The sequence below is a fragment of the Aristolochia californica genome, unplaced genomic scaffold (assembly GCF_029961685.1).
Source record: "Aristolochia californica isolate CCGP_79_NKW_82.1479 unplaced genomic scaffold, dmAriCali1.0.hap1 SCAF_8, whole genome shotgun sequence".
NCBI classification, from domain to species: Eukaryota; Viridiplantae; Streptophyta; class Magnoliopsida; order Piperales; family Aristolochiaceae; genus Aristolochia; species Aristolochia californica.
The window spans coordinates 16,941,690-17,085,868 of record NW_027182279.1 but is presented as its reverse complement, the minus strand read 5'-3'; the positions used below and the strand labels follow the sequence as shown (position 1 = coordinate 17,085,868).

Below are 144,179 nucleotides of genomic sequence, written 5' to 3'. Positions count from 1 at the left end.
TACTTATATTTCAAATGGAAGGAGGCACACATTGTAGCAATTCATAATTCCAATTAAGGATGAAGCTTTAGACTAATAGATGGATGAAAAATGACAAGATTTGACTCAAAAGGGAAATAGAAAAAGTAATTCCTCTATGAGCATTTATGATTGAGGAGCTACACCAATGGTAAAATCATGTTGGCCTCCATTATTTTATGATAATAAAATGGGTAGTTTGAAAGTATTCTACTAACAAAGTTATCATTGTATTTTAGACACATGCCTTCCTACACAAGTACTATGTGGTCTATGACAAACGCTAAAAACAAAAGAAATATCAATCAAGTCTCCAAGCCAAAACCAAAACTCGTTGAAGATTGTAGCTTGGAAGAAGAACTTACACAAAATAAGCTTGAAAACTTGAAGACCTAGAGTAAAAGTAAAATAAAAAATCTCAAAAACTCTAGTTACGTAAGTAGATAACCAACCAAATTTAGTTTCTCAAGCACAAATATGTAATAGAGGTTTAGGGCATGAAATATTTTAAACCAACTCCCAACAAACACCTCCACCCCCCCCCCCCCCCCCCCCCCCCCCCCCTCCCCCCCCTTGTTGGGGAGGATTAGCTGAGTATTTCTTGGCTATTCAAAGCATTCCAAGGCTTTTTTAATTGAAACTATCAATAAACCTTCTTGAGAGAAAAAAAGTAGTTTTATCTCAAAATAACTTCATTCTCTTTCAGATCACTCAACATGCCTAGCTATCTCAAACTCCTCTACATAATCTCTCATGTTTGAAGATTTGGAAGTTTAGATTGCATAGGAGAGGGTATCTCTCCAACAAAATGTTGTAAGTTCTATATTACTCTTTTATATTTTAGTTTATTTAATAGAGGTTCTCTAGTACCTTTAAGAGAGAAGAATTGGCATTCTAGAGTATGGAATCAAGAAAGGGAATGCTTGATCCGAGGAGCATCTTGAGTTGCAGCCCAAGCAGTTAGAGAGAAACACCTGTAAGTGTGCGATTTCTCTTGTAAATTATTTCTTCATAGTGGATTACTATAGTGGCAGAAGACAGGATGTAGTCTTAGCTTGAGGAAAACTTGTATAAATCTTGTTGTGTTTTTTCCATGGTTTCTTTTCCCTTCTTTCACAATGTGGTGTCAAAGAAAACTACAATAGGGATGATGAAGATTTTGTTCGACATGTATGAGAAGCCGTCTGCAAATAATAAGGTACATCTCATAAAAAAACTCTTCAATTTAATGATGACATAAAATACACTAGTGGCATCACATTTGAATGAGTTTAGCATGATTTTCAATCATTTGACCTCGGTTCAGATTAAATTTAACTATGAGGTTTGTGCTTTAATTCTTTTGGCATCTCTGTCAAATTGTTGGGAGCCTATGAGGGCTGCAGTCAACATCTCTGTAGGCAACGGGAAGTTGACTTTTAATGATATTCGGGATACCATTCTTGTGGAGGAAGTTTGTAGAAAGGACTCTAGAGAATCGTCGACATCTAATTCTGCCCTAAGTGTTGATACTAGGGGCAGGAACTTCGAGAGGAATTCCAACTAGGGAAATGGTAGAGAGAAGTCAAAGAATGGAAGAAGGAAGTCCAAATTTGGAAGGAATGTCGAGTTCCAGAATTGTGGGAAGTCTGGTCACATAAAGAAGATCTGCAGAGCATCGAAGAAGGATGAAAAGAAAGGTGATGTTGTAAATACGATGACTGAAGAAGTTAAGATGCTTTACTCTTGTCGGTTGATAGCCCTATTGATTATTTGGTGTTAGATTGAAGAATTAACAATCCATGAAGAGAATTGTCAACCACTATAAATCCTATGTTAGATTCACCACTATAAAATGCTCCGTCGTTCAGCCTGAAGTGATGCAACATAGACTCAACCTTATGTTTTAGAAAGTCAAACATGGGATTAAAGGGTCATGTAGATGCTGACATGGTTGGACACATTGATGGCAGGAAGTGTACCACTGGATATGTATACACATTGGGTGGTATAGCGGTTAGTTGGGTCTGTAAGTTTTACAAGATAGTTGCTCTTTTCCCATTGAGGTAGAATATGTCACCGTGACCGAAGCTAGCAAAGAGATGGTATGGCTCCAATCTTTTTGGGAAGAATTTCATCTCAAACATGGGAAGAATGTGTTGTATTGTGACAGTCAAAGTTCTATTCATTCAACAAAGAATCTTGTTTATCATGCCAGAACAAAGCACATACAGGTACATTACACTTCATCACATCAGCTCTAGAGGATGAAGTCTTAGTGTCACAATGTGGGACCCACCATTGTTGCATGAGCTGGTGGGATCCACCATTAGAACATGAGATGCCAAGAGGAGTCATCACACAAGCTGGCATGAGTTGGAAGATAACAAGCACGAGCTGGAATGAGTTGAAATATTTGAGCATCAAGTGGGACCCACAAAGATACCACGAGTTGGTATCCTTATCACATGAGTTGGAAGAACAAGTGGAACCCACAAAGATAACCACGAGTTGGCATATTTATCCTATGGTCACATCCTCATAGAAGAATTTTAGTTTGAGTTATATTAGTCTTCTAATTATGTTGAATTATTTTATTATAATAAACTTATCTTTAAGTGTTATAGTTTGAATGTAATTAGGAGAATGGTAGTTTAATCGTACTTGGACTCTACTACTTTCCTCTAATATAAAGAGAAGTGCTTGTACTCAAACTTAAATCTTCAAAGTGAAGTAGTTCTCAACTTCTCTCTAGTGAACATTTCTTCTCTTGCCTAAACTCTTTTCTATCCGTTTTTTCTCTTCTCTCCTCTCTACCCGAGAACCCTCTTTCTCCTTCTTTTATTTTCTCCCTCTCTCACCTTGCTTGAGATTTCAGTAAAGTGATCCTAAATTCAACACTTAGCACTTGAGAAGATTCAAGGGAATCAGAATCCAACTGATATGTTGACAAAGATTGTTATGATCGAGAAACTGAAGTTGTGTGCAACTTCAGTTGGACTTCTTTTTGAGGATTGAGAAGTTGTTGCCGGTGTAGAGGAGATATTGATGATATCTCCAAGTGGGAGATTGTTAAGTTGTGGAACCTAATTAACGCCTTACGTTGATTTGGTCGTGGATATATTAATTGTTGTTTCATTAAGGGTAGTTTTGGAATTTCACTCTTGTAATGTGGTTGCCCTAGCTTTTTGTGCTTGTTTTTCCCTTCTTCCGCGTTTATTATTATTGCTCTCATTAGTTTGGAATTAGGGTATCTAATTCCTAACATCAAATACCTGAGAATCCACCTCAAGTGACTCATTGGTTTTGCATCATTCATGTTGAACTTGCTCAACACCTCTTCACATATTCTTCTTGTGACAGTTTCAAAACATCAATATCCTTACTAACCCTCATCCCAAGGAGTTGTTTTTCAGCACCCAAATCCTTGATTACAAACTTCTTGGACAACTCCATTTTCAACTTATCTATTTCCCTTTTGCAAGCACCTATAATCAACATGTCATCAACATATAGTATTAGAATGATGTAGGAGTTATCAAGGTTCTTTACGCAACAACAATGATCCGCTAAAACCTTAAGAAACCAATACTACTGATGATGGTGTCAAACTTCTTATACCACTGTCTTGGAGCTTGTTTAAGACCATACAAGCACTCTCGAAGTTTTCACACCATTTTCTCCTTTCATGTGCTTTGAAACCTTGTGGGTGGATCATGTAAATTTTTTCCTCCAAATCACCATGAAGAAAAGTTTTTTTTACATCCAATTGCTCTAAGTGCAAGTCTTCATTTGTCACTAGTTCAAACATTATTCTAATAGTAGTCAATTTCACTACTAGAGAGAAAATCTCAGTGTAGTCAATGTCCTCTTTTGTTGAAAGCCCTTTACAACCAGTCTTGCCTTGTACCGCTTGCTGCCATCATATTCGTGCTGCCATCATATTCGTCTTTTATTCAGTACACCTATTTATTCTACAAAGACTTCTTCCCTTTTGGTAACTTAGTAAACTACCATGTCTGATTGGATAACAGTGAATCCATCTCATCCTTCACGGCCAACTCCCACTTGGGTGATTCATCAACTTGCATAACTTCTTCATAACTCTCTGGTTCACCTTTATCAGTCAACAAAATATAATTCATTGCAAGGAAGTATCTCTATGGTGGTCTTCTAGTTCTGGTAGATCTTATGAGTTCAGTCACAGAAATGTTCTGATTTACTTTTGGGGCTATATTTTTCTGGTCTTGAGAAATATTCGCCATCTCAATAATTGGAAGATCTCTCAATTGAATCACTTCAAAGTTCTTAGCTTCAATACTTGTGCTCTCAGAATCTGTTCTCTACATGTCTTTATAAAGGGTACCTTCATTGAAGATCCCATCTTTGCTCCAGATAACATTAAGACTTTGGTCATCCCAAAAATGTTATCCAAGCTCGGTACCACCATAGCCAATAAAGAAACATATCTTGGATTTGGCATCAAGTTTACTTCTAATAGCATAATCAATGTGAATATATGAAACACAACCAAGCACTTTCAAGAAAGAAAGGTTTACCTATTTGTCGCTCCAAACCTCTTATAGTATTTTGCAATCCAATGGTGTTGAAGGACCTTTTTTTATCAAATAGGCCTCAGACCAGAAGGTCATTGGAAATCCCACATGTAATCTCATGCTCCTAGCATGCTCGTTCAAAATCCTATTCATCCTCTTAGCCACACCATTCTATTGATGTTTTTCGGGAATGGTCTTCTTCATCTTGATTCCATTATCAACATAATTCCACTTGAAATCATTATCTATGTATTCTCCCTCATTATCTTACTACAAGCACTCCACCTTCAAATCTGTCTCATTCTCAACCATTGATATCCATCTCTTGAATGTATGAAAAACATCATATTTATTTTTTAGGAAATAAAATCAAATTGTTCTGCTTGCTTCATCAATAAATGTCATTTTGTAATTAGAACCACCAAGGGAGGTAACAGTATAAGGTCCCCACACATCTATATGAACGAACACCAATTTTGTTATCTTTTGCTACTTTCCGGCCTTAGAAAAGCTAACCCTTTTCTGTTTGCCAAAAATACAGCCTTCACACAAACTGTTGTTTACAGATTTCAACCCTGGTAGCTTCCCTTTGGACTAAAGCACTTTCATTCCCTTTTCACTCATGTGACCGTGCCTATAATGCCACAAAGAATTAATAACAACAACCGCAACCGCAACCGTGTTTCTACAACTAGAAGTGATGTAAAGAGTTCCAGCTTTAACTCCTCATGCAATAACCATGGCTCCCTTAGTGAATTTCCATGTGACACCATTAAAAGTCTCATTATGACCTTCACTATCAAGATGCCCTACTAAGATTAGATTACGCATCAGTTTTTGCACATGTCTCTCTTTGTCAATTTTTCACCCTAACCCATTTGACATCCTCAAATTGACATCACCAATACTGACAATATCAATGGTTCTCCATCAGTAAGATACACCTTCCCATGATTTTCATGAACATAATTCTCCATGATCTTGTGATGCATAGTGGTGTGAAAGGAAGCTCCTAAATCTAATAGCCAAGAGTCAATAGGGCTATCAATTGACAAGAGTAAAGTATCTTGTACTTCTTCAGTCACCGCATTTGCAACATCTTTTTTCTTTCATCCTTCTTTGGTGCTCTGCAGTTCTTCTTTATATGACCAGACTTGCCACAATTCCACCATTCCACATTCCTTCCAAATGTGGATTTGCTTCTTCATTCCTTGCCATCTATTGTTGCCCTTGTTGGAATTACACTCAAATTTCTTGCCCCTAGTATCAACATTTAGGGCAGAATTAGATGTCGTTCTTTGGAGTCCTTTCTACAAACTTTCTAAGCAAGAATAGTAACCCGAACATCATTAAAGTTCAACTTCCATTACAGAAAGAATTGTTGACCGCAACCCTCATAGGCTCCCAACTATTTGGCAGAGATGCCAAAAGAATTAAGGCACAAACCTTATTATCAAATTAATCTAAAAGGAGGTCAATTGATTGACAATCGTACAAAACTCATTCAAATTTGTTGCCACTAGTGTATTTTCTGTCATTTTTAAATTGAACAGTTTTTTCATGAGAGGTACCTTATTATTTGTAGAAGGCTTCTCATACATATCAGACATAGGAATTAGATGCCCTAATTCCAAACTAACGAGAGAAATAGTAATAATCACGGAAGCAAGGAAAAACAAGCACGATAACAAACAAGATTTATACAAGTTCGTGTCAAGGTGAGACTACATCCTGTCTTTCATCGTTGTTGTAATCCACTATAAAGATGAAATTATTTACAAGAAAAATTACACACACTTACATGTGGTTTTTCTCTATCCTCTCTTGAACACAACTGATGCACATCGGATGATAAAATCCTAATAACAACACCCCAAATATAAAGAGGAAACAAGGGCAATAGCGATACAAGAGTTAAATTATCAAACTACCCTTAATGAAATAGTAGTTAATATATCGTGGACTGGGAGGGGCGCTTCCTGCCCCCCTTCCAACCCCCAGGACGATCTTACTGCTATGGTCAATCCGCATACCGACTCAGCATAGGGCATTGATAACAATCTTCATCATTCTCGTTGTGATTTTCTCCAATGCCACGTTATGAGTGGCATTCTTCGATAGTGTCAACTGGATCACTCCCAAATCCTATCATCTTTCATGCCTTATGGTTTCATATCTAAAAGTGGTGAGTGCATCTTTTTACTATACAGATAATCTTCAATCTACATTGTCTAGAATGAAAAATTCATACCATCAAACTTGTTGATTCCAAGTGTTGATCCTTCTCCGCTAGTCATTGCTCTCAATCCCGAACAAAACTCTTATACCACTTGTTAGGAATTAGATGCCCTAGTTCAATACTAGTGAGAGCAATAATAATGGCAGAAGAAGAAATAATCAAGCATGAAAAACTCAAGATTTATACAGGTTCACCTCAAGGTGAGACCACCTCCTATCTTTTGCCGCTGCAACACTTCACTAGGATGATAAAGCAGTTTACAAGAGAAATCGCACCCACACACACAAGATCTATCCACATACTAACTTTTCTTAAGGCGTTATTTAGACTCTGCAATTTAACACTACCATGTTAACTTTCAAATAGTAAGCATGGTAGACAAAGAGAAGAGGAGAAAAGAGAGGAAATCGAAGAGTGAATGAATCGATATGAAGAGGAAATTGTGAGAGTGGTGTATTTATTGCTCTTTTACATGGTCCTTTTTATAATAGAATACTGACTTATGCTAAAAATAAACTTTTTTAAAGTTCCTAATTACGCCCAATAATCTCTCACTAAATCTAATCACAATACTTTGCAATAAGAAAACTATAACTAAGAGAATAAGGAGGAAATCTTCCTCTCACATATGATCGACTAAGATTCTTCTTCTTCTCTTTCTCTTTGACTTTATTTTATTAGTGAGACCTCCTTTTCATGTGACTCACCTTGGATTATTTGGTAATAGCTTTCTTCAACACTTTATATCTACCTTCACCCTCTTCCAAACCTTTTAATCACCCTATCTCAGTCTTCCATTGTGCTTGACTACAAGGGTAGGACCTTTCCAATGAAGGTTCTATCATATGGAAGTTAAGCTTCCTATGGTGATGAAATGTGATAATCAAGCAACTATATTAATAGAATAATCTAGTATTTTATGAAAGAACTAAACACATGGAAGTGGATTATCAATATATTAGAGACCAAGTTATGAATGGAAAGATAATTACTTATCATGAGAGAAATGAAGATCAAGTAGACCTCTCTAACAAGGCTTTCCAAAGAGCTCAATTTACTAAATTGGCTTCCAAGCCAGGAATGTTTGATTTTTATTATCCAACTTGTGGGGAGTGTTAGAATATAAGGAGATAGTTTGTAAAGATTAGTATTTAAATAAGGGTAGAAAAGTGTAATTTAAATAACTTTTTTTTAAATATCTATTGTATAGCTCATTGGGTATTATTAATAATTTTCAATGTTCCTCTTATATAACTTGATGGAGAACTTTAGTGAGCTTAATCTTTTGGGGCAAGCCTTTGAACAATTCAATTTCTCTCTTTCCTTCTTTCCTACTTCTTTTTCAAAATCTTATGTAATTAATCTCAGATTAAGCTCACACTTAATCACACTTTCCTTGTCCAAATTTGATAAAAAAAAATTGTTAACCTATATTTGTCGAGTCCAAACTGGAGTCGGCTCGTTGATAGACAAAAACATGGTTTTCTTTCTTTTCCTTGGAAATCATTGTAATAACTACCATAAAAATCTTATTATATTTCAAAATAATTTCAAATAAGAAAATAATAAGATTTTAAATTAGAGATTTCTAGAAAACCTGTAATCATGAAAAACTTTGTAGGAAATGCTTTCCCTAGGATTCTCATGATTTTCAACCAGGGCAGTGACATGGCCTAAGGATTGTACTAACTAAAAAGAAAATCATATGTTGTACAAGACATAGAAGTGTGCTCTTTTAACCTCCATCCTATTTACTTTTTACAACCATTCTTTACGTGGTACAATTAGTAGTATCACTTCTGCAGCAACTTTTAAGATGGACTGGCCAAGAATATTGGTAATGTTGCTTTTAAGATAGGAATTTACTGTATTTGTTGAAGAGAGTAAGACTTACCTCCAAATGGGATCCTCAATTGGCTGAGAATAGACACTAATCATCTTATCTTCATTTCTCTTTTTCACAAAGCCTAAACAGATCTCCGTGGGGTCTTTCTGAGGTGCAGTCTCTTGATGTCTTTTTTTCTCTGATTCACGAGGAGCTGAACTTGTTTCTCCATCCAAACGTTTCCTTGGGCTGCTAGTCCCCCGCTTCCTTTGGGCAGGAGTCAAGTTGAGATCAAACTTAACAAGTCTTGAGATCAAACTTAACAAGTCTTGAGCTCATTCCGATTCACTTCTATGCAAGAATTACTGCAAGACCAAACGATTGCAGAGCTCAAACAAAACGGGTGCAGTAAAAGAAGAAGAATCGGCAATCATGAAACTAGTTTTGTTTCAACAGTTTGCATCTGACAACTGTATTATGATACGATATAGAGCGCAAGTGAATCTAAGTACTTTGATTATTTATGATTTTTGAAAGAGCATTAGCAACTTGTAACAAAGGACTGTATATTAGCGCAAGTGTAACAGAGCAAGAATAGTTGTTTGGCTATGACCGTACGGCTTGAGAAAAACTAATGCCATTTTGATAATGAACTTTTTTACTTATAGTGCTGAAATTTGTGTTACACTTTTGACTTCTTTCATCCTTTGTAGATTTTCTTTGGTGTAGGGAATGGAACGATGCATGAGACTCATTGACTAAGGAGAGCAGTTCCTATTCACTCCAATGGATCTAACCCCATGCTAAAATGGGCTAGCATATCTAAACTCAATTTTTTATATCTTTTGTAAGACAGAAATGCACATCCACACATAACAAAGTTTAAAAGAAAAAAGAAAAACACATAGATATGATAATATATCAACTCACTTCTACTCTATTGTCTCTTCTTTGATTGTGTTTCGTTTGATTGTTGTTTCAAGACAGATGCAATTTTTCACTATTTAATAGGAAACATACCCTAAAATTCGGATTCTCAATATGTTGGCTCTTACAACTTTCCCCCAATTAATCAGCAATGGAATCTAAAAAGAGTAAAAACCTTGGATGAAAGATTTTCAGGATCTTCAATCGTCTCTCATCAACAAACGATACTCTCCAAACTTACCTTTATATAATGTGGAAAACACAAAATTAAACAAAAAAACATCAAATGGGTGATTCGTTTGTAGCTGATTTATGTTTCATATTTTTCCAAAAATAATATTACCTCCACAGGTCACCAAATTGAAAAATACTACAATGAATTCTACCCATATAAAAAGTAATGAAATTAATATTTTAACATCTTACCACAAACATTTTTTTTTGTTGTTGTAAAATCTGAACAAGTTATTGCCATGTTTACAAAAATTATAAATAACCTTTAAACATAGTTTTGTGTGTCTTAAGTGTTTTTTGTCTGCCAAAGTAGTAAAACAAAAGGTTCAAAAAAATTCTAAATTGTAAACTACTAAAATAATTCTTATTACATTCAAAGGACAAGGAGGTTGGACTTGTGTTCTCCCAAGTTTAGTTACATGCAACCTTTTCCCATGCTTATAAAACTCATAATATCGACTGGGTTGCAAACTACCACATTTCATCTACAAATGTTTTTTTTATCTTTTATCCTTCAATAACATAAACTTTTTATTTATTTTATAAATATTTAAAAAATATATTATAATATAAAAACTTAAATATCATGAACTATCAATAATTTAAAAAAGATATTTCATTGAAATCCAACAACTAATTAAATATGGAATAGCAAATGACTACTTGGATTAAATCCATGTTCTTGATTTCTTCATATAAAATGTCTCTTATTATTTTATACCTATAAATTTTCTCTTATTGGAAATTTCATTTATAATCATTTATACATATATATCTCTAGGCACACTCATGATGTGCAAGGGCGATAAAGAAAATAATTGTATATCTTCAACTAACCATACAAAATTAAATTGTTAAATTTAAGAAACATTTTATTAATTTTATTAACACATGAATAATTTCATCTAAGAAATTTTTTGTTTTAATATATATATTAGTAAAATATCTATTTGCAATGGGTTAATTTGGTAATCGTTTCAAAAAGCCCAAACATATGTCTTGCTTCTCGGTTCTTATTGAATTATAGCCTAGCTTGAGGGTAATAAAAGCCTCATATAAATCATAGCACTAAGAAACCACAATCTAATCAATCTATTTCTCATGTGGAGTGAGATAGACTTCATGTGGTGTGAAAAAAAATACGGTAAAAATGGACAAGGACTTTAGACCAATAAAACCTACAAAACACAATTTAGAGAGGTGAAGATTTCAGGATGAAAACTATAGAGTAATATTCTTAAAAAAAGAAGAAGAAGAATAAGAAGAAGAAGAAGAAGAAGAATACAACCATACATAAACATTAAGGATCTAAAACAGAAATACTCTTACTTGGAAGACTGGAAGTGCGAAATTTCAAATCTGGCTCAAGCAATCTTTTTGTGCTTCCGTAGCAATGCGCCGCGTAATATGACTGCTTGAAAGATATGTAGAAGGAAGAAATAGAATTCCTAGGGTTTTGATTTATATACTTTAAATTTCTTAACCTTAATTAATAACCCCCTAAATATTTATAGTAAAAAATCGTAAAGATGTATAAAAAAACAATTGCATGCGAATAGGACTATTCATTATGGGGTACATACATCTAAAATCCATTCAGAATTGAGTTAGCTTATAACCTGGCTTAGATTTTCAGACCCAAACTCAAACTTAAGTTAAAATCCTAAACCAACAACAGAAGTTCTTCAGATGCCTTTACCTAGTACTTACCCTTATAATAGATTACATCTCCTAGAAAATATTAAGATAGATGATGATAAGCTCGGGGTGGCAACAAGGTGGGATAACAAGATATAATGTCATAGTACAATGGCCATTTATCCTCACAAGACAAGTATAAGGCCAAGTGGTTTAGTTTGAGGTTAGAATGTGTTTTTTTACCCCTAGTTACCTTTTAAAATTTTAAAGAAATGTGGCAAATAAGTAGAATAAAGAATAATTATAACCTATTTTTTAAATGATAAAAAAATTCAGATGCAAATTTTTATAAATTTTTGATTGACAAGAGAGAAAAAATTGATGGCTTAATTTTGATGACCTCTTTAAAGAATAAATATTTGTTATTAGATGATATCTCCATCTGATTTTCTTCTTTGTAACAATCAATATGAGGTTTGCTTTGGGTTCTCAATTTAAAGTTTTTTTTTTGAAATTTTTGGTTTTCTTTGTCGGTCAAAATTTGATTTGCTTTCTTATTTGTTTGCTTCAAATCATTCGATATTTTCCATTTCTACCTAACCAAAAGTTTACTTTTTTGTTTGTTTTCACTAATAACCAACTCTACATTGATTTTACCCATGAATGTTGCTTGTTTTCTTCAAGTATTGCTTTTTCTCCAAATTAATAACACTTGATATATCCTAACTGGAGCATTTATTGAGTTTTCACATTTATTTTGCAAAAGTTTTGAGGTAGATAGGAAAATGCAAGACAATTAGATAGGGAAGTAGGGCTTGAAAAAGGAAATAGTTAAATGAGGTTAGAACATGGTTGAGAATTCAACCCACAATATGATTAGAAGCCTGCTATGAATAAATTTTTATGTGACTAGTAATAAAGAATTCAAAGAGTTGTGTAGAAATTATCCAATTAATGGGAAGGATCAGAGACAAAACCCAAGTATTAAAGAAGGAAGAATGAAATCTTAAAGACCAAAGAAATTTTCTTAATTGCTAAGAATTTCTATTTTTAAGGTGAAATGACCAACTCCAACTTGAAGGGGATTGTTGAAGCATCAAAGAGTCTAAGATGAGTTTCATGCACAACATTTCTCACAAGGGAGTCTAAGAAGAATCTCATGCGAGACAAGTCTCACAAGAGAAGCAAGGTAAAAAGAAAAAACTCATGTAAAAGAAGACGTTTTCTAGTTTTTTTTTTTTTTTTTTGTTTCTTTCATGTTTAATTTAGCAAGTTATAGTTTGAGTGTAATTGGATATCTTGGGCAGTATAGTTAGTTTGTAACTAGGAAATATTTTTTTCTTTATTAATAAGAATGCCAAAGAGGAAGGGAGACAAGCATGTTAATCTCCTCTCCTAGTTTATTTTCTCTTAATGTGCCTTTACCTCTCTTGTCTCTTGTTCTCTTCTTCCTCTCTCATGTTTTCCTCTCAAGCATGCCCATTTTATGAAATGAAACACTAAACTTCATGTGAACAATTTCTGCATCCCCTAACTAAGCTAAATATTTTAGCCACAAACATGTTAATTTTTTTGTCTTCCAATAAACACAATATTCAATGTAACTATCTTTTAGATTTTCTTATTATTTATTTATGGTTGTCATAAAAAATCCTGATTGCATTTGTTTATTATTTTTTTTAGTTGTGATAAAAAAATCCCAATAGCATAAATTGGGTGTAAGGGGGTAAGGATGCTAACCAAAAACCCACCTTGTCAGGGGTGATGAGCCTAATTTGTAATAACAAATAAGGCTCATATAATAGGTTGGATTTTTTATATGAATAGGAAGAAAGGAGTCTGGGCCTAACTCTATATAAACTTAGGTCAATTTTTAATTTAATCATAAAATTTTAATTGAATAAATAAAAAATAATTTCTTCGTATTTGGCATGTATTTGTTTGTTCCATTAAAAAACAAATGTAGAGTGAGAGTGAATAGATTTTTTTATTATCCCTCAAGTATTTTCAAAGTTTCTAGAATTTAATTGTGCAATGTAAAAATTAAAATCAGAGTTCAACCACAAAAATTCATACAATCACATGATGATCATATGATGATCTATATTGGTTCACATCTTAAAATATTCTAGAGTTTCCAATCCAACTACAAGTTGTTTTCACCTTAAGTTAATTCACTATGTTTTGGGTTGTCTAATTGTACGTACAATAAATAGTCTCTAAGACAATTATATTGTTGTCCACACAAGGATTTACACTTATCAATTAAATACAGTAGCTGGCATACAAAACTTCACCCTCATAAAGGAATACAGTAACAATTACATTATCCAACCTAGACCCACAAAGGAATATTCCAGCAACTTGCTAGGCAATCTTGCCTAGACCCACAAAGGAATTTTGCAACAACAGCTCAATAGGTACACTAGGCCTAAACCCACCAAGGGATTTTCAGTACCGCTTGCTTTCACAATGATTTATGGTTCACAACAACTTCTAAGGCCTAATGGTTCTTTCCTATTCAACCAAACTGGACCCTCTTAATACAGAAGAGGAGAGGATGTCTTGCCTTAACAAGGCTTAAGTCAACAATGCAAAGGTTACTTGCTTATAGTTCAAGCTAAATATAGAAATGTCTTAATATAGCAGATATTGTAATACAAACATAGTATGGATAGATACACCAATCCTAATTATCTATTTGAGGTAATAGTAGCTCAATCAGTTCCTCAAATGACTAGATTTAAAGTTCAAAAATCAGCGTAAAATTGGATACATTTTGAAAAATGGCAGTGGGGGGGGGGCACTTAAATGTAGTTCAATCAAATAAAGATTCTACAATCTAAGCGCACAAGTAACATTTTTTTGGAGCTTTAAACTTCAGAAGAGTTTGAACATGTAACTTTTCTTTATCTCTACTTTTTTGTTTCTTATTATGTAAAAGGGGTAGTCTTGTAATTCTTGATATCTAGTGAATGTTACAGATAAAGTTGGAAAGGGGTGTGAGTGGAACGACATACACATGAATCTCTTTTCTCTCTTTCTCACATATTCTCTCTCATTCAATTTGTCCCTACTTCTGTGCACTTTCATCTTCTTCCACATGGCTAAGTAAGAAAGTTCTCAAAGGTATTTCATAGAACTCTAGAATCTAAACAACTTTGATGTTTATAAAGTATAAGATCTTATAGTTTAGACTTACTTGACCAAGTGTATTTTATGGATTTTAAAATAGGAGTCACATAAGCACTTTGATTTTTAAAACAAGTAGTGATATTAATAAAACAATTGATCTCAATGTAAGTGCACTTCAATTCATTATGCTTCATCAAGTATCATGAACTCATTTCAAAATATGTGCACCAAAATACTTGGATTTTTGTAACAACCCAATTTTTTAATATAACACAAATGACTCCAAAAATTTTCTTGCTAGAAGAAAAATAAAATATCAAAATCAAGATGCATAAAAACCAGCGAGGATTAAGCTAAGTAAACAATATTTCAAAGTAAAAGCACAAGAAATAAATAGCTTTTTTATGAATAGCATTTAAAATTCCTAAATCCATTTCCAAAAAATCTGTTTCTAAGTATGAGAAATGCTTATGAGTGATTTTTTTGCTTTATGAGTCAAAAGTGGCAAATCTTGGAGTGAAATCAACTCATAAAGACAAGTTCTTGATGTTAAAAAATAGAGTCATAAAACATAGAAAGGGACACTTGTCCTTTTTAAAATCACAATAGAATCTCAAATACATCTCTCAAGAAAAACATAAAATTCTTGCAATAACGTGCTTCTAATATAGATAGCTTATGTACATATTTTGAAGACCTATCTTTCTTAGATTGAAGCTTCATTCTTAATTTGCAAATTTTTTGGAATGGGTTGTTTAAATGATTGTGGATCAGTCGAATGATCTTCACTAGATTCTTGTTGTTCTTCCTCAAAGTGTTTGGTTTCTTTGTGTTGGATTTAGGATCCCATGATAAGGTCCTCGACCAAGAGGGTAAGAGAGAGGAGAAGAAAAGGAGAGGAAGAATGAAGAGAGAACAAAGAGGGACAAGGTTGGGGGGGGGGGGGGGGGGGGGGGGGGGGGAGGAGAGAGAGAGAGAGAGAGACTTTGAGAGAAAAGTCTATGGACGAATTTGAGAGAGAAAGGGGAGACTTAATGATCTAACCCTTGCCTTGAGCCTCTATTTATAGTTTATGAAGGAAGGTTACAATGACTACAATGGCCTTAGGGATACAATCTCTCAAAAGGAAAAGATATAAGTTGCATATATCATCTTCATTGGTTACAACCTTATGCCCCTTAATCATTAAATTACACATTGTGCCACCTCCTTGATGTGGGAAGGTATTTACTGTAGCCACTTTGAGATGTCTTCCAAAACTCCCCCTCAAGCTGGTGGAGAGAAAACATCATTGATATCTAATTTGCCACATATAGTGGTTAAGATCTTGAGTGTGACTGGTTTCGTAAGAATGTTTGCCACCTGCCCTTGTGATGGAACATGTATAAGATATAAGATTCCAGCCTGAAATGTTTCCCGAATAAAGTGGCAGTCTACCTCAATGTGGTTTATCCTCTCCTGGAAAATAGGATTTGAAGTGATATGAATGACTACCTAGTTGTCGCAATATAATTCCATAGAAGCTCCTTTATAGAATCCTGATTTAGTTAGAAAAAATCTGATCCATAGAAGCTCTGTTTGGGCCTTACTTATTTACTCTGCTTCTGCACTTGAGCTTGCAACAATATTTTACTTTTTGCTTCTCTATGTAACCAGGTTACCTCCAACTAAGGTACAATACCCTGAAGTGGACTTCTTGTCATTAGGTGATCCAGTCAATCTACATATGAGAAACCTTCTATGTTGAAATGGCCATGATTCTTATAGAGAAGCTCTTTTTTTTGGAGCTCCTTTGAAATATCTTTGTATCCTCTCCAAGGCTTGACAATGGGTAAGTTGTGGTTTGTCCGTATATTGACTCACCACACTTACTACATATGATATATCTGGTCTGGTCACTGTGAGGTAAATAAACTTTCCCACAAGCCTCTAATATTTACCTATATCAACATCTTCGCCAGAGCTTGCACATAGTTTTTCATTAGGATCCATTGGAGTGTCAATAGGTCGACTCCCCATCCATGTGTCCTCGAGTAGGTCCAAGGTATATTGTCTCTAAGATAATATGATCCCATGCTTTGATTGGTATACCTCAATTCCTATAAAATATTTTAGAAATCCAAGATCCTTTGTTTAAAATTCTTGGTAAATACTTTCTTTGACATCTTTGATGTTGTCCTCACTACCAGTTAAGACGATATCATCCACATAAACTACTAGTAATACTTTTCCATTTGAGGTATTTTTGATAAAGGCAAAATGATCTATTGAGCACCGATTGAATCCATACCGTAACATTGCTTAGCTAAAATTTTGCAAACCAAGCCTGAGAAGACTATTTAAGGCCACTGAAAGACTTTCTCAATTTGCATACCGACTCTCCCTCAACCACAAAACCAAGTGGTTGGTGCATATACATCTCTTCTTTTATGTTCCCATTCAAATTTGTTTTTTTTTTGACATCCAACTGAAATATTGCCCAAGTGGAATTAGTAGCCAGAGATTATAAGATGTGTATCGAGCTTAATTTAGAAACTAGAGAAATTTTTTTCCCATAATCCACTCCATAACATTGAGCGTATGTCTTGGAAATGAGTCGGTCTTTGAGGCATGTTGAATTTATGGAAAGAGAAATACTTTATTGACTTATTATAATCAAATTACATGAACCTCTATTTATAATAGAGGAAGGAAGTAAAGTCCAATTACAATTAAACTACATTTGTCCTAATTATACCCAAACTCTAACACTTAAAAGATATGTCCTAGCATAATTAAATAACACAATATAAAAAAAAGACTAACATGACTAAAGAACCTTTAAATTGAAACTCTTTTGTGAGACCTACTTCCATAATAATTCTGGGTCTGTAAGACTTCTTATGCCACCTCACATGATCATGGTGGGTCTCACCAGCTTGTGTGTTCATGGTGGGTCCATATCATATGGGCTTTGGTCCATCTTCCAAAACTTCCCCTCAAGCTGGGGGTGACAGAACATCATGAACTCCCAGGTTGCTGCAAATGATGTATAAGATCGTCTTGTAAAAATGGCAGTCCTCCATATCTTCCAATGCTCCCCCTCACGCTAGTGGTATCTTCCATGAAGTTGAGCTGGCATAAGATAAGTGAGATTAAAATCACTCCAAGCCGTATGACATTGTCTTTACGCAATACTTAGAAGTGTAACAAAACTCCTGCATGACCGTGTCCCTCCACAGGACAACGACTCTCAAGTGGTAGGATTAATAAATGCCAATAAAGGGGGGTAACAAATATGTAGTAATAAGCTCCTCCATCATAGTGTCCCAACCCGGGAACCGACTCTCATAGGTAGAAATGGATGATAAATGCTTTTCATTCACAAGACGTCTATAAAAGATGTGATACATGATAAATGACATTCATTCACAAGATAGCAATAAAAGACGTCATAAGTGGGTAATGTTTATCATTCACGAGACAACAATAAAAGACCCATAGGTATATATATATATAAAGTCTCAATGGTCTTAAAACACCCAAACATGATGGACTTAACTCCCAACCGAAGCAACACGCGGGAGATTGGCCCAAAGAGGTATGTGAGAGTCAAATAATAGCTGGTAGGAGAAAGGTTGTCAAATAACCAATAGGTAATGGGTAAAGAGGAAGATAGGATGCTGAGGCCATCACTTCTTCAATAATAACATCTCATCCAAAGAGACACAATAGTTGCAGCTGAAATAGGCTGGGCCCATATAACACAAACTAAAATAATAAAAATCATTGTAAAATGACCCATGAAATAATCCAATGCGAGTAGTTGCACCAAATATATGTTGTCAATACTTCAAAATAATAATCCACCTAGAGAAAAAGAATCGAGTCAAGACAATTAAGATATCACCAATAACTAATACAATTATTATTGCAAGTTAGGATTCTTGGTCTTCAATGTTTTTTTATGCTCTCCCTTTCTTGAATATTTTGATCACATAATACTTACCACAACATATGAAATAAAATACCTTTTTCTTGTACTTCTACTTCTCCCCCTCAAGCTGGGAGGTAATGACACTGATCCCAGCTTGAACCAAATAACATAGATGTAGTATGACAGTGATATAGTTGATCAATAATAGCAACTCAAAAATTGATGCAAAACATTCGGCTTAAACTCGGATTTTTCAATGCAACAGGATATCAGCATGACCTTCGATTCTTCCAATGAGAATATATCTTTAAATATAGATCAAATTGGCATGAAAATTTCTCCTTATGAAACTAGACTTAAATAAATTTCATCCAAGTATAATTTATCTTCATAAAATATACTTATATTGATATATATAATCTGATAGATTTGGGTCTTTGTAATTTGGTTGAACTAAGTACTCTTTCCCCTTTTTCCAATATGACCATTGAATCTTCCAAGATCAATATCTCCATATAAAAAACTTAGATAAAGAATTGGTTTAATAGTTAAGAAAATAGAATTAGAGATATTTTTTTTGATATGTAATTCTCCATATAAAGTTTCATTCTTGATAGCATTAAATAACTCAGTAGTTGAAGCTTTCTGCTGCTGCTCGAATCTCTTTTGTAATCCGACCTTTGCTGCTTCAAATATCGATTTCTATTTATAGATAACTCTAATTTGAAAAAATAAATTTTACTTGGAAATTAGACTTGAATATCTTTCTATCAATATATAATATGCAATATTAAAAGCTCAGTATAAAGGTAAAAATTCAAAGCAAACAAATGGTATAGGGATTGAAAAGAGAAAAAAAAAATATAAATACTAACCTAAAAAACTAGAGATAATAGATCAGAAAAGGATATCATTATCTTTGTGGGTTGATTGAGTCAATACCATGTTGAATTTATGGAAAAGAGAAATACTTCATTGACTTATTATAATCAGAGTACATGAAACTCTATTTATGATAGAGGAAGGTAATAGAGTCCAATTACAATTAAACTACCTTTGTCCAAATTATACCCAAACTCTAACACTTAAAAAGATAAAGATAAGCCCTAGCATAATGAAATAACTCAATATTAATAGAAGACTGACATGAATAAAAAACCTTTAAACTGAAACTCTTCTATGAGATCTGCTTCCATTATAATTTTGGGTCTGTAAGACTTCTTATTGTGTAAGACTTCTTATGCCACCTCAAGTGATCATGGTGAGTCAATATCTTATGGGCTTGGGCCAATCTTCCAACAAACTTGGATATGTGGGCCTTCCTTGTTCATGTGGACTTGGGTCCATCTTCCAATAGAACAAGCAACATAACCATCTGGAATGTGTTTGATAGTAAAAACCCATTTATAGCCCACTAGTTTCTTTCCAAGAGGAAGGGGAACAAAGACCCAAGTTTGATTTTCATACAAGGCATGCAGTTCTTCTTCCATGGCTACCTTCCATCCTAGATGTCTCCAAGCCTCCTGATAGGGCTGCGGAACAAAGTTGAAGAAATAGATGCAAGAAACTAATAGCATGAAGAAAACAATTGATGGTGAGAAACAAAGTTTGATATAGGATGAGAAGTGGATGTTAGAAATTAGACGCCCTAATTCCAAACTATCGAGAGCAACAATAATAATCAAAGAAGAAAAATAAGCAAGCAAAAAAAATACAACAAGATGTACATAGGTTCGCCTCAAGGTGAGACTATGTCTTGTCTTTTGCCACTATAGTAATTCACTATCAAGATGAAATTGTTTACAAGAGAAATTGCACACACTCATAGGTGTTTTTATCTAACCTCTCTCAGGCCACACCACAATACAAGAGGGAAAGATTAGTGGTCCACATACCGACTCAGTGTAAGGCATTGATTAAGCTCCACAACTTAACAGTGGAGGGCCTACTGCAAGTATGAGGCTCCTTCTGCAAAGCTATGGGCCAAATATCAAATTGTGGGCCAAATACAATAGGAGAAGACTGACTTACCTCAGACGGATCTATAAACTTCACAAGTGTGGTGTTGGCTCAGTCTTCAGGGGGATGAAGTAGATCCACATCAAGTGGCACAACGGGCTTCAAAGTTTCTTGTACTAATGAAAGACCCAGAGGTGCATCTTTTGAGATATAAAAAGATACGTCCTAAAAAAAGTGAACTTATTAGAGACAATTAACTTCTAAAGATAAGGATTATAATAGACATAACCTTTTTGGGTACGAGAGTACCCGAAAAGATACACTTTAGAGACTTAGGCTCAAGCTGACTCTTTGGAGAGGGTGTGATATGAACAAAACATGTGCAACCAAAGACCTTCAAACAAAGTGAGTATGGGTCTTCATCTGAAAAAAAAAAATGAGTATAGGGATTTATGGCTAAGAACTAAAGAAGGTAGCCTATTAATAAAGAAGTAGGTTGTAAGAATGGCATGTGGCTAGTAATATTATAGCACCTTCATAGAGTAGAGTAAGCCATGGGCTACCTCAAGAAGTTGCAGTTTTTTCTTTCAGTTACACCATTTTGTTGAGGGGCTTAGGCACAAAATTTGATGAATAATACCACTATCATGACAAAAAGGATTGAAATTCACCTTTTGGCATTATTCAATCAAACAATTGTATTTTTTTTCCAAATTGTGTGGACACCATAGCATGAAAAGAGTTAAATATGGAAAAAAATTCAGATCGTTCTTTAAAAAAAAATAGCTATGTTACTCTAGTGAAGTCATCAACAAAGGTGACAAAATATTTAACTTGAGATATGTTTGAGACATTTAAGGGTCCCCATACATCTGAATGAATCAATGAAAGGGAGCAACACCTTTAAGTTTATTTCGAGGAGAATATGTTGTCCTCTGGTGTTTGCTCAATTGATAGACTTAATAATCGAAATTTGATAAAGTTTTTAAAGATGAAAATAAGTGCTGAAACGATGCTACTGATGGATGACCAAACCGGTTGTGTCGCAACCTTGCCTTTGTCCAAGAAGTGGCAATCGCAGTGAGTGGAAGAGAGTTTAAGTAATAAATGCTCCTTTGTTCATGGCCGCCATAGTCATGTGCTTTGTTGTGAGATCCTGGAAAACACATGAAGAAGGTGAGAAGGTTATGGAGAAATTAAAACATTTTGTTTACTGGCTAACAAATAAAAACATTTAAGGGAAATTGAGGGACAAATAGGACATAAGTAAGCGAAAGGGATGGTGTAACAGAGGAGGATCCCTTCCCAAGAACTTTAGTTATGGATCCATTAACCATGGTAAAAAAACTTATTTGGTAGACATGGCTATAGGAAATTTAATAGATTCTTAGTACCTATAAGATGCTCGGAGGCCCCTGAGTCGATGATCCAAGATAAAGAGGATGAAGTTGGAGAAATTATACCCAAAGTAGTGGCAGTAGTAGTAGTAGTTGAAGATGCAAAAAAAGATGGAGGGGATACCATCAAAGTTTTTATCCTTTATAAGATATCATAATCATCATCGGTGATAGTCTTCTTTTCTCTTTGTGACTTAGATTGGGTAGCATTATTCTCATTTTGAACCGAGGCTTGGTTGGCAATGACCCAGTTCGGTTTGCCATGAAGCTTCCAATAGGTATCAACCAGATGGTTACTCCACCATAGTGAGTGCAGACACATTTGTCTAACCTTGAAGGACCTGAACCACTTCTACCACCTCTTGCTTGGCCTCCTCTATAATTTCTACCGTGCCCTCGGGTGGTAGAAGATTTACCCCTATTTCCTGACTATATAGCAGATGATACATTAGTTTGAGAGGTGGAGGAAGGATCTCGTATCTGAAGTAATATTTCACGTATGTCATCAAAAGATGAAAATGTGGAGGAGCTAAGGAGTTGGGATTTTTCCACTTCAAGAAATAACTTGATATTTGACAAATAAATAGCAACTGCTAAGGCCTCCCATTGCTTTTCTTGAACCGATATATCAATGGACTAGGTTTGAGAAAATTTCCCACTCATTAATCAGCCCTCTTAAACCTAGCCAAGAAATCATGCAAGTTTTCTCCTTATTTAGTAATAAACATGTTATTAAATACATCATATAGTTTCCTCCTTGTTGTCAATTAGCCAACTAATGACAATTGTGTCATTCTTGAGCCATTTAATATAGAAATTATCAACTTCATCTATGGGTGGAGCTGGTTTAGCCAAATGTCCTAAGAGATCTCTAGTTATAAGGAATCTCTTAACCGACTGATCTCAACTTAAGTAATTTGAGAAACTGTTATGGTCCTGGGTCATGGATCTTGTAACATGGCACTAGAAAGGGTAATCTAGAGTTTTGGGGATGAGTTCTGCACTGCTAAAGTCACTATTGGTTTTGGAAAATGGAAAAGAGAAAGAAGAAAAGAGAAGAAAATCAGATTCGTAAGGGAATCTAGACCTTTGGGTTAGTTGAGGAGAACTCCAACCCTAGAGCTCATTGAGGAGAACTCCAAATCCCAATTTAGGTTAAAATCAGACTTGTCTTTTCCCATTCCTCTTTCCCCCTTAAGTAGGTTTGTGCCAACAAGAGTTCAAGAAAAATAATTACAATAATGTCCCTACAACATACTAATTCTTCAATTGAAATAAAAATGAAGTAAAAACAAATTGAAAGAAAAGCAATTAACTGAATAACTAAATGGCTCAGCCGCGGCTCCTCTGAATGACTCAGCTTGCTATTGAGTCCATAACATCACTCCCCTTGGAGAAAGAACTTGTCCTCATGCTCAAAGGTAGGGTAGGCTTGGCGGAATGTCTCCAGATCTTCCCATGTTGTAGATGCTTCATACGTGTTAGCCCACTGGATGAGAACCTCCCACCTATTATGAATTTGTCAGGCTTGCAAAATTGTGGCTGGAGAGAGGATAACATGCCCCTCTATCACTGGAGGTAAGAACGGAGGTGGATTGGTACCATTGAATGGTTTGAGGAGTGACACATGAAAGACATTATGAAGCTGAGAGTGTGGTGGAAGCTGAAGCTGGTAAGCCACTTGGCCGATGCCCTGGATAACCGAGAAGGGCCCAAAAATTTTGGGTGATAGCTTGTGGCGGGGGCCAGCAATGGAATGTTGATGGTAGGGTTGGAGACGGAGCCCCACATAATCACCTGGGTTGTATGTAACATCTTTGTGCCCCTTTTCATAGTATTCCTTCATCCGAGCCTAAGCTTTCTTGAGATGTTGGGTAGCATCTTGGAGTACTTGATCATGGTCCAGCAATGCCTAGTCAAGAGATTCAACTCTGGTGGAGCCAAATATATGAAAAAAACCGTAGAAGATCCCTGCCATAGAGAACCTTGAAAAGGGTAACTTGCAAAGTTGTATGAAAAGATGTATTGTAGCAATATTCTGCCCATGGAAGCCATTCGAACCATCGTTTAGGGCGGTCACCCACAAAGCACAGTAAATACGTTTCCACCATATGGTTAACAACCTCAGGGTGGCCATTGGATTGAGGTTGAAAAGAAGATGAAAATTTGAGTTTGGTACCGCATAATTGGAAAAGCTCTCTCCAAAAATGGCAGGTAAAGACTGCATCATGATCACTCATGATAGACTTCGGAATGCCGTGCAAATAAACAATATTTTCTAAAAACACTTGAGCTACTCTGGAAGCCGTATAACGATGAGCCAATGGAATTAAGTGAGAGTACTTTGAAAATTTTTCAACCACCACAAATAGGATGGATTTTCCATAAGTTTTGGGGAGGCCATCAATGAAGTCCATGGAAAGATCAACCCAAACCTGTGTGGGAAGGATTAGTGGTTGAAGGATGCCAACTGGTGATAAATGTTCAGCCTTCTCACATTGGCATACATGGCACGAGGTCACGTAATCTACAAGAAAAAATTGGCCCTAATCCAATGCAAGAAAAATCTGCTCTAATTCGATGCAACGCCTTTTGAACACCCTCATGAGTGCTATCATGATAAGTGGATAAAATTACTACAATCAAGGAAAGGGAGTGTTGTAAATAGATACAATTGTCATACATTATAATGTTGTCCTAGATATCCCACTAGGAGTCCATTGTCCTTGCCGTAATCTTATGAGATAATTCTTGGAGTGCTAGAGTAGTCTAATGGTCCTCTTTAATGGAGTCTAACAGGAGAGACTTTGGCTAACTAATCGCATATAATTGGTGTTGTTCGTCCAGACGACGGGATAAGGCAACAACCACCTTATTCTATTTGCCCGACTTATGTTTCATCATAAAGTCAAATCCCATTAATTTTCTATTCTAATGCCGCTATAGAGAAGTAGAGATGCATTGCTCCAGTAAAAATTTTGAGGCTGTAATGATCAGTGCGGATGAGGAAGGTGCGTCCCCGCAAGTATGGCCACCAATGTTGAATAGCCTTGGCCAAACCAATTAGCTCTCATTAACAAGCGGGTAACTTCTGGTGATGTGCCACTAATTTGCGGCCAATTATGCAATGGGATGCTGAGTTTGTTGTAGAATTGCCCCAATACCTCCCTTGGAAGCGTCACACTCAACCAAAAATAAGGCCTCAAAGTCTTGCAATTGCAGGACTGGGGTGGAAGCTCAAGCCTATTTGAGTGCATTGAAAGAGTCTATAGCCGCATCGCTCCAATTGAAGGCATTGCATTTGAGAAGACTGGTCAAGGGAATGGCCAGCGTTCCATAATTTTTTTATGAACTTCCGATAATATCCCACTAACCCCAAAAATCCTCTTATGGCTGAAATGTTATGCGGTTGTGGCCAATTGGTGACTACTGTAATTTTTTCTAGGTCCACTGTTACACCCTTTACTGAGATTATGTGGCCAAGAACTTGGGGTACCCCAAATGAATATTTAGAGCATTTCAAGTAGAGGTGATGTGCTCGGAGAAGTTGGAAAACAAGTTGTAAGTCTTCCAAATGCTTGTCCCTTGATATGTTGTAAATCAAAATATCACCAAAGAAGACTAACACAAACTTTTGGAGATAGCCATGGAACACCTCATTCATCAAAGCTTGAAATGTGGAAGGTGCATTGGATAATCCGAGTGGCATCACCACGAACTCAAAATGTCCTTGGTGAGTATGAATGTTGTTTTCTCAATATCGGAAGGATGCATTCTAACTTGATGATAACCTGATCATAAATCTAACTTGGTAAAAATTTGAAAACCATGCAATTCATCCAATAGCTTATCCACAACTTGTATGGGAAACTTGTCTTTAACTATTTTTACATTTAGCTCCTTGTAGTCCACACAAAATCTCCATGTGCCATCATGTTTCTTAACTAGAAGGACTGGTGAAGAGAATGGGGAACAATTGTTGCAAATAAGGCCCTATTCCAGCAAGGCTTGGCTCTGCCATTCTATTTCATCTTTCTGGAGGTGTGGATACCTATATGGTCTAATAACCACCACATCTGATCCAGATTTTAAACAAATTATATGATCACAGTGCCTCAATGGAGGCAACCCTGAAAGCTCCTGAAACAAGTCTATGAACTCTTCCAGTCACTTTTCTAACGTGTTGTCTGATGGTTCCTATTTGTGTAGTAGGTGGATATGATGTGCCACTTCAGCTTGACTGCCCTTTAGCATTACTTGGCTTCCTTCCGACACAAAACTCATTGTTATAACAGAGAAATCCCACAAAATTGGGCCCAAGGTTTGCAACCATTTGATTCCAAGTACCATATCAAATCCAGCTAATAGTATGACAAAAAATTTAGTGGTAAAATGAGTGTTACCAATTGAAAACTTTACTGCCTTGTTGACCCCATAGCTAGGGATTTTCTCACCATTGGGAACTAAAACCATGGCAATTGGGTGAGGCTGGATCCCAAGTTGAAGATGTTTAGCAGCTGTTTAGCATAAGAAATTGTGGGTACTTCCAGAGTCCACTAACCCCACAAGTTCCTTGTCTAGAACCCTTGCCCGTACTTGCATACTTTTGGCTGACTTCTGTCTAGTAATTATTGCATTCAAAGAAATTTCTGGTTCGTCCTCCTCTTGAGGACCTTCATTTGGTTCTTCTTATCCCAATGCATCTAACTCCGACCAGAACAATCTTTTACATTGGTTGCCTGCTCTGTAAGGTTCATTACAGTTATAACATAGGTTTTTTGCCCTGTTGTCAGCCATTTCTAAACCAGATAATTTTTTTATATATTTCAATGGTGGTTTGTCCTTTTATCTACTGCCATAGTATTAGTCAGTGTATTTTTGGGTGGATGCATTGTTGGCAAGGTCACCTAAGGTGAGTAGTTCCTCCTCCTTGTCAACCAGTCATCCAACTTTGAACTTTATGTCTTGCATCCAGTGCTTGAGCTAAATCCATTGCTCATGCCAAATCAGCAGGTGCATGGAGTTCCACCTCTAACTTCAAAGACTCATTAAGGCCTGCTGTAAACAAATTTACCTGCTGGTCGACTCTAATCTTCCTGCTTGCTTGAGCCAATTTTTCTTGGAATTGTTTATGATAATGTCCATGGATCCGGTTTGTCTTAATAGGACCAAATCCCCCAACGGGTTGCTGTGTGTTGGAGGGCTCAATCTTATAGTACATAACTCTTTAAATTCCTCCCAATCTAGCACCAATCTCTCAGATTCTACTTGATGAAACCATAACTGCACTTCAACAAGCATGTGGAAGGTGGCCAGTCCCACCTTATCAAATTCAGGTGTCCCTTGATTAAAAAAAAATTCTCACATCTATGCAAGTGAATTAAGGGGTTGTCTAGTCCAGTAAAAGTGGGAAAATCCAATTTTGTATACCTGGGTACTGTACCTCCACCCTGTTGTGCATGGACACCAATGCGCCTTGCATGCTTCTCCCCCCTTCTACTGTGCGAGTTGTCCTCCCCCCCTTGGGTCTGGGGTTGGGTTTCTTGCAGCCAAAAGATCTGAAACCATACCTGAGAGTATCTCCATTTGTAGGATAATACTTGGAATTTGTTCTAGTTGTTGGCCGAAATTTGTCATTCTCACCTCTTGTTCGGCCTTTGCGTCCTGCATCTCTCTGACCATGGCTCTCAACTCTTCATTGCTGGACATATCACCCATGTTACCCTGCTCTAATAACAAGTTGTTATGGTCCCGGGTCATGGATCTTGTAACACGACGCTAGAAAGGGTAATCCAGAGTTTTGGGGACGGGTTCAGCACGGCTAAGGTCACTCTTGGTTTTGGAAAATGGAAAAGAGAAGAAAGTAAAATTCAAAAGGGAACTTGGATATTTGAGTTCGCTGAGGATAACTCCAACCCTAGAGCTCATTGAGGAGAACTCTAGATCCCTATTTAGGCTAAAATCAAAATTGTCTTTTCCCATTCCTCGTTCCCCCCTAAGTAGGTTTGGCGCCAACAAGAGTTCAAGAGAAAGAATTAAAATAATTCCCTTATGGCATAATAACTCTTCAATTGAAATAAAAATGAAGTAAAAGCAAATTGAAAAATGCAATTAACTGAATAACTAAATGACTCTGCCACGACACCTCTGAATGACTCGGCCTATTATTGAGTCCATAACAGAACACTTAAGTTTGAAACATAGGAGGGGTAATTTTTCTTCTTGTATGTGAGCTTAGTAAATTTTTCCAATAGGGATTCTAGAATGGTATAACCTTACCTCACTTGGTATTTCTTGTTTAAGGCCTCCAATGAAGCTACCAACTTGAGCCAATGGACTCAGTTGACTATGCATTCAAACTTTGTTTGGTACTCTTTGATGGAGCCACTTTGCTTGAGCTTTATGAGAAGAGAATCAAAATCTCGATATTGGTTGGCCCAAATCATATGCATAGATCTTGTACAAACACATGCCAAGTGATAAGAGGGCTGGTGTGGTTGTTCTCTTGGAACCAACACACATATCTCCTTCTAGATGGAAACAAGCTAGAAGAATTTTTTGGTTTTCATCAGTTTATTGATGTTGATTTTTAGGACTCCATAGATTTAGCTCATGGAGAAAAGGAGAGATGACATATTGGAGAAAACATGAGGAAGAAGAGGTTATGGACTTATATCCTAACCCTTCCCTTGAAGCTCAACTTATAGATTAATAATCCCACAATATTATAATTATGCCCCTGGTACTTAAACTAATTATATCAGTGCCATCTCTATGAGATGACTCTTTATTTACCATCATTGTATGGGCTTGTGGGCCTTCTCCTTGGTCTACAGGCCTTGAGCCGATCTTCCACATCTCTTGGATGTGTGGGCCTTCCTTCGACATGTGGGTTTGGGCCCATCTTCCAACACTCCCCCACATGTTGAGGCTAATAGAACATAATGAAAGCCCAACTTGCTGCAAATGTTGTATGGGATCTTCTGTATAAAATGGAAGTCCACCATATTTTCCAACACTCCCCCTCAAGCTAGTGGTTTCTTCCAAGAGGTCCAACTGTCATAATATAAGTGAGAGTAAAATCTGTTATGGATTCAATAGTAGCTTGAGTCATTCAGAGGCGACGTGATTGTGTCAATTACTTTGGCTGAGTCAGTTAGTCATTAAGTTACTTAGTTATTAAGTTAAGTCATTAAGTTTATTTACTTTTCAAGTTGAATGTCAAGGAGGGGCATATCTATAATTTTGTACTCTTGAACTGTACTTAAGGGGTGAAAGGAATGGGAAAGGGAAGTCTTGATTTTAGGTTAAACAAAGGATTTTTGAGTTCTCCTAAATGAGCCCCGGGGTGTGCGTTCTCCTCAATGAACCTAGGGCCTCAAGCTTCCCTTCGACTTGATTTTCTTTGTCTTTCATCTTCTCCCCCTGTGAATCATCATGTGAGATCCGGAACTGTAACAACTTGGTATAAGAGCTTGAACATGGGTGATTCGTCCAAGAGTTACAAGCTTTGAAGCAAAATCCAGAGAGGTGCAATTTGCAGCAATGAGGGTAGAAAATGCAGCAATGCGGGCAAAAAGTGAGGAACGAATGAAAAGAAACGACCAAAAAATCAATGGGATGTGGGGTATGATGTTTGGAAGAAATCCACCCCTAGATTGAAGGGTGGAAGACTTGAGATTGGCCAAAATTGAGAAGCATCGCTATAAGGCCTTAGAGGGGAAGGTCACCGCTTCGGAAGATGAACAGTTGCTGCCCATCATTCGACCTCAAATCGCGTCAGAACAGCCAAATTTTGGTTCGACCTCAAATCTCCCCTGTTCAAGGCAACCTAAACTTCTCCCAGAATTGGAGACAGAAAATTTCCGAGCGGAGAAGCCCCATGTTGCAGTTGTTTGCCTTTGGCAACAGATCAGGCTCTACTTCATCAGGGGGCATAAAAATCTTGAGATTTTGATTTTGGAGTGGAAATAGTTGCTTTGGTGGAAGATGATAAGTCTAGACTAGTTGGTTTCGATCTGAAATTGTGACCATCGAGTTGCAGCCTCTCACTCTCGCTCTCAGCCTCCAAGTTGGAAACCAACTTGACTAAATTTTGTGGCAAGTTTCAAAACCGATTTTCTCCAAATTTTGTCTTGTCCATTCTCAAGTCCCCAGACTTTGTAAGAAAAAACTCTACAATGGTGTTGAGGGTGTTCAGTTGGGCTGAGAACCAGAAAGGTTACTCGCATAAGCTTGAACGTTATGTGTTGCTTGCTGATATATTGGCTTCCACTGGTGATTTGGAAGGAGTTCAGGCTCTAGTGTTAAAAATTTGCGATGTGGATTTTTTGGGTCACGTGTATTCAGCCTGCGGAGAAGTAGCGTCCACTAGGACACTTATTCGTTGAAATTCTTCGACCAGGTGGGGGTTGTGGGAATGCTATTTTGGATGATTATGAAATGTGTGGAGATGTGTTTGTGGTTACTTCTTTGATGCATATGTATTCCAAGTTCGGGGATATTCCTAGTGCTTACCAAACAATTGATGAAATGCCCTTTCGAGATGTGGGTACTTTGGCACACCATGAGAGCTGGATTCTGCAGAAAAGATGTGATGTCATGGAACACTATCCTCAATGGTTTTCCAAAGAATGGGCTTGTTGATGGGGCAATTAAGCTTTTCCATGTTTTGGGTAAGTCTGAAGGCATACTAGTAGATCAGGGTACTATTATAAGCCTTCTCCCTGCTTTATCCCATTTAGGATCTATGCGACAAGGAATGGTAATTCCTGGAAGAACTATATGGACTGGTTTGTTATATGAGGTGTTTGTTGTAACATGTCTTATTTACATGGATGCCAAATGTGGAGAAATCAAGATTGTTCATTATGTACTTGATAGAATGGACCAAAAAGTTTTACTAGCATGGAATGCACTCACTAATGGTCACTGGAAATTGGGGGATCCTTGGGCAATAGTTTACGCAAAGAAAAGATATGCTACACTGGAAGAACTGGGGTGGACAGAAGTAATTACGAATCAATTGAATCCTATTTGGATTTCAAAAATCGGATTTGTGTGTCAATTTGAAACTGCCCAACCACTGGTATGTAGGGTGTATGATGTTGGTAACCAGTTTCATGACATGCTTGTCAAGGTACTTCAGGTGGATGATACTAGAAGAGTTTTTTACCAAATTTCACAGAGAAATTTAAATTGTTGGAATACAATGATGTTCGGACACTGTATTCATGGATATCTTGCGGCAATGGTGGGACAAAGTTCCAATAACGAAATGGGTGCCAAGGCAACATCAAAGAAAATGTGTTGACCAAGGAAATTACCTTTATTGGTCTATTCTATGCTTATATTCATGCAGGATTAATATCAGAGGGCCACAAGTGTTTTAATGAAATGTTGACTATATCTGACATCAGTCCCAAGTTCGCACACTTTTGGTGCATGCCTAATCTTGACCCACATGCTACTACACAAAGTGAGGGTAGTTGTAAATTTGGAGGTCTTATTTTCATTTTGGATGGAGCACATAGTCCAACAAGCATGGAAGTGTGTGAAAAATGGTTTTCCCAAGCAGTGCAAGACGACATCAACCAACTTTCTGTAGACGAGCAACATCATAATATTCCCAACATCAAACAAGAAGAGGAACAAAATCTCCCAACAAATGCCACAGATGACACGACTAGCCCAGGGGAGGACATGGAGACGCTCCACCAAGCTTACCCTATCTTCGAACTTGAGAACAAGCTCTTTCTTCAGGGGGGAGTAATGCTATGGACTCAATAGCAAGCCGAGTCATTCAGAGGCGACGTGGCTGAGTCTATTACTTAGTCGTTAGATTACTTAGTTGTTAAGTTATTTAGTTATTAAGTTAAGTCATTAAGTTTATTTACTTTTCAAGTTGAGTGGCATAGAGGGGCATATTTTTAATTTTGTACTCTTGAACCCTACTTAAGGGTTGAAAAGAATGGAAAAGAGAAGTCTTGATTTTAGGTTAAAGAAAGGATTTTTGAGTTCTCCTAAATGAGCTAAGGGATGCGTGTTCAGGTCAACAAACCTCGGGTCTCAAGTTTCCCTTCGGCTTGATTTTCTTCGTCCTTCGTCTTCTCCCATTGTGAATCACCGTGTGAGATTTGGGACTGTAACAAAATCACTCCTAGCTATTAGACATTGCTCCATACTCGAGTCAAATAACTCATGCTGGATGTTGGGCACACTCCTATCTTTTGTAGGTAGTGGGTCTATAGGCATTCCTTTGAAGTGTAATTAAACTCCTCAATCACTGTATCCCTCCACAAAACACCGACTCTCAAATGGTAGGAATAAAAAATACCAATTAAGGAGGGGTAAAGAGTAATCATCCAGAAGATAATATTCTGGGGCCACCTTGTGCTTTTTTTTTTCATCAGAATAACCAATGCTGACAAAAATCATCAAGTGAGAAGTCCTTCAATAATAATGTCTCAGCCAAAGAGACATATTAACAACAAATGAAATGGGCTTGGGCCCAATAACACGTACCAAATAATAAAAATCCTTAAAAAATTATCCTTAAAATAATTTGTTGCGATTTTGTGCACAAAATAATATACTGACCAAGGAATAAGCTGCCAATACTTTAAAATAATAATCCAGCCAGAGACAAGGAACCAAGTTGAGCCGAGTCAAATATCAGACCAATATTACTGAGTCGCAAGAGAAATCAATAGAGAACTCATGACCCGAACACATATAACATAGGAAAATAAACAAGAGGGCATAGTCGGGTTGACCTAGACCAAGTTGACCCAACCCACCGAGTTAACCCAAGCGGAATAGAATGAGTCTGGCGATCGCCCGTTGGGTTTACCATGTGGAACAGAACAAACCTGGTTCGGGTCACTCGGCAGAATAAAATCTCTACAGCACCTTATTGATTTTTAGGAATCCATGGATTTAGCACATGGAGAAAAAGAGAGATGACAAATTGGGAGAAACTAGGAGGAATAAAGAGGTTATAGACTTGTGTCCTAACCCTTCCCCTGAAGCTCAATTTATAGATTAGTGAAACTATGGTATTACAATTATGCCCCTAAAACTTAACCTAATTACATCAATGCCATCTCTATGCCATGACTCTTTATTTACCATCTTGCCATCACTATATGGGCCTATGGACCTTCTCCTTGGTCTAAGAGCCTTGAGCTCGTCTTCCACATCTCTTGGATGGGTGGGACTTCCTTGGTCTTATGGGCTTGAGCCCATCTTCTAACACACTTGGATGTGTGCGCCTTCCTTAGTTGTGTGGACTTGGGCCCACTTCCAACTCTCCCCCTCAAGCTGGGGGTGAGAGAACAACATGAACGTCTAACTTGCTACAAATGGCGTATAGGATCTTCTCGTATAAAATGGTAGTTCACCATATCTTCCAACACTCCCCCTCAAGCCGGTGGTCTCTTCCAATTGGCCCAATTGGCATAATATAAGTGAGAGTAAAATCACTCCTAGCCGTAAGACATCGCTCCATACTCCAGTCAAATAACTCATGTTGGATGTTGGGCAAACTCCTATCTTCTGTAGGTAGTGGGTCTCTAGGAATTGCTTAGAAGTGTAATCAAACTCCTCCATCATCGTGTCCCTCCATAGGCAAGAGTAATAAATACCAATTAAGGAGTGTAATAGGTAATCACCCAAAAGATAATATTTTGGGGCCACCATATGCTTTCTACTTCATTAAATAAGCAATGCTGACAACAATCAGCAACTAACAAGTCTTTCAATAATAATGTCTCAGCCAAAGAGACACAATAGTAGCAAATGAAATGGGCATGGGCCCAATAACACGTACCAAATAATGAAAATTCAAGGACCCATAAAATAATCCACTCAGAGATCATTAGAAGGTTGTACACCAATAATATGTTGACCAAGGAATAAGTTGTCAATTAATTCTACATAATATTATGTTGGAGCCAAGGGACCATGTCAAGCTGAGTTAAGTAGTAGACCAATGTAGTTGAGTCACGAAAGAAATAGGTATAAAACTCAGGACCCGGACCTGTATAACCGAGGTAGGAAAACAAGTGGGTTGAGTCAGGTTGATCTGAATTGAGTTGATTCAGTCTGAGTTGACCCAACCCACTAGGTTAACCCGAGCGGCACGCAATGAGTCTCAGGTCGGTGGGTTGACCCGACAAGGTCTGGTCTGAGTTGGGCTCGAAGCTGAATCAGTGTTGGGATGAAAACAAGTTTCCTAACTTAATAAACATTTAATTTTTCAAGAAGTCATCATCCCTGAACATCACAATGGACCAGTCATCTTCCATAAATATCTTGGAAAATCTTCAAGCCGTGATTGAAGATCGGCATATCAAATGGTGAGACAGCTACAAGACTTGCTGGTGAAATCAATCTGGCTATCATCTTCGTCCTCCCAAAATGGCAATCTAGCTGGGGCAGGAAAGGCTAGCAGAAAAAACTCTATCTATAGAAGTTACTTAAATAGTAGAGGACCAACAAGGAGATTCTAAAATAATTAGAGTTGTCATCCAAAAATGGCAACACAAAGGGATATAGTCATGAGACATTCCAAAAAATAGATATAACAACAACAACTAATGAGTCTCTGTAAATGGCAATGGACTTGACGCAAGGAGATGAGCCAAGGAATTTTCCAAAAAAGGAAATAGCAGCAAGAGCAACTGTATTCTTGGCATAAACCTCTTTCTGCGATAGAGAAAAATAATCTAGTGAAGAATAGCTATTCAGCTGCAAACTAGTGTCGTCGTGATACGATGACAAAGGCAATGGCTATAGGAGGAAAGCATGCAACCAGACAACAACTAGAAGAGTAGAATAGTATCTGCTATTCACCAGCTCCATCACAGGCGCTTGAATCGCAGTTGTTGTGGATGTTGTGGCACACCTCTGCTTCTACTTATCGGAGGCGAAGCTTTCTACTTTCTCCTTTTCTGAGCCGGTTACTCTAGTTTAGATGAGTTGACAAGAGTGGTAGAAAATGCATGTGGACGTGGATTGGATGGGGATGGAGAGAATGGCGATTTTTTTTCAAGTAGAATCAGTGCCCGAGACCAAAGTTGTATAGCACTTGCACCTCCTTCCCTGCCTTCTTCATCGCCTCCTCGCACTCCATTCCCCCGTCGTAGATCAGATCTTGCTCGTCGATAGAGACCAAAGGTGTAATACTAATACCATATACGACTCTGATATAAAGACCACAATAAAAGTTTTTTTAGTCTTCTCGGCATCACAAACATCTCTTCATTTTTTGACATTGGTACTACTCTTTTTAGTAATAAAACTATCACTATACGGCTAGCCACTGATGACTGAATTGGAGACAAGTGATGTCAGAAGGCAAAGGATTCAACACTCAGATGGTGGAGACTCTCCTCTCAAGAATGTTGCAAAGAAAGCCAAAGAGATAAAATAATCATAGAGCTGAAGGAGATGACATAAAAAGAACTATAAAAAATGAACCATCAATATGACAAATAAAAGGGTTTTTGGAATCCTAAAAATCATAGCTACGAGTCCTGAAAATCAATGCTCTGATACCGTGTTAATTTTCAGAATTTCATGCATTTAGCTCATGGAGAAAAGGAGAGATGATATATTGGGATAAAATAGGAAGAAGAAAGAGGTTATGGACTTGTGTCCTAACCTTTCCCTTAAAGCTCAATTTATAGATTAATGAAACTACAATATTAAAATTATGCTCTTGAACTTAATCTAGTTACATCAATGCCATCTCTATGAGATGACTATTTATTTACCATCCTACCATCACTATATGTGCCCATCTTTCACATTTCTTGGATGTGTGGGCCCTCCTTGGTCTTATGGGCTTGAACCCATATTTTAACACATTTGGATGTGTGGATCTTCCTTAGTCATGTGGGCTTAGGTCCATCTTGTAATACTCCCCCTCAAGCTGAGGGTGAGAAAACATCGCCCAGTTTGTTACAAATGGTGTATAAGATTTTTCTATATAAAATGGCAGTCCACGATATCATCCAACAAACCAAAGTTGGAAATTTAATTTATTTATCGTCTTCCCCGCTTCTGAACACAGCAAAAAACCAGAGAGAGCAGAGAGGTATCGTTGCGGTTGTCAATGATGAACAAGCGATCCTGAGGAAGTAGCTCTGAGAAGAATCAGAAGTTTCCTAAAAACAGCTGTAAGATCTGCCAATGAAGTGACAGTTATAATCAGAAACTCGACAATATTTTCTTCAGATTAACAGCAGTAGGTGACAATACAGAATCAAGATATCTTCCATAAATAAACTCAGATTCATACGAAGCAGAAACCTTCGGATCAAAAGATGCATCTTCAGCCAGAAATGGTAACATTGTGGTGCTGGTGATTGCCAAGCAGAGCAGGATTAGAGCCAGCTCAGTAAACCAGCTAGAAGATTTTGACAACAGGAAGATACGATTCTATCTTCAAAAGATAGTAGAGAACTCCGATTAAAACAAAGACTCTCTTCCCGATATATTAAATTCAAGGTACCGATTAGAGGATTTTCCAGAAAGTCAGCAGTAAGATCAAGATAAGTTTCTCGAAATCAATCGGTAAATCAGCAGCTTGTATAAGCCATACCAATGAAGACGAAGCTGCTTCTGTTGCTGAAAAACAAAATCTGATAAAGCCTTGATCTGTTGCTGAAGGGATATGTATCTCCTGCTAATGAGATGCAGATATTCAAACAGAAATCCAAACAAAAAACTATGCTTCTTAAAAGGATGCGTATTTTCTGTTAATGAGATGTCCAAACAGCAATACCAGCGGGAAATTTGGAACACCCCTTAAATAGAAATTCCAAACCAAAATTCTTGTTGTAACGCCCCTTAAACAGCAGCAATGACATAGACAAGAGATTGTGATATGGAATCCGAATAGGTCGCTAATTGCTTCACCAATGTCTCCTTACAATTTTGCCATGTTGTTCTATAATTCCCCATGGCCGAACTGGAACCTTAACAATGAATCTTGTGTCAGATCTGGGACCATAACAACTGGTATCAGAGTGGGAATATAATGAGCCCGTCTATCTCATGAGAAAAAAGGATTGCCATGCGTGATCATGGGAAGAAAGACGTGCACAGTATAGAGCAATTTACAAAGAATTGCATACAACAAGAGAAGTATTTTCTGTTCGCGTTGCCACCGAAAAATTCATATGACTTGAAATCCCCGAGCAGGATGTACGAGAAGGGAAAGCAACAGAAGTTGTTTCGGATGGAGCTTTTTATTTTTTTCGTTTACCAGCCGAAGGCCCTACGGAAGATTTGGGGGAAACCACAAATTCGGACGGACAGAAAGGCTGTCTCGGAAACCTTCAAAATTTCAGCGCAGGGAGAGAGCCAAAGCCGCACAACGGGGACCACGATTTGGGGCATTCGGCAGGGTTTTCTGCCGAGACGTAGTAGGTGGTGGACGATACTGGTGCGACCCCAAATCCGAATACGGGGACCTCAAAAATCTCCAAAGACCCTAGAAATTCGAAATCGGAGGGGGTATGCGGACACAATCTTGTCAATAAAAGTTGATTTGGGTTCGACCTCCCAATATCCATTATCATGGCCGACAGAAGGTCGATTCTTCACCGTCGACAGGGAAAACTCCCAAACGGCGAAGCCCCAACGGGCTACAATTCGCCACCGGAGAAGCAGAGACTCCGTCGGGTCCGTCGGCGAAATTTTTTCTCAAACTCGGTCTTGGCAGCACAACGGCAAACGAATTTCCACAAAATCTGGGGTAAACTCCTGCGACGAATTTTCCAAAATTTCGTCTTCTCTTTTCTGAAATCCATCTATGTTTTACATAATTATTTCCCAATGGCATCGAAATTGTTCCATGAAAATTTTGGTGTTGCGAAACAGAGGGATTTTCTGTTTAATTTTCGGGATCCCATGTATGTTGTTTGGCCACGAACTTCCAATTCGAAATTTTGGCCCGGTGTGTTTCTGTTCCGAGAAGTAGAGAAATTTTGGGTGTATGAATTTTGACATGTAATTTTTTCTGGGGCTGCCGGGATTCATAGAAATAATTTTATAGAGAATGCTGAAATTTTTTTTTGAGGGGCTTTGTTGTTCTTTGGATGAACACAATATCTGTGCGGCTGTGAGTCTTCAAATTTTTGGATGTGGGGTTCAAGTTGAAGTTGTTTTGGAGGAGACTAGCCGTTATGTAGCTGAGGCCCTTGTCCAAACACTTCGGGTTGATGTAATAGGCAATATGGCTTCCATAGAAAAGGATGTAACTACAAATTTTGAAGAGATAACAAGTCCTGAAAATATGGGGAAGCCTAACGCCATAAACTATAGTGTGTTGGCCACTAATGAGGCATCTATTTCTTCAATAACTAACAAACAGAAAACAGTGGACGGCCCAGAGGCAGCTTCTGATCTTGTGGAGGGAAAAACGGATGAAAGTACATCAGGAGTCCACCCAAACATTGGGATTGAAGTTCCTATTACAATGCAAAGTTTCTATTCAGGCAAGGGAGAATTAGAAACAGATGTTGCTGAAAACAGTTGGTCTCCTATTGAGAAGGAGTTATACATGAAAGGAATTGAGAATTTTGGAAGAAATAGTTGCCTTATAGCTAGGAACTTACTACCTGGCTTGAGGAGCTGCATGGAGTTATTCAGTTGTATGTTTAATGATGCAGAAGATGCTTCCAACAACACTTCCACATTGCCCAGCTTAACGTTGGATGACAAAGAAAAAAATGAACTGGAGTATATGGAACAGTGGGAAAAATCTCCATTCCTTGTGTGGCTCACCAAGAAAGACTATGAGGTAATTTTCTTCACAGCCCCAGTATTTGAATTTGGAGAATTTGGAGGCAATTCAGCAGAAGTGTCCTTCCTTGGCACTGCTTGTGCTTCTGTCCCTGAAGGGAAGACATTAGATCTGAAACCATTCATGTCGGAGGATCCATTTTTGCATAGTTTTGGCGGGGACAAAGATGACCGAGATGAATGTACCCCAACAGTTGAAAGAGAGGAATTCCTGAGGGAGGTGGACAACGTCAAAGATTTTGCTGGAATTTGCTTGGCGGATGAGAATGTTCTTGATGCTGTTTTATCTGAATTTGATTATGTTCATGGACCCTTTAAGAAGGTACATGAAGATGTTCATGAATTTCCAATTGTTGCTTACAAGGGCCAAAATGTTATTGCTGGAAATGGCATGCCGGGGGGTGAGCTTGGAAGATTTCCTGCATGGGAAAGGAAGGATAAAAGTTTGATGGGTTCTTTTGCAAATATTGCTGCCAGAGAAATCAAGAAAGTAAACGAGAATTATTTTGGGGCGTACAGTTCTTTTGGAAGTCACAGAGAGATGATCAGCGAGATGGTGAGGACAGATTCTTATAGGGTAGCTATTCTGAATAATCCTTCTCTCATGAGCCATGCAACAGTTCTTGATGTTGGTTGTGGTACTGGAATACTGATTTTATTTGCTGCTAAAGCAGGGACCATTCTCCCTGATATGGCAAATATGTTTGCTGCTGGAGTTGGGAGAGGTGGACCTAGCGTTCCATTATGGGAAAATGTCTATGGATTTGACATGTCTATCTTTGGGATGGAAGTTCTGGAAGATGCTACCCAGCTTCCTATTGTTGAAGTAGTTGACATTAGTGATATTGTAACAGGCACATCAGTTCTCAAGACCGTTGATCTGGTGACAATGGAGTCTAGTTATGTAGACTTCACCTCTAGCTTTGAGTTGGAGCCGAAGAGGCTATCTCATGTTGCTGCTGTTATTGTAGTGCAGATAAGGGCACCCCAGCAGCAACGACAACCTGAAAAATATAATGCAGTTCCATATTGTGTACAGAGACAGAACCATGAATGGGACATAGCTTCATGCACACCTGACTTGGACAGTGGCCTGCAAATTGCTACTGTGGTGGCACTGCAGCAATGGGGTCAGCAGAAAAAAATAACACCTGGAATATGTAGACCAAAATGGAAATGGCTCACAGGGTGCATCTATAGCTGATGTGATTCAGGGACATGCTGCAGTGATTAATGCTGTCCAGTTCGGTGAACACCAATGGGAAACAACACACCTAATCGGTCCATATTTAGGCAAACGGTATGGCAGTGTTTATGGGCTGAGAGGAAGTTCCACTCCATGGAGTTCTTTACACCTAGCAAAGGCTCTCTTAACCCAGTGGAGTGCTGTGGCAGTCCAGCATACTCTGCTAACAGCCAGCCAAGCCAACAAGGCTGCTGTGACAGTCCAGCATACACTGCTGCTAGTCAGCCCAGCCGAGGTGCTTCAAACGGTATGGCAGTGTTTATGGGCTGAGAGGAAGTTCCACTCCATGGAGTTCTTTACACCTAGCAAAGGCTCTCTTAACCCAGTGGAGTGCTGTGGCAGTCCAGCATACTCTGCTAACAGCCAGCCAAGCCAACAAGGCTGCTGTGACAGTCCAGCATACACTGCTGCTAGTCAGCCCAGCCGAGGTGCTTCTTGTGGATGCAGAGGGCTATTGGCATGCAATCAAGGCACTAACCCAGAGTGTTGGACACGGGCTGTATCATTCCGGTGATGCTGAATCTATTGCTTCTGCTGAACCTGTTATCAGTGATGGTAATGTTTCCAGCCTCTGAGTGTTTCAAGATGTAGCAAATGGAGGGGGTTAGTGCTGCTGATTCTTCTCCATCCTAGGGGGATGGTCTTGATGTTGTTGCTGCCAGGCTGGCAAAGTGTAGGCAGTGCAACCTGGCCAATGGGGGGCCGCCATGAGGGGCTGTTTCACACCAGTCCAGGACTGAGGGAGGGCAGAGATGCTGCTTGGGGAGATGTAGAGACATTCGGCATGCATCCCTACAGTCAAGCGTAAAAAAAAAAAAAAAAGTTGCTAGAGGGAGTGCTCCAGTTTTGGGCGTCCAGAGGGCGGACATAGCGATCGCGGATGTTACTTGGGCCCAGAGGAGACGTCGGCATACAAACCCTTCTTACGAGCTTGAGGACAAGCTCGTTCTTCTAAGGGGGGTGTAATGTTATGCATGCAATAACATTAATATTTAATTGTTTATATTTAATTTACATTATTTTATTTCATTTTAGGCCACATGGGTATTTTTTGGAATATTTTAATTATAGGGGTATTTTTGAAATATTTTATTTATAGGGGTATTTTTGTAATATTTTATCTTAAACCCTAACAGGGGGAATCCTATTTAAGGGGATAAGAGTAATGAGAAAGAGAAGCATTGATTTTAGGTTAAATTTAGGTTAAACAAGCTTGGAGCTCTCCTCAACGAGCTCAAGGGTTTTCAATTGATTTTCATCTTCCTCTCCATGTCTCCCTACAATTCTGCCATGTTGTTCTAAAATTCCCCATGGCCAAACCGAACCTTAACAACGAATCCTTGTGTCAGATCCGGGACCATAACAAATTACATCAAGACCACCACATACCAGACTGCAAAAAAATTACTGCTCCCTCTACCAAGATTACTGCTCCCTCTGCTTTGTTACATAAAGACTACAATAGGTGATGAATAACGAGTACCATGCACACTCTAATGCATACAAGCATTTTGCAATATAATCAGCAGTAGATGAATATGTGAAGACTAACTGCAGTAGAAATATTCTCTTACTCTACTGTTATCCAATGACCGCTGCACAGAGTAACAAAATCAGCCACCAGAATCAGTAAGGATTCTTAGGAACCAATAATAAGAAACAACGACTGCCAAGGATTCGCAAAAACCAACAATCCATATCCACGTCACAGAAACAAACCAGTAAGCACCAGAAACCAGAACCTATCTGCGTCATGTGGACACCCAAAATTACAACGATTCTTTAGCTTCCAGTTCAAGTGGTTACGTCGATTAACAAAGACTCTGAAATATATATGTTACCAAGCAACCAGTAACCAACAACAAACAATGGAAAGGAGTCTAGAGATATCCAATATTAAATCACACAAAGAAAAATGTGAACCTTGCCTCAATAGCAGCTACTTGCGGTAGACCACTAGATTTAGAATCAGAATTCGCCAAGGACAGAAGCAGAGAATTATCAACAACAACAAACTTTGAATAATCATGTAAGGGGAAAACCCCATAGAGTAAATGAGATTGAGAGCTTTTAAAATAAAAAAATAGGAGAAGACGTAGAATCATGCGCCCAAAAAAACTGAGAATTCTAAAAACAACAGCAATAGTCCTAAAAATCATAATTTGATACCATGTTGATTTTTTAGGATTCCATGGATTTAGCTCAAGGAAAAAAGGAGAAACGCATATTGGGAGAAAATAGGAGGAATAAGAGGTTATGGACTTGTCTCCTAACCCTTCCCCTAAAACTCAATTTATATATTAATAATACTACAATATTACAATTATACCCTGGTACTTAAACTAATTACATCAGTGCCATCTTTATGAGACGACTCTTTATTAACATCCTTCCATCTGTGTATGGGTATGTGGGCCTTCTCCTTAGTCTATGGGCCTTGAGCCAATCTTCCATATCTCTTGGATGTGTGGGCCTTCCTTGGTCGTGTGGGCTTGGGCCCATCTTCCAACAGTTGAAAAGGAAAAAAAATTAGACATATAAGCTCCCACTGCATCGGGTCATCTCTGGGCCTATATTTTGGAAAATATTTCATGCCATGCGTGTTAAGTTGTGGAGCTTAATTAAATCTTACCCTCTGACACAATATATTAATTGATGTGTCATTAAGGGTAGTGTGGGAATTTCACACTTGTAATCCAATTGCCCTATTTTCTTTTTATATATGGAGTCGTCGTTGTTAGGGTTTTATCATTTTGATGAGTATCATCATCCTAAGGAGCATTTGGAACTGTAGCCCGATAGGTTAGAGAAAAACACATGTAAGTGTGTGTGGTTTCTCTTTATAAACTATTTCATCTTCATAGTTGATTACTGTAGCAGCGGAAGACAAGACGTAGTTTTTAATTTTCATTGCTTGCTTTTATTTCTTTCGTGTTTATTATTATTGCTCTCGTTAATTTGGAATTAGTGTATCTAATTCCTAACAAGTGGTATCAGAGGTTTGGTTTGTGATTGAAAGCAATGGCTGGCGGAGAAGGATTGACACTTGGAATCAACAAGTTCGATGGTATGGATTTTGCATTCTGGAGGATGCAAATCAAAGATTATTTGTACAGTAAAAAGCTGCACGCACCACTTCTGGCTTTGCAACCAGAAGGTATGAAGGATGATCATTGGAATCTCCTCAATAGACAAATGTTAAGAGTAGTCCCATTAAAATTGTCGAAGAATGTTGCTCTAAACATGGCGTCGGAGAAAACCACAGAGGGGATGATGAAGATTATGTCCGAAATGTATGAGCAGCCTTCCACAAATAATAAGGTACATCTAACGAAAAAAAATCTTCAATTTAAAGATGATAGAAAAAACATCAGTAGCATAACATTTGAATGAGTTTAGCATGATTGTCAATCAATTGACATCCGTTCAAATTAAATTTGATGATGAGGTTCATGCATTAAATCTTTTGGCATCTCTGCCAAATTGTTGGGAACTTATGAGGGTTACGATCAGACCCTATGCAGGTAATGGGAAAATTGATCTTTAATGATATTTCAGATACCATTCTTGCAGGGGAAGCTGTTATGATCCCGGATCTAACACAATGATTCATAGAGAAAGAAAGAATATCAAACCAAATGGAAGCTTGAAAACCCTAGGTTTGTTAAGGAGAAAGCACACCCCCGAGCTCATTTAGGAGAACTCAAAACCCTCTGTTTAATCTAAATTCAGACTTGTCTCTTTTCCATTCCTTACACCCCTAAATAGGGATCACATCGACAAGGTTCAAGAGAAAATTATAGATTGCCCCTCCACAGCATTTAAAGTAAATAAACTTAATGACTAAGTAGTTGACTTAACTTACTGACTAAGTAACTTAACATGTAAGTAACTTAATAACTAAGAAACTGACTCAGCCAAAGTAATTGACTTAGCCATGACATCTCTGCATGATTCGGCCTGCTATTGAGTTCATAATATTACACCCCTCCTGGAGAAAGAGCTTGTCCTGAAGCTTGAAGATCGGGATGCGTGCCAAAATGTTGCCATATCTCCCCAAGTAGCATTTGTGGCATCCGCGTCAACCCACAGGATGACATAAGTGGTGTAAGTGCTGCAATGTAACACCCCGGACATAGATATTGTGGTATTTGAAACCCTCCACTAGTTCCCCCAGTTGGCAGAAAGTTTCCTTTGAAAATTAACAATTTTTTTTTATCCAAGTACTATATTGTGGTAGAAGCACCAATAGTATTCAACATATATTCTCCACCTCGGAGTGCATTTTTGCTCCTTTCCTTTCTTCTTCAGCCTCATTTTCACGTTATTTCCAGCTCTCATATGCATGGTTTTCTGTTTGTAGCTCATGCCTGCAGATCGGGCACGAATTATTCTCATCCAGCCATTGGAAATAAATTCTTGCAAGGCAACTCTGCATCTTGTCATCTATAACCAAGTTCTCCATGCAAAGTGCACATTCTGTCTCTCTCCCTAGCTTCACCCAGATTTCAGGTGTGACTGTGATGACTGGAAGCCTTGCAACCATTTCTTTTGAGGTTGGAGGTGGCTTCTTTGGTCTAGCACCAATTTCCTGTAATGAAGCTTCAATGACAGAATGAATGTCTTGCAAACCACTGATTTCTTGCATAGTTTTTACCAACTCTTCCAACATTGCAGAAGTAGCATCAGGATCAAATTTTTTTTTTCTATTACTCTCCCCATGGGATTGAGAAGACTCAGCAGCACTAACCTGCTCTTGTGTGGTAGCAAGAGTTGTAAGTAAATTCTATGCCACGAGCCATGCAGGTGGCCGGGGCTCAAGTCCAACTGTTAAATGTCCTTCAAATAGAAATATAGAATCTCTGTGCAGAGTATTTGGTGTGGAGTCTGAGGCCCGGGGTCCATTCTCTGCCTCATCTAAATGTTCAAGAGCCCTAGCAATGCATGCTCCCAGGTGCTTCTTTTGTGAAGACTCAGCAACAATGCGTTCTGCATCTTCAAAAGCCTCAAACCTGCATGCCAGAATCCTGTTGGTGTACATCTAGTCTGCAAGATCGTTGCTGCTCGAAAAATTACAGAATAAATGAATTTACGAAGTTACGGAGAAGCATTTTGAGTTTTCTCTCTCCCTTCATCCCGTTGACAAAAAAGGGAAATAAATCACAACAAAATGAAAGTTTTAGAGTTTATGTAAGGAAAAAATTTAAAACAATAACAAATGTTAGTAAAGAAAATTTATTCACACACCACAAATGAAAAAAAAAATTGTTATCCAAGTTTGGGAAATTCCACTAGTTCAACCCTAATAGCTCAAAATTTTATAAGAAAGAGATTTCTTCTACACATGTTTTAAAAATGGATATGCATGCTTGAAAAATGTTAAAGATGCAAATGACCTATGGATCCAAATCTTTTAAAGAGAATAACAAATGCTCATTAAATTCTCAAGTGAACGTGCGGTAGGATATTTACCCGAGTCAAACAAGCCATCGTTTTGGCCATTTACAAAAAGTTGACCTAACAACCATAGATGATTGTAAAGTGAATTATCATGCGTAACGGGCAATATTTTTTTAAGAAATGATTTATGGATTGGGAGTCAACACTCATTTAAAAATCCCCCGCCTCCCCCCATTTCCTTGACGATTGCAAAACCTTGTATATAAAAACTAAAAAGAGTTTTAAATCCCTAAAAATTACAGACACACTTTGGAATTATCTCTCTCTACATATCTGCAATGTGCAATTGCATTGTTTATGTATACTTTTTTCTTAAATCAAAACTTTGAGTTTTCCCTCTCCCTTCTTCCCGTAAAATAAAAAGGTAAATAGATCACAACAAAATGAAAATTTTAGAGTTTATGTATGGAAAAAATTTAAAACAATAACAAATGTTTGTAAAGAAAATTTATTCACACACCACAAATGAACAAAAAGTTTATTATCCAAGTTTGGGAAATTCCACTAGTTCAACCTTAATAGCTTGTAATTTTATAAGAAAGAGATTTCTTCTACACATGTTTTTAAAATGTATATTCATGCTTCAAAAATGTTAAAGATGCAAAGGACCTATGGATCCAAACCATTTAAAGAGAATAACAAACACTCATGAAATTCTCAAGTGAACGTGGGGTGGTATATTTACCCGAGTCAAAAAAGCCATTATTTTGCCCTTTTACAAAAACTTGACCTAACACTCATAGATGATTGGAAAGTGATTTATCGTGCATAACGGGCTATATTATTGTAACAAATGACTTATGGATTTCGAGTAAACACTCAATTAAAAATCCCCCGCCTCTCCCTTTTCCCTGATGAATGCAAAACCTAATTTATAACAACTAAAAAGATTTTACAATCCCTCAATATTACAGACACTTTTTGGAATTATCTCTGTCTACATTTGTGCATTGTGCATTTCCATTTAAGATGTATACTTTTTTTCTTAAATCAAAACTTTGAGTTTTTGCTCTGCCTTTTTCCCGTAAACAAAAAAGACAAATAGATCACTCCAAAATGAAAATTTTAGAGTTTATGTATGCAAAAAATTTTAAACAATAACAAATTTAAGTAAAGAAACTTTATTCACATACCACAAATGAACACAAAAGTTTTGTTGTCCAAGATTGGGAAATTCCACTAGTTCAACTCTAATAGATTGGAATTATATAACAAAGATATTTCTTCTACACAAGTTTTAAAAATGGATATGCATCCTTGAAACATGCTCAAGATGCAAATGACCTACGGATCCAAACCTTTTAAAGAATAAAAAACTACCATTAAATTCTAAAGTGAATGTGTGATGGGTTATTGACCAAAGTCATACATCCCATTTTGCCCATTTACAAAAAGATGACCTAACAATCATAGATGATTGTAATATGATTTATCATGCATAACGGGCTATATTTTATTAAGAAATGACTTACTAATTGGGAGTCAACAGTCAGTTAAAAATCCCCTACCTCCCCCTTTTCCCCGACGATTGCAAAACCTAATATATAAAAACTAAAAAGAGTTTAAAATCCCTAAAAACCACAGACACTCTTTAGAATTATCTCTCTCTACATTTGTGTATTGTGCATTTCCATATTAGATGTATACTTTTTTCTTAAATTAGAACTTTGAGTTTTCGCTCTCCCTTCATCCCGTAAACACAAGGCAAATAGATCACAATAAAATAAAAAATTTAGAGTTGAAGTATGGAAAAAATTTAAAACAATAACAAATGTTAGTAAAGAAAATGTAATCACACACCACAAATGAACAAAAAATTTTGTTATCCAAGTTTGGAAAATTCCACTAGTTTAGCATGGAATTTTATAAGAAAGAGACTACTTCTACACATGTTTTAAAAATGGATATGCATGCATGAAAAATGTTAAAAATGCAAATGACCTATGGATTCAAACCTTTTAAAAAGAATAAAAACGTTCCTTAAATTCTCCAGTGAACGTGCAACTAATATTTACCCGAGTCAAACAAGCCATTATTTTGCCCATTTACAAAAAGAAGACATAACAATCATAGATGATTATAAAGTGATTTATCACGCATAACGGGCTATATTTTTGTAAGAAATGAGTTATGGATTGGGAGTCAACACACTGTTAAAAATCCCTCGCCTCCCCCTTTTCGCCGACGATTGCAAAACCTAGTATATAAAAACTAAAAAGAGTTTACAATCCCTAAAAATTACAGACACTCTTTGGAATTATCTTTCTCTACATTTGTGCAATGTGAATTTCCATTTTAGATGTATCATTTTTTCTTAAATAAAAACTTTGAATTTTCGCTCTCCCTTCTTCCCGTTAAAGAAATGGCAAATAAATCACAACAAAATTAAAAACTTAGAGTTAATGTGTGGAAAAAAAATTTTAAAAAAAATGTAAGTAAAAAAAATTTATTCACACACCAAAAATGAACACAAAAGTTTTGTTATCCAAGTTTGGGAAATTCCACTAGTTCAACCTTAATAGCTTGGAATTTTATAAGAACGAAGTTTCTTCTACACATGTTTTAAAAATGGATATGCATGCTTGAAACTTGTAAAAGATGCAAATGACCTATGGATCCAAACCTTTTAAAAGAGAATAAAAAACTCACATTAAATTCTCAAGTGAATCTGTGGTGGGATATGTTTTCGAGTCAAACAAGCCATTATTTTGCTATTTACAAAAAGTTGCCCTAACAATCATAAGTGATTCTAAAGTGATTTATCATGCGTAATGGACTATTTTTTTTAAGAAATGACTTATGGATTGGGAGTCAACACTCAGTTTAAAATCCCCCACCTCCCCTTTTTCCCCCGACGATTGCAAAACCTAATATATAAAAACTAAAAATAGTATACAATCCCTAAAAATTACAGACACTCTTTGGAATTATCTCTCTCTACATTTGCGCATTGTGCATTTCCATTTTAGATGTATATTTTTTTCTTAAATAAAAAATTTGAGTTTTCGCTCTCTCTTCATCCCGTAAAAAAAAGGGAAATATATCACAACAAAATAAAAATTTAAGAGTTTATTTATGGAAAAAACTTAAAAACAATAACAAATGTTAGTAAAGAAAATTTATTCACACACCACAAATGAACAAAAAAGTTTTATTATCCAAGTTTGGGAAATTCCACTAGTTCAACCCTAATAGCTTGAAATTTTATATGAAAGAGATTTCTTCTACACATGTTTTAAAAATGGATATGCATGCATGAAAAATGTTAAAGATGTAAATGACTAATGGATCCAAACCATTTAAAGAGAATAACAAACGCTCAATAAATTCTCAAGTGAATGTGCGGTGAGATATTTACTCGAGTCAAACAAGCCATTTATTTGCCCATTTACAAAAAGTTGACCTAACAATCATAGATGATTTTAAAGTGATTTATCATGCATAACGGGATATATTTTTGTAAGAAATGACTTATGGATTGGGAGTTAACATTCTGTTAAAAATCCCCCGCCTCCCCCTTTTCCCTGGCGACTGCAAAACCTAATATATAAAAACTAAAAAGAGCTTACAATCCTAAAAATTACAGAAAATCTTTGGAATTATCTCTTTCTACATTTGTGCATTGTGCATTGTGTATTTTATTTTTAGATGTATACTTTTTTCTTAAATCAAAACTTTCAGTTTTCGCTCTCCCTTCTTCCCGTAAACAAAAAAGGCAAATAGGTCACAAACAATTGAAAACTTGAGAGTTTATGTATGAAATTTTTTTTAAACAATAATAAATGTAAGTAAAGAAATTTTTTTCACACACCAAAAATGAACATAAAAGTTTTTTTATCCAGGTTTGGGAAATTCCACTAGTTCAACCATAGTAGCTTGAAATTTTACAAGGAAGAGATTTCTTCTACACATGTTTTAAAAATGGATATGCATGCTTGAAACATGTTAAAGATGCAAATGACCTACGGATTCAAACCTTTTAAAAGAGAAACACAAATGCTCATTAAATTCTCAAGTGAACGTGCGGTGGGATATTTACCCAAGACACACAAGCCATTATTTTGCCCATTTTAAAAAAACTGACCTAACAATCATAGTTGATTTCAAACTTATTTATCATGCGTAACAAGCTATATTTTTGTAAAAAATGACTAATGGATTGGGAATCAATAGTCAGATAAAAATCCCCGGCTTCCCCAATTTCCCAGACGATTGCAAAACCTAATATATAAAACCTAAAAAGAGTTTACAATCCCTAAATATTATAAACACTCTTGGGAATTATCTCTCTCTACGTTTGTGCATTGTGCATTTTTATTTTATATGTATACTTTTTTCTTAAATCAAAACTTTGAGTTTTCGCTCTCCCTTCATCCCATAAAAAAAAAGGAAAAAAGATCACAACAAAATTAAAATTTTAGTGTTTATGTATGGAAAAAATTTAAAACAATAACAAATGAAAGTAAAAAAAATTTATTCACACACCACAAATGAACACAAAAGTTTTCTTATCCAAGTTTGGAAAATTCGACTAGTTCAACCCTTATAGCTTGGTATTTTATAAGAAAGAGATTTCTGCTAAAAATGTTTTAAAATGGATATGCATGCTTGAAACATGTTAAAGATGGAAATGACCAATGGATCCAAACCTTTTAACCAGAATAACAAACGCTCATCAAATTCTCAAGTGAACGTGCGGTGGGATATTTACCCGAATCAAACAAGCCATTATTTTGCCCATTTACAAAAAAGTTGACCTAACAATCATAGATGATTGTAAAGTGATTTACCATGTGTAATAGACTATATTTTTTTAATAAATGACTTATGGATTATGACTCAACGCTCAGTTAAAAATCCCCTGCCTCCCCCTTTTCCCTGACGATTGCAAAACCTAATATATAAAAACAAAAAAGAGTTATTTACAATCCCTAAAAATTATAGACACTCTTTGGAATTATCTCTCTCTACATTTGTGCAATGTGAATTTCAATTATAGATGTATAGTTTTTTTCTTAAATCAAAATTTGGAGTTTTCACTCTCCCTTCATTCCGTAGACAAAAAAAGCAAATAAATCACAACAAAATGAAAATTTTAGAGTATTTATGGAAAACATTTAAAACAATAAAAAATTTAACTAAAGAAAATTTATTCACACACCACAAATGAACACAAAAGTTTTGCTAGCAAAGTCTGGGAAATGACACTAGATGAACCCTAATAGCTTTGAATTTTATAACAAAGAGATTTCTTCTACACATGTTTTAAAAATGCATATGCATTCTTGAAACATGTTAAAGATGCAAATGACCTATGGATCCAAACCTTTCGTAGAGAATAACAAACGCTCATTAAATTCTCAAGTGAACATGCGGTCGTATATTTACTCGAGTCAAACAAGCCATTATTTTGCCCATTGACAAAAAGCTGACCTAACAATCATAGATGATTTTCAAGTGATTTATCATGCGCAACATTTTTGTAAGATATGACTTATGGATTGGGACTTAGCACTCAGTTAAAAATCTCCCGCCTCCCCCTATTCCCCGACGATTGAGAAACCTAATATATAAAAAGCTAAAAGAGTTTACAATCCCTAAAAATTACAGACATTCTTTGGAATTATTTCTCTCTATATTTGTGCATTGTGCATTTCCATTTTAGATATATAAATTTTTCTTAAATCAAAAGTTTGCGTTTTCGCTCTACCTTCATCCCATAAAAAAAAAGGAAAATAGCTCACAACAGAAATAAAATTGTAGAGTTTATGTATAGAAAAATTTTAAAACAATAACTAATGAAAGTAAAGAAAATTTATTAACACACAAAAAATGAACACAAAAGTTTTGTAATTCAAGTTTGGGAAATTCCACTAGTGCAACCCTAATCACTTGAAATTTTATAAGAAAGAAATTTCTTCTACACATGTTTTAAAAATGGATATGCATGCTTCAAACATGTAAAAGATGCAAATGACCTATGGATCCAAACCATTTAAATAGAATAACAAACGCTCAATAAATTCTCAAGTGAACGTGCAGTGGGATATTTACCCGAGTTAAAGAAGCCATTATTTTGCCCATTTACAATAAGCTGACCTAACAGTCGTAGATGATTGTAAAGTGATTTATCATGCATAACATGCTATATTTTTGTAAGAAATGACTTATGGATTGGGAGTTAGCACTCAGTTAAAAATCCCCAGCCTCCCCCTTTTCCCCGACGATTGTAAAACCTAATGTATAAAAACTTAAAAAAGTGTTGACAACCCTTAAAAATTACAGAAATTATTTAGAATTATCTCTCTCTACATTTGTGCATTGTGCATTTCCATTTTAGACGTATACTTTTTTCTTAAATCAAAACTTTGAGTTTTCACTCTCCCTTCATCCGGTAAAAAAAAAGGAAAATAGATCACAAAAAATAAAATTTTTAGAGTTTATATATGGAAAAAATTTAAAACAATAACAAATGTAAGTAAATAAAATTTATTAACACACCACAAATGAACACAAAAGTGTTTTTATCCAAGTTTGGGAAATTCCTCTAGTTCAACTCTAATAGATTGGAATTATATAAGAAAGAGATTTCTTCTACACATGTTTTAAAATTGGATATGTATGCTTGAAACATGTTAAAGATGCAAATGACCTATGGATGCAAACCTTTTAAAGAGAATAACAAACTCTCATTAAATTCAAAGTGAACGTGTGATGGGATATTTACCCAAGTCAAACAACCCATTATTTTGCCCATTTACAAACGCTGACCTTACAATTATAGATGATTGTAAAGTGATTTATCATGCATAACGGACTTTATTTTTGTAACAAATGACTTATGGATTGGGAGTCAGCACTCAGTTAAAAATCCCCCACCTCCCCCTTTTCCCCGACGATTGCAAACCCTAATATATAAAAACTAAAAAAAGTTTACAATTTCTAAAAATTACAGTCACTCTTTAGAATTATCTCTCTCTACATTTTTGCATTGTGCATTTCTATTTTAGATGTATATTTTTTCTTAAATTAAAACTTTGAGTTTTCGCTCTCCTTTGATCCCGTAGACAAAAAAGGCAAATAGATCACAACAAAATGAAAATTTTAGAGTTTATGTTTTGAAGAAATTTAAAAAAATAAAAAATTTTAGTAAAGAAAATTTATTCACACACCAGGAATGAAAAAAAAAAATTTATCCTAGTTTAGGAAATTTCATTAGTTCAACCCTAATAGCTCAGAATTTTATAAGAACGAGATTTCTTCTACACATGTTTTAAAAATGGAAATGCATGCTTGAAAAATTTTTAAAATGCAAATGACCTATGATCCAAATATTTTAAATAGAATAACAAACGCTCATTAAATTCACAAGTGAACATAAGGTGGTATATTTACCCGAGTAAAAAACGCCATTATTTTGCCCTTTTACAAAATGTTGACCTAACACTCATAGATGATTGGAAAGTGATTTATCAAATATAACGGGCAATATTATTATAAGAAATGATATATGGATTGGGAGTCAACACTCAGTTAAAAATCCCCCGCTGACCCTTTTCCCCGGTGTTTGCAAAACCTAATATATAAAAATTAAAAAGAGTTAACAATCCCCAAAAATTACAGATACTCTTTGGAATGATCTTTCTCTACATTTGTGCATTGTGAATTTCCATTTAAGATGTATACTTTTTCCTTAAAACAAAACTTCTAGTTTTGGCTCTGCCTTTTTCCCGTAAACAAAAAAGGCAAATAGATCACTACAAAATGAAAATTTTAGAGTTTATGTATGGAAAAAATTTAAAACAATAACAAATGTACCTGAAGAAAATTTATTCACACACCACAAATGAACTCAAAAGTTTTGTTGTCCAAGAATGGGAAATTCCACTATTTCAACTCTAAAAGATTGGAATTATATAAGAAAGAGATTTCTTCTACACGTTTTTAAAGTGGATATGCATGCTCGAAACATGTTAAAGATGAAAATGACCTACAAATCCAAACCTTTTAAAGAGAATAACAAACGCTCATTAAATTCTAAACTGAATGTGCGATGGGATATTTACACAAGTCAAACAACCCATTATTTTGCCAATTTACAAAAAGCTGACCAAACAAACATAGATGATTGTAAGGAGATTTATCATGCATAATGGGCTATATTTTGTTAAGAAATGACTTAATGATTGGGTGTCAACACTCAGGTAAAAATCCCCCGCCTCCCCCTTTTCCCCAACGATTGTAAAACCTAATATATAAAAAATAAAAAGAGTTAACAATCCCTAAAAACCGCAGACACTCTTTGGAATTATCCCTCTCTACATTTGTGCATTGTGAATTTCCATTTTAGAAGTATATTTTTTCTTAAATTAAAACTTCGAATTTTCGCTCTCCCTTCATCCCGTAAACACAAGGCAAATAGATCACAACAAAATGAAAATTTTAGAGTTTAAGTACGGAAAAAATTTAAAACAATAACAAACGTTAGTAAAGAAAATTTATTCACACACCACAAATCAACAAAAATTTTTTTTATCGAAGTTTGGGAAATTCCACTAGTGTAACCCTAATAGCTTGGAATTTTATAAGAAAGAGATTTCTTCTACACATGTTTTTAAAATGGATATGCATGCATGAAAAATGTTAAAAATTCAAATGACCTATGGATTCAAACCTTTTAAAGAGAATAAAAAATGTTTATTAAATTCTCAAGTGAACGTGCGATAGGATATTTACCCGTGTCAAACAAGCCATTATTTTGCCCATTTACAAAAAGCTGACATAACAATCATAGATGATTGTAAAGTGATTTATCATGCATAACGGGCTATATTTTTGTAAGAAATAACTTATGGATTGGGAGTCAACACTCAGTTAAAAATCCCCCGCCTCCCCCTTTTCCCTGACGATTACAAAACCTAGTATATAAAAACTAAAAAGTGTTTAAAATCCCTAAAAATTACAGACACTCTTTGGAATTATCTCTCTCTACATTTGTGCAATGTGCATTTCCATTTTAGATGTATATTTTTTTCTTAAATAAAAACTATGAATTTTCGCTCTCCCTTCTTCCCGTAAAAAAAATGGCAAATAGATCACAAAAAAATTAAAAATTTAAAGTTTATGTGTGGAAAAAATTTAAAGCAATAACAAATGTAAGTAAAGAAAATTTATTCACACACAAAAAATGAACAAAAGTTTTGTTATTCAAGTCGGGGAAATTCCACTTGTACAACCCTAATAGCTTGGAATTTTATAAGAAACATGTTTCTTCTTCACATGTTTTAAAAGTGGATACGCATGCTTGGAACATGTTAAAGGTGCAAATAACCTATGGATCCAAACCTTTTAAATGAGAATAAAAAACTCACATTAAATTCTCAAGTGAACATGTGGTGGGATATTTTCCCAAGTCAAACAAGCCATTATTTTGCCATTTACAAAAAGCTGACCTAACAATCATAGGTGATTCTAAAGGGATTTATCATGCATAATGGGCTATATTTTTGCAAGAAATGACTTATGGATTGGGAGTCAACACTCAACTTAAAATACCTCGCCTCCCCCTTTTCCCCCAACGATTGCAAAACCGAATATATAAAAAACTAAAAACAGTTTACAATCCCTAAAAATTACAGACACTCTTTGGAATAATCTCTCTCTACATTTTTTCATTGTGAATTTCCATTTTAGATTTATATTTTTTTCTTCAAATCAAAACTTTGAGTTTTCGCTCTCCCTTCATCCCGTAAAAAAAAGGCAAATATATCACAACAAAATAAAAATTTAAGAATTTATTTATGGAAAAAATTTAAACGAATAAAAAATGTTAGTAAAGAAAATTTATTCACATACAAAAAATAAACAAAAAATTTTTATTATCCAATTTTTGGAAATTTCACTAGTTCAACCATAATAGCTTGGAATTTTATATGAAAGAGATTTCTTCTACACATGTTTTAAAAATGGATATGCATGCTTGAAAAATGTTAAAGATGTAAATGACTTATGGATCCAAACCATTTAAAGAGAATAACAAACACTCATTAAATTCTCAAGTGAACGTGCGGTGGGATATTTACTCGAGTCAAACAAGCCATTTTTTTGCCCATTTACAAAAAGTTGACCTAACAATCATAGATGATTGTAAAGTGATTTATCATGCATAACGGGCTATATTTTTGTATGAAATGACTTATGGATTGGGAGTCAACACTCAGTTAAAAATCCTCCGCCACCCCCTTTTCCCCGACGAATGCAAAACATAATATGTAAAAACTAAAAAATTTTTACAATCCCTTAAAATTACAAACGCTCTTTGGAATTATCTCTCTCTACATTTCTGCATTGTGCATTTCCATTTTAGATTTATACTTTTTTCTTAAATCAGAACTTTGAGTTTTCGCTCTCCCTTCATCCCATAAAAAAAAGGAAAATAGATCACAACAAAATGAAAATTTTAGAATTTATGTATGGAAAAAATTTATAACGATAACAAATGTAAGTTAAGAAAATTTATTCACACACCACAAATGATTACAAAAGTTTTGTTATCCATGTTTTGGAAATTCTACTAGTTCAACCCTAATAACTTGGAATTTTATATGAAAGAGATTTCTTCTACACATGTTTTAAAAATGGATATGCATGCTTGAAACATGTCAAAGAAGCAAATGACCTATGGATCCTAACATTTTAATGAGAATAATAAAATCTCATTAAATTCTCAAGTAAACGTGCGGTGGGATATTTATCCGAGTCAAACAAGCCATTATTTTGCTTATTTACTAAAACTTGACCAAACAATCGTAGACGATTGTAAAGTGATTTATCATGCGTAATGGGCTATATTTTTGTAAGAAATGACTTATGGATTGGGAATCAACACTCTGTTAAAAATCCCCCGCCTCCCCCTTTTCCCCGACGATTGCAAAACCTAATATATAAAAACTAAAAAGAGTTTACAATCCCAAAAAATTACAGACACTCTTTGGAATTATCTCTCTTTATGTTTGTGCATTGTGCATTTCCATTGTAGATGTATACTTTTTTCTTAAATAAAATTTTTAAGTTTTAGCTCTCCTTTCATCCAGTAAAAAAAATGGAAAATAGATCACCACAAAATGAAAATATAGATTTTTTGTATGGAAAAAATTTAAAACTATAACATATGTAAGTGAAGAAAATTTATTCACACATTATAAATGATTTCAAAAGTTTCGTTATCCAAGTTTGGGAAATTCCACTAATTCAACCCTAACAACTTGGAATTTTATAAGAAAGAGATTTCTTATACGCATGTATTAAAAATGGATATGATTGCTTGAAACATGTTAAAGATGCAAATGACCTACGGATCCAAACCTTTTAAAGAGAATAACAAACGCTCATTAAATTCTCAAGTGAACGTGGTGTGGGATATTTACCCGAGTCAAATAAGCCCTTATTTTTCCCATTTACAAAAGGTGACCTAAAATTCATAGATGATTGTAAAGTGATTTAACATGCGTAACGGGCTATATTTTGTAAGAAATGAGTTATGGATTGGAGTAAACACTCAGTTAAAAATCGCCCGCCTCCCCCTTTACCTCGACGATTGCAAAACCTAATTTATAAAAACTAAAAAGAGTTTACAATCCCTAAAAATTACATATACTATTTGGAATTATCACTCTCTACATTTTTTCATTGTGCATTTCCATTTTAGATGTAAACTTTTTTCTTAAATCAAAACTTTGAGTTTTCGCTCTCCCTTCATCCCATAAACAAAAAACATAACCACATCACAACAAAATGAAAATTTTAGAGTTTATGTATGGAAAAAATAAAAAAAAATAACAAATGTAAGTAAAGAAAATTTATTCACACACCACAAATGCACATAAAGGTTTTGTTATCCAAGTGTTGGAAATTCCACTAGTTCAACCCTAATAGCTTAGAATTTTATAAGAAAGAGATTTCTTCTACACATGTTTTAGAAATGGATATGCATACTTGAAATATGTTAAAGATGAAATGGACCTATGGATCCAAACCTCCTAAAGAAAATAACAAAAGCTCATTAAATTCTCAAGTGAACGCGCGATGGGATATTTACCTGAGTCAATCAAGCCATTAATTTGTCCATTTAAAAAAAGTTGTCCTAACAATCATAGATGATTGTAAAGTGATTTATCATGCATAACGGGCTATATTATTATAAGAAATGAGTAATGGATATGGTGTCAACACTCAGTTAAAAATCTCCTGCCTCCCCCGTTTCCCCGATGATTGCAAAACCTAATATATAAAAACTAAAAAGAGTTTTACTATCTGTAAAAATTACAGACAATCTTTTGAATTATCTCTCTCAAGATTTGTCTATTGTGAATTTCCATTTTAGATGTGTACTTTTTTATTAAATCAAAACTTTGAGCTTTCCATCTCCCTTCATCCTGTAAACAAAAAAGTCAAATAGATCGTAACAAAATGAAAATTTTAGAGTTTATTTGTCAAAAAATTTTTAAAAAATAACAAATGTAAGTAAAGAAAATTTATTCACACATCGCAAATGAACACAAAATTTTTGTTATCCAAGTTTGGGAAATTCCACTAGTTCAACCCAAATAGCTTGGAATTTTATCGGAAAAGGATTTCTTCTACACATGTTTTAAAAATGGATATGAATGCTTAAAACATGCTAAAGATGCAAATGACCTATGGATCCAAAACTTTTAAAGAGAATAACAAATGCTCATTAAATTATCAAGTGAACGTGGCGTGGGATATTTACCCGAGTCACACAAGCCATTATTTTGCCCATTAACAAAAAGCTGACCTAACAATCATAGATGATTGTAAATTTATTGATCATGCATAACGGGCTATATTATTGTAAGAAATGACTTATGGAATGGGAGTCACACTCAGTTAAAAATCCCCCGCCTCCTCTTTTTTTCTGACGTTTGCAAAACCTAATATATAAAAAATAAAAAGAGTTTACAATCCCTAAAAATTACAGACACTCTTTGGAATTATCTTTCTCTACCTTGTTTCACTCAGCATTTCCTTTTTAGATATTTACTTTTTTCTTAAATCAAACTTTGTGTTTTCACTCACCCTTCATCCCGTAAAAAAATAAGGCAAACAGATCACAACAAAATGAAAATTTTAGAGTTTACGTATGGAAAAAATTTAAAACAATAAAAATTGTAAGTATATAAAATTTATTCACACACCACAAATGCACACAAAATTTTGTTATCCAAGTTTTGGAAATTCCACTAGTTCAACCCTAATAGCTTGGAATTTTCTAAGAAAGAGATTTCTTCTACACATGTTTTAAAAATGTATATGCATGCTTGAAACATGTTAAATATGAAAATGACCTATGGATCCAAACCTTTTAAAGAGAATAACAAACGCTCATTAAATTCTCAAGTGAACATGCGGTGGGATATTTACTCGAGTCAAACAAGCATTATTTTACCCATTTACAAAAAGCTGACCAAACAATCATAGATAATTGTAAAGTAATTTATCATGCGTAACGAGCTATATTTTTGTAAGAAATGAGTTATGGATAGGATGTCAACACTCTGTTAAAAATCCCTCGCATCCTCCTTTTCCCTGACGATTGCAAAACCTAATATATGAAAACTGAAAAGAGTTTACAATCCCTAAAAATTATAGACACTCTTTGGAATTATCTCTCTCTACATTTGTGCATTGTGCATTGTGCATTTCCATTTTAGATGTATACTTTTTCATAAATCAAACTTTGTGTTTTCGCTCTCCCTTCATCCCGTAAACAAAAAAGGCAAATAGATCACAACAAAAAGAAAATTTTAGAGTTAACATATTGAAAAAATTAAAACAATAACAAATGTAAGTAAATAAAATTTATTCACACACCACAAGGGAACACAAAAGTTTTGTTCCCCAAGTTTGGGAAATTCCACTAGTTCAACCCTAAGAGATTGGAATTTTATAAGAAAGAGATTTCTTCTACACATGTTTTAAAAATTGATGTACATGGTTGAAACTTTTTAAAGATGTAAATGACCTATGGATCCAAACCTTTTAAAGAGAATAATAAACGCTCATTAAATTCTAAAGTGAACATGCGGTTGGATATTTACCCAAGTCAAACAAGCCATTATTTTGTTTATTTACAAAAAGCTGACCTAACAATCGTAGATGATTGTAAAGTGATTTATCATGCGTAACGGGCTATATTTTTGTAAGAAATTACTTATGGATTGGGAGTCAACACTCAGTTAAAAATCCTCCGCTACCCCCTTTTTCCCGACGATTGTAAAACCTAATATATAAAAACTAAAAAGAGTTTAAAATCCCTAAAAAATATAGACACTCTTTGGAATTATCTCATTCTACATTTGAACATTGTGCATTTCCATTTAGAATGTATACTTTTTTCTTAAATCAAAAGTTTGAGATTTCGCTCTCCCTTCATCTAGTAAAAAAAAAAGGAAAATAGTTCACAACAAAATGAAAATTTTAGAGTTTATGTACGGAAAAAATTTAAAAGAATAAAAAATTTAAGTAAAAAAAATTTATTCACACACCACAAATGATTACAAAATTTTTGTTATCCAAGTTTAGGAAATTCCACTAGTTGAACCCTAATAACTTGAAATTTTATAAGAAAGAGATTTCTTCTACGCATTTTTTTAAAATTGATATGAATGCTTGAAACATGTTAAAGATGCAAATGACCTACGGATCCAAACCTTTTAAAGAGAATAACAAATGCTCGTTAAATTCTCTAGTGAACGTGCTGTGGGATATTTACCCGAGTCAAAGAAACCCTTATTTTTCCCATTTATAAATGATGACCTAAAATTCATAGAAGAATGTAAAGTGATTTATCATGTGTAACGGGCTATATTTTTGTAAGAAATGAGTGATGGATTGGAGTAAACACTCAGTTAAAAATCCCCTGCCTCCCCCTTTTCCTCGTCGATATCAAAACCTAATTAATAAAAACTAAAAAGAGTTTACAATCCCTAAAAATTATAGATACTCTTTGGAATTATCCCTCTCTAAACTTTTCCATTTTAGATGTATACTTTTTTCTTAAATAAAAACTTAGAGTTTTTGCTCTCCCTTAATCCCATAAACAAAAAACGTAAACATATCACAACAAAATAAAAAATTTAGAGATTACGTACGGAAAAAATTTAAAACAAACAGATCACAACAAAATGAAAATTTTAGAGTTGACGTACGGAAAAAATATAAAAAAATACCAAATGTAAGTAAATAAAATTTATTCACACACCACAAATGGACAGAATGGTTTTGTTATCATAGTTTTTGAAATTCCACTAGTTCAACCCTAATAGCTTGGAATTTTATAAGAAAGAGATTTCTTTTACACTTTTTTTAAAAATGGATATGCATGCTTGAAATATGTTAAAGTTTCAAATGACCTATGGTCCCAAACCTCTTAAAGAGAGTAACAAATGCTCATTAAATTCTCAAGTGAACGTGCAGTGAGATATTTACCCGAGTCAAACAAGCCCTTTTTTTGTCCATTTACAAAAAGTTGATCTAACAATCATAGATGATTGTAAAGTGATTTATCATGCATAACGGGCTATATTTTTTTAAGAAATGAGTTATGGATAAGGTTTTAACACTCAGTTAAAAATCCCCCGGCTACCCTTGTACCCTGGCAATTGCAAAGGCTAATATTTAAAAACTAAAGAGAGTTTTTCTATCCCTAAAAATTACATACACTCTTTTGAATTATCTCTCTCAATATTTGTGTATTGTGCTTTTCCATTTTAGATGTATACTTTTTTCTTAAATCAAAACTTTGAGTTTTCTTTTTCCCTTCATCCCGTAAACAAAAAGCTCAAATAGATCATAACAAAATAAAAATTTTAGAGTTTAATTGTGGAAAAAATTTAAAACAATAACAAATGTAAGTAAAAAAAATTTATTCACACACCACAAATGAACACAAAATTTTGTTATCCAAGTTTGGGAAATTCCACTAGTCCAACCCTAATAGCTTGGAATTTTACAAGAAAAACATTTCTTCTAAACATGCTTTAAAAATGGATATTAATGCTTGAAACACATTAAAGATGCAAATTACCTATGGATCCAAACCTTTTAACGAGAATAACAAATGCTCATTAAATTATCAAGTGAACGTGGCGTGGGATATTTACCCGAGTCAAACAAACCATTATTTTGCCTATTTACAAAAAGCTGACCTAACAATCATAAATTATTGTAAATTGATTTATCATGCATAACGGGCTATATTATTATAAGAATTGACTTATGGATTGGAAGTCAACACTCAGTTAAAAATCCCCCGCATCCTCTTTTTCTCCGACATTTGCAAAACCTAATATATAAAAACTAAAAAGAGTTTACTATCCCTAAAAATTACAGAGACTCTTTGGAATTATCTCTCTCTACATTTTTTCACTCTGCATTCCCATTTTAGACGTATACTTTTTTCTTAAATCAAACGTTGTGTTTTTGCTCTCCCTTCATCCTGTAAAAAAAAAAAAGGCAAACAGATCACAACTAAATGAAAATTTTAGAGTTTACGTATGGAAAAAATTTAAAACAATAAAAAATGTAAGTAAATAAAATTTTTCACACACACCACAAATGAACACAAAATTTTTGTTCCCCAAGTTTGGGAAATTCCTCTAGTTCAACCCTAATAGCTTGGAATTTAATAAGAAAGAGATTTCTTCTACACGTGTTAAAAATTGATATGCATGCTTGAAACTTGTTAAAAATTCAAATGACCTATGGATCCAAACCATTTAAAATGAATAATAAACACTCATTAAATTCTCAAGTGAACGCGCGGTGGGATATTTACCCGAGTCAAACAAGCCATTATTTTAACTATTTACAAAAAGCAGACCTAACAATCGTAGATGATTGTAAAGTGATTTATCATTCGTAAGGGGCTATATTTTTTTAAGAAATGATTTATGGATTGGGAGTCAACACACAGTTAAAATTCCCTCCCTTCCCCTTTTCCCCGACGATTGTAAAACCTGATATATAAAAACTAAAAGAGTTTACAATCCCTAAAAATTATAGACCCTCTTTTGAATTATCTCTCTCTACATTTGTGCATTGTGAATTTCCATTTTAGATGTATACTTTTTTCTTAAATAAATATTTTTAGTTTTAGCTCTCCTTTCATCCCATAGACAAAAAAGGCAAAAAAATACAACAAAATGAAAATTTTAGAGTTTATGTATGGAAAGAAATTTAAAACAATAACAAATGTAAGTAAAGAAAAATTAATCTCACACCACAAATGAACACAAAATTTTTGTTATCCAAGTTTGGGAAATTCCACTAGTTCAACCCTAATCGCTGTAAATTTTATAAGAAAAAGATTTTTTCTACACATGTTTTAAAAATGGATATGCATGGTTGAAAATTTTTAATAATGCAAATGACCTATGGATCCAAACCTTTTAAAGAGAATAACAAAAACTCATTAAATTCTCACGTGAACGTGCTGTGGGATATTTACCCGAGTCAAACAAGTCGTTATTTTGCCCATTTACAAAATGCTGACCTAACAATCATAGATGATTGTAAACTGATTTATCATGCATAACAGGCTATATTTTTGTAAGAAATGACTTATGGTTTGCGAGTCAACACTCAATTACAAATCCCCCGCCTCCCCCTTTTCCCCAACAATTGCAAAACCTAATATATAAAAACTAAAAAGAGTTTTTTACAATCCCTTCAAATTATAGACACACTTTGGAATTATTTCCCTCTACATTTTGGCATTGTGCATTTTGAATTTTAGATGTATACATTTTTCTTAAATCAAAACATTGAGTTTTCGCTCTCCCTTCATCCCTTCAACAAAAAAGGCAAATACATCACAACAAAATGAAAATATTAGAGTTTATGTATGGAAAAAATTTAAAACAATAAAAAATGTAAGTAAATAAAATTTACTCACACATCACAAATGAACACAAAAGTTTTTTTTATCAAAGTTTGGGAAATTCCACTAGTTGAACCATAATGGTTTGGAATTTTATAAGAAAGAGTATATTCTACACATGTTTTAAAAATGGATATGAATGCATGAAACATGTCAAAGATGAAAATGACCTATGGATCCAAACCTTTTAAAGAGAATAACAAACGCTCATTAAATTCTCAAGTGAACGTGCGGTGGGATATTTACCCGAGTCAAATAAGCCTTTATTTTGCCCATTTACAAAAAGATTAGCTAACAATCATAGATGATTGTAAAGTGATTTATCATGCGTAACTGGCTATATTTTTGTAAGAAATGATTTATGGATTGGAGTACACACTCAGTTAAAAATCCCCCGCCTACACCTTTTCCTCGACGAATACAAAACCTAATTTATAAAAACTAAAAAGAGTTTACAATCCCTAAAAATTATAGACACTCTTTGGAATTATCTCTTTCTCTACATATTTTCATTGTGCATTTCCATTTTAGATGTTTACTTTTTTCTTTAATCAAAACTTTGAGTTTTCCCTTTCCCTTCCTCCCGTAAACAAAAAAGGTAAACAGATCACAACAAAATGAAAATTTTAGAGTTTACTTATGGAAAAAAATTTAAAACAATAACAAATGTAAGTGAAGAAAATTTATTCACACACCACAAATGCACACAAAGGTTTTGTTATCCAAATGTTGGAAATTCCACTACTTCAACCCTAATTGCTTGGAATTTTATAAGAAGGAGATTTCTACTACACATGTTTTAGGGTAAGAAATGAGTCATGGAAAGGGTGTCAACACTCAGTTAAAAATCCCCTGCTTACCCTTTTTCCCCAACTTTGCAAAACATAATATATAAAAACTAAAAAGAATTTACAATCCCTAAAAATTAGACACACTCTTTGGAATTATCTCTCTCGACAATTGTGCATTGTGCATTTCCATTTTAGATGTATACTTTTTTCTGAAATAAAAACTTTGAGTTTTTGCTCACCCTTCATCCTGTAAAAAAAACGGAAATAGATCGCAACAAAATAAAAATTTAAGAGTTTATGTATGGAAGAAATTTAAAACAATAACAAATGTAAGAAAAGATATTTTATTCACACGCCACAAATGAACACAAAAGTTTCTTTATCCAAGTTTGGGAAATTCCACTAGTTCAACCCTATTAGATTGGAATTTTATAAGAAAGAGATTTTTCTACACATGTTTTGAAAATGGATATGCATGCTTGAAACATATTAAAGGTGCAAATGACCTACGGATCCAAACCTTTTAAAGAGAATAACAAACGCTCATTAAATTCTCAAGTGAACGTGCGATGGGATATTTACCCGAGTGAAACTACCCATTATTTTTCTCAATTACAAAAATCTGACCTAACAATCATAGATGATTGTAAAGTGATTTATCATACGTAACAGGCTATATTTTTGTAAGAAATGACCTATGGATTGGGAGTCAACACTCATATAAAAATCCCCCGCCTCCCTCTTTTCCCTGAAGATTGCAAAACCTAATACATAAAAACTAAAAAGAGTTTACAATCACTAAAAATTACATACACTCTGTGGAATTATCTCTCTCTACATTTTTCATTGGGCATTTCCATTTTAGATGTATTTTTTTTCTTAAATCAAAACTTTGAGTTTTCGCTCTCCCTTCATCCAGAAAACAAAAAAGGCAAACAGATCTCAACAAAATGAAAATTTTAGAGTTTAAGTATGGAATTTTTTTTTTAAAAATAACAAATGTAAGTAAAATATGCCGCCTCTCCCTATACCCGACGATTGCTGAACCTGATATATAGAAACTAAAAAGAGTTTACAATCCCTAAAAATTACAAGCATTTTTTGGAATTATCTCTCTTTATATTTGTGCATTGTGCATTTCCATTTTAGATGTATACTTTTTTCTTAAATCAAAACTTGAGTTTTCACTTTCTCTTCATCTCGAAAACAAAAAAAAGAGATAAAAGGCAAATAGATCACAACAAAATGAAAATTTTAGAATTTATGTATGGAAAGAATTTAAAGCAATCAACAAATATAAGTAAAGAATATTCATTTACATATCACAAATGAACACAAAAGTTTTGTTATCCAAGTTTGGGAAATTCTACTAGTTCAACCCTAATAGCTCGGAATTTTATAAGAAAGAGATTTTTCAACACATGTTTTAAAGAATGAATATGCGTGCATGAAACATGTTAAAGATTTAAATGACCAATAGATCCAAACCATTTAAAGAGAATAACATTAAATTCTCAAGTGAACGTGCGGTAGGATATTTACCCAAGTCAAACAAACCATTATTTTGCCCATTTACAAAAAGCTGACCTAACGATCATAGATGATTGTAAAGTGATTTACCATGCGTAACGGACTATATTTTTGTAAGGAATGACTTAAGGAATATGAGTGAACACTCAGTTAAACATCCCCCGCCTCCCCTTTTCCCGATGATTGCAAACCTGATATATAAAAACTAAAAGGAGTTTACAATCCCTAAAAATTATAGACACTTTTTAGAATTATCTCTCTCTACATTTGTACATTGTGCATTTCCATTTTAGATGTATACTTTTTTCTTAAAACAAAACTTGAGTTTTCACTTTCCCTTTACCTCGTAAACAAAAAAAGAGACAAAAAGCAAATAGATCACAACAAAAGGAAGAAAGATACATTTGTGCATTGTGCATTTCCATTTTAGATGTATATTTTTTTTTCAATCAAAATTTTGAGTTTTTGCTCTCCCTTCATCCTGTAAACAAAAAATGCAAATAGATCATAAAAAAATGAAAATTTAGTAGTTTATGTATGGAAAAACATTAAAATGATAAAAAAATGTATGTAAAGAAAATTTATTCACACAACACAAATGAACAAAAAAGTTTTGTTATCTAAGTTTGGGAAATTCGACTAGTTCAACCCTAATTGCTTGGAATTTTAGAAGAAAGAGATTTCTTCTACACATGTTTTAAAAATGGATATGCATGCTTGAAACATGTTAAAGACGCAAATGACCGATGGATACAAACCTTTTAAAGAGAATAACAAATGCTCATTAAATTCTCAAGTGAACGTGCGGTGGGATATTTACCTGAGTCAAACAAGCCATTATTTTGTCCATTTACAAAAAGCATACCTGACAATCATATATGATTTTAAAGTGATTAATCATGCGTAAAGGCTAATTTTTTTAAGAAATTACTTTTGGATTGGGGGTCAACACTCAGTTAAAAATCCCTTGCCTCCCCCTTTTCCCCAATGATTGCAAAACCTAACATATATAAACTAAAAAGAGTTTACAATCCCTAAAAATTACAGACACTCTTTGGAATTATCTCTCTCTACACTTTTTAATGTGCATTTCCATTTTAGATGTATACTTTTTTCTTAAATCAAAACTTTGAGTTTTCGCTTTCCCTTCTTCCCGTAAACAAAAAAGGCAAATAGATCACAACAAAATGAAAAGTTTAGAGTTTATGTATGGAAAAAATTTATAACAACATCAAATGTAAGTAAAGAAAATTTATTCACACACCAAAAATGAACAAAAATGTTTTGTTATCCAAGTGTGAGAAATTCCACTAGTTCAACCCTAATAGCTTGGAATTTTATAAGAAAGAGATTTCTTCGACACATGTTTTAAAAATGGATATGCATGTTTGAAAAATGTTAAAGATTCAAATGACCTATAGATACAAACCATTTAAAGAGAATAACAAATACTCATTAAATTCTCATGTGAACGTACGGTTGGGATATTTACCCGAGTCAAACAAGCCATTATTTTACCCAATTACAAAAACTGACCTAACTACCATAGACGATTCTAAAGTGATTTAGCATGTGCAACGGGCTATATTTTTGTAAGAAATGACTTATGGATTGGGAGTCAACACTCAGTTAAAAATCCCCCGCCTCCCCCTTGTCCCCGACGATTGCAACACCTAATATATAAAAACTTAAAAGATTTTACAATCCCTAAAAATTACAGATTCTCTTTGGAATTATCTCTCTCTACATTTTTGCATTGTGCATTTCCATTTTTTATGTATACTTATTTCTTAAATCAAAAATTTGAGTTTTCGATCTTCCTTCATCCTGTATACAAAAAAGGAAAATAGATCACAACAAAATGAAAATTTTAGAGTTTATGTATGGAAAAAATTTAAAACAATAACAAATGTTAGTAAATAAAATTTATTCACACAGCACAAATGAACACAAAAGTTTTGTTATCCAAAATTTGGAAATTCTACTAGTTAACCCCTAATAGCATTGAATGTTATAACAAAGAGATTTCTTCTAAAAATGTTTTAAAAATGGATATGCATGATTGAAACATGATAAAGATGCAAATGACCAATAGATCTAAACCTTTTAAAGAGAATAACAAATGCTCATTAAATTCTCAAGTGAACGTGCGATGGGATATTTACCCGAGTAAAACTACCCATTATTTTTCTCAATTACAAAAACCTGACCAAACAATCATAGATGATTGTAAAGTGATTTATCATGCGTAACAAGCTATATTTTTGTAAGAAATGACTTATGGCTTGGGAGTCAACACTAAATTAAAAATCCCCGCCTCCGCCTTTTCCCCGACGATTGCAAAACCTAATATATAAGAAGTAAAAATAGTTTTTTACAATCCCTAAAAATTATAGACACTCTTTGGAACTATCTCTCTCCACATTTGTGCATTGTGCATTTCAATTTTACATGTATACTTTTTTTTTAAATCAACACTATGAGTTTTCGCTCTCCCTTTATCCCGTAAACAAAAAAGCCAAATAGATCACAACAAAATTAATCTTTTAGAGTTTATGTATGGAAAAAATTTAAGAAAATAACAAATGTAACTAAAGAAAATTTATTCACACACCACAAAAGAACACAAAAGAGTTGTTATCAAAGTATGGGAAATTCCACTAGTTGAACTCTAATAGCTTGGTATTTTGTAAGAAAGAGATTTCTTTTACACATGTTTTAAAAATGGACATGCATACTTGAAACATGTTAAAGAAACAAATGACCTATGGAACCAAACCTTTTAAAGAGAATAACAAACGCTCACTAAATTCTCAAGTGAACTTGATGTGGTATATTTACCTAAGTCAAACAAGTCATTATTTTACCCATTTACAAAAAGCTAAACTAACAATCATAGATGATTGTAAAGTGATTTATCATGCGTAACGGGCTCTATTTTGTAAGAAATGACTTATGGATTGGGAGTCAACACCCATTTAAAAATCCCCCTCCTCCCCCTTTTCCTCAATGATTGCAAAACCAAATATTTAAAAATAAAAAGAGTTTATAATCCCTAAAAATTACTGACACTTTTTGGAATTTACTCTCTCTTCATTAGTGCATTGTGCATTTCCATTTTAGATATATATTTTTTTCTTAAATCAAAACTTTGTGTTTTCGCTTTCCCTTCATCCTCTAAACCAAAAAGGCAAATAGATCACAACAAAATGAAAATTTTAGAGTTTATATATCAAAAAACATAAAACCAATAAAAATGTAAGTAAAGGAAATTTATTCACGCACCGCAAATGAAAAAACAAGTTTTGTTATCCAAGTTTGGGAAATTCCACTAGATGAACCCTAATAGCTCTGAATTTTATAAGAAAGAGATTTCTACTACACATGTTTTAAAAATAATTATGCATGCTTGAAACATGTTAAAGATTCAAATGACCTATGGATTCAAACCTTTTAAAGAAAATAACAAACGCTCATTAAATTCTTAAGTGAACGTGCGGTGGGATATTTACCCGAGTCAAACAAGCCATTATTTTTCCAATTTATAAAAAGTTGACCTAACAATCATAGATGATTATAAAGTGATATATCATATTTAATGGGCTATATTTTTGTAAGAAATGACTAATGGATTGGGAGTCAACACTTAGTTAAACATCCCCCGCCTCCCCCTTTTCCCCGACAAGTGCAAAACCTAATATAAAAACTAAAAAGATTTTTTTTTAAAATCCCTAAAAATTATAGACACTCTTTGGACTTATATCTCTTTCTACATTTGTGCATTGTGCATTTCAATTCTAGATGTATATTTTTTTCTTAAATGTAAACTTTTAAATTTCGCTCTCCCTTCATCCTGTAATCAAAAAAGGTAAATAGATCACAACAAAATGAAAATTTTAGAGTTTATGTATGGAAAAAAATTTTAAAAATAATAAAGTAAGTAAAGAAAATTTATTCACACACCACAAATGAACACAAAAGCTTTGTTATCTAAGTTTGAAAAATTCCACTAGTTGAACCCTACTAGCTTGGAATTTTATAAGAAAGATATTTCTTCTACACATGTTTTAAAAATGGATATGCATGCCTAAAACATGTTAAAGAAGAAAATGACCTATGGATTCAAAAGAGAATAAAAAACGCTCATTAAATTCTCAAGTAAACATGTAGTGGGATATTTACCCTAGTCAAACAAGCCATTATTTTCCCCATTTACAAAAAGCTGACCTAACATTCATAGATGATAGCAAAGGGATTTATCATGCATAACGGTATATATTTTTGTAAGAAATGACTTATGGATTGGGAGTCAACACTCAGTTAAAAATCCCCTGCCTCCCCCTTTTCCCCACAATTGCAAAACCTAATATATAAAAACTAAAAAGAGTTTTACAATCCCTAAAAATTACAGACAATCTTTGGAACTATCTCTCTCTACATTTGTACATTATGCATTTCCATTTTAGATGTATACTTTTTTCTTAAATCAAAACTTTGAGTTTTCGCTCTCCCTTCATCCCATAAAAAAAAAAAAGACAAACAAATCAAAACAAAATGAAAATTTTAGAGTTTATGTTTGGAAAAAAATTTTAAAAATAACAAATGTAAGTACAAAAAATTTATTCACACACCGAAAAATGAACACAAAAGTTTTGTTATCCAAGTTTGGGAAATTCCACTAGTTCATCCCAAATAGCTTGAAATTTTATAAGAAAGAGATTTTTTCTACACATGTTTTAAAAATGGAATTGCATGCTTGAAACATGTTAAAGATGCAAATGACCTATGGATCGAAACCTTTTAAAGAGAATAAAAAATGCTCATTAAATTCTCAAGTGAACTTGCCGTGGGATTTACCCGAGTCAAACAAGCCATTATTTTGCCCATTTACAAAAAGTTGACCTAACAATCATAGATGATGTAAAGTGATTTATCATGCATAAATAGCTATATTTTTTTAAGAAATGACTTATGGATTGGGAGTCAACACTCAGTTATAAATTCCCCGCCTCCCCCTTTTCCCGGACGATTGCAAAACCTAATATATGAAAACTAAAAAGTTTTTTTTACAATCCCTAAAAATTACAGACACTCTTTAGAATTATCTCTCTCTACATTTTTGCATTTTTCATTTCCATTTTAGATGTATACTTTTTTCTTAAATCAAAACTTTGAGTTTTCGTTCTCCCTACATCCCGTAAACAATAAAGGCAAATAGATCACAACAAAATGAAAATTTAAGAGTTTATGTATGGAAACAATTTAAAACAATAGAAAATTTAAGTAAAGAAAATTTATACACACACCACAAATGAACACAAAATTTTTGTTATCCAAGTTTGGGAAATTGCACTAGTTCAACCCTAATAGATTTGAATTTTATAAGAAAAAGTTTTCTTCTACACATGTTTTAAAAATGGATATGCATGCTTGAAACAAGGTAAAGATGCAAATGACCTACGGATCCAAACCTTTTGAAGTGAATAACAAACACTCATTAAATTCTCAAGTGAACATGCGATGACACATTTACCCGAGTCAAACTACCCATTATTTTGCCCATTTACAAAAAGCAGACCTCACAATCATAGATGATTGTAAAGTGATTAATCATGCATAAAGGGCTATATTTTTTTAAGAAATGACATATGGATTGGGAGTCAACACTCAGTTAAAAATCCACCGCCTCCCCCTTTTCCCCAATGATTGCAAAACAAAATATATAAAAACAAAAAAGATATTTTTAAAATCCCTAAAAATTATAAACACTCTTTGGAATTATATCTCTCTACATTTGTGCATTGTGCATTTCAATTTTAGATGTATACTTTTTTCTTAAATCAAAATTTTGAGTTTTCGCTCTCCCTTCATCCTATAAACAAAAGAGGCAAATAGATCACAACAAAATGAAAATTTTAGAGTTGATGTATGGAAACAATTTAAAACAATAAAAATTTAAGTAAAGAAAATTAATTCACACACCACAAATGAACACAACAGATTTGTTATCAAAGTTTGGGAAATTCCACTAGTTGAACCCTACTAGCGTAGAATTTTATAAGAAAAATTTTTTTTCTAGACATGTTTTAAAAATGGATATGAATGCTTAAAACATGTTAAAGATGTAAATGACTTATGGTTCCAAACCTTTTAAAGAGAATAACAAACGCTCATTAAATTCTCAAGTGAACGTGCGGTGGATATTTACCCGAGTCAAACAAGCCATTATTTTGCCCATTTACAAAAAGATGACCTAACAATCATAGATGATTGTAAAGTTATTTATAATACGTAACGGGCTATATTTTTGTAAGAAATGACTTATGGATTGGGAGTCAACTCCCAGTTAAAAATCCTCCACCTCCCCCTTTTTCACGACGATTGCAAAACCTAATATATAAAAACAAAAAAAAGTTTACAATCGCTAAAAATTAGAGACACTCTTTTGAATTATCTCTCTCTACATTTTTTCTTTGTTCATTTCCATTTTAATGAATATTTTTTTCTTAAATCAAAACTTTGAGTTTCCGCTCTCCCTTCGTCCCGTAAACAAAAAAGACAAATACATCACGAAAAAATGAAAATTTTAGATTTTATATATGGAAAAATTTAAAACAATAACTAATGTAAGTAAAGAAAATTTATTCACACACAACAAATGAACACAAAAGGTTCGTTATCCAAGTTTTGGAAAGTCAACTAGTTCAACCCTTTTAGATTGGAATTTTATAAGAAAGAGATTTCTTCTAAACATGTTTTAAAAATGGATATGCAGGCTTGAAACATGTTAAAGATGCAAATGACCTATGAATCCAAACCTTTTAAAGAAAATAACAAACGCTCATTAAATTCTCAAGTGAACGTGCAATGGGATATTTACCCAAGTCATACAACCCATTATTTTGCTCATTTAAAAAAAACAGATCTAACAATGATAGATGATTGTAAAGTGATTTATCATGTGTAACGGGCTATATTTTTTGTATGAAATGACTTATGGATTGGGAGTCAACACTCAGTTAAAAATCCCGCGCCTCCCCCTTTTCCCCGACGATCGCAAAACCTAATATATAAAAAATAAAAAGAATTTAAATCCCTAAAAATTATAGACACTCTTTGGAATTATCTCTCTCTACATTTTTGCATTGTGCATTTCAATTTTAGAAGTATATTTTTTTCTTAAATCAAAACTTTGAGTTTTCTCTCCTCCATTCCGTAAACAAAAAGGCAAATAGATCACAACAAAATGAAAATTTTTGGTTTAATGTATGGAAAGAATTTAAAGCAATAAAAAAATGTAAGTAAAGAAAATTTATTCACACACCACAAATGAACACAAAAGCTTTGTTATCCAAGTTTGGGAAATTCCACTACTTCAACCCTAATAGCACGGAATTTTATAAGAAAGAAATTTCATCTACACATGTTTTAAAAATATATATGCATGCTTGAAACAAGTTAAAGATGTAAATGACCTATGGATCCAAACCTTTTAAAGATAATAACAAACGCTCAGGAAATTGTCAAGTGAACACGCGGTGGGATACTTACCGGAGTCATACAAGCCATTATTTTGCCAATTTACAAAAAGCTGACCTAACAATCATAGATGATTGTAAAGTGATTTATCATGCGGAATAGGCTATATTTTTGTGAGAAATAACTTATGGATTGGGAGTCAATACTCAGTTAAAAATCTCCCACCTCCCCCTTTTCCCCGACGATTGCAAAACCTAATATAGAAAAACTAAAAAGAGTTTTTTACTATCCCTAAAAATTAGAGACACTCTTTGGAATTATTTCTCTCTACATTTGTGCATTTTTAATTTGCATTTTAGATGTATACTTTTTTCTTAAATCAAAACTTTGAGTTATCGATTTCCCTTCATCCTATAAACAAAAAAGCCAAATAGATCACAACAAAATGAAAATTTTAGAGTTTATGTATGGAAAAAATTAAAAACAATAAAAAAAATAAGTAAATAAAATTTATTCACACACCACAAATGAACACAAAAGTTTTGTTATCCAAGTTTGGAAAATTCCACTAGTTCAACCTTAATAGCTTTGAACTTTATAAGAAAGAAATTTCTTCTACACATGCTTTAAAAATGGATATGAATGCTTGAAACATGTTAAAGATGCAAATGACCTATGGATCCAAACATTCTAAAGAGAATAACAAACGTTCATTAAATTCTCAAGTGAACGTGCGGTGGGATATTTACCCGAGTCAAACAAGCCATTATTTTGCCCATTTACAAAAAGTTGACCTAACAATCATAGATGATTGTAAAGTGATTTATCATGCGTAACGGGCTATATTTTTGTAAAAAAAGTCTTATGGATTGGGAGTCAACACTTAGGTAAACCTCCCCGTCTCCCCCTTTTCCCTGACAATTGCAAAACCTAATATATAAAAACTAAAAAGTGTTTACAATCCCAAAAAATTATAGACATTCTTTGGAATTATCTCTCTCTACATTTTTGCATTGTGCATTTCCATTTAAGATATATAATTTTTTCTTAAATCAAAACTTTGAGTTTTCGCTCTCCCTTCTTCCCGTAAACAAAAAAGGCAAATAGATCACAACAAAATGAAAACTTTAGAGTTTATGTATGGAAAAATTTTTAAAAAATCACAAATGTATGTAAAAAAAAATTATTTACACAAAAAAAAATGAACACAAAAGTTTTGTTATCCAAGTTTGGGAAATTCTTCTAGTTCAACCCTAATAGCTTGGAATTTTATAAAATAGAGATTTCCTCTACACACGTTTTAAAAATGGATATGAATGCTTGAAACCTGTTATAGTTGAAAATGACCTATGGATCCAAACTTTTTAAAGAAAATAACAAACGTTCATTAAATTCTCAAGTGAACGTGCAGTGGGATATTTACCCGAGTCAAACAAGCCATTATTTTGCCTATTTACAAAAAGTTGACCTAACCACCATAGATGATTGTAAAGTGATTTATCATGCGTAACGGGCTATATTTTTGTTACAAAAGTCTTATGGATTGGGAGTCAACACTTAGTTAAAAAACCATGCCTCCCCCTTTTCCCCGACGATTGCAAAACCTAATATATAAAAACTAAAAATAAATTACAATCCCAAAAAATTACAGACACTCTTTGAAATTATCTCTCTCTACATTTGTGCATTGTGCATTTCCATTTAAGATGTATACTTTTTTCTTAAATCAAAACTTTGAGTTTTCGCTCTCCCTTCTTCCCGTAAACAAAAAAGGCAAATAGATCACAACAAAATGAAAAATTTAGAGTTTATGTATGGAAAAAATTAAAACACATAACTTTCTACAATTATATGGCCTTGTTAGCGCTTTTTTTTTTTTCGGAAACGTTGGGAAAATATTTCTAGTAAAAATACGTCTTCATGGACCATTAGTGCCTCATGTTTCCTGAAAAACACTTTTTAGGCAGAAAATTCTTTCTTGGAAAACTTTGCTAAAACAAATTACTTTCTATAACTATAAGGTTTTGTTAGTGATTTTTTTCAGGAAACGTTGGAAAAATATTTCTAGTAAAAATACATCTTGAAGGACCATTTGAGCCTGAAGTTTTCTGGAAACACTTTTCTACCTGAAAATTCTTGCCGGTAATCATTTTTGGTAAACCATTTTTTGCTGAAACAAAATAATTTCTGCAACTATAAGGCATTATTAGTGCTTTTTCAAGGAAATGTTCGAAATTTATTTCTTCTAAAAATACATTTCCGTGGACTTTCAGTGCCTCATACTTCCTTCAAAATCTTTTCAAACAGAAAATTCTTACCAGGAAAATTTTGTGTTATGGCAATTTTTACTAAAAAAAATAACTACCATAAGGCCATGTTAATGCCTTTTTTTAGGAAATGTTCAAAAAATATTTCTTGTAAAAATACTTGTCCAGAGAGCATTATAGCCTCATGTTCCAGGAATCACTTTTCTTGTTGAAAATTCTTACCTGAAAAGTTTTGGTGTAAGGCATTTTTTCTATTACAAATAACTTTTTACAATCAGTAAAGCTTTGTTACTACCTATTTTTGGAAACTTTAGGAATTTATTTCTAGTAAAAATACATCTCCAAGGTCCATTAGTGCCTCATGTTTCCTAAAAACACTATTCAAGCTGAAATTTCTTACCAAGGAATTTTTGTTGAAACAAATTACACTCTACAACTCTAAGGTCAAGTTAGTGCCTTTATTCATGAGACATTGGAAAACCATTTCCAGTAAAAATATGTCTCCAGGGATCCATAGTGCCTCATATTTCTAGAAAACACTTTTTAAGCTGAAAAATTGTTACCTAGAAAATTTTGAGGTAAGGCGATTTTTGAGAAAACAAATTACTTTCTAAAACAAAAAAGCCTAGTAAGTGCATTTTTTTTCAGAAAATGTTTGAAATTTATTTTTTGTAAAAATAAATCTCGAGGGACCAATAGTGCCTCATGTTTCATAGAAAAACTTTTCTAGCTGAAAATTCTTACCAGGAAACTATTGTGGTAAAGAAATTTTTGCTGAAACAAATTACTTTCTAAAACTATAAGGCCTTGTTAGTGTATTTTTTTAAAAATGTTGGAAAAGTATTTCTAGTGAAAATACAACTCTTGGGATCATTACTGCCTCATGTTCCCTAGAAACATTTTTCATGTTGAAAATTCTTACCATGGAAATTTTGTGGTATGGATCTTTTTTATGAAATAAATTACTTTCTACAACAATAAGGCATTGTCAATGTTTTTTTTTTAGAAACAGTGGAAATGCATTTTCATTAAAAATACATCTCCAAGGACCATTAGTACTTCATGTTTCTTGGAAACACTATTCAAGCTAAAAATTCTTCCAAGAAAAAATTTTCTGAAAAAAATTACTTTCAACAACTATATGACCTTGTTAGTGCATTTTTTAAGGAAACATTGTGAAATATTTGTAGTAAAAATACGTCTCCATGGACTATTAGTGCCTCATATTTTATGGAAAATTTTCAGGCAGAAAATCTTTCTTGGAAAACTTTGCTGAAACAATTATTTTTCTATAACTATAACGTTTGGTAACTTCTTTTTTTTTTTTTTTTGCAGGAAACTTTGGTACAATATTACTGGTTAAAATATATCTCCAAGGACCATTATGGTCTCATGTTTTCTGGAAACACTTTTTTACCTAAACATTCTTACCAAGAATTGTTTTTGGTAAAGCATTTTTTGCCAAAAAAAATTGCTTTTTACAACTATGGCCTTGTTAGTGTATTTTTTCAGGAAACATTGGAAAAGAATTTTCACTAAAAATACATCTCCATGGGCCATCAAGGCAACATATTTCCAAGAAACACTTTTCAAGCTGAAAATGCTTACAAATAAAAATGTTTAATAAGGTAATTAACGCAAAACAAATTCATTTTACTACTATAAAGCCTTGCAAAAAAATCATACCATGAAAATTTTGGTGTAAGGATATTTTTTTTTGAAACAAATAAGTTTTTACATCATTAAGATCTTGTTACTGCCTTTTTTTAGGAAACTTTGTAAAAGTATTTCTAGTAGAGATAAGTCTCTAGGGTCCATTAGTGCCTCATGTTTCCTGGATACACTATTCAAGCAGAAAATTCTTACTACGAAAAATTTGATATAAGGCAATTTTTGCCCAAAACATTACTTTTAACAACTACAAGGCCTTGTAAGTACTCTTTTTTTCAGGAAACGTTGAAAAATTATTTCTAGTAAAATTACTTCTCTAGGGATCATTAGTGCCTCAAATTTCCAACAACCACTTTTCTTGTTGAAAATTCAAACCCAGAAAATTTTGAGGTAAGACATTTTTTTGTGAAAACAAATTACTTTCTACAACCACGAGGCCTTGTTAGTGCATTTTTTTAGAAAATGTTTGAATGTATTTTTAGTAAAAATACATCTCGAGGGACCATTAGTACCTCATGTTTCCTAGAAAATTTTAAAAAAGAAACTATTGTGGTAAAGCAATTTTGCTGAAACAAATTACTTTCTACAATTATAAGGCCTTGTTAGTGCATTTTTTTAGGAACTTTGGAAAATTATTTCTAGCAAAAATATGACCCTTGGGACCATTACTGTCTCATGTTTCCTAGAAACCTTTTTCATGTAGAAAACTCTTACCAGGAAATTTTTGTGGTTAGGATATTTTTTATGAAACAAATTACTTTATACAACTATAAGGCCTTGTTAGTGCATTTTTTTGGTAATGCTGAAAATATGTCCCTAGTTAAAATATGTCCCAGGAACCATTAGTGCCTCATGTTACCTGGAAACACTTTTCAAGCTAAAAATTCTTAGTAGAAAATTTTTGCTGAAACAAATTACTTTCTTCAACTATATGACCTTGTAAATGTATTTTTTTCATAAAACATTGGGAAAATATTTCTAGTAAAAATATGTCTCCATGGATGATTTGTGCCTCATGTTTCCTAAAAAGCACTTTTGAGGCTGAAAATTCTTACTTTCGAAAACTTTGCTTAAACATGTTATTTTCTATAACGGTAAGGTTTTGTTAATGATTTGTTTTTAGAAAATTTTGGAAAAGTATTTCTAGTAAAAATATGTCTCTAAGGACCATTAGTGCCTAATTTTTTTGGAAATACTTTTCTGCCTGAAATTCTTACTAAGAATCCTTTTTGGTAAAACAACTTTTTGCCGAAAAAATTGCTTTCTACTACTATAAGGCTTTGTTAGTGTATTTTTTAAGAACATGTTGGAAAAGCATTTCTACTAAACATATGTCTCCATGGAGCATGAAACACATTTCAAGCTGAAAATTTTTACCAGGAAAATTTAGTTATAAGGCATTTTTGCTGAAAAAATTACTTTTCACTGCAATAAAGCCTTATTAATGCCTTTTTTCAGGAAACATTAGAAAAATATTTCTAGTAAAAATACATGTCCAGGGACCATTAGTTCCTAATGTTTCCAGGAATCACTTTTCTCATTCAAAATTCTTTCCAAAAAAATTTTAGTCTAAGGAATTTTTTTCTAAAACAAATATTTTTACATCATTAAGGCCTTGTAATTGCCCTATTAAGGAAACTTTGGAAATTTATTTCTAGTAAAAATACATCTCTAGGGTTCATTAGTGCCTCATGTTTCCTAAAAACACTATTCAAGGTGAAAATTCTTACCAGGAAAATTTTGATGTAATGCAATTTTAGCTTAAACAAAATACGTTTAACAACTACAGAGCTTGTTAGTTCATATTTTTCTAGAAACATTGGAAAAGTATTTCTAGTAAAATTACATCTCTAGGGACCATTAGTGCATATTTCCTAGAAACACTTTTCTAGCTAAAAATTCTTACTAGGAACATTTTGAGGTAAGGAATTTTTTGTGAAAAACAAATTACATTCTACTACCATATGGCCTAGTTAGTGCATTTCTTCAAAAAATGTTCAAAAAGTATTTTTAGTAAAATAACGTCTCAAGGGACCATTACTGCCTCATGTTTCCTAGAAAAACTTTTCTTGCCAAAAATTCTTACCAAGAAACTATTTTGGTAAAGCAATTTTTGCTGAAACAAATTACTTTATACAACTAGTCTTGTTAGTGAATTTGTTTTGGAAATTTTGGAATATACATTCTAGTTAAAAAAATGACCATTGGGACCATTACTGCCTCATTTTCCTAGAAACATTTTTCAAGTTGAAAATACTTCCCTTGTTAGTGCATTATTTTGGAAATGCTCGAAATGTATTTCTAGTAAAAATACGTCTACAAGGACCATTAATGCCTCATGTTTCATGGAAACACTTTTCAAGCTGAAAATTGTTACTAGATTTTTTTTCTTAAACAAATTAATTTCTACAAGTATACGACCTTGTTAGTGAATTTTTTAAGGTAACATTGGGAATGTATTTCTAGTAAAAATATGTCTCCACGGACCATTAGTGCCTCATGTTTCCAATAAAACACTTTTCAGGTAGAAAATTCATACTTGGAAAACTTTGATGAAACAAATTAATTTCTATAACTATAAGGTTTTATTGGTGATTTTTTTATGAAGTAGTGGAAAAGTATTTCTAGTAAAAATAAGTCTCCAAGGATCATTAGTGCCACATGTTTTCTAGAAAAACTTTTCTTCCAGAAAATTTTTACCAATAATCTTTTTTGGTAAACCAATTTTTGACGAAAAAATTGCTTTTTGCAACTATTAGACCTTGTTAGTGTATCCTTTTAGGGAACGTTAGAAAAGTATTACTAGTATAAACTACATTTTGATGGATGGTCAATGCCTTATATTTTCATGAAACACTTTGCAAGCTGAAAGTTCTTACTAGCAAAATTTTGAAGAAATAATTTTTTTGCTGAAAAAATTTACATATTACTACTATAAAGTTGTGTTATTGCCTTTTTTAGGAAACATTGGAAAAATATTTCTAGTAAAAATACGTGTCCTGGGACCATTATTGCCTCATGTTTTCAAGAATCACTGTTCCTGTTGAAAATTCTTACCTAGAAAATTTTATTGTAAGGCAATTTTTATTACCAAATATTTTTTTACGTCATTAAGGCCTTCTTACTACCCTTGGGACAATTAGTACCTCATGTGTCCTAGAAACATTTTTCACGTTGAAAATTCTTACTAGGGAAATTATGTGGTAAGGATATTTTTTTATCAAACAAATTACTTTACACAACTATAAGGCCTTGTGCCTCAAGTTGGAAATGATGGAAATGTATTTCTGGTAAAAATATATCTTAAGGGACCATTTGTGCCTCAAGTTTCTTGGAAACACTTTTCAAGCTGAAAATTCTTACTAGAAATTTTTTGATTAAACAAATTACTCTCTAAAAATGACCTTGTTAGTCCATTTTTAAAGGAAACATTGGGAACATACTTCTAGTAAAAATACATCTCCATGGACCATTAGTGCCTCATATTTCCTGGAAAATCCTTTTCAGGCAAAAAATTCTTGTTTGGAAAACTTTGCTTAAACAAATTATTTTTTATAAATGTAAGGTTTTGTTAGTAAGTTTTTTTCAAGAAACGTCGCAAAAGTATTTCTTGTAAAAATATGTCTACAAGGAACACCTCATGTTTTCTGGAAACAATTTTCTACCTGAAAATTATTACCAAGAATCTTTTTTGGTAAAACAATTTTTGCCGAAAAAATTGATTTCTTCAAATATTAGGCCTTGTTAGTGTATTATTTTAGGAAACGTTGGAAAATTATTTCTACTAAAAGTTCATCTCCAAGGACCGTGAATGCTTCATATTTCCATGAAACACTTTTCAAGCTGAAAAATTCCTATCAGGAAAATTTGGTAAACAAGCAATTTTTGCTGAAAAAATTACATTATACTACTATAAAGCCTTGTTAATGCCTTTTTTCAGTAAAAATTAGAAAATTATTTCTAGTAAAAATACGTGTCATGGGACCAATAGTGCATCATATTTTTAAGAATCACTTTTCTTGTTCAAAATTCTTACAAGGAAAATTTTGGTGTAAAGAATTTTTTTTCTAAAACAAATAACTATTTATATCATTAAGGCCTTCTTACAGCCTTTTTAGGAAACATAGGAAACATATTTCTAGTCAAAATACGTCTCTAGGGCCCATTATTGCCTAATGTTTCCTTGAAATACTATTCAAGCTGAAAATTCTTTCTAGGAAAATTTTGATGTAAGGCAATTTTTGCTTAATCAAATTACTTGAAACAACTACAAGGCCTTGTTAGTATTTTTTTCTCTCAGGAAATGTTGAAAGAGTATTTCTAGTAAAATTACATCTCTAGTGACCAATTGTGCTTCATATTTCCTAGAAACACTTTTCTAGCTCAAAATTCTTACTAGGAAAATTTTGTGGTAAGGCAATTTTTGCGAAAACAAATTACTTTCTACAACAACAAGGCCTTGTTAGTGCATTATTTCAAAGAAAGTTCGAAATATATTTTTTGTAAAAATACGTCCTGAACGATTATTAGTGCCTCATGTTTCCTGGAAAAACTTTTCTAGTTGAAAATTCTTACTAGGAAACTATTGTGGTAAAGCAAATTTTGCTGAAATAATTTACTTTCTAAAACTATAAGGCCTTGTTAGTACATTTTTTTAGGAACGTTGGAAAAATATTTCTTGTAAAAATATGACCCTTGGGACCATTATTGCCTCATGTTTCCTAGAAACATTTTTCAAGTTGAAATTTCTTCCAAGGGATATTTTGTCATAAGGATATTTTTTTATGAAACAAATTACTTTCTACGACTATAAGGCCTTGTTAGTGCTTTTTTTTGAAAATGTTTGAATTATATTTCGAGTAAAAATACATCCCCAGGGTCCATTATGGCCTTATATTTTTTGGAAACACTTTTCAAGCTGAAAATTCTTACAAGAAATTTTTGCTGAAACAAATTACTTTCTACAACTATAGGACCTTGTTAGTGCATTTTTTCTTGAGACAATGGGAAAATATTTATAGTAAAAATAAATATCCATGAACCATTAGTGCCTCATGTTTCTATAAATCTCCATGAACCATTAGTGCCTCATGTTTCCTGGAAAACACTTTTTAGGAGAAAAATTCCTACTTAGAAAAGTCTGTTGAAGGAAACTTATTTCTATAAATTTAAGGTTTTATTAGTGATTTTTCTTTCAAGAAACATTAGAAAAGTGTTTCTAGTAAAAATACGTCTCATGGGACCATTGGAAACACTTTTCTACCTGAAAATTTCTTAATAAAAATCTTCTTTGGTAAAGCATTTTTTGCTGAAAATTTTGCTTTCTACAACTATGACGCCTTGTTAGTGTATTTTTTATCAAATGTTGGAAAATAATTTCTAATAAAAATATATCTCCATGGATCATCAGTGCCTCATATTTCTATGAAACACTTTTCAAGATGAAAATTCTTTCCAAAAAATTATGTAAAATAACAATTTTTACTAAAAAAAATTACATTTTACAACTATTAAGCCTTGTTAATGGATTTTTTCCAGAAACGTTAGAAAAGAATTTCTAATAAAAATATGTGTCTAGGGACCCTTAGTGCCTCAAGTTTCATGGAATAACTTTTCTTGTTGAATAATATTTCTAGGAAAACTTTTGCGTAAGGTATTTTTCTGAAACGAATAACTTTTTACAACATTACGGCCAGGTTACAGCCTTTTTTAGGAAACTTTGGAAATGTATTTCTAGTAAAAATATGTCTCTAGGGTCCATTATTGCCTCATGTTTCCTATAAACACTATTCAAGTTGAAAATTTTTACCCAACAAACTTTTGAAGTGAGGCAATATTTGCTAAAACAAAATACTTTTAACAACTACTAGGCCTTGTTAGTACTTTTTTTTTCTGGAATGTTGGAAAAGTATTTATGGTAAAATTACATCTCTAGGGACCATTAGTGCCTCATATTTCCTAGAAGCACTTTTCTAGCCAAAAATTCTTACCAGGAAAATTTTGAGGTAAGGAAATTTTTGCAAAAAATAAATTACTTTCTACAACAACCACAAGGCCTTGTTAGTTCATTTTTTTAAGGAAATGTTTGAAAGTTTTTTTTAGTAAAAATACATCATGAGGGACCACTAGTGCTTCATGGTTCCTAGAAAAACGTTTTTTAGTTGAAAATCATTACCAGGAAACTATAATGTTAAAACATTTTTTGTTAAAACAAATTACTTTCTACAACTATCAGGCTTTGTTACTACATTTTTTTTTATAAATGTTTGAAAAGTATTTTAAGTAAAAATATGACCCTTGGGACCATTACTGCCTCATGTTTCGTAGAAACATTTTTCATGTTGAAAATTCTTACCAGGGAAATTTTGTGGTAAGAATATTTTTTATGAAACAAATTACTTTCTACAACTACAAGGCCTAGTTAGGGAATTTTTTTGGAAATGTTGTTAAAGTATTTCTAGTAAAGATACCTCTCCAGGGATCATTAGTTCCTCGTGTTTCCTGGAAACACTTTTGAGGTAGAAAATTCTTACTAGAAAAATTTTACTTAAACAAATTTCTTTTTTCAACTATATGACCTTGTCAGTGCATTTTTTCAAAAAATGTTGGACAAGTACTTCTAGTAAAAATATGGCTCCATGGACCATTAGTGCCTCATGTTTCCTGGAAAACATTTTTCAGGCAAAAAAATATTAAATGGAAAACTTTACTGAAACAAATTATTTTCTACAAATATAAAGTTTTGTCATTGATTTTATTTTCAGGAAACATTGGAAATGTATTACATGTAAAAATACGTCACCAAGGACCATTAGTGCCTCATTTTTTTTGGAAACACTTTCCTAATTGAAAATTCTTACCAAGAATCTTTTTTTGTAAAGATATTTTTACCGAAAGAAATTGCTTTCTGCAACAATAAGGCCTTGTTAGTGTATTTTCTTAGGAAACATTGGAAATATATTTCTACTAAAAATACGTCAACATGGACCATCATTGCCTCATATTTCCATTAAACACTTTTTAAGCTAAAAATTCTAACTAGGAAAATTTTTTAATAAATATATTTTTGTTGAAAAAATTACATTTTACAACTATATAGCTTTGTTAATGCCTTTTTTTCAGGAAACATTGGAAAAGTATTTCTTGTAAAAGTACATGTCCAGGGACCAGTAGTGCCTTATGTTTCAAGAAAATCACTTTCTTGTCAAAAATTCTTACCAGGAAAATTTTGGTGTAAGGAATTTTTTTCTAAAACAAATAACTTTATATATCATCAAGGCCTTGTTATAACGTTTTTTAGGAAAATTTTAATTGTATTTCTAGTAAAACTACTTCTCCAGGGTCCATTAGTACATCATGTTTCCTGGAAACACTATTTAAGCTGAAAATTCTTACCTGGAAAATTTTGTTGTAAGACAATTTTTGTTGAAATAAATTACTTTCTATAACTCAAAGGTCTAGTTAGTGTCTTTATTTAGGAGACATTGGAAAGGTATTTCTAGTAAAAATACGTCGCAAAGGATGATTAGTGCCTTATGTTTCCAGGAAACACTTTTTAAGCTAACAATTGTTACCAAGAAAATTTCTTGGTTTGGCAATTTGTGCTAAAATAATTTCTACAACCACAAGGACTAGTTAGTGCATTTTTTTAGGGAATGTTTGGAAAATATTTTTAGTAAAAATACATCGTGATGGACCATTAGTGCCTCATGTTTCCTGGAAAAAAAATTTCTAGCTGAAAATTCGTACCAAGAAACTATTGTGGTAAAGCAATTTTTTTCTAAAGCAAATTACTTTCGACAATTATAAAGCCTTGTTAGTGCATTTTTTTTGTAAACATTGGAAAAAGTATTTCTAGTAAAAATATGAACCTTGGGTTACTACCTCATGTTTCCTAGAAAAAAATTTCATGTTGAAAATTCTAAGCAGGGAAATTTTGTGGTTAGGATTTTTTTATGATACAAATTACTTTCTATAACTATAAGGTCTTCTTAGTGCATTTTTTGGACAAGATAGAAATGTATTTCTTATAAAAATAAATCTCCAAGGACAATTAGTACCTCATGTTTCCTAGAAAGACTTTTGAAGTTGAAAATTCTTACTCGAAATTTTTTGTTGAAACAAATTACGTTCTACAACTATATGACCTTGTTAAAGCATTGATTTAGGAAACGCTAAGAAAATATTTTTAGTAAAAATACGTCTCCATGGACCATTAGTGCCTCATGTTTCCTAGAAAACACATTTTAGGCAGAAAATTCTTTCTAGGAAAACTTTGCCAAAACAAATTACTTTCTATAACTAGAAGGTTTTGTTAGTGATATTTTTTCAAGAAACGTTGGAAAAGTATTTCTAGTAAAAATACATCTCCAATGACCATTAGTGCCTGATGTTTTCTGGACACACTTTCAACTTGAAAATTCATTCTAGGAATCATTTTTGGTAAAACACTTTTTGCTGAAACAAATTAATTTATGCAAATATTGTTGATTTTCAGGACTCCACGGATTTAGCTCATAGAGAAAAAGAGAAATGGACTCATTGAGAGAAAACAAGAGGAAAAAAAGGTTATGGACTTGATATATGGGCCTTGAGCCCATCTTCCACATCTCTTGGATGTGTGGGTCTTCCTTGGTCTTATGGGCTTGGGCCCATCTTCCAACACACATGGATTTGTCAGCCTTCCTAGGTCGTGTGGGTTTGGGCCCATCTTCCAACAAACCCCCTCATGCTAGTGGTCTCTTCCATGAGGCCCAGTTGGCATAAGATAAGTGAGATTAAAATCACTCCAAGCCGTACAACATTGCTCCATAGTCTAGTCATAACCCATGTTGGATGTAGGGCACACTCCTATCTTTTATAGGTAGTGGGACGCAATACTCAGAAGTGTAATAAAACTCCATCACCGTGTCCCTCCACGGGACAACGACTCTCAAGTGATGGGAGTAATAAATGCCAATTAAGAGGGGTAACATATATGTAGTAATACTCTCCTCCATCACGGTGTCCCAACCCACACACCGAGTCTCATAGGTCGAAATGGGTGATAAGTGGGTAAAGCCTGTCATTTAGAAGATGGCAATAAAAAACCCCCCGGTATCTATATGAAAAAGTCTCAATGGAATTAAAACACCCATATGTATGTATAAATGGACTTAAACTCCCATCCGAAGCAACATTCAAAAGGTTGGCCCAAAGATATGTGAGAGTCAAATAAAGGATGGTAGGAGAAAGGATATCGAGGCCACCTCTTCTTCAATAATAATGTCTCATCCAAAAAGACACAATAGCAGCAGCTGAAATGGGCCTGAGTCCATATAACATGACCATCTTCCAATACACATAACACGTATCAAAATAATAAACTTTGTAAAATGACCCATGAAATAATCCAATGCAATAAGTTGACCAACAAATATGTTGTGCCTCAAAATAATAATTCAGCTGGAAAAAGTACCAAATTGCGTTGAGTCAAATAGTAGATCAATATGTCCTAGTTGTAGAAGAATAGGTATAAAACTTGGGACCTAGACATGTATATCGAGGTAAAAAAATAACTAAAGCGAGTCAGGCTAACCAGGACAGAGTTGACTTGGACAGAGTTGACTCGGTTGACCCAACCCACTAGGTTAACCCGAGGGAATAGAATGAGTCGGGCGGGTCGGTAGGTTGCCCGGCAAGGTCTGGTTAGGGTTGGCAAAACCAACGCTAGATTAAAATCAATCTACCTAACTTGGTGAATAAAATACAAAAATACCTTCATCTTCCTGCCTGCTTCCAAATAGATTGGAAAACCAAAGACAATCATGGTAGGAGATCTTGTAGTAGCAGTCGGAGAAAGGAAAAACGCCAATGAAGAATTTCCAAATTTTCAAAAACCAGCTGCAAGATCAAACCAAGATCAAATTTCTAGATTGACGGCAGATAACGGGAGCAGAAGTAGATACGACCAGATTGTCAGCAAGATTATGTCCGAAAAAAATGTCTTCGTTGCTGTTAGATTCAGAAAATTAGTAGACAATGCTAGAACTACTGATCAATCCAAACGGAAAAAAAAATTTCCAAACAAGAAAGAAATCACTTGTTTTGAAAAAAATATGCCAGTGGAGATGCCTTTCCAAGATAAACTTCTTTAGCGTATAACTTGTTAGATCCTTGATTGAGGATGATCAATACGGCCAGATAACTCACAAGATTAACTTGGAATGAATCCAACGACCAGGCTGAATGAGAGAGCAATACGACATCTGAATAACTTCTGAATTAGTCTGACAGTAGAGATGATACAATTCTATCTCCAGAAAGTAGTAGACATATGAGGCAGGATCAGAGAACCAAAGATCCAGCAGCAACCAAATAGAAATAAACCATAATGCCAGGATAATTTGATCTAGCTGGATAATTGAATGGAAAACAAAGAATAAGATCAATTTACGATCTTCTCCAACATGGGATGGACAACAGCAATGGGATTTTCTCGTAGTCTCGGGAGCAGAGTCATCTTCTCCCGCGATGCTGGCTTTCAAACAGTTATGAAAAACTTGAGAACCACCAAGACTTCAGATGGTAATCACGGCATCTTCGGAGAAGCAACGGACAAAAAATCAATCAGCAAAGGAACTTTCCGAAATCAGTAAAGTCATCTTCCTTGCTTCCTAAATAGAACCAAAAAAAAAATCTGGCTGGCAATGGAAATCTTTCAACTAGCGAGAAAATACTAGGATGAAGAATAATCTATATAATAAAGAATAATCAATCAAAGTAGCAATATGAGCAAAGAAAAGAGAAAAAATATGGGTTTCACTAGGGGAGAGAATAAGCAAAACACAAGGACACAAGACAAAGAGATAGAAAAGGAATTTTTGGAACCATAGCTACGAGTCCTGAAAATCAATGCTCTGATACCATATTGATTTTCAGGACTCCATGGATTTAGCTCATGGACAAAAAGAGAAAGGGACTCATAGAGAGAAAATAGGAGGAAGAAGAAGTTATGGACTTGATCTATGGGCCATGAGCCCATCTTCCACATCTCTTGGATGTGTGGGTCTTCCTTGCTCTTATGGACCGACTATTAGTGTCTCATAGTTCCGTGGAACAATTTTCAAGCTGAAAATTCTTACATAGAAAATTTTGTGGTATTTCAATTTTTCAAGAAAAAAAAATTACATTTGACTACTATAAGGCCTTGTTAATGCCTTTTTTCAAAAAAATTTGGAAAAATATTTCTAGTAAAAATACATGTCCAGGGACCATTAGTGCCTCATGTTTCCAAGAATCACTTTTCTTGATGAAATTTCTTACTTGGAAAATTTTAGTGCAAGGTAAGTTTTTTTCTGAAACAACTAAGTTTTTACATCATTATGGCCTTATTAGTGCCTTTTTAGGAAACTTTGGAAATGTATTTCTAGTAAAATTATATCTCTAGCGTCTATTAGTGCCTCATGTTTTCTGGAAACACTTTTCAAGGAGAAAAGTTTTTACCAAGAATTTTTTTTGGAAGACAATTACTTTCAACTCTAAGGTCTTGTTAGTGCCTTTAGTTAGGAGACACTGGAAAATTATTTTTTGAAGAGAAGATATGGAAGCCTCTTACATGACTTTCATAATAAGAAGTCTTACAAAACCAAAATTATTATGGAAAGAGGTCTCATAGAAGAGTTTAAATTTAAAGGTGTTTTAGCTATGTTAGTCTTCTATTTATATTGAGTTATTTAATTATGTTATGACTTACCTTTAAGTGTTAGAGTTTGGCCGTAATTGGGACAAAGGTAGTTTAATTGTAATTGGACTCTACCAGTTTCCTCTATTATAAATAGGGGTTCACGTACTCTAATTAAAACAAGTCAATTAAGTATTTCTCTTTTCCATAAATTCAACATAGTATCAGAGCTCGTTCTGTGAGTTGACTAGGTCAACCCACACAGTTAATGTGATCCTTTTTTGATCTATGATCACTAGCAATTTAGAAGCTTCTAGACCTTGTTCATCTTGAAGTGTCGTGTCGTTCCTACTTGGATTGCAGAGTTAGAAATCGGCTATACATCCAATACTAGAAGTTGAATTTATTCTATAGTTGGCATCTCCCTTATTCCTGAAAGTTTTTGCTCGAGCTGGTGTCATCTTGCAATCATTGTTATTATTTTTCCATTGCAGTTGTGTCTCACTGATTGGAAACCCTCCCAAGTAGGCGTAGATTGTCTTGATGTCATAATTTCCACTGCTTCATAACCCAACTGAACGGTAATCTCAGCCCGGTGATTCTGCTGTCTACTGATCAGTCTACTATTTCTGGTCCACACCCCATCACGCATCTCTCCTCCAGTAGATCAAGGACATACTTCCTTGGAGATAGTATAATCCCATGTTTGGACTGTAGTACTTCAATGCCCAGAAAGTACTTAAGTAGTCCAAGATTTTTAGTCTTGGATTCTTCATATATCTTTTCCTTGGTTTCTTGAATGCCCTCAGGATCACTACCGGTTAAGATAATATCATCAACATATATAGTTCAAAATCACTTTGCCTTTAGGTGTGTCTTTAAGAAATACAAAGTGATATATGAAATATCTATGAAATTCGGCCCGTATAAGTGGTTGGCTAAATTTATCAAACCATGCACGAGGAGACTATTCTAGATCATAAAGGGATTTATTCAATCGACATGCCAACTCCCCCTCAACCACAAATCCAAGTGGTTATTGCATATAAATTTCTTCCTTTATATCCCCATTGAGAAAAGATTTTTTCACATCTACTTGATAGACCGGCCAAGAAGAATTAGTAGCAAGCGATAATAAAATTTGTACCAAGTTCAATTTGGCTACCAGAGAGAATGTTTCCTCATAACCGATCCCATAACACTACGTATAGCCTTTAGAAATTAAGTAGAACTTAAGGCGAGCAACTGATCCATCTGGATTGTGCTGATAGGTTTTTAATCTAATGGAAGAGGAGCTAGAGCCCATGTCTGATTCTCATAGAGTGCCTGCATTTCTTCATCCATTGTCTTCCACCCTAGATGTTTCAGAGCCTTCTGATAGGACCGTGGGACTGAGATGAAGGAGATAGATGTAAAAATTTGACAACATTAAGAGGATAAACGATGGTGAGACAAAAAATTGGATATGTGGTGAGAAGTAGAGGGCCTAGTGCAAGTTCTGGGTTCTTTTCTTAAGGCAATAGGTCGAGTATCATATTGTGGTCCAAAAGGAACAGGAGAAGATGGACTTAACTTGATGGGATCCACAAACTCTGCAGGAGTGGTGTCAACCAGCTCTTCAGGTAGTTCAACAATTTTCATAGCACGGAGCACAACCGGTCGAGGAGAAGCTAGTATAGAAGAGAGACCTGGAGGAACAATGTCAGAGTAGTATAAAGAGTCTTCAAAAACATTTACATCCATAGACAAAAGTAACCTTTAGAGAGTGGGATTGTAGCAAATATTACCCTTCTTCATGCGAGAGTATCCTAAGAAGATACACTTGACAGATTTTGGATCAGGTTTACTATGTTTTGGAGAGTTAATATGAACAAAGCATGTACAACCAAAGACTTTTGAGGGAAGTGAAAAGGGATTACCGTGTGGAAACAATAAGGAATATGGGGATTTATGAACAAGAATGGAAGAGGGAGCCTATTTATAAGAAATCATGTAGTAAGGATGGCATGGGGCCAATAAAAGTATGGGACTTTCATGGTATACAATAAGTAGTGAGCTACCTCCAGAAGGTGACGGTTCTTCCATTCTGGTACACCATTCTGTTGGGAGGTGTAGACACAAGATGCTTGATGGATAATGTCATTCTCTTTACAAAAATAGTCAAGATCTTTGAAAGTGCTCTTTGGCATTATCAGACCTAAGTACTTTGATTCTTTTACCAAATTGAGTGACAACCATAGCATGAAAGGGATTAAAAATTGAGGGTATTTTAGATCGCTCTTTAAAAAGAAATAGTCATGTGGTACGAGTACAATCGTCAATAAATGTAATAAAGTACTTGACTTAGGAAATGTTTGAGATATTCAAGGGTCCCCATACATCTGTGTGGATCAACGAAAAAAGGAGAAATACTTTTAAGTTATGGACGAGGTGAGTATGTGGTCCTCTGATGTTTGCTTAGTTGACACACTTCACAATTTAAATTTGACATATCCTTAAAGGTAGGAAAAAGACGATGAAGAGATTGTGTGGATGGATGTCCCAATTTATCGTGCCATAGAATTGTCTTAGTTTCCTTGATTGAGATGGCATTTATTTGAGGCACGTCCAGGTGGTAGAGTCCCCCATGTTCATGGCCTCCTCCAATCACTTGCTTCATTGTAAGATTCTAAAACACACAAGAAGCGAGTGAGATGGTAATTGAGCAATTAAAATTTTATGTTAGCTGACTAACAGATAAAAGATTCAAGGGAAAATTAGGAACAAAAATAATATATATAAGCGGAATTGATGGTGTAACAGATGTGGATCCTTTCCCCAGAACTTTAGTTTCGGAGCCGTCAGCTATGGTAAATGGTCCTCCTTTGTATGACTTATTGAGGCTTGATTAGCCTTAACCCAATCCGATTTGCCATGGATTTTAAAACACTGATCTATAGTGTGGCCATCTTTCTCACAATGGGTGCATTCCCTTCCGTCTATTCTAACAAAACCATTCCTTCCACCTCTTCTTCATCCTCCTCTGTAATTTTCTTCCACAGCCTTGGTTGCAGTCGGTTGATGTTCTCCTATGCTCGGAGTACAAAGTGGACGATACTTTAGTAGGATAAGGAGAAGAAGAGTCTGAAATGCAGAGTAATGTGGTACATAAATCATCAAAGGTGGGAATAGAAGAGGTGCTGGGTTGACTTTTCGCAACTTTGAGATATGGCTTAATGTTTGCTAGGGAAATGGTAGTGGCTAAGGCTTCCTTCTACTTGTCTTGGACAAAGACATTGGTGGAGGTTGGCTTAGCTAGCTTCCATTCTTGAACAAGGCCTCTAAAATGAGCCAAATACTCATGTATATTTTCTCCTTGTATAGTGTTGAACATTCTTTGGAGAATATCATATGACATGTGTAAGTTGTCAGAGCTAGAGTACAACTTAGCACATGTCTCCAAAATTTGTTTGGTGGTGTCAAAATGAATATCATTGTTGGAGACAGGTTCTTCCAAGTTTTTGATTAGCCAATTAATTACCAAAGTGTCATTTTTTAACCACTTAGCATAAGCAACATCTTCTTCATCAATGGGTAGCCCAAGTATGGTGAGGTGACGAAGTAGGTCCCTTGTTATAAAGAACCGTCGAACCGATGTGCACCAGATCAAGAAATTTGATATCCCTTGCAAGGGTATGGTAGTAATCTTAAGAATATCATTTTTGTCACCCCATGTATTCTTCAGACATAAGAGGCCATCCAAGGGTAATAGTGTACTCAAATTTGAAGTAGCCTAAGTAAGCTTGGAGATTCAAGTGCGGCCAAGGCTAGCTCGGGTAGAAAGGAGGAGATCCCAAGCTTTATCAAGTCTTTAGACAAAGAGGGAACCCTCTTGGGCCAGTCAATTTTCTGGCCAAAATTTTCTATAATTAATTCTCTAGTCTTCCTTGTAAAGAATAGCAAAAATTAATCAATAAGCATGACATCAAGTAAGGTAAGCTAACAATTCCGAATTAGATTTTTCCAAGATCATTCCAAAAATATATTTGACTCCAGCTTGAGATAAACCAGTATATATATTCAGTTCCTCATGAATTAGGGAATATATAATTGATCAAAAATCAAATAAAATCAGGCCTAATCAAGAAGATATTGTGAGATATTAAAAAACAAGAACCTTTCTTCATGGATTGAGTCTACCAAACTTTCAAAGGACCACTTCCTTTCTTAATTTGTGCTTGATTATTTTTATTTAAAACAGAATATTCTATTCTTGATTTTCCAAGAACAATCAACCAATTCTTGGCTCTCAAAAAATTCTCCAAAATATCACAAAACCAAGTAGAGTTTTTCAAACAACTCGGTTAATGGAGAAGCTTAGCATGGAAGGTATGTAATTAGATTTCTGAAATCCAGTGGATAAAAATCCACTCATAATAGGCTGAAGATAATTTTCTTCATTAGGAAATATTTTTCCAAAAAAATTCTAACTTTTATTTAGAAAATATCAACATAAACCGACCGAATTTCAGCCAAAAACTTGCAATCCGACAAAATTGCCATGGTAAACTTCTTCTAATCCGAGATGCCTAAATCTCAATATTTTCATAAGATGAAGACAGAAATAAAATCATCTCTTAAACTTCTTCTAATTATCCAAAAACAAAGAACTTGAAGTAATAATAAAAAGAATAAAAAACTTATCTCACAAGCATCAATCTTGCTTCACAAAGAGCTTCTATGAGTAGCTTTGATCATAACTTCTTAGAGCATTCTTTTGACGTGGGGATCCTAAATTTGATGCTCTAATACTGTTAAATTTAGGATCCCTTTTCCAATATTCTAAGCAAGATAAGAGAGAAATAAAAAGAAGAAAAGGGGAGAAAAGCTCTTGGGTACAGAGAAGAGAAGTGCAAAAAGAGAGGTGTGCACCAAGCAAGAGAGAGAGAGATTTACTCAAGAAGGAGTTGTGTGACTTGATTAATTCTGAATTACAACACCTCTATTTATTTTAGAGGAAGTGATAGAGTCCTTATACAATTAACCTTTCAATCTCCTAATTACATTTCATCCCTAACTCTCTAAGATAAGTCTATCATGAAAAGATAACACAATCTACTAGAAGTCTTATATAAGTTAAACTACAAATCTTCTTCAATAACGTGGACATAAGGGAGTAGGCTAGCTCGTGGCCTTAACCCTTGTGGGTCCCACATGATCTTCCAGCTCACATTGATAAGATTACCAGCTCGTGGTATCTTTGTGGGTCCCACTTGATCTTCAGGTCTTCTAACTACTTTTAGCTTGTGCTTCTTATCTTCTTAACTCGTTCTAGCATGGGTGAGGACTCTTTTTGGCATCCCACGTCCTCATGGTGGATCCCACCATCTCGTGCACCATGGTGGGTCCCACATTATAACAGATACTATGTTGAATTTAGGACCCCACGATGGAAACCTCACTCAAGATGAGAGAGGGAGAAGAAAAAAAACAAAACGAGAGAGAGAGAGCTTGGGTAGAGAGGAGAGAACAGAAAAGAGAGAAAAATAGTTTAGGATAGAATGAGATTCTTTATGAGTTGAGAAGTGGAGAGGATTGAACCCTCCAACCAAGACCCCTATTTATACTATTTCAATTACATATAAATAGATAAGATAGGATCCCTAATATCCCTAATAACATCAATCATGATTATCGAAATCTACACAAATCAAGGGAAGATAAATCAATTACATTAATCAAGAAAGATTGCCAAATATTTCAACTCATGTGAGAAGGATTCCAGCTAGTGTGATGACTCATCATGCCATTTCACGTGATCATGGTTGGTCCCACCTACTCCTGTGATCATGGTGGCTCTCACCTTGTAACAATATTATTTGCTGTAGATACTCACATCAAATTATTTCATGTATCCTTATTACTCTAATGGACTTCCATTATTTACCAGTTATCCGTTGCTATACAATTGCATATTTGGTACATGTTATTTGGGGATTGGTCGATTACCACTATTGTTATTGTGTCTCTTTGATTGAGACATTATTTTTGAAGAAGAACTTCTCAGTTGCTTGCCTTGGGTTCATTATTTGCTAACTGTTGTCAGTATTGGTTCATCTGCTATAGAATTTGAATTTCTTAGAAAAATAAAGCACATGGTGGCCTCAACATCTTATCTTCCTCTTTACCCATTACCCATTCGTTATTTGGCATCCTGTTTCCTACCATCCTTTATTTGACTCTCACATACCCCTTTGAGCCAACCCCTTATGTGTTGCTTTGGTTGGTTTACCTTTAAGTCCATTGAGACCTTTTATATGTATCCGTGGGGCTTTTATCACCGTCTTGTGAATGACAGGCATTACTCATGTATCACTGATTTCTATCTTTGAGAGTCGGTGCCCAAGTTGGGACATGGAGGACCTTATTACTACATCTATGTTAATTTTTTCAAACTGGGATCACTGCCGTTACCTCCCAGTTTGAGGGAAAAAATTAGAAGAAGAATTACAAGAAAGAGGTATTTTATTCTATATGTTGTGGTAATTTTAATGTGACAAAAAATGCAAGAAAGGGGGAGCACAAAAAAGGCAAGAAAGGGGGAGAACAAAAAATTAAGTTTTTTAAAGATGAAGTTTTTTTTGCATCTAAGAAGAAAAGTTTGCAGCAAATAAAATTGAAGACCATGAATCTTTTTCATTGCAAGCTGAAGTTATAAACTCCAGCTTTAGGATGAGTGTTGAAAAGAAGATATGAAAGCCTCTTACATGACTCTCACAATAAGAAGTCTTACAAAGCCAAAATTATTATGGAAGGAGGTCTCATAGAAGAGTTTCTATTGAAAGGTGTTTTAGCTATGTTAGGCTTCTATTTATATTGAGGTATTTAATTATGCTAAGACTTATCTTTAAGTGTTAGAGTTTGGGTGTAATTGGGACAAGGGTAGTTTAATTGTAATCGGACTCCACTAGTTTCCTCTATTATAAATAAGGGTTCATGTACTCTGATTACAACAAGTAAATGAAGTATTTCTCTCTCCCATAAATTCAACAACATTTCTAGTAAAAATACGTCTCCAGGAACCATTACTGCCTTATGTTTATAGGAAACACTTTTTAAGCTGAAAATGCTTACCAGGAAAATTTTGAGGTAAGGCAATTTTTGCTAAAACAAATTAATTTCTACAACCACAAGGCTTTGTTAGTACCTTTTTTTCCAGAAAATATTTGAAAGGTATTTTAAGTAAATATACGTCATGAGGGACCATTAGTACTTCATGGTTCCTGGAAAATAATTCTAGCTGAAAATTCTTACCAGGAAATTATTGAGTTAAAGCAATTTTTACTGCAAAAAATTACTTTCTACAACTATAAGGCATTGTTAGTGCATTTTTTAAGGAAACATTGAAAAAGTATTTCTAGTAAAAATATGACCCTTGGAACAAAGCTTCCATACCTGATGATGTTCTCACAAACAACAACATATTTCTTCTGTTGAAAGATTTTCTCCATCCGCAGACCAATATGGTTTAGGCCTGAGTTATGAGCAGCAATGTTGCTATAATTCTTCTGAGAAGACTTACGAAGAGCAAATAGTGCTCTCTGGTGAATTTATGTAGCAGCAGTAGGGAAGTTGGCATTCATTGCCTCGGCAAGTTGAAGCCTTTCCATTGAAATAGAGTGCAAAATTGCCGCTTCACCTCCTATCTCAATTTGCAGCACTGTTTTGTAGACAGCAGTCAAAATGACAATATCACACCACTTCGAAATTTGCAAGTGTTCCTCCAAGTGCAAAGAATTTGAAAGGCAAACCCTGATTGGCAAGACCCTTGAAACACTCAGAGGCATGGAATCATCATGGAAATCAGGATCTGCATTGTGAAGATTTATGGTTGGTTGAGCAATTCCATAGTGTAGACAGTAAAGATTGCTTCAACTGCTTCAACAGCCCCAGCTGCCCAATAGCACCCTTTGTTGAAGATAATGATAAAGCCTCTGAACTTGATAAATTCTGCTCATATACATCATTTCTATCAGTTTTTATTTTCTACTGTTGTGCCCCTTTCTGCACTGCCACAGCAGCAGCAAATTTAAAAGTCGTCATCAACTTAGTGGTCATGTATCCTTCTGTGCATGCCAGCATATATCACCACTGCAACAGCAGAAGCAAAAAAAAATTGACTGTAGCCATCCCACACTTTGCATATATATCCATCCACATTGCCTCATTATCCTGGTTGGCAGCATCAAAATCTTACTCTCAGTTTCAGTTTTCTAATGTTGTGCACCTTTCTTCACTGCAACAGCAGCAGCAATTTTAAATTTCATCATCATCTCAATCTCAAGAATCCAAGAATGGCACATGCAGTAAGAACACTGTTTCTGTTCTCAACAACAGTAATATAATTTATCACATTCCCCTGTTCAGCAAAACTTCTTAGCAAAGAAATCCAGTACTCCACCTTTCTTTCAGGCATATCATCAAACAGCTGCACGGCCTCGTCCATTCTCCCTATCTTCCCGAAATATTGCAAGAAAATTATAGGCCGTGTGCTAATTCCACTGCTTAATGAGGCACCACTAGAAATTGATGGCCATGGATTAGACGCAAAATCAATATGCCCACGTAAAACCGCATCAAGTATACTTTGTTCAGTCTCCACCCAGAAATTGATTATGTTCTCATCAATAGTAAGATAATTCATCACCCATAGAAATTTCTGTATGATTCCCAAACTACCCAAAAAATTCCCATCTCGCATTTCAGACACTAAAGCCTGAACTCCGTCAAAATTGGAGTAACCTTTCTATTTTTGTGTCCAACGGTGCACCCTCAACCCAATTTGAGAGTGTTTTCTTAAAAACAATGAAGGACTAGAGAAAGGAGAAAACGAAATTTGTAGAAAATCGTCTAAAAAACTGACCCCAAAATTCATTGAAGTCAGTTACCCGCTAGGCTGCTGAGAGCAACCGTGAGAGGTGTCAACATTTCAATTCGGAACTCACTGTTCCTGAAGTATTTTCTTCCACCAAAGCCTACCGGACCTTTTTCCGACAGAGCCTCACCTTTTTTGGATGGCAAACAGCAGCCACATGGTGCTTCTCCAGTCGGTGAAGATTGGAGAATTTAGGTCGACTTTTTTCCGAGAAAGAGGTAGGTCAGAAACTTTTCCAGGTGGGAAGAGTCTCTAGAAATATTTCTGTCTCCTATTCAGGAAGGGGTTTTCCTTGCCATGATAAGGGGTTTTTTTATGTCGAACCCAATTCAGCCATTATCGGTGAGGTTTTTGCAGAATAAGCCTTCGATTTCTGATTTTTTGGTTCCCCAATGTCAGATTTCCATGTTAGGGAATTGTGCTATGGTCTTCCCTACTTAGAGATTTTCATGGTCCCCGATTTCGAATTTCTATGCTTGGCCCCTTCCTTATAAATTTTAATGGAAGATTCACGCCTTCCATCACGGCATGCTAAAATTTCTATGCGTATTTCTACCAATGCTAAAAACCTTGCATGTATTTCTCCCAATAGATTGAGTATGGCCAGATACTTTTCTCGGGATGAAAAATCACTCATTGTGTTCCTGCTCTGATATCAAATGTTAAGTACCTAGCCAATACTTACCAAAAGACCGATCTATTAGATAGCAGAAGTACTTAACCTCAGGATCATCACAATACTCTCACCATTTTGAGTTGACATCCTCAATGGCCCACTCTAGCAACACTGGCCTGACCCACTTTTTGAGCCTACCAGTAATTTTAATCTGGCATCTAGGTCACCCCCTCCGGATTCGAACTTGCAACAACGGTATATCTCTAATACAAAGTTGTTATGGTCCCTTGCTTTGATAACTCGGTGTGGGATTGGTGAATCCAGAGTTGTAAGAGAGTTGCTGCTCTCGATTGGGAGGAAATGAGCTTCCTTTTTGCAGTTATGCTGCTATTCTTGGTAAGAGGCTGGGAAGCCCTTGCTGCTCTCGGACAGGAGGGGAATGGCCCCTTGCTGCTCACGGCTGAGAGGGTTAGGACCCTTCCAGCTACTGTCCGGGTTAGGGGCTGAAAAGATTCTAACTTGGGCAGTCCACGGATGAGAGGTTAGGAGTCCCTAACCTTGTTGCTCTCTAGTTTAGCGGTTGAAGAACCTCTAGCCTTTGCTGCTCTCAGTTTAGTGGCTGGAAAACCTCTATCTTTGCTTAGAAAGAGAGAGAGATCCTCTCTTGCTTTTGTGCACTGATTAGAGGCTAAAGGCCTCTTGTTGAGCTTGGAAAAGAGGAAGAAATCCCTCCTTGTTTTTGGTGAAGAGGAAGGTAAAAAAAAATCAAAGAGAGAAGAAAGAAATTCATATTCAAGAGGGAACTTGATTCTAGAGCTCGTCAAGGAGAACTCTGAACCCTGTTTAACCTAATTCAAGACTTGCCTTTTCTCATTCTCCTTCCCCTCTAAGTAGGGTTGACGGCAACATAGTTTTAGGGTTTAATTTTACAATTTTGTCCCTACGGTAATTTAACTTAAATAATGCATAAAACGAATTTAAAACAATATAGAAATAAAGCAATTAACTCAGTGACTCAATGAGCCTCCTTTGGATGACTCGGTTAGTGTTAAAAAGGATAGTCCCACATACATTAGCGAGTATAAAGATCTTGCATTTATTAGTTGACAGAAGAGGTTTCCTAAGTGGCTAGTCATTTTGGGATAGGGACTTCGATCCAATTTAACATGGTATCAGAGCAAGGTTCTCATATGTGGGCATCCACCCAAATTATCCACGTGCCACCACATGAGGGCCTCTACCCAAATTATCCATGTGCCTACACGTGAGGGGGAGTGTTCAAAAGGATAGTCCCACATACATTAGTGAGTATAAAGATCTAGCATTTATTAGTTGGCAGAAGAGGTTTCCTAAGTGGCTAGTGATTTTGGGATAGGGCCTTTAACCCAATTTAACAGTTAGCTATTGAGTCCTCAAAATTTTCATGATGAAAATTCTTTCCAAAAGAAATTTGTGGTATAAATTTTTTGTTCAAACTAATTACTTTCTGCAATCATAAGGCTTTGTTAGTGTATTTCTTGTAAAAATATATCTCCAGGGTCCATTAGTGCCTCATTTATCTCTCAAACACTTTTACAACTGAGAATTTTTACCAGGAAAAATTTGAGGTAAGGGAATTTTTGCTGAAATTACTTTCTACAACTATAAGGCCTTGTTTGTGCATCTTTTGAGGAAACATTGGAAAAATATTTCTTGGAATTTTTTTACTAGAAAGTGCATGTTTTATAGAAAATGTCAAATTTTCTGGATACACTTTTCAAGTTGAAAATTTTACTAGGAAAATTTTGCTAAAATAAATCACTTTCTACAACAATCAGGCCTTCTTAGTGCATGTTTTACAGAAAATATTGAAAATATTTCTTGTTAAAATATATCTCACGGGACAATTAGTACCTCATGTTCCCCAGAAACACTTTTCTAGCTGAAAATTCTTACCAAGAAAACTTTTGGCTAGGCAATTTTTGTCGAAACAAATTAGTTTTTACAACTATAAGCCCTTGTTAGTGCATTTTTAGGAATTTTTGTTAAAGTATTTCAAGTAAAAATAAGCCTTCGAGGAACATTGGTGCCTAATGTTTCCTAGAAACACTTTTCAAGCCGAAAATTCTTATTAGGAAAATTTTGTGGTAAAGCAATTTTTGCAGAAACAAATTACATTTTACAACTATAAGGCCTTATTAGTGCATTTTTTTCAAAAAAGGTTGGAAACATATTTTTTGTAAAAATTCATCTCGTGGGACCATCAGTGCTTCATGTTTCCTGGAAACATTTTCCAGCTAAAAATTCTTACCTAGAAAATGTTGAGTTAAGGCAATTTTTTCTGAAACAAATTAATTTTTAGAAATGTAAGTTCTAGTTAGTATCTTTTTTTTAGGAAATATTGGAAATTTATTTCTCATAAAAATAGTTCTCCAAAGACCATTAGCGACTCATGTTTCTTGGAAACACTTTTCTAGCTTAAAATTCTTACCAGGTAAATTTTGAGTTACGGTAATTTTTGTAGAAATAAATTATTTTGTATACTATAAGGCCTTGTTTGTGCATTTTTCAGGAAACATTAGAAAACTATTTCTAGTAAAAATATGTCTCCAGTGACAGTAGTGTCTGAGGTTTCTAGGAAACACTTTTCTAGAAGAAATTTCTTGCATGAAAATTTTTGAGGTAAGGGAATTTTTGCTTAAACAAAATACATTTTACAACTATATGGCCTTGTTATGCCTTTTTCATGAAATGTTGGAAAAAAATATCTAGTAAAAATACATCTGTAAGGACCATTAGTGCCTCATGTTTCCTAGAGTCATTTTTCTAGCAAAAAATTCTTACAAGAAAAAAAATTTTATGAGGCATTTTTTTTAAACAAATTACTATCTATAACCATGAGCCTTATTAGTCACTTTTTTCAGGAAACATTGGAAATATGTCTCCAGGGACCTTTAGTGCCTCATGTTTCCAAGCATTTCTTGGTTAGACAAATTACTTCTTAAAACTATATGGTCTTGTTAGTGAATTTTTTTTTTTGGAAACATTGAAAAACGTTTCTAGGAAAAAAAATGTCTCTAGGGACCATTAGTGAATCATGTTTCCTGGAAACACTTTTCAACTTGGAAATTCTTACTTGGAAAATTTTTTGGAAATCCAATTTTTGATGAAACAAACAACTTTTTACAACTATAAGGCATTGTTAGTGTTTTTTTTAAGGAAACGTTGGAAAAGTATTTCTAGGAAAAATCCATCTCCAGGGAGCATTAGTGCCTCATGTTTCCTTGAAACCCTTTTAAAACTAAAAATTCTTTCCAATTGTAAGGCCTCGTTACTAAAAATTTTGTGGTAAAGCATTTTTTGTAGAAAAAATTACTTTCAACAATTGTAAGGCCTTGATAGTGCCTTTTTTCAGGAAATGTAGGAAAAATATTTCCAATAAAAATATGTCATCAAGGACTATTAGTGCCTCAATTTTCTAGGAAACACTTTTCAAGATAAAAAATTTTAACAAGAAAATTTTCTGGTTTTGCTATTTTTTCTAAAACAAATTACTTTCAACAATTATAAGGCCTTGTTAGTGCATTTTTTTAGGAAACGTTGGAATAATAATTCTAGTAATAATACATATCCATGGGCCATTAGTGCCTCATGTTTCTTGGAAACACTTTTCTTGTAGAAAATTCTTCCCAGTAAAATTTTGTGGTATGGCAATTTTTTTCTAAAACAACTTATTTCTATAACTAAAAGGCCTCGATAGTTACTTTTTTTAGAAACAATGTCCAAGTATTTCTAGTAAAAAAAATGTCTTTAGGGTCCACTAATGCTTCATGTTTCCTAGAAACACTTTTCTAGCAGACAATTCTGACCACGAAAATTTTGTGGTAAGACAATTTTTTCCAAAACAAATTACTTTCTAAAATTATAAAGTCTTGTTAGTTTTTTTTTCAAGCAACATTGGCAAAGTATTTTTTAAAAAATAAAATACATCTCCTAGGACTATTATTGCCTCATGTTTCCTGGATACACTTTTCTAGCTGAAAATTCTTACCAAGAAAATTTTGTGTAATGCATTTTTTGCTTAAATAAATTATTTAGTAAAACTGTAAGGCCTTGTTAGTTCTTTTTTTTCTAAAAACATTGGAAAATTATTTCTAGGAAAAATATGTCTTCTAGGACCATTAGTGGCTCATGTTTCCTAGAAACACTTTTCAACCTAAAAATTCTTACCAGGAAAGCTTTGAGGTTAGGCAATATTTGTTGAAACAATCTACTTTCAACAACTATATGGCTTCATTAGTGCATTTTTTTAAGAAATGTTGGAAGTGTATTTGTAGTACAAATATGTCTTTGGGTACCATTAATGTCTCATGTTTCCTAGAAATTCTTTTCAAACAAAAATTCTTACAAGAAAAATTGTGATGAAAGAAATAACTTACTACAACTATATGGCCATGTTAGGGATTTTTTTAGGAAACATTGCAAAAATATTTTTAGTACAAAATAAGTATCCAAGGACCATTAGTGCCTTATGTTTCCTAGAAACACTTCTCTAGCTAAAAATACTTAAAAAGAAAATTTTTATGGTAGGCAATTTTTGTGAAACAAATTAGTTTCTACAACTTTAACATTTTCTTAGTGCAATTGTTTAGGAATGTTGGAAATTATTTATTGTAAAAATATGTCTCTAGGCACCGTTGGAGCCTCATGATTCCAGGACACTTTCCTAGATAAAAGTTCTTACCTAGAAAATTTTGTGGTAAGGATATTTTTGCATAAACAAATTACATTTAACCACTATGAGGCGTTGTTATTCGCTTTTTCAGGAAATATTGGAGAAATATTTCTAGTAAAAATACATACCTTGGGACCATAGTGCCTCAGGTTTTTTTGAAATACTTTTCTAGCTGAAAATTCTTAACAAGGAATTTTTTTTGTTAAGGAAAGTTTTTAAAAAAGAAATTACTTTCTACAACTGTAAGGCCTTGTTAGTGTCTATTTTCAAGAAACATTGGAACAATATTTTAATAACAATTATCTCCTGGGACCATTAGTGCCTCATGTTTCCTGGAAACACTTTTCTAGCTAAAAATTCTTATCATGACAATATTGTCAGAGCCAATATTTTCTGAAACTAATTACTTTCTACAACTATAAGGCCTTGTTATTGCCTTTTTCAGGAAACGTTGGAAAAAACTTTTCTTGTAAAAATATGTCTCCAAAGACCATTTGTGCCTCAAGTTCCCTATAAACACATTTCTAGCTGAAAATTTGGTGGTAAGGCAATTGTTGATGAAACAAATTACATTTTTCAACTATAAGGCCTTGTTAGTTCCTTTTTTTTCAAGTAATGTTGGAAAAGTATTTATTGTAAAAATACATCTCCACGGACCATTAGTGCCTGATGTTTCCTTAAAACACGTTTTTAGCTAAAACATTTGACCTAAAAAATTTTGTGATAAGGCATTTTTCGTTGAAGCAAATTAAATTTTACAAATAGAAGGCCTTGTTAGTGGCTTTTTTCAGGAAAGAATTTCGTAAAAATACATCTATAGGGAGCATTAGTGTTTCATGTTTCCTAGAAACACTTTTCTAACAGAACATTTTTATGAAGAAATTTTTGTGGTAAGGCAATTTTTGTTGAAACAAATTTGTTTCTAAAATAATAAGGCCTTGAAAGTGACTTTTTTTAGGAAACATTAGCAAAATATTTCTAGTAAAAATACGTGTCAAGGGACCATTAGTGCTTCATGTTTCTTGGAAACACTTTTGTGGTAAGGCTTTTTTTTTAAAGAAATTACATTCCACTACTAGAAGGCTTTATGTATGTATTTTTTAAGGAAATGTTGGAAAAGTATTTCTGGTAAAAATACATCAGTAGAGATAATTAGTGCCTCAAGTTACTTGGAAACACTTTTCCAGCAAAAAAGTATTATGAGGAAAATTTTCTAGTCAGACATGTTTTGCTGAAACCAATTACTTTCTACAACTATGAGGCCTTGTTAGTGCATTTTTTTCAGAAAACTTGGAAAAGTATTTCTAGTAAAAATACCACTCATGGGACCATTAGTGCCTCATGTTTCTTGGAAACACTTTTCTAGCTGAAAATTCTTCCCTTGAAAATTTTTGGGTAAGACAATTTTTTCTGAAATAACTTACCTTCTGCAACTATAAAGCCTAGTCAGTGTCTATTTTTAGGAGAATTTGGCCAATATGTCTACTAAAGAAACATCTATGGAGACCATTAGTGCCTCATGTTTCCTGGAAACACTTTTCTAGGTGAAAGTTCTTACCATGAAAATTTTGTGGTAAGGCATTTTTTGCTAAATCAAATTACGTTCTTCAACTATAAGGCCATGTTAGCAATTTTTTTTCAAAAAATGTTGGACAAGTATTTATTTTAAAAATAAAAATACGTCTCAAGGACCATTAGTGCCTCATATTTCCTAGAAACACTTTTCTTGCAAAAAATTCTTATGAGGAAAGTTTGGTGGCATGTTAATGCCATTTTTTAGGAAATGTTGAAAACTATTTCTGGTAAAAAAATGTCTCCATGGACCATTACTGGCTCATGTTTTCTTAAAACACTTTTTTAGCTAAAAATTCTTACCAGGAAATTTTTTTGGTATGGCAATTTTTGCTTAAACAATTTACTTTCTAGAACTATAAGGCCTTGTTAGTGCATTTTTTGCAGGAAACGATGGAAAAGAGTCTCCAGTAAAAATATATCGCTAAAAACCATTAGTGCCTCTTTTTCCTGGAAACAATTTTCCAGCAAAAAATTTATACCAAGAAAATTTTGTGGTAAAGCAATTTTTGTTGAAACAAATTAATTTCTACAACTATCAGGCCTTACTAGTGCCTTTTTTCAAACATGTTGAAAATGTTTTTCTTGTAAAAATACATCTCTTGGGACTATTAGTGCCTCATGTTTCCTGGAAACACTTTTCTAGCAGAACATTCTTACCTCGAAAATTTAGTGCTAGGGTATTTTTGCTAAAACAAATTACTTTCTACCACTATAAGGCCTGGTTCATGCATGTTTTAGGAATCTTTGGAAAAGTATTTCGTATAAAAATACATCTCCATGGACCATTAGTGCCTCAAGTTTCTTGGAAACACTTTTTGAGAAAAAAATTCTTACTAGAAAGATTTTGTGGAAAAGCAATTTTTGGTGATACAAATTACTTTCATCAACTATAAAGCCTTGTTTTTGTATTTTTTTTTAGGAAATTTTGGAAATTTACTTATAGTAAAAAATACTTCTTCAAGGGCAATTAGTGCCTCAAGTTTCTTGGAAACACTTTTTTAGTTGAAAAATTAATACTAAGAAAATTTTGTGGTGGGGCATTTTTTTCTAAAACAAATTACTTTCTACTACTATAAGGCCTTATCATTTCATTTTTCTAGGAAATGTTGGAAAGTTATTTCTAGTAAAAAATAACTAGTTATTTCTAGTTATTTCTAATAAAGACTGTTTGTGCACGATGTTTTACGCAAACACTTTTCTAACTGAAAATTCTTACTCAAAAATTTTGTGGTTAGGGATATTTTGGTGAAACAAATTATTTCAACAACTATAAGGCCTTTTTAGTGCCTTTTTTAGGAAATTTTGGAAAAGTATTTCTAGTAAAAATACATCTTTAAGGATCATTAGTACTTCATTGTTCTTGGGTGCACTTTTCTAGTTGAAAATTCTTACCTGAAAACTTTTGTGGTCAAGCAATTTTTGATAAAATAAATTACTTTCTAAAACTATAATGCCTTGTTAGTTGCTTTTTTTGAAATCATTGGCAAAATATTTCTAGTAGGAATATGTCTCTAGGGACCATTAGTGCTTCATGTTTCCTGGAAACACTTTTCTAGTTGAACATTCTTACCAAGAAAATTTTGTGGTAAGACAATTTTTTAAACAAATTATTTTCTAAAACTATGATGCCGTTTTATAGAATTTTTTCAGAAAATGTTGGAAATATTTTTCATGTAAAATACATCCCTAGGGACGATTAGTGCCTCATGTTTCCTCTGAACACTTTTCATTCTAAAAATTCATTCCAGGTAAATTTTATGGTTAGGCATTTTTTGTTGAACCAAATTGCTTTCTACAACTATAAGGCCTTATTTGTGCATTTTAGGAAACATTGGAAAAATATTTCTAGAAAAAATACATCAATTGAGACCATTAATGCCTCATGTTTCTTGGAAACATTTTTCTAACTAAAATTTCTTAGTTGGAAAATTTTGGGTTCAGGCAATTTTTACTGAAACAAATTACATTCTACGATCAGGAGTCACACAAATATGTCTCTAGGGACCATTAGTGCCTCCTGTTTCCTAGAAACACTTTTCTAGAAGAAAATTATTACCAAGAAAATTTTTTGGAATAATAATTTTTGTTGAACCAAATTATATTCTACCACTATAAGGCCTTGTTCGTGTACTTTTATGAAAAATGTTGGAAAAGTACTTCTAGTAAAAATACATCTCAAGTGACCATTAGTGCCTCTTGTTTCCTAGAAACACTTTTCTCGCTGAAAATTCTTTCTAGGAAAATTTTTTGGTAAAGAAATTTTTGGTTAAACAAATTACTTTTTACAACAGTACGACCTTGTTAGTGCATTTTTTCAGGAAATAATGGAAAATTATTTCTTGTAAAAATACATTTGTAGGGACCATTAGTGCATCATGTTTCCTTGAAACACTATTCAAATTTAAATTCTTACCAAGAAAATTTTGTGGTAAGGCAATTTTTGCGAAAACAAATTATTCTACAACTATAAGGCCTTGTTAGTGTTTTTTTTGCTAAATTTTTAAAATGTATTTCTAGTAAAAATAAGTCTCCAGGGATGATTACTGCCTCATGTTTTCTTGAAACACTTTTCTAGCTGAAAATTCTTACAGGGAAAATTTAGTGGTAATGCATTTTTTGCTGAAACAAATTTCTTTCAACAACTATAAGGTTTTTTTAGTAAACAAATTCAAAAAAACTTGGCAATATATTTCTTGTAAAAATAAAACTACAGGGACCATTAGTGCTTCTTGTTACCTAAAACACTTTTCTTGAAAATTCCCAATAAGAAATTTTTGTCATAAGGCAATTTTTGATGAATGAAATAAATTTTTATAACTATAAGGCCTTGTTAGTTCAGTTTTTAAGGAAACGTTGGAAAAGTATTTCTGGTCAAAATACATCTTTAGAGACCATTAGTGCTACATGTTTCTTGGAAACACTTTTCTAGCTAAAAATTCCTACAAGGATATTCTTTAAGTCAGGCATTTTTTGTTGAAACAAATTACTTTTTAATAATATAAGGCCTAGTTAGGGTATTTTTTAAGGAATATTTGGAAAAATATTTCTTGTAAAAATGTGTCTCTAGGGACCATTAGTCCCCAATGTTTCATGGAAACATTTATCTACCTCAAAATTCTTTAAAGAAAATTTTGTGGTGAGGCATTTTTTTCTGAAACAACGTACTTTCTACGTCTATTAGGCTTTGATAATGCATTTTTTTAGGAATAATTGGAAATTTTTTTCCATTAAAAAATCATCTTCTTGGACCATTAGTGCCACATGTTTCCTGGAAACACTTTTTTACTTGAAAATTCTTACCAGGAAAAATTTGTGGCCAGGCTTTTTTTCTAAAACAAAATTACTTTCTACATCTATAACATCTTGTTAGTGCATTTTTCAAGAAATGTTGGAAAACTATTTGTAGTAAAAATACGTCTCCAAAGACCATTAGTGCCTCATGTTTTGAGGAAACACTTTTCAAACTGAAAATTCTTACCAAGAAAATTTTGTGGTTAGGCAATTTTTTATGAAACAAATTACTTCTTACAACTATAAGGCCTTGTTAGTATATTTCTTAGGGAAATATTAGAAAAGTATTTCTAGTAAAAATATGTCTATAGGGACTATTAGTTTCGTTTTTCAAGAAACATTGTCAAAGAATTTCTTGAAAAAATACGTCTCCAGGGACCATTAGTGCATCATGTTTCCTAGACACTTTTCTAGCTGTAAATTCTTACCAAGAAATAATTGTAGAAATTTTTTTTTTCTGAAACAAATTACTTTCTATGACCATAAGGCCTTGTTTTTGCATTTTATCAGGAAAATATGGAAATTTTTTTCTTGTAAAAATATGTCTCTAGGGACCCATAGACCTCATATTTCCCGGAAACACTTTTCGAACTGAAAATTCTTACCTGGAAAATTTTGTGGTATGACAATATTTGTAGAAACAAATTACTTTCTACAACTATGAGGCCTTTGTTAGTTCTTTTTTTTTTTCCAACAAACGTTAGAAAAGTGTTTCTAATAATAATACATATCCAAAGACCATTAGTGCTTCATGTTTCTTGGAACACTTTTCTAGCTGAAAATTCTTACAAGGACAATTTTGTGGAGAACTATATTTTGCAGAAACAAAATACATTCTACAACTAAATGGCCATGTTACTGCATTTTTTAGGAGACATTGAAAAAGTATTTATAGTGAAAATACGTCTCCAGGGACTATTAGTGCCTCATGTTTTCTGGAAACATCTTTCTAGCTGAAAATTCTTACGAGGAAAATTTTATGGTGTGACAATTTTTGCTAAAACATTTACTTGCTACAACTATAAGGCCTTTTTATTGCCTTTTTCAAAGGAAATGTTGCAAAAGTATTTCTAGTAAAAATACAGCTTCAGGGACCATTAGTGTCTCAAGTTGTTGGGAAACTCTTTTCAAGAAAAAAATGCTTACTAGAAATTTTTTATGGTGAGATATTTTTTGCTTAATCAAATAACTTTTTACAACTATAAAGCCTTGTTACTGCATTTTTAGGAAATATTGGAAATTTATTTATAGTAAAAATACATCTCCAAGGTCCATTAGTTTCCCATGTTTTTTGGAAACACTTTTCAAGCTGAAAATTTCATCCCACAAAAATTGTGTTAAGATATTTTTGCTGAATCAAATTACTTTCTACAACTATTTGGCTTTTCTAATGCATTCTTTTCTTAAATGTTGGAAAAGTATTTCTACTAAAAATTAGTCTATAGAGACTATTAGTGCCTCTTGTTTCTAGGAAACATTTTTCAAGCAAAAAAATACTACCAAGATATTTTTTTGAAGAGGCAATTTTGGGTGAAAGAAGTTACATTCTATTACTCTAAGTCCTAGTTACTACAATATTTCAGGAACCATTGGAAAAGTTTTAGTAAAAATATGTCTCCAGGGACTATTAGTGCCTCATGTTTCTAAGAAACACTTTTCTCGTAGAAAATTCTTACCAAAAAAAAATTTGTGGAGAGGCAATTTTTGCTAAAACAAATTACATTCTGCTACTATAAGTCATTGTTAGTGCAATATTTCAGGAACCATTGGAAAAGCATTTCAAGTAAAAATACGTCTCTAGGGACCATTAGTGCCTCTTGTTTCCTGGAAACACTTTTCTCATTGAAATATTTTTCCAAAAAAATTGGTGGTAAGACATTTTTGCTGAAACATATTACTTTCCTCAACTATATGACCTTGTTAGTGCATTTTTTTTCGAAAATACTGGTAATATATTTCTTTCAAAAATATGTATCTAAAGACCATTTGTGCCGCAAGTTTACTGAAAACACTTTTCAAGATTAAAAATGTTACTCGAAAAATTGTGGTAAGGCTATTTTTGCTAAAATAATTACTATCTACAACTATAAGACCTTGCTAGTGCAGTTTTTTGGAAACGTTGGAAAACTATTTCTAGTAAATACACATCTATAGGGATCATTAGTTCCTCATGTTTCCTAGAAACAACTTTCAAGATAAAAATTTCTTACGAAGATTTTTTTTTTAATGTTGCAATTTTTTGCATAACAAATTTCTTTCTACAACTAGAAGGTCTTGTTAGTGCATTTTTTAAAAACTTTCAAAATTTATTCGTAGTAAAAATACATCTTTAGGAACCATTAGTGCCTCATGTTTCCAGGAAACACTTCTCTATCAGAAAATTCCTACCAGGAAAACTTTGTAGTAAGGCAATATTTGCTTAAACAAATAGAGGCCTTGTTGGTACATTTTTTTTTTTTTGGGAAATGTTAAAAAAATATTTTTAGTAAAAATGTATCTCCAGAGACCATTAGTGCCTCATGTTTCCTAGAAACATTTTTCTTGTTGAAAATTCATGTCAGGAAAATTTGGTGGTAAGGCAATATTTGTTAAAATAAATTACTTTCTACAACTATAACTCCTTCTTAAAGCCTTTTTTTAGGAAACATTGGAAATGTATTTCCAAAAAAAACACATCTCCAGGGACCCATTAGTGCCTCATGTTTCTTGGAACCACTTTTTCAAGGTGTAAATGTTTTCTAGGAAAAAAAATTTAAGGCAATTTTTGTTGAAGCAAATTACATTCTACAACTATAAGGTCGTGTTCTTGCAACAAATTTCTTTCTACAACTATAAGGCTTTGTGTATTTTTTCCAGGAAAACCATGGAAAAATATTTGTAGTAAAAATATGTCTCCAGGGACCATTAATGCCTTGTCTTTGGTGGAAACACTTTTCAAGTTGAAAACTTTTATCAGGAAAATTTTGTGGTGATGCAATTTTTGCTTAAACTTATTACTTTACACAACTATAAAAACTTGTTAGTGCATTTTTTTCAGGAAATTTTGGAAAAATATTTCTAGTAAAAATGCAATACTTGGGATCATTAATGCCTCATGTTTCCTAGAAACACTTTTCTAGCTGAAAATTCTTTGCAAGAAAATTTTGTGGTAAGGCAATTTTAGTTGAAACAAATTACTTTCTACAACTATAACGCCATGTTAGTACCTTTTTTTAGGAAACACTGGAAATGTATTTCATGTAAAAATATGTTGTGGTCCTGACCATAGACCTCGTCACTTGACGAAGGGAAGGATCGCCAAGGGGAACAGGGGATGAACCAGGCCTAACGGACTTTCCTGGTCGACCTATGATGCCGAGAATGGGAGGGAATGAAGGAAGGATCGGAGATGTGGAGTCAGACTCGTCGAAGGGATGCCTGAACCTTGGGTTCGTCAAGGAGAACGCCAATCCTGGGTTCCTTAGAGGAGAATCCCGATCCTGGTTAGGTTGAAATCATTCTTGCCTAATTTCATTTCTTGAGCTCCCTTAAAGAAATTCACGAAGGGCCCAATTGAATGTTTTTACAATCCTGCCATTGTGGCTTACATGCTAACGACTTATGAAATAAAATAGACATATACATGCTAACGACTTATGAAATAAAATAGAAATATAATCCTATAGTACTTGGCTGTTCCACTGAGTCACCAACTCACCCGCGTCGCCTCTGGATGACTCGTCCTGCTATGGAGTCCATAACATCACTCCCCCCCTTGGAGAAAGAGCTTGTCCGCAAGCTCGAATGTAGGGTAGACATGCTAGAAAACATCTAGGTCTTCCCAAGTGGCTTTTGTGGCATCTGTGTGTGTCCACTGGACTAGGACTTCTCTGCGCTCATGATTCAGCCGAGCACTTAATATTTTGGCAGGAGTGAGAGAAACTTTACCATCTTCAATTGGTGGTAAGGCGGGAATAGATTGGGGGCGGGACCCTTGAGTGGCTTGAGTAAGGAGACATGAAAGACATTGTGTAGCTTGAACTCTGGAGGAATTTGTAGCTTATATGCAACCTGCCCAGTACGCTGGATAATTTTGAAGGGGCCAAAATATTTTGGAGAAAGCTTGTGATGAGTGCCTTCAATAGAATTTTGAGGGTAAGGTTGACGGTGGAGCCATAGAAAGTCATCCGGATTGTACTGAATATCGCGGTGTCCCTGATCATAATAGTGCTTCATGCGGGCTTGAGTTGTTCGAAGGTGTTGGACAATGAATTCCAACAATTGACCACGAGTTATAAGAGCTTACTACATCCACTTTGGTAGTTCCACGAGCAAAGGAGAGCAAGCGAGGAGGATCCATGCCATATAGTATTTTCAATTTTGTTTCATGTAAAGCCGTGTGGAAAGAAGTGTTGTAGCAGTACTCCGCCCAAGGAAGGCAATCTACCCACTTTTTAGGATTGTCCCCCAAAAAACACCACAAGTACATCTCAATGGTGCGGTTGACCACCTCAGTCTGGCCGTCTGTTTGAGGGTGATATGCGGAGGAGTATTTGAGTTTGGTACCACAAAACTTGAAAATGTCCTTCCAAAAGATACTAGTAAATACCACATCTCGATCACTGACGATGGATTCCGGAATACCGTGGAGGCGGACAATGTTGGAAAAGAAAACTTGGGCTACAGTGGCTGCTGTATAGGGATGCTCCATAGGAATAAAGTGTGCATATTTAGAAAAATGGTCTACCACCACCAAGAGAACCGATTTGCTCGAAGTTTTCGGAAGCCCTTCAATGAAATCCTTAGAAATGTCTGCCCATACCTGTGTGGGAAGATTGAGTGGTTGTAAGATGCCAGCTGGACTCAAAATGATCAACTTTGTTCCGTTGACACACTAGACACTCAGCCACATACGTTGCAACTGTGGATTTCATCCTTGGCCAATAAAAATATTCCCGGATGCATGGAAGAGTTTTCTGCACCCCTTTATGCTTGTTGTCATGATAAGATGAGGCAGCCAGTGCTACCAATGGTGAAGTGGATGCTAGATATGCTTTTTATAGAGAATAATGTGGTCATGAACGGACCAGTGGGCTGACTTAGTGCCTGCAACAATCTGCTGTGACAACTCCTATAAATTTGGTGTGTGCTGGTGTTCTTCTCTGATGGAATCTAGTAAGATAGAAGTGGGGTGACTGATGGCAGCCAAATGCAGTTGGTCTTTGGAACGATGGGAGAGGGCATCAATAGCTTTATTCAGAGTACCCGCTGTTGAAAGATAAGCTCAAGCCCACACGACCAAGGAAGGCCCACATATCTAAGATTATTATAAGATGGGCCACATGACCAAGGAGGGCCCACAAGATGGGCCCAAGCCCATAAGAAGTAGGACCCACAATGATTACCATGAGCTGGCATCCTTATCACATCAGTTGGAAGATCAAGGACTCACAAAAGTATCTTTATCTTAGGTTCATGACCAAGAAAAGTTTTAGTTTGAGTTATGTTTGTCTTTTATCAATATTGAGTTATTTAATTGTGTTAGGACTTATCTTTAAGTGTTAGAGTTTGGGTGTAATTGGGACAAGGGTAGTTTTATTGAAATTGGACTCTACTACCTTCCTCTATTATAAATAGAGGTTCATGTACTCTAATTACAACAAGTTATTGATGTCAATGAAGTATTTCACTTTTCCATAAATTCAACATGGTATCAGAGGTTCATGTACCCATTGTTTTGCCTCACTTTTTGAGTTGATATATCAGAAAAATATCTCACTTATCCCTGGTTTGAGGGCTTATCTATGCATCTATGTTATATGGGCTTATTTCTACATCTATGATATTTGGTTCAAGCTAGGATCACTGCCATTACCTCCCAGCTTTAGGGGGAGAAGTACGAGAAGTACAAGAAGTACAAGAAAGAGGTATTTTATTCCATATGTTGTGGATGAGTTTATGTGACCAAAATATTCAAGAAAGGGGGAGCACAAAAGATGAAGCTGGTGCATCTAAGAAAAAAAAATTATATTAGATTATTTCATGGGTTCTTTTACAAAGTTTATTATTTGGTTCGTGTTATATGTGTTGGAAGATGGTCGTGTTATATTCAACTGCAGCTATTATGTCTCTTTGGGGACATTATTATAGAAGAAGAGGTGGCCCCATGTCATCATTTATTTTACCCCGTCAAAAAGATGAAAATTATTAGTGGTTGGGAATCCATGATGGAGGAACTTCATCCCCATCAAAAAGATCAAAATTATTTGTGGTTGGAAGTCCATGATGGAGGAACTTCATCCCCATCAAAAAGATCAAAATTATTTGTGGTTGAAAGTCCATGACGGAGGAACTTAAAATTACATCTATGTTATCCTCCCCCCCCCCCCCCCCCCCCCACCCCTTGTAATGGCTTTTATGTCTCCTACCACTTGAGAGTCGTTGTCCTGTGGAGGGACATGGTGGTGGACACTTCAGAGCAATGCCGATAGACACACTACCGATAGAAGTGGAGTGTGTCCTACATCCAGCATTAGGACTGGGGTATGAAGCAATGCTTACCGGCTAGGAGTGATTTTCGTAAGGCTTCAATAAAGGACGCAACAGCGTAAGGGGGAGTATTGGAAGATGAAAGCATATTGGAAGATGTGTCATTTTATAAAAAACTATTCTATACATCATTTGCAGCAAGTTGGGAGTTCATGTTGTTCTCTCACCCCCAGCTTGAGGGGGAGTGTTGAAAGATAAGCTCAAACCCACATGACCAAGGAAGGCCCACAAGATGAGCCCAAGCTCATAAGAAGTAGGACCCACAATGATTACCATGAGTTGGCATCCTTATCATATCAGTTGGAAGATCAAGAAGGACTCACAAAAGTATATTTATCTTAGGGTCACGACGAAGAAGAGTTTTAGTTTGAGTTATGTTTGTCTTTGATCAATATTGAGTTATTTAATTGTGTTAGCACTTATCTGTAAGTGTTAGAGTTTGGGTGTAACTGGGACAAAGGTAGTTTTATTGTAATTGGACTCTACTACCTTCATCTATTATAAATAGAAGTTCATGTATTCTGATTAAAACAAGTTATTGATGTCAATGAAGTATTTCACTTTTCCATAAATTCAACACCCGCTTTATGTTCCACCTAAAAATCAAAGCCAATTAACATGCTAAGCCAGTGCTGTTGGGGAGAAGTTGATATGCGTTGATCAAACAGAAACTTCAAACTGTAGTGGTCTGTGCGGATAAGAAAAAAGCATCCCCATAAATAAGGTCTCCAATGGCAGACGGCCTTGGCTAGGCCAATGAGTTCCCATTCATAGGCTGGTAGCTTATGATGGTGAAGTGCGAGTTGACGGCTGAAATAGGCAATAGGGTGCTGGGATTGTTGAAGCACCGCCCGCCTCCTGAGGCATCACATTCTACCAGATCTTCGAAATCGGCTAATTGCTGTACCGGAGCTGATGCTAGAGCTTGCTTGAGTGCTTGGAATGATTTTCAGTGCTATCATTCCAGTGGAAGGCATTGCGGCGGAGAAGATTGGATAGAGGAGCAGCTAGTGGTGCATAGTTGTGGATAAACTTCCTATAATATCCGGCTAAGCCCGGAAATCCTCTCAATGCTGAAATATGGCACGGTGGTGGCCAATGCACAATTGCTTCAATCTTTTCCGGATCCACTGTTTCCCCTGTGGCTGTAATAACTTGACCAGATAGGGCACCTGATTGGTACCAAATGAGCGCTTGGAACGTTTTAATTATAAATGATGTGTCCGAAGAAGTTGGAACACCAAACGTAAGTCTCTTAAATAGTGAGTCCAAGACTTGTTGTAGATCAAAATGTCATCGAAGAACACTAACACAAATTTTCAGAGATAGTCATTAAATACCTCATTCATTAGTGCCTAAAATGTAGAAGGGATGTTGGAGAGACCGAAAGGCATGACGATGAACTCAAAGTGACCATGGTGAGTACGGAATGTGATCTTCTCTATATGCAGAGGGTACATTCTGACTAGGTGATACCCCGAGCGCAAGTCTAACTTTATGAAAAAAATTTCTCAATGCAATTCATCTAATAACTCATCCACAACTGGAATAGGAAACTTGTCCTTAATGGTCTTGGCATTTAACTCACGGTAGTCCACACAAAAGCGCCTAGTACTGTCATTTTTCTTTACCAATAAAACTAGCGAGGAGAAAGGGGACTTACTCGGCCGGATGAGACCCTATTCGAGCATGTTTCGGCATTGATGTTCAATTTCATCCTTTTGGAGGTGGGGGTACCTATATGGTCTCACAACCACCACTTCGGACCCAGCCTTCAAAGTGATCCAATGGTCACAATGTCTCAATGGCGGTAGAGTAATAGGTTCCAGAAATAAGTCCTGGAAGTGATCCAACAAGTTGTCTAAATTGCTGTCCACCGGGGTGTGTTGCTGAAGTCCTTGTAGATGCACTGGCACCTCAGTTTTACGTCCTTGTAGTGTAACCTTGTTGTTGCCAACTTCAAAGCTTATCATCAATGCTGAAAAGTCCCACTAGATGGGCCCCAATGTTTGGAGCCACTTAACCCCCAAAACCATATCGAATCCTGCCAGTGGGATGATAAAAAACTCCACAAAAAATTGATGATTATCAATGGTAAACCTGACTTTCTTGCTGATCCCATAACTAGGCACCTTTTCCCCATTTGCAACAGAGACTGAAGCTACAGGCCACAGTTGAATTGGAAGCTTTAAAAACTTGGCAGCTGTGAAACTCAATAAATTATGAGTGTTGTTGGAGTCCACAAGACTTAAAAGGGGTTGCTTATTGACTAAGGCACAAACTTGCATGGTTGTGGTAGACTGGAGGCCTGTGATCGTGTGCAAAGAAATGGCGGGCTCTTCGACCTCGAGCTGCTCTACTTCTCAATTTCTTGCTTCTTCCTCATCCTTCACTTCTAACCAGAATAGTTTCTTACACTGGTGGCCGAATGTGTACAGCTCATCACAATTATAACATAACTCCTTTAATCTATGTTCTTCCATTTCAGACCGGTTTAATTTCCAGATGAATGCTGGAGTGGATGGAGGAGGTTTAGGTGTTATAGAAGTAGTGGTAGCAGTATTACTTCGCCACGGTGGTGCTATGGTAGGCACTGCCGAGCTGTTCTTTCCCCCTTGCCAGACAGGTCTTCAAGTTTGAAATTTCTGTTTGGTTTACAAGGCTCTAGCCAAATTCATTGCCCTAGTCAAATCCGTAGGGCCAAGTAGTTCCACTTCCAAATGGAGGGACTCAGTGAGGCCAGCCGTGAACAAGCTGACATGTTGGTCCACTCGTAACACTTTGCTGGCTGGTGCTAATTTCTCTTGAAATTGCTTTTGGTACTGGACAACGCTACCCGTCTGTCGTAACAGTACTAAATCGCCCAAAGGATTGTTTTGAGCAAGGGACCCAAACCGTATGGTGCACAATTCTTTAAATTCATCCCATTCTATGTCAGGATGTTCCAACTCAAGTTGATGGCCCCATAGTTGCACTTCATCTAGCATGTGGAATGCGGCCAAGCCAACTTTGTCTATTTCAGCCGTAAAAAAAAAATTCACAACGATATAAGCAAATTAAAGGGCCGTCAACCCCATTGTAAACCGAAAAATAGAGTTTAGTGTACCTTGGGACCACCCCACTGCTTGGACTGAAATTCTGGTGTGTTATGTGCGTCCAATGTGATGTGCACCTTGTCCAATTGAAGGTGCCTTCTCCCCCTCTCTCGGCGTTGGTGTTTTTCCTGAAATCATCTCGTATATTTGAGAGAGTCGGCTATCTAGCAATGCTGCTAGTCGGCCCTCGGTCTCCTCCGGTCTGGTGTAAACCATTTCCGTGACTCTTGCCAGCAAATCCTCATGGGTCTAAGACTCCCCCATATTTACCTGCTCTGATACCAATGTGTTGTGGTCCCTGACCACAGACCTCGACACTCAAAAAAGGGAAGGATCGCCAAGGGGAATAGGGGATGAACCAGGCCTAACAGACTTACCTGGTTGACCTATGTTGCCAAGAATAGGAGGGAATGAAGGAAGGATTGGAGATGTGGAGTCAGACTCATCGAAGGGATGCCTGAACCTTGGGTTCATCAAGGAGAACGCCAATCTTGGGTTCCTTAGAGGAGAACGATGATCCTAGTTAGGTTGAAATCATTCTTGCCTCATTTCATTTCGTGAGCTCCCTTAAAGCAATTCACGCTAAGGGCCCAATTGAATGTTTTTACAATCCTACCATTGTGGTTTACATGCTAATGACTTATGAAATAAAATAGACATATACATGCTAACGACTTATGAAATAAAATAGACATATAATCCACTGAATCACCAACTCCTCCACATCACCTCTGGATGACTCGTCCTACTATGGATTCCATAACAAAATACATCTCTAGGAAGCATAAGTGCCTCATGTTTCCTTGAACCATTTTCCAAAATTTAAATTCTTACCAAGAAAATTTTGTGGTTAGACAATGTTTAATGAATAAAAATTACTTTCTACAACTATAAGGCCTTGTTAATGCATTTTTCTGGAAACGTTGGAAAAATATTTTTAGTGAAAATACGTCTCTAGGGAAAATTAGTGCCTCATGTTTCTTGGAAACACTTTTCAAGCAGAAAATTCTTACCAAGAAATTTTTCTGGAGAGGCAATTTTTCAAAATCAAATTACTTTTTACAACTATAAGGTATTGTTAGAGGCATTTTTTAGGAAACATTTGAAAAGTATTTCTTATAAAAATACATCACATGTGACAATTTGTGCCTCATGTTTCCCTTAAACAATTTATAATAAAAAAATCATTCTAGGAATATTTTTATGGTAAGGCATTTTTTTGAACAAATAAGGCGTTGGTGGTGCATTTGTTAAGGAAAAATTGCAAAAGTATTTGTAGTAAAAATACGTCTCCAAAGACCATTAGTTCCTCCTGATTCCTGGAAACATTTTTCTTGATGAAAATTCTTACAAGGAAAATTTTGTGGTGAAGCAATATGTGCTAAAACCAATTACTATCTACAAATATAACACCTTGATAGTGCCCTTTTTTAGGAAACATTGGAAAAGTATTTCTAATAAAAATAAATCATAGGAGACTATTTGTGCCTTGTGTTTCTTGGAAACACTTTACAAGCGAAAAAATCAATCTAGGAAAATTTTATTGTAATGCGTGTTTTTTAAAAAAATACTTTCTAAAACTATAAGGCCTTGCTAGTGCATTTGTTAAGGAAACATTGCAAAAAGTATTTTTAGTAAAAATACTTCTCCAGATTCCATTAGTGCCTCATGTTTCCTGGAAACACTTTTTAAGCTACCAGGAAAATTTTGTAGTTCTACAATTTTTGCTAAAATAAATTACTTTTTACAACTATAATGTCTTGTCATGTAGGAAATGTATTTCTAGTAAAAATACATCTACATGGACCATTAATGCCTTATGTTTGGTGGAAACACTTTTCAATTTGAAAACTCTCATCTAAAAAAATTTGTGGTGAGGCAATTTTTGCTGATACATATTACTTTATACAACTATAACAACTTGTTAGTACATTTTTTAAGGAAATTTTGGAAAAGTATTTCTAGTAAAAATGCATCTCTTGGGATCATTAATGCCTCATGTTTCCTTGAAACACTTTTCTTGCTGAAAATTCTTTGCAAGAAATTTTTGTGGTAAGGCAATTTTAGCTTAAATAAATTACTTTCTATAACTATAACGCCATGTTAGTGCCTTTTTTCAGAAAACATTGGAAATGTATTTCAAGTAAAAATACATCTCCAGGGACCATTAGTATCTCATGTTTCCTTGAACCACTTTCCAAAATGTAAATTCTTACCAAGAAAATTTTGTGGTCTGGCAATGTTTAATGAAGAAACATTACTTTCTACAAATATAAGGCCTTGTTAATGCATTTTTCTGGAAACATTGTAAAGTATTTTTAGTAGAAATACGTCTCTAGAGAACATTAGTGGCTCACATTTCCTGGAAACATTTTTCAAGCTGAAAATTCTTAGGAGGAAATTTTTTTTGGAAAGCAATTTTTGGTATAACAAATTACTTGCTACTACTATTTTGCCTTGTATTTGCCTTTTAACAAGAAACTTTGGAAAAAATATTTCTAGTAAAAATACGTCTGTAGGGACCATTAGTGCCTCATGTTTCTTGGAAATACTATTCAAGCAGAAAATTCTTACTTGGAAAATTTTCTGGAGCCAATTTTTTCATAATCAAATTACAATTTACAACTATAAGGTATTGTTAGAGGCATTTTTCAGGAAACATTGGAAAATTACTTCTAATAAAAATACGTCACATGTGACAATTTGTGCCTCATGTTTCCTGTAAATAATGTATAAGAAAAAGATCATTCTAGGAATATTTTTATGGTAAGGAATTTTTTAAAACAAATTAATTTCTTCAACTATAAGGCCTTGGTGGTGCATTTGTTAAGGAAATGTTGCAAAGTATATGTAGAAAAAATACGTCTCCAGAGTCCATTAGTGCCTCATGATTCCTAGAAACATTTTTCTTCCTAAAAATTCTTACAATGAAAATTTTGAGGTAAGGCAATATTTGCTGAAACCTATTACTTTTTACAACTATAACACCTTGTTCTACCTTTTTTTAGGAAACATTGGAAAATTATTTCTAATAAAAATACATCACATGAGACTATTTTTTCCTCGTGTTTCTTGGAAACACTTTACTAGCAAAAAACTTCTTCTAGGAAAATTTTATGGTAAGACATTTTTTTTAAAAATATTATTTTCTAAAACTTTAAGGACCATTAGTGCCTAGGGACCATTAGTGCCTCATGTTTCCTGGAAACACTTTTCTTGCTGAAAATTATTACAAGGAACATTTTGAGGTAAGGTAATATTTGCTCAAACCAATTACTTTCTACAACAATAAAGACTTGTTAGTGCGTTTTTTTCAATAAACATTGGAAATGAATTTCTAGTAAAAATACATCTCTAGGGACCAATAGTGCCTCATGTTTCCTTAAACCACTTTTCAAGATGTAAATTGTTACTAGGAAAATTGTGGTAAGGAATTTTTTGTTGAAACAAATTACTTTCTACAAGTAAAAGGCCTTGTTAAGACATTTTTTGAAGGAAATGTGAGAAAAGTATTTCTTGTAAAAATACATGTCTAGGCGCCATTAGTAGCTAATGTTTCCAGGAAACAATTTTCAAGCTGAAAATGCTTACCAGGAAAAACTTGTCGTAAGGAAATTTTTGCTTAAACAAATTAATTTCTACTACTATAAGGCCTTGTTAGTACCTTTTTAAAGGAAATGTAGGGAAAGTATTTCTTGTAAAAGTACGTCTCAAGGGACCATTCGTGCCTCATTTTTGTTGCAAACACTTTTCTTGCTTAAAATTCTATAAGGAAAATTTTGTGATGTGGCCTTTTTTTAAAACAAATTACTTTCTACAACAATAAGGCATTGTTAGTGTATTTTTTAGGAAATGCTGGAAAATTATTTCTAGAAAAAATACGTCTCCAAGGAAAATTAGTGCCTCGTGTTTCCTGGAAACAATTTTCTAGTTGAAAATTCGTACTTGGAAAATTATATGATGTGACAATTTTATCTGAAACAACTTACCTCCTGCAACTATAAGGCCTTGTTAGTGGATTTTTTCAAGAAAATAGTGAAAAACTATTTGTAGTAAAAATACATCTCCAGGGATCATATGTTTACTGAAAACACTTTTTAAGCTAAAAATTATTTGCAGAAATTTTTTGTGATATTAAAATTTTTTTCTTAAACATATTACATTATACAACTATTAGTCTTGGTTAGTGCATTTTTTTCAGGAAACGTTGGAAAAGTATTTCTAGTAAATATATGTCTCTTGGGATCATTATTGCCTCATATTTCATGGAAACACTTATCAAGAGGAAAATTCTTAGTTGTAAAATTTTGTGATGCCTTTTTTACAACTATAATTCTTTCTTAGAGCCTTTTTTTATGAAACGTTGGAAATGTCCTCTTAGCCGATGCATTTATTTATAGCTTTACAGTGTCCTTAGGGCTACAACATGATAAAAGAAGATACATAAAAGGAACATGTATTTACATCTTTATGCCATCTTTATGGAAAACATCCTATTTTACCCATATGCCACCACTTGGATGTGTGGACTTACTAGCCTTGATCTTGTGGACTTGAGCCCATCTTCCAACAAGGGACATCTGTTGATCAAATAGGCAGCGATGCTAATAGCTTTAGACCAGAACATCTTTGGGAATCTTGAATGTAATCTCATGCTCCTAGCACGCTCGTTCTTCTTACATCATCAATAAATGTCACATAGTAGTTAGAACTATCAAGGGAAGTAACAGTTGAAGGCCCCCACACATATGTGTGAACCAACTTCAATTTTGCTGTCTTTTGCTCATTTCTAGCCTTAGAAAATCTAACCCTTTTCTGATTGCCGAAAATACAACCTTCACAAATACTATTATTTACAGTTTTCAACCTTGGTAGCTTCCCTTTGGACTGAAGCACTTTCATTCCCTTCTCACTCATGTGATCGAGCCTATAATGCCACAAGTTAGAATTAGCAAGAGCATTAGCAACTGCAACCATGTCTCTGCAACTAGAAGTGAAGTAAAGAGTTCCAGTTTTAACTCCTTGTATAACAACCATGATTCCCTTAGTGACTTTCCAGGTAACACCATTAAAAGTCACATTATGACCTTCATCGTCAAGCTGCCCTTACTGAAATCAAATTATGCATAGGTTTTGGCACATGTCTCACCTTGTGAATTTTCTACACTGTCCCGTTTCACATCCTCAAACTGACATTACCAATACTGACAATATCCAAAGGTTCTTCATTAGCAAGATATAGCTTCCCATGATCTCCAACAACATAATTCTCCATGATCTCACAATGTGCAGTGGTGTGAAAAGAAATTCCTGAATCAAACACCCAAGAGTCAATAGGGCTATCAACCAACAAGAGTAAAACATCTTGTATTTATTTAGTTACCGAATTTACAGCATTGTTTTTTTTTTATTTTCATTTTCTTCGGTGCTCTGCAATTTTTCTACATGTGACTTGACTTGCTAAAATTCATGCACTCCACATTCCTTCCGAATGTGGACTTGCTTCTTCCATTCCTTGACTTCTTGTTACCATTGCCCTTGATGAAATTCCTCTCGAAGTTCCTGCCACTAGTATCGACACTTAAGGTAGAATTAGATGTCGACGATTTTCTAGAGTCCTTTCTACAAACTTCTGTTATGAAATCAATAGCAAGCTGACTCATGCAAGGATGCCATGGCTGAGTCAATTACTTTGGCTGAGTCAGTTATTTAGTCATTAAGTTACTTAGTTGTTAAGTTACTTAGTTAGTAAGCAATGTCAATTACTCAGTCATTAATTTTATTTACTTTAAATGTTGTGGAGGGGAAAATCTATAATTTTCTCTTGAACCTTTTTGACATGATCTCTATTTAGGGGTGTAAGGAATGGAAAAGAGACAAGTCTGAATTTAGGTTAAACAAAGGGTTTTGAGTTCTCCTAAACGAGCTAGGGTGTGTGCGTTCTCCTTAATGAACCTAGGGTTTTCAAGTTTCCCTTTGCCTTGATTTTCTTTTCTTCTTTTCTTCTTCCCTACGAATAGCTTTGTTAGATTCGGGATCTTAACAACATGGTATCAGAGCGGGAACACAATGAGCGTTGCTTTGTCCGGAGAAAAATGGTTTGCCATACTTGATCTATTGGGAAAAATACACACATGGGTTTCAGTAGTGCGAAATGGGATGGATGAGTCCTCCAATATAATGTTTGAGACATTGCTAGAAATCGAGAAGCATCACGTTAAGGCCTCAGAGGGAAAAGTCACCGCTCTAGAAGATTAACAATTGCTGCCCATCGTTCGACCTCAAATCGTATCAGAACTGCCAGATTTGGGTTCGACCTCAAATCTCCCCTGTTCATGAAAACCTAACCTTCTTCCAGAAATTGAGACTAGAAATTTTTTAGCAGAGGAACCCCATGCTAAATTTTTGCCACGACTTGCTGCTGCTCACCGAAACAGGCCAGGCTCTCCTTCGTCATGAGGAACAAAAATCTTCTACCCAGTAGTTTCAATTGTTCGTCGTTAGCAGTTTATACGAGCAGGAAGGTAAAACAAATCTAGAGATTTTCATTTCGAAGTGGAAATTTTTACAGTGGCGGAAGGAGAATCCGAAGTGAGCTTGAGTGCAAGAGCAGAGACGAAGAGCCTCGGGACACAGGACTTTCCTTGGGGTCGATTGATTTTGTGACCCCTAGAGACCGTAATGTCCTCGACGCTTGCACACCTAATGTTTTCAGAAAATACAAGCTCGGCAGGTTCATTGGCCAGGGACCCTTCGCCAAGGTTTATTACTCCAAGTCCGTCATTGATGGCACTGCATTCCCCGTCAAGGTCATTGGCAAGAAGATCCTGGATGAGATCACCATGGTTCCAAGAATCCTCTGTGAGGTCTCCATCATTCAGGACTTGGACTTCGACTCTACTTTCCAAAATAATTAGAGATTGAAGTTCGAAAGCCCTATTAGCTTTAGGGGTACCTCATATTGTGACTTATATGAAGCAATAGCAAAGCTCCTTCCCAAACTTCTTGGACAGCCGGCGGTTTCTCTTATTCCGCCTGAGATGTCGGGATGAGTTGTGGTCAAGTATATGAGACTCCCAACCAGGCGTCGATAGATAGAAGGATCATCAAGAAGAGCCCCTTCATCTTTCCTGTATTTGACATTGACATCCATAGGAGTAGCGATCAATGAAATGTCCTCCAAACCAAATAGAGTAAAAATATCTTAAATATACTTATGATGGTTTAAGAAAATACCATTGGGTCGATGACGTACTTCCATCCGTAAGAAGTACATGAGCTGGCCAAGATCCTTCATAAGAAAAGTTGCATGCAACACCTGCTGAAGCTTAGTAATTAGGCTAGAGTCAGTGCCAGTAAAGATAATGTCATCCACATAAACCAAGAGAATGACCATGCCCGCGACAGACTTGTGATAGAAGAGAGAGGAATCATACTAACTCTATGTAAACTTGTGGAGAATAAGTGTACCGCAAAACTTGTCAAACCAATCTCGAGGAGCTTGCTTAAGCCCATATAGAGGATGGCATAGATTGCAGACAACATTAAGAGAAGAATTAGTCATACCAGAGGGAAGCTTCATGTCAATATCCTCTTGTAGATCACCTTGGAGAAAGGCATTCTTCACACCCATCTGATGCAGTGGCCAGGACTGTGAGGCTGTAATGGCTAATATGGTTTGAATCGTGGTCATCTTGGAAACTAGAGAAAATGTATCCTCATAATCAATCCTATATTTCTGCTTATTCCCCAGCGCTACAAGGCTGGCTTTGTGCAGATCCAAAGGTCCATCTGAATGCAGCTTGATAGAAAAAACTCATTGACTCCCAAGAGGCCAAATAGCAGGATGTGGAGGGGGGGGGGGGGGGGGGGGGGGGGGGGTGCGGTAACAATATCCCAAGTGTGATTCTCCTCTAGAGCTTGTAGTTCTATTTGCATTGCCTTTTGCCAACACTCATGTGACATTGCATCTTTGTAGCAAGAGAGAATAGAAATAGAAGATAAAGTAGTTGCAAGAGATACATGGGAAGAGAAACCATACATATCAGGGGTCGATAAGGGCGAGTAGACCGGCGAAGAATGGTGAACCTATACAAATCTTGTGTGTTTTTGTTTGCTTGATTTTCCTTTCTTCTACGATTGTTGTTGTTGCTCTCGTTAGTTTTGAATTAGGGTGTCTAATCCCTATCAATATTTTCTAGGAAAATTTTGAGGTAAATTTTTTTTGAAACAAATTACTTTGTCCTCTATATGGCCTTTTTCTGAGTATTTTTAGAAAACATTGGAAAATATTTCTAGTAAAAATATGTCTCCAAGGACGATTAGTGCCTCATGTTTCCTTGAAACACTTTTCAAGATGAAAATTCTTACCAGGAAAAATTTCTTGAAACAAATTACTTTCTACAAGTACAAGGCCTTGGTAGTTCATTTTTTCAAGGAACATTGGAAAAATATTTTTAGTAAAAATATGTTTATGGGGACCATTAGTGCCTCATGTTTCCAAGAAAAACTTTTCTAGCAAAAAATTCTTACAAGAAAATTTGTTGGTAAGACAATTTTTTCTTAATCAAATTACTTTCACTATAAGGCCTTGTTAGTGCATTTTTTAGTAAACGTTGAAAATTCTGACCGGAAAAATATGTAGTAAGGCAATTTTTTGCTGAAACAAATTTCATTTTACAAATTTTAGGCCTTGTTAGAGCCTTTTTTTTAAGAAATGTTGGAATATTATTTTGTAGTAAATATACATCTCAAGGGACCATTAATGCCTCATGTTTCCAGGAAACACTTTTCTAGCTAAAAATTATTTCTAAGAATATTTTGTGGTCAAGCTATTTTTACTTAAACAAATTACATTCTATAACATTATGGTCGTCTTAGTGCTTTTTTTTTTCAAAAAACATTGGAAAAATATTTTTTAGTAACTCCTTGGATCATTAGTGCTTCAAGTTTCCCTGAAACACTTTTCTAGTTAAAATTTCTTACCTTGAAAATTTTTAGGTAAGGCAATTTTTTATGAAACTAATTACTTTCTACAACTACAAGGTCTTGTTAGTGCCTTTGTTCATTAAATGTTGGAAAAATATTTATTGTTAAAATACGTCTCCAGGAACCAAAAGTGCCTCAAGTTTCATGGAAACTCCTTTCTAATCGAGAATTCTTAACAAGAAAATTTTGTGCTAAGAAATGTTTTGCTATAACAAATTATTTTCTACAACTATAAGGTGTTGTTAGTGTATTTTTTAAGGAAACATTGAAAAAGTATTTCTAGTAAAAATACATCTCCAGAGACCAATAGATCGAGTAACACGGCGTGGGAGTTGTGAATCCAGCACAGGTACTGAGTTGCTAGATTCGGTAAGGAGGGTTAAAGGTCCCTTCTTTGGGTACTCTTCCACCAGTGATCAGTCTCCCTTTTTATGATCTCATTCTAGTGCTAAAGTTATAGCTAGAATGGAAGTAATTCAGGTGGAGAAAGAATGGAGAAATACCTGTTTTGCTCACGTTAATTAGGGTTTCAACCCTGATTTGATGCAGCTCGTTCTAGGACTTGAAGACCTAGCTTGATAGGGCAGCCTTGGCTCACGTTGATGGCTGTCCGTGTTCTATTTTTGTGATGAATTCCAAGCAAGAAGAGTTGCTATAACCCTTCACATGAAAGAACCAGAATTATTCCTCCTTTGCTACTCGTCAAGAGAGAATGGAACCCAACTTCTTGTTGACACTGGTGATGAGAGAAGATCCTCTCTTTTGGCTCGAAAAAGGGGCAGGAAGCTCCTTTTCTTAGTATGGATGATGAGGGATGAATTTGGGTGAAGATGGATTCCAATGGAGGGTAAAGGATAGGTTGGATTTTTGGAGTAAACCCTAAACTCGAGATCAAGAGGTGATCTCAACTTGTTTAGACTAGATTATTCTAAAATCTCAAAGCTTACCTATTTCATTCATACCTTTCCCTTAAATAGGTCACGTCAAGGAGTTTTAGGGTTAGGGTTACAATAATTTCCCATAATACCCTTACATATAAAGTAATTAGAAATAACTCCTACTTAAAACAATATAAGAAATAACTCCTACTTAAAACAATATAAGAAATAAATCATACTCAAAGAAATATAAGAATTAAATCCTATTGAGTGAGTTATTGTTGTCTTCTTCGTTGTGTGACTCGGTGTGCTATTGAGTCCACAACATCTGCCTCCCCATGGAGAAAGAGCTTGTCCTCAAGCTCAAAAGTTGGGTAGACTTGTTTGAAGATGTCCACACGTTCCCATGTTGTAGTGTTGGGGTCAGTGTCCATCCATTGGACGAGAATCTCCCAATGGTCATTGATCAGGTGTACGCGTAACACCGTAGCTGGGTTAAGAATAACCTCACCATGATCAACCGGTGGTAGGAATGGAGTGGATGTAGGTTGTGCTCTGGAATGCGGCTTCAAAAGAGAGACATGAAACACATCGTGAATTCTGGCTGTGTCTGGTAATTTGAGTTGATAGGCGACTGGTCCCACACGTCGAAGAATGGGAAGTGGCCCAAAAAATCTAGGTGAGAGTTTATGACGTGGAGGTCCCGTAAGAGACTGCTGACGGTAGGGCTGGAGCCGTAGCCACACATACTTCCCAACCTCAAAAGAGACCTCACGGTAGCCTCTATCGTATACATCCTTCATCCGAGCTTGGGCGCGTCGTAGCCTTTTTGTGATATTTTGTAGCAGTATATCCCTATCTATGAGTGCCTGATCAATCGTGTCCACGCGGGTGGACCCTGGGTTGTACGAGAGGAGGCGAGGTGGATCCCGGCCATATATAACCCGAAAACGAGTGGATTGCAATGCAGAGTAGAACGAAGTGTTGTAATAGTATTCGGCCCACGGAAGCCATTGAACCCATTGCCGCGGACGATCCCCCACCAAGCACCATAGATACATCTCGATGGTGCGGTTCACCACCTCAGTCTGCTTGTCTGTCTGTGGATGATAGGCGGAGGAGAACTTCAATTTCGTCCCACTCAAGCGAAATAGTACCCGCCAAAAGGTGCTTGTGAAAACTGCATCTCTGTCACTCACAATAGATTCTGGAATGCCATGTAAGCGGACTATCTGCTCCAGGAAAGTCTGAGCAACCCGTGTTGCTGTATACGGATGATCCATCGGTATAAAATGCCCGTACTTGAAGAATCTATCAACCACTATGAAAAGTACGGATTTGTCGGCTGAAAGGGGTAGGCCTTCCACAAAATCCATTGAAATGTCAGCCCAAATCTGCGTAGGAAGGGCCAGAGGCTGGAGAAGACCGGCTGGACTCAAGTGCTCGGCTTTGTTGCGCTGACATACCTGACAATCACCCACATAAGTCGCAATAGAGGGCTTCATGGCTTGCCAATAAAAATCAGCTCGAATTCTGTGCAAGGTCTTCTGAATCCCCTTGTGTGTACTGTCATGGTAGGCCGAGAGAATAGCTGGAATCAACTCGGACTCAGGTGGAAGGAAAATCCGCTGCTTGTAATAAATAAGTGAATCCTGGATGGACCACTTCTCATTCATTGTCCCTTCTGAGATCTGCTGATGCAGTTCCTGCAGTGCAGGGTTAGTGGCATGTGCTTCTCGCACCAAGTCCATAATGAGAAATCTCAGCTGGCTGATAGAATAGACCGACTGCTGATCTTCAAAACACCGTGATAAGGCATCTGTCGCCTTATTTAATCTCCCCGCACAATACTCCACCGAGAATTCAAACCCCAACAACTTACTGATCCAGTGCTGCTGTGGTGACGTCGTCAAACGTTGTTGTAGTAGGAATTTAAGGCTGTAGTGATCCGTGCGTATGAGAAAAGCCCGGCCGCATAGATAAGGCCTCCAATGTTGGACCGCTTTGGCCAACCCAATCAATTTGCGCTCATAGGCTGCCAGCTTGTGATGGCGGACTGCCAGTTGTCTGCTAAAATACGCAATAGGATGGCCCAGCTACTGTAAAGCGGCTCCCATGCCCACGCCCGAAGTGTCGCACTCTACCACGAACAATTTGTTGAAGTTAGGAAGTTGTAATACTAGCGCGGATGCGAGGGCAGCTTTGAGTACCACAAATGACGTGGTGGCCCCCTCATTCCAAATAAAGAAATTTTTCTTGAGTAAACTCGTAAATGGTGCTGTCACTGGCCCATAGTTCTGAATAAATTTGCGGTAGTAGCCCGCACGACCCAGAAAACCCCGTAATGCAAAACACGGCTATGGTTGCAGCCACTCGTGAATAGCTCGGATCTTCTCGGGATCCACCGTAACCCCCTCATGTGAGATAATATGTCCAACATTGGAGGCCTTATCTATGGGGCCGGGCTTTTCTCATACGCACGGATCACTACAGCTTTAAATTCCTACTAGAACAACGTTTGACGACGTCACCACAGCACCACTAGATCAGTAAGTTGTTGGGGTTTGACTTCTCGGTGGAGTATCGTGCGGGGAGATTAAATAAGGTGACATATGCCTTATCACGGTGTTTTGAAGATCAGCAGTCAGTCTATTCTATCAGCCAGCCAAGATTTCTCATTATGGACTTGGTGCGAGAAGCACATGCCACTAACCCTGCACTGCAGGAACTGTATCAGCAGATCTCAGAAGGGACAATGAATGTGAAGTGGTCCATCCAGGATTCACTTATTTATTACAAGCAGCGGATTTTCCTTCCACCTGAGTCCAAGTTGATTCTAGCTATTCTCTCGGCCTACCATGACAGTACACACGAAGGGATCTAGAAGACCTTGCACAGAATTCGAGCTGATGTTGTGGACTCAATAGCACACCGAGTCACACAACGAAGAAGACAACAACAACTCACTCAATAGGATTTAATTCTTATATTTCTTTGAGTAGGATTTATTTCTTATATTGTTTTGAGTAGGAGTTATTTCTAATTACTTTATATGTAAGGGCATTATGGGAAATTATTGTAACCCTAACCCTAAAACTCCTTGACGTGACCTATTTAAGGGAAAGGTATGAATGAAATAGGTAAGCTTTGAGATTTTAGAATAATCTAGTCTAAACAGGTTGAGATCACCTCTTGATCTCGAGTTTAGGATTTACTCCAAAAATTCAACCTATCCTTCACCCTCCATTGCCATCCATCTTCACCCAAATTCATCCCTCATCATCCATACTAAGAAAAGGAGCTTCCTGCCCCTTTTCTGAGCCAAAAGAGAGGATCTTCTCTCATCACCAGTGTCAACAAGAAGTTGGGTTCCATTCTCTCTTGACCAGCAGCAAAGGAGGAATAATTCTGGTTCTTTCATGTGAAGGGTTAAATCAACTGTTCTTGCTGGGAATTCATCACGAAAATAGAGCAAGGACAGCCATCAACGTGAGCCAAGGCTGCCCCATCAAGCTAGGTCTTCAAGTCCTAGAACGAGCTGCATCAAATCAGGGTTGAAACCCTGATTAACGTGAGTAAAACAGGTATTTTTCCATTCTTTCTCCACCTGAATTACTTCCATTCTAGCTATAACTTTAGCACTAGAATGAGATCATAAAAAGGGAGACTGATCACTGGTGAAAGAGTACCCAAAGAAGGGACATTTAATCCTCCTTACCGAATCCAGCAACTCAGTACCAGTGCTGGATTCACAACTCCCACGCCGTGTTACTCGATCCATGACTCGGGACCGTAACAACTTGGTATCAGAGCTAGTTCCCTCGTCGCGTGTTCGAATCCCGGAGGGGGCAACTGCGAAGGGGGTGACCTATGCGGAGGGGGTGACCTTGACGGAGTAGGCCACCGCACGTGTGGAGGGGGCGACTGTGGCAGAGTGGGCCATCGTGGACGTCGGCCCGCGAAGGAGGGGTGTGATGTTATGGTCCTGGGTTAAGTACCTATGTCTTTCGCTCCTAACAGGCCGGTCTTTTCGGTAGTATTGGCTAGGTGCTTAACACATGATAGTAGGTGTCCGGATTGGGACCCTTCCCTCCCCCCCCCCCCCCCCCCCCCCCCCCCCCCCCCCGCCCCCTTGTAATGAATTTTATTACTCCTAACACTTGAGAGTTGTTGTCCTGTGGAGGGACACAGTGGTAGAAACTTCAGAGCAATGCCGATAGACACACTACCTATAGAAGACGGAGCGTGCTCTACATCCAACATTAGAACTGGAGTATGGAGCAATGACTTACTTGCTAGGAGTGATTTTTAATCTCACTTATTTTATGTCAGCAAGGCCTCATGGAAGGACGCAACAGCATGAGGGGGAGAGTTGTAAGATGAAGGCATATTGGAAGATGTGCCATTTTATACAAAAATATTCTATACATTATTTGCAGAAAGCTGGGAGTTCATGTTGCTCTCTCACCCCCAACTTGAGGGATAGTGTTGGAAGATATGCCCAAGCCCACATGACCAAGGAAGGCCAACATATCTAAGAGTATTATAAGATTGGCCACACGACCAAAAAAGGCCCATAGGATGGGCCCAAGCACATAAGAAATAGGACCCACCATGATTAGCACAAGCTGGCATCCTTATCACATTAGTTGGAAGATCAATAAGGACTCACAAAGGCTTCTTTATCTTATGGTCACATCCTAGAAGATTTCTAGTCTGAGTTATGTTTGCCTTTTATCTATATTGAGTTATTTAATTATGTCAGGACTTATCTTTAACTGTTAGAGTTTGGGAGTAATTGGGACAAAGTTAGTTTTATTATAATTGGACTCTACTACCTTCCTCTATTATAAATAGAGGTTCATGTACTTTGATTATAATAAGTTAATGAAGTCAATGAAGTATTTTCTCTTTTCCATAAATTTAACAGTATGGATATTTTTTATGAAACAAATTACTTTCTAACACTATAAGGCCTTGTTAGTGCATTTTTTTGACACACTGGAAATGTATTTCTAGTAAAAATAAGTCTCAAGGGACCATTAGTGCATCATGTTTCCTGGAAACACATTTCAAGTTGAAAATTCTTACTACTAATTTTTTGCTGAAATAAATTACTTTCTTCAAATATATGACATTGTTAGTGTATTTTTTCAGGAAAAGATGAAAAAATATTTCTTGTAAAACTACGTTTCCAGGGACCATTAGTGCCTCATATTTCCTAGAAAACACTTTTTAGACAGAAAATTCTTTCTATGAAAACTTTGCTAAAACAAATAAGTTTCTATAAATGTAAGGTTTTGTTAATTATTTTTTTCAAGAAACGTCAGAAAAGTATTTCTAGCAAAAATACATCTCTAAGGACCATTATTGCCTGATGTTTTCTTGAAATACTTTTCTAATAGAAAATTCTTTCCATGAATCATTTTTGGCAAAGTATTATTTTCTAAAAAGAAATAATTTTTGCAACTATAAGGGCTAGTTAGTGCATTTTTTTAGGAAATGTTAGAAACGTATTTCTAATAAAAATATGTTTCCATGAACCGTGAGTGCCTCATATTTCCATGAAACACTTTTCACGTTGAAATTTCTTACCAGGCAAATTTTTTGATAAAGCAATTTTTGTAAAAAAAATTACATTTTACTACTATATGGCCTTGTTAATGACTTTTTTAGGAAATATTGGAAAAGTATTTCTAATAAAATTACATGTCCAAGGACCATTAGCGCCTTATGTTTCTAGGAATCACTGTTCTAGTTGAAAATTCTTATTTGGAAATTTTTGGTGTAAAACATTTTTTTCTGAAACAAATAACTTTTTACATCATTAAGGCGTTGTTACTGCCATTTTTAGGATACTTTGGAAATTTATTTCTAGTAAAAATAGATCTCCAGGGTCCATTAATACCTCATGTTCCCTGGAAACACAATTCAAGCTGAAAATTCTTTGTAGGAATGTTTTTTTGTAAGGCAATTGTTGTTGAAACAATTTACTTTTTACAACTCTAAGGTTTTGTTAGTGCCTTTATTCAGGAGACATTTGAAAATTATTTCTAATAAAAAGACTTCTCCAGGGACCATCATGTTTCCAGGAAACACTTTTTTAGTTGAAAATTGTTACCAGGAAAATTTTGAGGTAAGGCAAATTTTGCGAAAACAAATTACTTTCTACAACCACAAGGCCTTGTTAGTGATTTTTTTTTAAGAAAATGTTTGAAAAGTACTTTTAGTAAAAACAAGTCTCGAGGAACCATTAGTGCCTCATGTTTCTAGGAAAAAAAACTTTTCTAGCTGAAAATTCTTACCAGGACACTATTGTGGTAAAATATTTGTTCAAACAAATTACTTTCTACAACTATAAGGCCTTGTTAGTGCATTTTTTCAGGAATGTTGGAAAAAAACATTTAGTGAAAATACGACCCTGGGACTATTACTGCCGCATGTTTCCAAGAAACATTTTTTCGTGTTGAAAATTCTAACCATGGAAATTTTGTGAGAAAGATATTTTTGATGAAACAAATTAATTTCTAAAACTATAAGCCTTGTTAGTACATTTTGTTAGAAACATTGTAAATGTATTTCTAGTAAAAATGTGTCTCTAGGGATCAGTAGCATATCATGTTTCTTGGAAAAACTTTTCAAGTTGAAAATTCTTACATGAAAAATTTTGTTGGAACAAATTACTTTCTACAACTATATGACCTTGTTAGTGCATTTTTTTAGGAAACGTTGTCAAGGTATTTATAGTAAAAATAAGTTTCCATGGACCATTAGTGCCTAATGTTTCTTGGAAAACACTTTTCAAGCAGAAAATTCTTACTTGGAAAACTTTGCTAAAAAAAATTACTTTCTATAACCATAAGGTTTTTTTTTATGAATTTATTTTTCAGGAAACGTTGGAAAAGTATTTATAGTAGAAATATGTCTCCAAGGACCATTAGTGCCTCATGTTTTTTGGAAACAGTTTTCTACCTAAAAATTCGTACCAAAAATATTTTTTGGAATAGCAATTTTTGCCGAAAAAATAGCTTTCTACAAATATAAGGCCTTGTTAGTGTATTTTTTGAAGAAACGTTGGAAAAATATTTCTACTTAAAATACAAATTCAATGACAGTCAATGCCTCATATTTCCATGAAACACTGCTGAAAATTCTTACGAGGAAAATTTTGTAACAAGGCATTTTTTTGCTGAAAAAAATCATATTTTACAACTATAGAGCCTTGTTAATGCCTTTTTTCAGGAAACGTAAAAAAATATTTCTAGTAAAAATACATTTCAGGGGACCATTAGTACCTCATGTTTCTACGAATCACTTTTATTGTTGAACATTTCTACATAGAAAATTTTGGTGAAAGGAAATCTTTTCTGAAACAAATAACTTTTTAAATTATTAAGGCCTTGGTAATACCTTTTTTTGGAAACTTTGAAAATATATTTATAGTAAAAATACATCTCCAGGGTCCATTAGTGCCTCATGTTTCCTTGAAACACTATTCCGGTTGAAAATTCTTACCAGGAAAATTTTGATGTAAAGAAATTTTTTATGAAACAAATTACTTTTAACAACTACAAGGCCTTATTAGTACATTTTTTTCAAGAAATAATGGAAAATTATTTCTAATAAAATTACATCTCTAGTGACTATTAGTGCTTCATATTTCCTAGAAACACATTTCTTACTGAAAATTCTTTCTAGGAAAATTTTGAGGTAAGGCAATTTTTGCGAAAATAAATTGTTATAATGTGTGACTCACCATGGGCACACAAGATGGTGGGACCCACCACGAGCTCAAGAGATGTCAACAAGAGTCCTCATACAAATTGGCTCGAGCTAAGAGATAAGGAACATGTGCTGAAATAGAATATAAGATTAGAAGTGGGACCCACAAAGATACCACGAGCTGGTACCTCTATCTTCATGAGCTGGAAGATCAAATGGGGACCACAAGATAAGACCTGGAGCTGCCTCTCTAACTTGATTCACGTGCTTAAATAAGGAGTTAGTTTTTTTAATAAATAATGTAATCTTATAATAATAGGCTTATCTTAGAGAGTTCTAGATGGAATGTAATTAGAAGTCCTAAGGTTAGTTGTACATAGACTCTATCACCTCCTCAACTATAAATAGGGGTGATTGTAACTCGGAAATATCAAGCAAGTTTCTTTTTTTTTCTCCTCTCTCGTGTGAAGTACTCTCTCTCTCTCTCTCTCTCTCTTATCTCCCTTATTTTCCTTATCTTCTCTCTCTACAAAAGATCTTTTCTTTTTTTCCATTTTTCTTTCTCTCTCCCCTTGCTCAAGGTATTATTCATGGAGTCCTAAATTCAACATGGTATCAGCTACAAATTTAGGATCCCCATTATGCTCTATGATGATATGATTAAAAGCTGCTCATAGAAGGCTTCTTATGAAGCAAGATTGAAGCTCATGAGATAAGTATTTATTTTTTATATTATTAATTTTATGATAATATTTTTCGGTATTAAGAGGTGATTTAGAGATGTCCTTATGTATGTTTTCATCTTATGAAATTATGAGAAAATATGCATCTTGGATTATCTTCGATTAGAAGAGATTTTCAGTTTGCATAATACTTTGACTAAGACCAGTTCATATTGGATTTTTTTAATAAATCTATGGGAACAAGATTCCTAGTTAAGAAGGATTATGTTGAGCATTTTATGAGTAATTATCCATTCAAATTAATTACTTAGCTTTTTTCTAAGCATCACCATTAATGAAGTTGGTTATAGCCTTCGACTTGGTCATATTTTGATTACTTGATTGGAAAACAATTGTACTTGATTTTACTCCTATGGCTGAAGATAACATGAGTCACAAGAATGACCTCATAATCACCACTGTACCCTTATGGGGGGTATCAACATTTATGAACTGGTCCAAATCTTTTTGACGTGGATGAAATAAATGATAATATGAGGTCACCTCTTCTTCAATAATAATGTCCCCAAAGAGACATAATAGCTACATCTGAATATAACACGACCATCTTGCAACACATATAACATGAGCCAAAATAATAAACCTTGTAGAAGGACCCATGAAATAATCATAATCTGATATAAATATTTTTTCTTAGATGCAAAAGCTTCATCTTTTGTGCTCCCCTTTTCTTGAATATTTTGGTCACATAAACTCATCCACAACATAAGGAATAAAATACCTCTTTCTTGTACTTCTCCCCCTCAAGCTGGGAGGTAATGGCAGTGATCCCAACTTGAACCAAATATCATAGATGTAGCAATAAGCCCAAAAAATAGAGATGTATAAATAAACCCTCAAACCAGGGAGAAGTGAGATATTTTCCTAATAAATCAAATTAAAAGGTGATGCAAAACAATGGGCATAAATTTGGATTTTTCAATACAATAGAATACCAGCATGGCCTTTGATTCTTCCAATGAGAATATTTATTTAAATATAGATCAGATTGACATAAAATTTTCTTCTTATGAAAATAGAATTAAATACCTTTAATCCAAGTATAACTTCTCTTCATAAAATATAATTATGGTAGATAAATAATCTGATAGATTTCGGTCTCTGTCATCTTACCGAACTAAGTATTGTTTCTCCTTTTTTTACAGAATAAGGATTGACTCTTTCAAGATCAATATCTCCTTTAAAAAAACATATGATGAGAATTGGTTGAATAGTTAAGAAAATAGACTTACGTATCTTTCTTTTGATATATAATTCTCCCATAAAGTCTCTTTCTTGATATAAAAAAATACCTTAGAAGTTGAAGCTTTCTGCTACTGCTCGAACCTCTTTTGCAATCAGACCTTTGCTGCTTCAAATATCAATTTATCTTTGTAGATAACTCAGATAAAAAAATTGGTTGAATAGGTAAAATAATAGACTTAAATATATTTCTTTTGATATATATGTATCCAAATCTAGTTCTTGACAGAATAAAATACCATGGAAGCAGAAGCTTACTGTTGTTGCTCAAACCCTTTTTCAATCTGATCTTCGGTCATTCAAATATTGATCTCTCTGTAAATAACTCTGATTTGAAAGAATAGTTTTATTTCAAAAGAAGACTCAAATATCTTTCCGCCAATATATATTTTGCATATGTAAATCTCAGTATAGAGGTGGAAAATGCAAAAAAAAATTTGGGTGTAGGGACTGAAAAAAATATAACTACAAACCTAGACTTAGGGTTTAGGGTTCAGAGAAAAGGATCACATTACCTCTGTGGGTTGACCACGTCAACTCATGGAACCTGCTCTGAACCATGTTGAATTTATGGAAAAGAGAAATACTTCATTGACTTCATTAACTTGTTGTAATTAGAGGACATGAACCTCTATTTATAATAGAGGAAGGTAGTAGAGTCCAATTACAATAAAACTACCCTTGTCCCAATTACACCCAAACTCTAACACTTAAAGATAAGTCCTAGCATAATTAAATAACTCAATATAGATCAAAGACAAACCTAACTCAAACTAAAACTCTTCTAGGACGTGCCCATTAGATAAAGATATTTTCTTGAGTTCCTCTTGATCTTCCAACTGATGTGATAAGGATGCCAGCTCATGCTAATCATTGAGGGGTCCTACTTCTTATGGGCTTGGGCCCATATTACGGGCCTGCTTTGGTCATTTGGCCCATATTATAATACTCTTAGATATGTGGGCCTTCCTTGGTCGTGTGGGCTTGAGCCTTGTCTTCCAACAAAGATGTTATATTCTATACCAAATGGTTAAAGAAGGATACATTGGTTATTAGTTGGCTTATCAACAGTATGGAAGAACATGTCTCCAATAATGTCATTCACCTACAGACGGATAAACAAATTTGAGATACATGCACCAAGTTGTATTCAAGTGCCGACAACTTACAAAGGCCATATGATATTTTATAACAGATGTTTACCACCAAACAAGGGGACGCTATACATGAATATTTGGCTCGATTTAGAGGATTTCTTCAAGAATAGAAACTTGCCCCGCCAATCTCTATCCAAGATAAATAAAATGGGCCTTGATAACTTCCATATGCCTTGCTAACATTAAACCGGATCTTGAAGTTGTTAAGACTCACCTTAGCTCTTCCGCAATTCCCAATTTTGATGATGTATGTGCTACACTTTTCCGTATTCCAGATGCTTCTCCCTCTACTACCGAAATACCATCCACTATGTACTCTGGACGTAGGGGAACACCATTTGACCTAGGCCAAGGCCAAGGCAGAGGTAAATTTTATAGAGGTGGAAGATGTAGAGGTAGATGGACGAGTTTTGATAGAATAGATGGGAAGGAATGCACCCATTATAAGGGATATGACCACACTAGAGAAACATGCTTTCACCTGAAGGAATGCTCTATATGTGGTAGATTGGGCCACTCTCACGAAAGATGTTATAAAGCTAATGAGAATAAGGTTAACCAAGCATTAGTGATTGATACAAAAGTAGAGCAGTCTACCACAAGATACTTATGAAGACTATGGACTGTTCTAGAAAATTAAAACCATGATGGGGTCCATCCCAAGTACTTCTTCACCAACCGCTGCCACCACCGCTTCAGGTATGTTTTTTTGCTTCCTCTTCATCCTCAATAATTGACTCAGGAGCCTCCAAGAATCTTACAGGTAACAAACATCTACTATACTCACTTTCTCTATGTCTTCCATATAAGTTTGTTATCATTGCTGAAGGTTCACAAAATAAAGTTCAAAGGAAAGGATCCATTTTTGTTACACCATCACTTTCTCTCACTGATATCTTTTCGTTCCTACTTTCCCTTTGAATCTTTTATCAGTTAGTCAGGTCACCAAACATTTTAATTGCTCTATCACTTTCTAGGATCTTACAACGAAGCAGGTGATTGGTGGAGGCTGTGAACAAGTGGGGCTCTACTACCTTGATGTGCCACAAATAAATACTGGATCCACCCATGACACTAAGACCAGGTTATGGCAAAATAGGTTGGGACATCCGTCTGCCCAATCTCTTCATCATATTTTTCCTAAAGCCTGGTCAGACCTTCATTGTGAAGCATGTCAAATGAGTAAACATCAAAGGTCTACATACTCACCTTGTCCAAAAATTAAAAGTGTCTCTCCTTTTTCGTTAATTCATACTGATGTATGGGGACCCTTGAGTGTCTCCAACATTTCTCAAGTGAAATATTTTATTACATTCATTGATGACTTCACTCGTACCACTTGGTTATTTTTGTTTAAAGAACATTCTGAAATACCATTGATATTTTAATCTTTTGATGCAATGGTACTCACTCAGTTTGGGCAAAAAATTAAAGTCCTTCGGTCAGATAATGCCAGAGAAGACACATCCAAAGATCTTGACTCGTTTTATCAAGAAAATGGCATTATTCATCCGACATCATGTGCCTACACCCCTCAACAAAATGATGTAGCCGAATGGAAGAGCCATCATATTCTTGAGATAGCTCGCAGTTTACTATATGTCATGCAAGTTCCATACTTTTATTGGCCTCATGCAGTTCTTACAGCATGTTTTCTTATAAACCGGTTACCCTCTTCCATTCTTGGTAAAAAATCTCCTTTCTCTCTATTATTACCTGATGATGATCCTTTTTCACCGCCCTTGAGAGTCTTCGGCTGCCAATGTTTTGTCCATATTTTCTCCCATAAACATAGTAAAATTGATGCCAAATCTGTGAAGTGTATCTTCTTAGGATACTCTCACACACAAAAGGGTTATATTTTCTATAATCCCTCTCTTCAGCGTTTACTTGTGTCTAGGGATGTCATTTTTTTTGAAGAATCTCTATATTATTCTGATAATGCTCCTCCAGGTTTATCTTCTGTACCAGGTTCTCCTCGATTGGTTGTGCCCCATGTTGCAGAAACTACTTAGCCCCCAGAAACACTAGCTGACACCACACCTGCTGAGTTGTTGGATCCTACTGAGGTAAGTCCATTTTCTTCGATTATTTTTGGCCCAAAATATGATACTTGTCCTATTGCAGTTAGGAAAGAGCTGCACCATGCGTTCTACTTCTCATCCTATAACAAATTTTGTGTCTCATCATCGTTTATCCCCTATTTTTTGTCAATTTCTATTGGTTATTTCCTCCGTACCTGTACCACAGTCCTATCTTGAGGCTCTCTAACATCTACGGTGGAAGGCGGCTATGGATGAAGAAATGCAGGCCCTTTATGAAAATCAGACATGGGCTTTAGTCCCCCTTCCTTCATATAAGAAACTCGTCAGTTGCAAATAGGTATTTACTGTGAAACACAATCCGGATGGATTTGTGGCTCGGTTAAAAGATTGCCTTGTTGCTAAAGGCTATACATGATGTAATGGCATTGATTATGAAGAAACCTTCTCTCCAGTGGCTAAATTAAACTAGGTATGTTTGGTATTATCTCTCACGGCTAACTCTTCCTAGCAAGTCTATCAACTTGATGCAAAAAAATGGTCTTCTGAATGGGATATAAAGGAGGACATATATATGCAGCAACCACCTGGGTATGTGGTTGATGGGGAGTCCGTATGTCGACTACAAAAATATCTTTATGGTCTCAAACAGTGACCTCGTGCATGGTTTGAGACCATAAAGAGATTTTTGTAGTTGACGTACGGACTCCCCCTCAACCACTTACCCAGGTGGTTGATGCATATAGATGTCATCCTATATCCCCCTCAACAACAAGGCCTTGTTAGTGCATTTTTTCAGAAATTGTTCGAATAGTATTTTTAGTAAAAATACGTCTCGAGGGACCTCATGTTTCCTTGAAAAAAATTTCTAGCTGAAAATTCTAACAAGAAAACTATTGTGGTAAAAAAAAATTTGTTGAAAAAAATTACTTTCTACAACTATATGGCCTTGTTAGTGCATTTATTTAGGAACGTTGGAAAATTATATCAAAAAAAAAATATGACCTTTGGGACCATTAATGCATTATGTTTCCTAGAAACGTTTTTCAAGTTGAAAATTTTTACCTGGGAAATTTTTTGGTAAGGATATTTTTTATGAAACAAATTACTTTCTACAACTATAAGGCCTTGGTAGTGCATTTTTTTGGAAAAGTTGGAAATGTTCTTCTAGTAAAAATACATCTCTAGGGGCCATTCATGCCTCATATTTCCTGGAAACATTTTTCAAGTTGAAAATTTTTACTAGAAATTTTTTGCTAAAACAAATTACTTTCTACAACTATATGACCTTGTTAGTACATTTTTTCAGGAAACTTTGGGAAAGTATTTCTTGTAAGAATACATCTCCATCTACCATTAGTGCCTCTTGTTTTTGGGAAAAAAAATTTTAGGCAGAAAAATTCCTACTTGGAAAACTTTGCTAAAACAAATTATTTTCTATAACTATAAGGATTTGTTAGTTTTTTTTTTAAAGAAAAGTTGGAAAAGTATTTCTAGAAAAAATATGTCTCCAAGGTCCACAGTGCCTCATGTTTTCTGGAAACACTTTTCTACCTGAAAATTCTTTCCAAGAATCCTTTTTGGGTAAATCATTTTTTGTCGAAAAAATTGCTTCTCGCAACAACATGGCCTCGTTAGTGTATTGGTTTAGGAGCCTTTGGAAAGTATTTCTTAAAAAAATATGTCTCCATGAACCTTGAGTGCCTCATATTTCTATGAAACACTTTTCAAGCTGAAAATTCTTACCAAGAAAATTTTGTAAAAAGGCAATTTTTGCAGAAAAAATTACATTTGACTACTATAAAGCCTTGTTAATGCCTTTTTTTAGTAAAATTGAAAACGTATTTCTAGTAAAAATACATATCCAGGGACCATTAGGGCCTCATGATTCCAAGAATCACTTTTCACCTAGAAAATTATTACAACCAAAATTTTGGTGTAAGGAAATTTTTTCATAAACAAATAACTTTTTACATCATTAAGGTCTTGTTATTGCCTTTTTCTAGGAAACTTTGGAAATTTATTTCTAGTAAAAATATGGCTCCATGGTCCATTAGTGCCTCATGTTTGGGAAAAACTATTCAAGAGTAAAATTCTTACCTGGAAAATTTTGTTGTAAGGCAATTTTTGCTGAAACAAATTACTTTCTACAAATCTAAGGTCTTGTTTGTGCCTTTATTGAGGAAACATTAGAAAAGTATTTCTAGTAAAAATACGTCTCCAAGCACAATTAGTGCCTTATGTTTCCAGGAAACACTTTTGAAATGGAAAATTGTTATCAGGAAAATTTTGAGGAAAGTCAATTTTTGCTAAAACAAATTACTTTCTACAACGCTATGGCCTTATTAGTGCATTTTTTTGAAGAAATATTTGAAAAGAACTTTTAGTATAAATATGTTGTGAGGGACCATTAGTGCCTCATGTTTCTTGGAAAAAAGTTTTTCTTGCTAAAAATTCTTACTAGTAAACTATTGTGGTAAAGCAATTTTTGCTAAAATAATTTACTTTCTACAATTATAAGGCCATGTTAATGCATTTTTTAGGAAATGTTGGAAAGGTATGTGAAGTAAAAATACGATCGTTGGGACCATTACTGCCTCATGTTTCCTAGAAAAAGTTTTCATGTTGAAAATTATTACTAGGGAAATTTTGTGGTAAGGATATTTTTTTATAAAACAAATTACTTTCTACAACTATAAGGCCTTATTAGGGAATTTTTTTGGACATGCTGGAAATATATTTTTAGTAAAAATACGTCTCCGAACACCATTAGTGCCTCATGTTTCCTGGAAACACTTTTCAAGCCGAAAATTCTTACAAGAAAAACTTTGTTGAAACAAATTATTTTCTAAAACTAAATGACCTATTAGTGCATTTTTTTTCAGGAAACGCTGGCAAACTATTTTTAGTAAAAATACGTCTCCATGGACCATTAGTTACTCATGTTTCCAAAAAAATACTTTTCTGGAAGAAAATTCTTTCTAGGAAAACTTTGCTAAAACAAATTACTTTCTATAACTATATGTTTTTGTTAGTGATTTTTTTCTCAGGAAACGTTGGAAAAGTATTTGTAGTAAAATTTTTTTTGCAAGGACCATTAGTACCTGATATTTTTTGGAAACACTTTTCAACCTAAAAATTCTCTCCAGGGATCATATTTGGTTAAGCATTTTTTGCTGAAACAAATTAATTTATGCAACTATAAGGAATTTTTAGTGCATTTTTTAAATAAATGATCAAAATGTATTTTTTCTAAAAATACATCTCCAAGGACCATGACTACCTCTTATTTCCACGAAGCACTTTTCAAACTTAAAAATTCTTACCATGAAAATTTTGTGATAAAGCATTTTTTGTTGAAAAAAATTACATTTTACTACTATAAGGCCATGTTAATGCCTTTTTTCAATAAACATTGGAAAATTATTTCTAATAAAAATACGTGTCCAGGTACCATTAGTGCCTCATGTTTCCAGGAATCACTTTTGAAAATTCTTACCTGCAAAATTTTTGTGTAAGGCGATTTTTTCATAAAAAAATAACTTTTTACATCATTAAGGCTTTGTTATTGCCTTTTTAGGAAACTTTGAAAATGTATTTTTAGTGAAAATGCATCTCCAGGGGGCATTATTGCCTCATGTTTCCTGGAAACACTTGTCAAGTTGAAAAATCTTACCAGGAAAATTTTGTTGTAAGGCAATGTTGAATTTATGGAAAAGAGAAAAGCTTCATTGACTTATTATAATAAAAGTACATGAACCTCTATTTATAATAGAGGAAGGTAGTAGAGTCCAATTACAATAAAACTACCTTTCTCCCAATTATACCCAAACTCTAACACTTAAAGACAAGTCCTAGCATAATTAAATAACTCAATATACTTAAAAGACAAACCTAACTCAAACCAAAACTCTTGTAGGACGTGGCAATTAGATAAAGAGACTTTCTTGAGTCCTTCTTAATCTTCC

At 34.8% G+C, this 144,179-nt stretch overlaps 3 protein-coding genes across 3 annotated transcripts; 1 reads left to right on the top strand and 2 right to left on the bottom strand.

Annotated features, from left to right (window-relative positions):
• Nucleotides 1–23,204: 23,204 nt before the first annotated feature.
• LOC137938327 (uncharacterized) lies at nt 23,205–23,669 on the bottom strand. The gene is made up of 2 exons (XM_068783305.1): nt 23,386–23,669; nt 23,205–23,331 (listed from the first exon to the last, which is right to left on the bottom strand). Exons 1-2 carry the CDS (start codon nt 23,667–23,669, stop codon nt 23,205–23,207), a joined length of 411 nt encoding a protein of 136 aa, XP_068639406.1.
• Nucleotides 23,670–30,368: 6,699 nt separating this feature from the next.
• LOC137938326 (pentatricopeptide repeat-containing protein At2g34400-like) lies at nt 30,369–31,612 on the top strand. Its single transcript, XM_068783304.1, has 2 exons — nt 30,369–31,104; nt 31,185–31,612. The coding sequence occupies exons 1-2, from the start codon at nt 30,369–30,371 to the stop codon at nt 31,610–31,612; spliced, it is 1,164 nt and encodes a 387-aa protein (XP_068639405.1).
• Nucleotides 31,613–44,208: 12,596 nt separating this feature from the next.
• Nucleotides 44,209–85,867, bottom strand: LOC137938325 (E3 ubiquitin-protein ligase AIP2-like). The gene is made up of 3 exons (XM_068783303.1): nt 85,767–85,867; nt 44,677–44,896; nt 44,209–44,634 (listed from the first exon to the last, which is right to left on the bottom strand). The coding sequence occupies exons 1-3, from the start codon at nt 85,865–85,867 to the stop codon at nt 44,209–44,211; spliced, it is 747 nt and encodes a 248-aa protein (XP_068639404.1).
• Nucleotides 85,868–144,179: the final 58,312 nt, after the last annotated feature.

What these genes read in the sequence shown, in the direction of transcription:
- LOC137938327 (XM_068783305.1), bottom strand. Translation starts at nt 23,669, where the DNA reads ATGAAGGAATACTATGAAAAGGGGCACAAAGATGTTACATACAACCCA. An exon ending in TTACCTCCAGTGATAGAGGG is followed by an intron (nt 23,332 to 23,385) that starts GCATGTTATCCT and finishes AATTCATAATAG; the next exon opens with GTGGGAGGTTCTCATCCAGT.
- LOC137938325 (XM_068783303.1), bottom strand. Translation starts at nt 85,867, where the DNA reads ATGACTAGACTATGGAGCAATGTTGTACGGCTTGGAGTGATTTTAATC. An exon ending in GAGACCACTAGCATGAGGGG is followed by an intron (nt 44,897 to 85,766) that starts GTTTGTTGGAAG and finishes TCTGGCATGCAG; the next exon opens with GTTTGAGGCTTTTGAAGATG. An exon ending in GGCCACCTGCATGGCTCGTG is followed by an intron (nt 44,635 to 44,676) that starts GCATAGAATTTA and finishes ACACAAGAGCAG; the next exon opens with GTTAGTGCTGCTGAGTCTTC.
- LOC137938326 (XM_068783304.1), top strand. Translation starts at nt 30,369, where the DNA reads ATGTGGGTACTTTGGCACACCATGAGAGCTGGATTCTGCAGAAAAGAT. An exon ending in AAGTTCCAATAACGAAATGG is followed by an intron (nt 31,105 to 31,184) that starts GTGCCAAGGCAA and finishes ATATTCATGCAG; the next exon opens with GATTAATATCAGAGGGCCAC.